Source organism: Bombina bombina, chromosome 4 (genome assembly GCF_027579735.1).
Source record: "Bombina bombina isolate aBomBom1 chromosome 4, aBomBom1.pri, whole genome shotgun sequence".
Classification (NCBI taxonomy): Eukaryota; Metazoa; Chordata; class Amphibia; order Anura; family Bombinatoridae; genus Bombina; species Bombina bombina.
In genome coordinates, this window is record NC_069502.1 from 804,458,721 (window position 1) to 804,602,899 (window position 144,179).

Below are 144,179 nucleotides of genomic sequence, written 5' to 3' on the forward strand. Positions count from 1 at the left end.
GACAAACCCTTATCTAAACCATCCTGAAGAAACTGTAAAATTCTCGGTATTCTAAAAGAATGCCAAGAAAAAAGATGAGAAAGACACCAAAAAATATAAGTCTTCCAGACTCTAAAATATATCTCTCTAGATACAGAATTACGAGCCTGTAACATAGTATTAATCACAGAGTCAGAGAAACCTCTTTGACCAGGAATCAAGTGTTCAATCTCCATACCTTAAAATTTAAGGATTTGAGATCCTGATGGAAAAAAGGACCTTGCGACGGAAGGTCTGGTCTTAACGGAAGAGTCCACGGCTGGCAAGAGGCCATCCGGACAAGATCCGCATACCAAACCTGTAAGGCCATGCCGGAGCTACCAGCAGAATAACGAGCATTCCTTCAGAACCCTGGAGATTACTCTTGGAAGAAGAACTAGAGGCGGAAAGATATAGACAGGATGATACTTCCAAGGAAGTGATAATGCATCCACTGCCTCCGCCTAAGGATCCCGGGATCTGGACAGATATCTGGGAAGTTTCTTGTTTAGATGAGACGCCATCAGATCTATTTCTGGAAGTTCCCACATTTGAACAACCTGAAGAAATACCTCAGGGTGAAGAACCATTCGCCCGGATGCAACGTTTGGTGACCGAAATAATCCGCTTCCCAATTGTCTACACCTGGGATATGAACCGCAGAGATTAGACAGGAGCTGGAATCCTCCCAAACCAAAAAAATTGAGATACTTCTTTCATAGCCAGAGGACTGTGAGTCGCTCCTTGATGATGTATGCCACAGTTGTGACATTGTCTGTCTGAAAACAAATGAACGATTCTCTTTACAGAAGAGGCCAAAACTGAAGAGCTCTGAAAACTGCACGGAGTTCCAAAATATTTATCGGTAATCTCACCTCCTGAGATTCCCAAACTCCTTGTGCCGACAGAGATCCCCACACAGCTCCCCAACCTGTGAGACTTGTATCTGTTGAAATTACAGTCCAGGTCGGAAGCACAAAAACATAATTTATGCTTACCTGATAAATTCCTTTCTTCTGTTGTGTGATCAGTCCACGGGTCATCATTACTTCTGGGATATAACTCCTCCCCAACAGGAAATGCAAGAGGATTCACCCAGCAGAGCTGCATATAGCTCCTCCCCTCTACGTCACTCCCAGTCATTCGACCAAGAATCAACGAGAAAGGAGAAACCAACGGTGAAGTGGTGACTGGAGTATAATTTAAAAGATATTTACCTGCCTTAAAAAAACAGGGCGGGCCGTGGACTGATCACACAACAGAAGAAAGGAATTTATCAGGTAAGCATAAATTATGTTTTCTTCTGTTATGTGTGATCAGTCCACGGGTCATCATTACTTCTGGGATACCAATACCAAAGCAAAAGTACACGGATGACGGGAGGGATAGGCAGGCTCATTATACAGAAGGAACCACTGCCTGAAGAACCCTTCTCCCAAAAATAGCCTCCGAAGAAGCAAAAGTGTCAAATTTGTAAAATTTGGAAAAAGTATGAAGCGAAGACCAAGTTGCAGCCTTGCAAATCTGTTCAACAGAGGCCTCATTCTTAAAGGCCCAAGTGGAAGCCACAGCTCTAGTAGAATGAGCTGTAATTCTTTCAGGAGGCTGCTGTCCAGCAGTCTCATAGGCTAAACGAATTATGCTACGAAGCCAGAAGGAGAGAGAGGTAGCCGAAGCCTTATGACCTCTCCTCTGACCAGAGTACACGACAAACAGGGAAGACGTTTGTCGAAAATCCTTAGTTGCCTGCAAGTAGAACTTGAGGGCACGAACTACATCCAGATTGTGTAGAAGACGTTCCTTCTTTGAAGAAGGATTCGGGCACAGGGAAGGAACCACGATCTCTTGATTGATGTTCCTGTTAGTGACTACCTTAGGTAAGAACCCAGGTTTAGTACGCAGAACTACCTTATCTGAATGAAAAATCAAATAAGGAGAATCACAATGTAAAGCTGATAACTCAGAGACTCTCCGAGCCGAAGAAATAGCCATTAAAAATAACACTTTCCAAGATAACAACTTTATATCAATGGAATGAAGGGGTTCAAACGGAACTCCTTGTAGAACGTTAAGAACAAGGTTTAAACTCCATGGCGGAGCAACAGTTTTAAACACAGGCTTGATTCTAGCTAAAGCCTGACAAAAGGCCTGGACGTCTGGATTTTCTGACAGACGCCTGTGCAACAAGATGGACAGAGCTGAGATCTGTCCCTTTAATGAACTAGCCGATAAACCCTTTTCTAAACCTTCTTGTAGAAAGGACAATATCCTAGGAATCCTAACCTTACTCCAGGAGTAACCTTTGGATTCGCACCAGTATAGGTATTTACGCCATATCTTATGGTAAATCCTTCTGGTAACAGGCTTCCTAGCCTGTATCAGGGTATCAATAACCGACTCAGAAAAACCACGTTTTGATAAAATCAAGCGTTCAATTTCCAAGCAGTCAGCTTCAGAGAAGTTAGATTTTGATGTTTGAATGGACCCTGTATCAGAAGGTCCTGTCTTAGAGGTAGAGACCAAGGCGGACAGGATGACATGTCCACTAAATCTGCATACCAAGTCCTGCGTGGCCATGCAGGCGCTATTAGAATCACTGATGCTCTCTCCTGTTTGATTTTGGCAATCAATCGAGGAAGCAGCGGGAAGGGTGGAAACACATAAGCCATCCCGAAGTTCCAAGGTGCTGTCAAAGCATCTATCAGAACCGCTCCCGGATCCCTGGATCTGGACCCGTAGCGAGGAAGTTTGGCGTTCTGGCGAGACGCCATGAGATCTATCTCTGGTTTGCCCCAACGTCGAAGTATTTGGGCAAAGACCTCCGGATGAAGTTCCCACTCCCCCGGATGAAAAGTCTGGCGACTCAAGAAATCCGCCTCCCAGTTCTCCACTCCCGGGATGTGGATTGCTGACAGGTGGCAAGAGTGAGACTCTGCCCAGCGAATTATCTTTGATACTTCCATCATTGCTAGGGAGCTTCTTGTCCCTCCTTGATGGTTGATGTAAGCTACAGTCGTGATGTTGTCCGACTGAAACCTGATGAACCCCCGAGTTTTTAACTGGGGCCAAGCCAGAAGGGCATTGAGAACTGCTCTCAATTCCAGAATGTTTATTGGTAGGAGACTTTCCTCCTGATTCCATTGTCCCTGAGCCTTCAGAGAATTCCAGACAGCGCCCCAACCTAGTAGGCTGGCGTCTGTTGTTACAATTGTCCAGTCCGGCCTGCTGAATGGCATCCCCCTGGACAGATGTGGCCGAGAAAGCCACCATAGAAGAGAGTTTCTGGTCTCTTGATCCAGATTCAGAGTAGGGGACAAGTCTGAGTAATCCCCATTCCACTGACTCAGCATGCACAATTGCAGCGGTCTGAGATGTAGACGTGCAAAGGGTACTATGTCCATTGCTGCTACCATTAAGCCGATCACCTCCATGCATTGAGCTACTGACGGGAGTTGAATGGAATGAAGGACACGGCATGTATTTAGAAGCTTTGTTAATCTGTCTTCTGTCAGATAAATCTTCATTTCTACAGAATCTATAAGAGTCCCCAAGAATGGAACTCTTGTGAGAGGAAAGAGAGAACTCTTCTTTTCGTTCACTTTCCATCCATGCGACCTTAGAAATGCCAGAACTAACTCTGTATGAGACTTGGCAGTTTGAAAGCTTGAAGCTTGTATCAGAATGTCGTCTAGGTACGGAGCTACCGAAATTCCTCGCGGTCTTAGTACCGCCAGAAGGGCACCCAGAACCTTTGTGAAGATTCTTGGAGCCGTAGCCAATCCGAATGGAAGAGCTACAAACTGGTAATGCCTGTCTAAGAAGGCAAACCTTAGATACCGGTAATGATCTTTGTGAATCGGTATGTGAAGGTAAGCATCCTTTAAATCCACTGTGGTCATGTACTGACCCTTTTGGATCATGGGTAAGATTGTCCGAATAGTTTCCATTTTGAACGATGGAACTCTTAGGAATTTGTTTAGGATCTTTAAATCCAAGATTGGCCTGAAAGTTCCCTCTTTTTTGGGAACCACAAACAGGTTTGAGTAAAACCCTTGTCCTTGTTCCGATCGCGGAACCGGATGGATCACTCCCATTAATAACAGATCTTGTACACAGCGTAGAAACGCTTCTCTCTTTATCTGGTTTGTTGACAACCTTGACAGATGAAATCTCCCTCTTGGGGGAGAGAATTTGAAGTCTAGAAGGTATCCCTGAGATATGATCTCTAGCGCCCAGGGATCCTGAACATCTCTTGCCCAAGCCTGGGCGAAGAGAGAGAGTCTGCCCCCCACTAGATCCGGTCCCGGATCGGGGGCCCTCGATTCATGCTGTCTTAGGGGCAGCAGCAGGTTTCCTGGCCTGCTTGCCCTTGTTCCAGGACTGGTTAGGTTTCCAGCCTTGTCTGTAACGAGCAACGGCTCCTTCCTGTTTTGGTGCAGTGGAAGTTGGTGCTGCTCCTGCTTTGAAATTCCGAAAGGGACGAAAATTAGACTGTCTAGCCTTAGCTTTGGCTTTGTCTTGAGGTAGGGCGTGGCCCTTACCTCCTGTAATGTCAGCGATAATTTCTTTCAAACCGGGCCCAAATAAAGTTTGCCCCTTGAAAGGTATATTAAGTAATTTGGACTTAGAAGTTACATCAGCTGACCAGGATTTTAGCCACAGCGCCCTACGTGCCTGAATGGCGAATCCTGAGTTCTTAGCCGTAAGTTTGGTTAAATGTACTACGGCCTCCGAAATGAATGAATTAGCTAGTTTAAGGACTCTAAGCCTGTCCGTAATGTCGTCCAGCGTAGCTGAACTAAGGTTCTCTTCCAGAGACTCCATCCAAAATGCTGCCGCAGCCGTAATCGGCGCGATGCATGCAAGGGGTTGCAATATAAAACCTTGTTGAACAAACATTTTCTTAAGGTAACCCTCTAATTTTTTATCCATTGGATCTGAAAAAGCACAGCTATCCTCCACCGGGATAGTGGTACGCTTAGCTAAAGTAGAAACTGCTCCCTCCACCTTAGGGACCGTTTGCCATAAGTCCCGTGTGGTGGCGTCTATTGGAAACATCTTTCTAAATATTGGAGGGGGTGAGAACGGCACACCGGGTCTATCCCACTCCTTAGTAACAATTTCAGTTAGTCTCTTAGGTATAGGAAAAACGTCAGTACTCGCCGGTACCGCAAAGTATTTATCCAACCTACACAATTTATCTGGTATTGCAACAGTGTTACAATCATTAAGAGCCGCTAAAACCTCCCCTAGTAATACACGGAGGTTCTCCAATTTAAATTTAAAATTTGAAATATCTGAATCCAATCTGTTTGGATCAGAACCGTCACCCACAGAATGAAGCTCTCCGTCCTCATGCTCTGCAAGCTGTGACGCAGTATCAGACATGGCTCTAGTATTATCAGCGCACTCTGTTCTCACCCCAGAGTGATCACGCTTGCCCCTTAGTTCTGGTAATTTAGCCAAAACTTCAGTCATAACAGTAGCCATATCTTGTAATGTCCGCCCAGATGTACTAGGCGTCACAATATCACGCACCTCCCGGGCGGGAGATGCAGGTACTGACACGTGAGGCGAGTTAGTCGGCCTAACTCTCCCCTCGCTGTTTGGTGAAATTTGTTCAATTTGTACAGATTGGCTTTTATTTAAAGTAGCATCAATACAGTTAGTACATAAATTTCTATTGGGCTCCACCTTGGCATTGGAACAAATGACACAGGTATCTTCCTCTGAATCAGACATGTTTAACACACTAGCAAATAAACTTGCAACTTGGTTACAATCTTATTTAACAAAACGTACTGTGCCTCAAAGAAGCACTAAACGATTAAATGAGCTGAAAAACTGTTATAGCATCAATCCTTGAAAACAACACAACTTTTAGCAAAGGTTTGTTCCCATTAGTAAAGTAACAATAATTAAATTTGAAACGTAAAAATTACAGAGCAACGTTTTTAATCACAGTCAATATATAAGTCTCACAGCTCTGCTGAGAGAATCTACCTCCCTTCAAAGAAGTTTGAAGACCCCTGAGTTCTGTTAGAGATGAACCGGATCATGCAGGAAATACAAGAGTAACTGACTGGAAATTTTTGATGCGTAGCAAAGAGCGCCAAAAACGGCCCCTCCCCCTCACACACAGCAGTGAGAGAGAAACAAAACTGTCACAATTAAAACAAGCAACTGCCAAGTGGAAAAATAATGCCCAAACATTTATTCACTCAGTACCTCAGAAAATGCAAACGATTCTACATTCCAGCAAAAACGTTTAACATAATAAATACCTATTAAAAGGTTTAATGTACTTTTTACAGAGTAATTCCAGTGAAGTACCATCCCCAGAATACTGAAGTGTAGAGTATACATACATGTCATTATAACGGTATGGCAGGATTTTCTCATCAATTCCATTCAGAAAATAAAAACTGCTACATACCTCAATGCAGATTCATCTGCCCGCTGTCCCCTGATCTGAAGCTTTTACCTCCCTCAGATGGCCGAGAAACAGCAATATGATCTTAACTACTCCGGTTAAAATCATAGTAAAAACTCTGGTAGATTCTTCTTCAAACTCTGCCAGAGAGGCAATAACACGCTCCGGTGCTATTGTAAAATAACAAACTTTTGATTGAAGTTATAAAAACTAAGTATAATCACCATAGTCCTCTCACACATCCTATCTAGTCGTTGGGTGCAAGAGAATGACTGGGAGTGACGTAGAGGGGAGGAGCTATATGCAGCTCTGCTGGGTGAATCCTCTTGCATTTCCTGTTGGGGAGGAGTTATATCCCAGAAGTAATGATGACCCGTGGACTGATCACACATAACAGAAGAAAGAAGCCCCCTGAATTAAACGATGGTGATCTGTCCACCACGTTAGAGAGTGTTGAACAATCGGTTTTAAAGATATAAATTGAAATATCTTTGTGTAATCCTTGCACCATTGATTCAGCATACAGAGCTGAAGAGGTCGCATGTGAAAAACAAGCAAAGGGAATTGCGTCCAATGCAGCAGTCATAAGACCTAGAATTTCCATGCATATGGTTACAGAAGGAAATGATTGTGACTGAAGGTTTCGACAAGCTGAAAACAATTTAGACGTCTCTTGTCTGTTAAAGACAGAGTCATGGACACTGAATCTATCTGGAAACCCAGAAAGGTTACCCTTGACTGAGGAATCAATGAACTTTTGGTAAATTGATCCTCCAACCATGATCTTGAAGAAACAACACAAGTCGAATCGCATGAGATTCTTTGAATGAGAAGACTGAGCAAATACCAAGATAATCGTCCAAATAAGGAAAAAACCCTGTTCTCTGAATACAGAAAGAAGGGCACCGAGAATCTTTGAAAAAAATTCTTGGAACTGAAGCTAGGCCAAACAGTAGAGCCACAAAACTGGTAATGCTTGTCTAAAAAGAGAATCTCAAACACTAAAAGTGATCTGAATGAATCGGAATATGCAGATACACATCCTGCAAAACTATTGTAGACATAAAATGCCCTTGCTAAACAAAAGGCAGAATAGTCCTACAAAAACCATCTTTAATGTTGGTATACATAACGATTCAATAGATCCGGAACTGGTCTGAAGGAATTGACCTTCTTTGGTACAATGAAGAGAAAATAAAACCCTAGCCCCTGTTCCAAAACTGGAACTGGCATAATTACTCCAGCCAACTCTAGATCTGAAACACATTTCAGAAATGCTGAGCCTTGCTGTGTTAACTGGGACACGGGAAGAAAAAAATCTCTTAGAAGGAGGCCTTAACTGAAGCCAATTCTGTACCTTTCTGAAACAATGTTCTGAAACCAGAGTTTGAGAACGAAATTGATCCAAACTCCTTTGAATAAAACGTAATCTGCCCCATACCAGCTGAACTGGAAAAAAGGGCCGCACCTTCATGGGTACTTAGGAGCTGACTATAGGTTTCTATAAGGCTTGGATATATTCCAAACTGGAAATAGTTTCCAAACTGAATCCGCTCCTGAGGATGAAGGATCAGGCTCTTGTTCCTTAATATGAGAAAAAGAACGAAAAAATGAATATTACCCTGAAAAGAAAGGGAAAAACAAAGTTAACTTAGAAGACATATCAGCATTCCAAGTTAAATCCATAAAGCTTTTCTAGCTAAAATAGCTAGAGACATATACCTGACATCAACTCAAATGATATCAAAAGATGGTATCACCAATAAAATTATTAGCATGTTATAGAATAAAAATAATGCTATAAAATTATGATCTGTTATTTGTTGCGCTAAAACTTTTAACCAAAAAGATGAAGCTGCAGCAACATCTGGTAAAAATATAGCAGGTCTAAGAAGATTACCTAAACATAAGTAAACTTTTCTTAGAAAGGATTCAATTTTCTTATCTAAAGGATCCTTAAATTTAGTACTATCTGCCGTAAGAATAGAAGTACATTTTAGCAGGAATAGAGACAGCCCCAAACCTTAGGGATTTTGTCCCAAAAAACTCTAATCTGTCAGATGGCACAGAATATAATTGCTTAAACGTTTAGAAGGAGCAAAAGAATTACCCAAATTATTCCATTCCCTGGAAAATACTTCAGAAAAAGCATCAGGGAGATTAAACACTTCTGGAATAAATACAGGAGATTTTAAAAAAACCCTATTTAAACGTTTAGATTTAGTATCAAGAGGACCAGAATCCTCTATATCTAAAGCAATTAATACGTCTTTAAATAAAGAACGAATAAATTCCATCTTGAACAAATAAAAAGATATAACAGCATCAACCTCTGAGACAGAAACTTCTGAACCAGAAGAACCATTATCAGTATCAGAACGATGATGTTCATTTAAAAATTCATCTGAAAAAAAAGAGAAGTTTTAAAAGACTTTTATGTAAACTAGAAGGAGAAATAACAGACATAGCCTTCTAAATGGATTTAAAAAATAAAATCTCTTATGTTTATCAGGAACACTCTGAAAATTAAATGTTGACGGAACAGCAACAGGTAATATAACAGTACTAAAGGAAATTTTATCTGCATTAATAAGTTTGTCATGACATGCAATACAAACAACAGCTGGAGAAACCGGTACCAAAAAATTTATAGCAGATACACTTAGCTTGGTAGCTCCAGCCCCGGGTAGTGATTTTCCTCAAGTAACTTCTGACTCAGTTGCAACGTAGAACATCTTGCAATATGTAATAGAAAAAACAACATATAAAGCAAATTGATCAAAATCCTTAAATGACAGTTTCAGGAATGGGAAAAAAATGCCAGTGAACAAGCTTCTAGCAACCAGAAGCAATAAATAATGACACTTAAATAATGTGGAGACAAAAGCGCCGCCCATATTTTTTTTAGCGCCAAACAAGACGCCCACATTATTTGGCGCCGAAATGCCTTTTGGCGCCAAAAAATGACGCCACATCCGGAACGCCGACATTTTTGGCGCAAAATAACGTAAAAAAAATGACGCAACTTCCGGCGACACGTGTGACGCCGGAAACGGAAAAGAATTTTTGCGCCAAAAAAATCCGCGCCAAGAATGACGCAATAAAATGAAGCATTTTCAGCCCCCGCGAGCCTAACAGCCCACAGGGAAAAAAGAGTCAAATTTTTGAAGGTAAGAAAAAATGATTAATTCAAATGCATTATCCCAAATAAGAAACTGACTGTCTGAAAAATAAGGAAAGTTGAACATTCTGAGTCAAGGCAAATAAATGTTTGAATACATATATTTAGAACTTATAAAAAAGTGCCCAACCATAGCTTTAGAGTGTCACAGAAAATAAGATTTACTTACCCCAGGACACTCATCTACATGTTTGTAGAAAGCCAAACCAGTACTGAAACAAGAATCAGCAGAGGTAATGGTATATATATAAGAGTATATCGTCGATCTGAAAAGGGAGGTAAGAGATGAATCTCTACGACCGATAACAGAGAACCTATGAAATAGACCCCGTAGAAGGAGATCACTGCATTCAAATAGGCAATACTCTCCTCACATCCCTCTGACATTCACTGCACGCTGAGAGGAAAACCGGGCTCCAACTTGCTGCGGAGCGCATATCAACGTAGAATCTAGCACAAACTTACTTCACCACCTCCATCGGAGGCAAAGTTTGTAAAACTGAATTGTGGGTGTGGTGAGGGGTGTATTTATAGGCATTTTAAGGTTTGGGAAACTTTGCCCCTCCTGGTAGGAATGTATATCCCATACGTCACTAGCTCATGGACTCTTGCTAATTACATGAAAGAAACATATATATAAAAAAAATTCTTTAAAAAAAAAAAACACACAAAAAACGAACAACAACAACAACAACAACAACAACAGAAATTTATTTTTATACTAGCAGACTTTCTTGTGACAATTGTGAGGTGGGGGAGGGAAGAGAGCTGTTTGAGAGGGATCAGGGGGTGGGATGTGTCAGGTGGGAGGCTGATCTCTACACTAAAGCTAAAATTAGCCCTACAAGCTAACTAATTAACCCCTTCACTGCTGGGCATAATACAAGTGTGGTGCGCAGCGGCATTTAGCGGCCTTCTAATTACCTAAAAGCAATGCCAAAGCCATAAATGTCTGCTGTTTCTGAACAAAGGGGATCCCAGAGAAGCATTTACAACCATTTTTGCCATAATAGCACAAGCTGTTTGTAAATAATTTCAGTGAGAAACCTAAAGTTTGTGAAAAAGTGAACATTTTTTTTTATTTGATTGCATTTGGCGGTAAAATGGTTGTTAGGAATTGTTAGCCTTACTGACGCCATTTTGTTCTCAGTTGCCATTTTGTCTTAGGCATCCATCTAGTCTAAGACACATTTCATTATAGCAGTTATTATGTATTTCTGTAGAGCTAGGTTGGCCTTGCAAATGTTCCTGGCGATGCGCCTGGAAGCTGTTATCTCTATAAGATGCTCACACGGCCTTGCTTTGGGCCCAGATGTACCTTTTATTATGGTTATACAAAACACTGTTTTTCACAACTCTGCTTTACCTAATTATAATAATGGGCTTACTTTTTTTCCTGACAAACACTGTGTAAAATGACGCGGTCATAACGTGTCATCATGTTAACCCTATATGGTGTAACTGTCGCCTATAAGACATGCTTTTCATCTTTCAATAAACAGAATAGTTTTTAGACTCATTGCTGCGTGGTCTGATTTCTGTTCTCTGGGATATCCTATCAAATAACCCCTTCATTTCCAGCTGATATGGTGTGTTCCAGGCCAAGCCCTGACTGACACTCTCCCCCTCTGAAAACAACACCTAACAATTCTGGTGTCAGCTCGTGGGATTCGCACTGGGTAAGTAGATGAGTGTTTTTTTACTCTACTTTTCCCTTTGTGACTCTGAACCTAAATTTATTTTTATAATAGGTGTTGGTTATATATGCTAAGGGTTAAGGGCACGGGTGTCAAACACAAGGCCCGCGGGCCGAATCCGGCCCACCAGACCTTGTCATGTGGCCCGTGTAGCCGCCGCCGGCCGCCAGCCTTCACCCCTGATACCGCGATTCAGTAATATAAAAAATAAACATTTTTTGTCCTCCCCTCCTTTGAATTTGTAATTCTCGCGCCGCGGTCAGCAGCAGCGAATCAGCGACAAGCAAGCAGGCGTGATGTCACCAGGGGCATCTCACATGACCCCGCGTTGCCGCTCTAGAGCACTGAGGAGTGTGAAGTTCTCACAGGAACACGCGGCAGCAGGCTAGAGGACACTGTCTGACAAGTGAGCAGCTGAGATTGTCACTCACTGTGTCGCACACCGGGCCCCGTAATCCTCTGACTTGGCGCTGCCAATCTGGACCAGACGAGAGTGAGTCGAGACTGTGAGAGGTGAGAGTCTGGCTGCCTGCTGCGCATATGAACCTGTGCTCTCAGGCTCAGCTGCAATAAAAAGTTTTAGGCACTCTGGCTGCTAAACCATGAAATCAGAATTATTTTAAAAAAATATCCATTTTTGTGACTTATTCTTAAGTAAGTTTTATTTGTCAGGCACAGTCTGTTCTGTAACATTGTCAACCAGGCAGCAGGTAGATTCGCAAATCTGAGGGGTAATTAAAAAATAGTAAAAGCTTCTTAAATTTTTAATTACCCTGGCTGATATTAGCAAATGATCTGCCACTGTTATAATATATACATTTGAGTTTATTTGTTATTATCTGTTGGTTCTGTAAGTACAGAGATGCAGTACCCTTCTGAAGCTTTACTACAAAATATCTGTACTTACAGAACCAACAGATAGATCATAACAAATAAACTGTATATAACAGTGGCAGATCATTTGCTATAGCCAGGGTAATTAAAAAATGAAGAAGCTTTACTGAAAAATATCTCTACCAGCAGATATAACAAATAAAATAACAGCTGAGTGGCAGATTATTTGCTAATAGCATTGAGATAGGCATTCTATGTCCCCCCTACATAATATATAGCCCCCATGTGTCACCCAGCATATAATATATAGCCCCCATCCCCCCTTCATAATATTTTGACCCTTAGTGCTAACCCTGCATAAATATATGCCCCCCATGTGCCCCTCTACATAATATCTGCCCCCATGCCCCCCTGCACAATGTCTGGCCCCCATATGCCCCCCCTGTATAATATATACGTGTGTAAATGGAGTGGACACATAGTCCTATACAACCGGCCCTTTGAGGGTGACCAAACTGCTGATGTGGCCCCCGATGAATTTGAGTTTGACACCCCTGGTTAAGGGGTTCCTGCAGTAAAGGTGAAGGGTTTTTTTTTTGCGGAGGTTCCAGTCCTGCCGGCATTTGTATTAACCCCTCTAGACAGGTTAAAGTCCTGTGCTAGTTTAGACAGATGTGCAGTCCTGTCTGGTGAAGCACGCAAGAGATAAAAAGTTAGCATGCATTTGACGGGCGGTTTAAGTCCCCCGTGCAAGTTGGCATCGCTGTGTTATGGTGAGTTTGAGTCTCATCTGTGTTGAAGTTTTCCCTACATATTCCCATAGTAGAGTTTTTGTTACCTATCACTGGATTTAAATTGGTATTTGGTGCTTTTTACTTGCTTGCTTGCTTTTATTGTTATATAATCGTGCTGTGCTGTGCTTAGAAGATATTAAGTGACTGTGCATTTGATCATTGCTGCTGTTATTTTGCTATTATTGTGTTGTTAAAAAATGTGGTCTGCTCATAGCCAAATATTGATAATAATGCATAGAGAAGAGGAGAATGTTATTGCATTTTTTATGTCTACAAAGGGGTTAACAGTTTCATTTCAAGGCAGGGAGCTGTGCATGCTGAAGTTTTCTCCTGCATTCAGAAAAGTTATGAGTAGAGAAAGGAAGGGCAGTGCTGTGTAATGAGTGTTGGTCTGTCGGTTCTCACTGTGTCTTGTATGACGTGTAAAATATTTACATCAAAACCAAAAGAGGATGTATTATCCTGTTTGAAATTTGTTTGTCTCAATCTGTTGGGAAAATGGACATTCCTTGCAAATTCGGACACTTTCAGATACATTTTAAATTTGGTGGAAAGTTAATCTTATTGTATTCTTAAATGTCTTTGGTATGTTATGAAATATATGTTTTCCTGAAAGAAAGAGACTGTTAATGTGTTTTCTGTGCCACTAAAAGTTTGATGTATGTTGAAATTGCTTTAGAATAAATGTTGGGAGTGAATTTATGGTATGCAAGTTGATATGAGCTTGTGTGTGTATCGCTGTAAAAATGACCTTGGTGAATTTTTCTTTCGGAATGGTAATTATTCAGGCTAGTTTCTTAGCTAAGAAATCAGACGTTGTAATGAGGTATTTTGAAGTTTTATTGTTGTAACTTTATTTTAAAGTCATATGTATGTTCTTAATTATGTGTGTTATTAATAGCAGTTTTTAGTTTTAAGTGATATTTGTTGTATGCAAATAAAGACTGTCCACCTGTTGCGGCATATAAATATATTGTTTTTGCAAGTGAACTAATTAAGGGATTTGTGAATGTGCGGATGATTGTGTGACTTTCGGTCACGTTCGGGTAAATGAAAAAAAGATTAACAGGTTGATTCAAGTATGTTGTATTTGCAAGATTTGTGCAAAGAGTTAGTGGAAAAGATAAAATAAGGTTATAAGCTGTATATCATTAAATATATCTAAAGTATTTGGGTCTGTTTCAAGTAAATTAATTCAGTAGAAGTTTTAATATAAATGGGTATTATTTATGCTGTGATGGCTCTCATTTAAATATGCAGGTCATGATACAGTAAAGAAGTAGAATTTTTATGGTAAATAATACAAGTTTCCTAATCATGGCTAGGGTATACATATGTAATATTCATGATAAATGGTCAGCCCTTATGGGGACAGTACACTGTAAAATTGTTTTTATATTAATGTATTTTCAATGACTTGTTATACAAGCTGAATAGTATAAAATTTAGGAGAAATTGCATTTGCGAGTTTATTTGTATATATGAAGTAGCTGGTTTTGGGCTTTCAAAACACAGTTTATTGCAATGGGTTGAATTTCTGATAATAAGCGTATCTCATTGTGTTCCTTATCTTATATTTGTCTGTAAAACCGGCGCTCAGGGCTTAGACAGAGCAATGGAAAATTGTCATTTTATTACTTAAAGGACCAGTTTACTCATGTGAAAGGAGTTCATGAGCAGCAATAACACTGTATTAACAAGTAAAGGAGATAAAACATAAATGTAGTAGTTTGCAAAATATATTTTTTGAGACCTTTCCTTTTATATATTATATAAAATCTGCCGTTTAGATAGCAGACATTTGCGCAGTGTAACTCAATTCTCTCTGTAAGGCAAACTGAATTGATGACAGCTGCCTGCAACCTTTGTGTTGCGATCTGTGAGACTAGCGAGACAAAAAAAAAAAAAAAAAAAGGAAGAGAAGAGAAAATATTTATAGGGGTACAGGCAAACTGATATAAAATCTGAGATTTTAAAGAAATATTTACAGAGAAAGAAAATGAGGTTTATTGTAAGCCAAACACTAGTATATTTAACTATGTCAGCAGTTTTTTTTATATACTGGCTGTGTTTGTTTAGGTTATCCAATGGACGTCAGTATACATTTTTTATTATAAGTGAGGACAGTGGATCATTGAGAACAAGTCAAAGGGGAATTTTTTTTTTAGACAAACTGTCTTTTTAATCTATTAGTGTACATTCTTATTATTCTTTTGTAGAAAGCTCATTTTTTGTTATATACAATTGTTATATTTAGCTAGAGAGCTGCAAATGGTATGGTGAATATCAAATTATATAAAAAAAGTTAAATCAAATAATTGTGTATTTATTAAAATCTTGGTTATGTAAAAGTATAGATTGGATTCTAGAGCTTTTCACAAATTATTTGTGCCAGACATGATTTATGTGGATTTGCGCTGTGCATGCAAACAGGGACTATATAGAACAGTGGCTGTACTATTATTATCTGATCTTTCCCAAAATATAGTACTTAGGTGTTTGTGTGTTCCTTTGTAAATTTATGGTCAGGGATTTTATTTGTAAATATGCAACTGGAGTTTATTGATCTTCTGAAGTGATTGCATTATTAGTGTGATCTCATAGTATTGTGCATGGTAGAATTTGCAGAACCAGGGTATAGACGTTTGTTATAGGATTTTAATTATTTGTAGTGTTTTGCGAGTGCTGTGTTTCAGTGAATGTACGTATATGTGTTGAATTTCAGGTTAATTCTGGTTGTTAAAAGTTTGTGTCGGCTGTTGATGTTTTGTTTTGTGGAATGGACAGTTGGTTTTAAGTGTTTTCTAAGAGAATGTTGTGTTTTTATTTTTAGTGAATGCGTGTGGAAGGGTGCGGTACGGATGGAATATTGAGGTGTATTTGATTTTGCCTGATGTTAAGAATAGTATACTATATGCATGAGTGGAGTGCATGAATTGTCTTTTAGTTTGCGGTTATATTGTGTTTGCGTGACACATAGGGTGTTTCACACGAACAAAGGGGGGAAGTATTGAGGAGTATTGCTGATTATCTTTATGTGATTTGGGTGATTGTTTTAAGTAAGAAAATGAACCTAAAAATGTTTTTTGTTATTAACACAATATTTGTATTTGCAGGATGAGATCATGAAGCTGTATCCAGAGAGTAAAAACACTAACTGAATTATTTTTGAGTTTTTCATATTTAGGTAAAATCTGTACAGATAAAATTCCATAAGTGCACTCTCCAAAAGATTGAAGATTGAATGCAAGTAAACCTTTTAAACAAAAGAAATGCCTGGTGCCTAGGTGAAGAAAATAAAAATGATGATAAAAGACCTTTTGTCAAGTCTGTTTTAACCACCATACTGCAGTAAAAGTTGCTGAACTATCTTTGGATCCATTCTCTGCTTTGCATGCTGGTACCAGCCCCAGACCTGGACTGGGTAATCTATGACTGTTTCCTATGATGTGTGTCTTCAGAACATAAAGACTAACCTTCTTTGGACTGTGCCTTGCCTGTTGATATTGAGGACCTGTTACACTGTTACAGAGTCATCCACAGTTAAATTAGGAGAGTATTGTTTTAATTTGTTTACTTATATTGCTTGTTTTGTATTCTCTTGTATTTGTGTTATTTTTTGTTGATCATATTAGTTATAAGAAGTCATATAGCTTTGTCTGCAGAAAAGTATGCCTTATTGGTATTAGTGCACATTGTAGTTTATGTACTTAACAAAGTAACCTTCTAGATAAGTGTAACTCTAAACCTTGCAGTATTGTAACCTATTGAATGGCCCACTGAGTATAGAAAATTTGTTTGCACCTTTATAGTTTAAAGAAAATGCTGCAATATATCAGAATATTTTAGACCCTTCACCCTTGTGGAACACAGTGAGGACACGTCTCAGCCAGAAATTTATATTAATTATACAGAGAAATATTTGTTTAGGGAGTAGCATAATTATAGTTATATTGATGGTATATTTTCTACCTACCATGGCTCTTATTGGAGCTGTGTTATGAAAGCAAATATATTTTTCTCTTTTATTAATTGGTATGGTATCTGCAATTTTAATTTTGTAATTCCAGATGTTTGTCAATGAAAGGAATTATCTTACCATAAAGATGTGTTTACTTTTAAAAGATTTTGTAGTTTTAAATAATGTTATGATCGTATTATTTCCTCATACAGGAGTGAGGGAGAATTTAAGTTGCATAAAATAATTAGTAAACTAGTAGTGTTTATATCAGATGAGACTGCTGACTATTAAGATCATAGTTTGAAAATTATAAACATTACAGATAGTAGCTTTGCAGAATAAAGCAACACTAGGTTCTTTTATTTTTAGTAGTTCCAAGAGAAAGTGTGAATAAATTCATTTTAAAGAAAATATTTTTATTTACTGTTTTATTTTTCATTTTTGTTGCAGGGCAGGCCTTAGCATAAGTTACTTAGCATAGCCATTCAGCCTCTTGATGACGTCTAGCAGTTTTCACTTGCTCAGTATTCATGAAGTATAATTTAAATTGTATAGAGAAGCTGTGAGTTATTCTCTGTAAAAGTTTCAATGTATTTAGTTTGTATTATATATCCACAATGTTTTTCTGGTTTTAAATGACATAGGATAAGTTAAGCTAAAGGAATGGTGATGCTTACAAAAAAGGTGAAAGAAGTTTTATTTGGACATAATTGTGACTGTATCGGGGTGTGTGCTCATCTTGTGCTGTTTTGTTTCCCTCTTAGACTCCTTCTGACTCGAGTGTCTGCTTGCCATGGGGATCCACTGGCTTTCCTTGTCTACCCCATGAACAAACCATCGGACTTCCAGTATCTACCTGCAGAAAAACACTGGATAAGCACCCCTATTGCAAATGGACTATGGTATTGAAGCAGAGTGTCTGAGGAAGGTGGAGCGCTCCAAGAGGACAAAGACTGTTCTTAAAGTGATCAGAGGCCACCTAGAGACACTTGTGCTGTTCCCATGTCATGCTTCACTGTGGAGAATGTACAGAGCAAGAAACTGTTGGAAATATTGGGGGGTGCTAGCAATGCAGGTGGAGAAATAAGATGCAGTGTTGGTTGGGGGTAGATAGGGGGCTGGTTGTGTCTTTGTGCGTATAGACCAGTAGTTTGAGGATGTTGGGAGGTGGACGGAGAGTATTGGAGAGGCCGCACCTATGTGCAGTGATAAATTGTGCCCTATAAAATCATAGCACTACATGTGAATACATTTCTCTACATTATTCTCACATAGATTCATGTTACCGAAGTATTAGGCTTATATTGTTGTTTAAGGATTTACTAATTTTCTGTGCTTTTTTGTTTTTATGTTATTCTGTTAGAATAAAAGGGTGGTATGTTAGGAATTGTTAGCTTTACCGATGCCATTTTGTTCTTAGTTGCCATTTTGTCTTAGGCATCCATCTTGTCTAAGACACATTTCATTATAGCAGTTATTATGTAGTGGGAAAAGATATAGATGTTATGTATTTCTGTAGAGCTAGGTTGGCCTTGCAAATGTTCCTGGCGATGCACCAGGAAGCTGTTATCTCTATAAGATGATCACATGGCATTGCTTTGGGCCCAGATGTACCTTTTATTATAGTTATACGAAACACTGTTTTTCACAACTCTGCTTTACCTAATTATAATAACGGGCTTACTTTTTTCCTGACAAACACTGTGTAAAATGACGCGGTCATAACGTGTCATCATGTTAACCCTATATGCTGTAACTGTCGCGTATAAGATGTGCTTTTCATCTTTCGATAAACAGAATAGTTTTTAGACTCATTGCTGTGTGGTCTGATTTCTGTTCTCTGGGATATCCTATCAAATAACCCCTTCATTTCCAGCTGATACGGTGTGTTCCAGGCCAAGCCCTGACTGACACTCTCCCCCTCTGAAAACAACACCCAACAATGGTGGCATGAAATTTACCAAAATGGGCCTAGATCAATAGTTTAGGTTGTCTACTAAAATATTATATATATATATATATATATATATATATATATATATATATATATATATATATTATTATTATTATTATATATATATATATATATAACACATAGAAACACCCAGCACTCACCAGCTAGCTCACAGCTAAGATAAAATCACAACTGGAAAGGTTAGTCACCGCATCTGGCCAAATATATATATATATCACGGGATATTCAGGGATTCCTGACAGATATCAATGTTACAATGTAACTATCGCTAATTTTGAGAAAAAAAAATGGTTTGGAAATAGTCAAGTGCTACTTGTACTTATTGCCCTATAACTTGCAAAAAAAGCAAAGAACATGTAAACATTGAATATTTCTAAACTCAGGACAAAATTTAGAAACTATTTACCATGGATGTTTTTTGGTGGATGTAGATGTGTAACAGATTTTGGGGGTCAAAGTTAGAAAAAGTGTTTTTTTTTCCATTTTTTCATCATATTTTATAATTTATTTATAGTAAATTATAAGATATGATGAAAATAATGGTATCTTTAGAAAGTCCATTTAATGGCGAGAAAAACGGTATATAATATGTGTGGGTACAGTAAATGAGTAAGAAACACAGCAGAAATGTAAAAATAGCCCTGGTCCTTAAGGGTAAGAAATTGAAAAATGGTCTGGTCCATAAGGGGTTAAAATAAATGATGAAGAAAACATTAACAGCAGCTTGTATCATAGATCTGTTACCCGCAGAGACGTCTGATGGGGTCTCCACTGGATGAATATTCTGTACCAGTTCTGCAGCTCCTGTGTATAGATTTTCATCACTGTGACCTGTTAGTTCTAATAAAGAATAGAATCAGTTTATTTTGTTAAATGGATATGAAACCATTTTTGTTGCACCTAAAAAGGCATCTTAATATGTATTCAATTAACAAAAACAAAGCATCTGTTACTTTTTGCATATCAAATATTTACATCTATAAATTAATATTAACATATATAAATGAATATATAACTGATTTAACATTGTTAGAATATATTTAGCATTACTGATGCCATTTTGTGTAACCACCATTTTAAGATGCGTTTATTATATTTCATTATAATGTAGTTTATTATGCTGTGAAGAAAATATGCTGATGTTAGAAATACTTGTACCTCAACAATGGCCTGGTAATGTCCTTAGCGATGCGCCCGGATACACTGTTATCTAAAATTGTTAGTTTCTTGGTATGATTCTTTGTCTTATATTTTACTGCGCCCCTTTGTTCTAACTCACGCTGTGTAACATGGTGTGATTTATGATACGTCATTGTTTAACCCCATATACTGTAACCATTTTCTATCAAAGTATGGTGCGCTTTTTAATAAACAGAACAGTGATTAGACTTTTCCTGGCTGAATGTCTGATTTCTGTTCCCGAGATCTCTTGTCAGGTAACCCATTCAGTTCCAGGTGAAGGTGTAGAATACTACTAAGTGCTAACTGACACTCCCTTTTAAGATAATGCCTAACAAACATTAATCTCTCTTGACCCTTTAAATGTGTTATTTGTGTTTATAATCAGATAGCTCATTAGATCACATCTGATAGTTTCACTGTGGATTTACTTTCTGTCAGTCACTGTAGTGTATGTGCATTTCCTGCGTGAAATATTTATTACTAGCTACACAGCATTACCTGAGCTCTCATTCCCTGGGCTCTCCATAGTCCTTAGTGCTTGGTGAGTCTCCATCAGGACGTCCTTGTAAAGCTCCTTGTGTCCCTCTATATACTCCCACTCCTCCATAGAGAAATACACAGCAACATCATCACACTTTATAGGCACCTAAAACACACACAACTCATTCAGCGCTGACACATGGACTGGTTCTGTCACACACTTTTACTGACAGAGCCAGGATAAGGTTAATGAGAACATACAGAGACACAAACAGAAGGTAAAATAGGTAAATGCACACAGGGTCAGATGGGTCAGTAAAGGGAGTCACTGTGTATAATGTCACATTCCCCAGCAGTGCTCATGCTCCTCTCAGCTGGTGAATGCTGCTGTTGGGGGATAAAGATACTGAGAACATGCAGATACACAGAGAGAAGTTAGGCTAACACACACAGGGACAAATAGGTCAGTAATGGGTGTCACTATAACATGACTGATATAATGTCACATTCCTCAGAAGTTCTCACCTCTCTGCTCTGCCGGTGAACGCTGCTTTGGGAGGGCCTCTTTTTCATAATTACATATTCCTATAAAATGTATATAAGAGAAAATCATTTGTTTCCCTGGACTAACATTTCTCCAGTTCTTGTTAACTTCTAATTCTCTTTAAATTAAGGGGCTTTCTTCACAGTCCTGATCACTACAAAGTAACATAACTGACTGAATTACTTTGAGTGAGTTCTGTGTTTTGAGGATGCTGAAGACGGAGCACATGAGCTTCAGTCAAGAATAAAGAGCCTGTGGGTGAGGTCTAATTTGGGACAATAGAGTTGAGTCTTTGGTTGATAGGACCATGCTCAACAAATATGTTCAAAAGTTAGGATATTCAATATTACAATAAAATACAGTTATAATACTAATAATCATAACTCCATTTTCAGAATACTGTGCAAATCAAGATAGCTGCATGTTAATTTGCAATTAAAGATTAAAACAAAATCCAGCTAGAGCATTATAAATCAATAATAAAAATCAAGGCAGCTTGAGACTCATTTCTGCAAAATAAATGACAATCTTTAAGAGCCATATATTACATATCACCAACGTTACACTTTTAGAATGAAGCAGAGCTAGACAGCAGAGCAGTTAGCACAGTGTACTGTACATCTATATACTTGCAGTCCTCTCTGGTCAGGTTTTAAAACGTAGCTGAGGAGAAACATCTGGTACAAAGGGAGAGGAAGTGAATGTAACGCTGGTTGGGAAGACAGGAGTTGCAGCTTTATCTAAGGGTCTCTGTGTACTCTGACACTGGACACAGCAATACAAGAAACAACTACAGCAGACAACGAAGGGAGGTGCAGTTCCTGGCCCCTTATGCTGTAACAGTAAGAAGCACATAGAAACCAGGAGTACAGCAGAGTACCAGGTTCCTAGGCAGACTGACACTTCAGGGACATGAAAAACTTCACAGATAAACAATACCCATGACTGCAACTCTAAAATAAAACCATTGTCTGGGGTTGTTGCTTCCCTTGTTCAGAGAAGAATTGCCTGGTATTTCGGCGCTGGACTGTCATTGGGTAGGGTCAGACTGATATGCTTCAGGATATTTTTTCTCTGTGAAGGGGCATAGTGTGCAAAAAGAATGTGCACCCTGAGGAGTTACAATAAAAATGAACATGCATGGAAGTTATTGCAGCTTCTGTTCTATCTCATGGAGTGCTGTTCTCTCTCTTTCGATTTTTATGCAAATTGCTCTTGGGTCACCCTAAGAGTGATGGGGAAACCAGACGTGGACTCCTTGCACACTTGCCCTTAGAGAGATACAACTGCACCTCACTGACGAGGCCCATAGGAGGCCGAAACGATCGTCTGGGGTTGTTGCTTCCCTTGTTCAGAGAAGAATTGCCTGGTATGTCAGCGCTGGACTGTCATTGGGCAGGGTCAGACTGATCATGTGCTTCAGGATATTTTTTCTCTGTGAAGGGGCATAGTGTGCAAAATGAACGTGCACCCTGAGGAGTTACAATAAAAATAAACATGCATGGAAGTTATTCCAGCTTCTGTTCTATCTCATGAAGTGCTGTTCTCTCTCTTTGCGATTTTTATCTAAAATAAAACCACCAGCAGTCAGCAGCACATTAACTTGTCTTCTTGTACACTGTAAATAAGGAAAAACAGCAACACCAGCGCCTCAGAGACCCAGCAAATGGTGCAGGAAGGGAGCAACACAGATGTAGGCAGACAATCCCCCTACCTACATTAGCCCAGGATCAGCTTTTTACTAAGATGGCATTCCTCCTCCTATTATAAGCACAGCTGTTCCATCATTAATTTGGGGAGGTGCAGGTCTAGTTTTTATTTGCCATATGAAAAATGCAGTGCATACTACACACTCCCCAGTCTCAAACTTGACATGCCCACTGCACTCCATGCCACCAAAGCACTGGCTTCTCCTTCACTCCGTAACATTTATTAACATGTTGTCTTCACTCTTAGCCACGCCAGTAATTGTAGATTATACCCACCCCTGAAGAGTGAGCATTTTACAAAAACCGTTGCCTCAAAATGATCCAGCCACACTGGGGAAAATTTTTAGGTGTGTCTAGTGGTAGTCGGCAGCAGGAAGTGGCGGGCACCCTTGGGGATCTCGGGAGCTCCAAATCAGGGTGTCAGGCCCTAATTTTCAGTTGCCAGTTGCGCAGTAGCGACTCACCAAAAAAGCACTGTGACAGGAGGTTCCTTGGTTGCTGTAGTCCTGCAAGGTAGCACTTGGGAACTAATGTTCTTTATATATTTTTTGTTTTGTTTTGGGTATTATGCAGTGGGACCCTTGAATTTTTGTTAATGATGGTAGGGTCATGCAGGAGTACTAGGGCTGTTTAGTTTTACAGTGAAGGATTGTACACGGGCCCCTGGGTGCTGGAGGTGGTTTTGCAGTGAAGGGTTGTGCAGGGGACCCTGGGTGTTAAGGGATGTTTTACAGTGGATAGTTGTGTAGGGGTCCCTGGGTGCTAAGGGAAGTTGTTTCATTGATTGTTGTGCAGAAACCACTGGGTGATTGGAGAGGTTTTACAGTGGATAGTTGTGCAGAAGACCCTGGGTGCTGAGGGAGGTTTTTTGATGGAGGGTTTTGCAGGGACCCCTGAGTCCTGGAGAGGTGTAGTGGATAGTTGTGCAGGAGAAATGGCTGGTAATAGAAACTTTACAGTGGAGAGTTGGTGCAGGGGTCCCAGGAGAGGTGGGGATGAGGTAGGGTTGTGAAGGGGACCCTTAGTGCTGGGGGGTATGCAGGTGGCCAAGCTGATGTAAGCATTAATAATATAGGCCTGGTGATCAGAAGCAGCACTCACCTCTCCGGTCAGCAGGCAGATGATGCCCAGGGCCTGACTCAGAAACTGCTCTGCCATCTGCTTTCTGTAATTGTTCATCTTGACTCAGATGCTAGAAATGTGACACCTGCGAGAAGGAAGGAAGAAGCAACAAATGAGAGATGGGAAAGAGTCAGAGCTCTTCCTGTAGTTATATTATGGTAAAGCTATGATGATGTGATATAAACTGTTATGTCCCTTATGTACAATATAATACTATACATGTGACCAGATGCATGTAGAGCAGATAACACATACAATGTGACAATCTTTATACAGCAAGTTTATAAAATGTTATGTAGGTGACGTATTTAATGAGCCAGCAAAAATCATGAGAAGGTGAATGTGTACAGCAGAGGTTATCTCCCACTGCAGCACACCAGTGGCGCTAATAAAATGTGCCCCAGTGCTGAGTGAAATTCCCTGTACACTTTGGCCAGGAGAGGTGCGAAAGTTACATCAGCATCAGGTCAGCCATTCAATTACAGAGTCACAGGGTGCTTCAGCAGTGCACGTGCTGGCAGTGACCTGCAGAGGCACTTCCAACACTGAATTTAGCAACAAGAGTGAGAGCTCTGCCTTCAGCTGCTGGACTTAAGCTCCTCCCTCTGATGCTTTTACTTTATTTGCGTTTCAGTATCCGACCCTTACTAATTAGCCACATGTGACAGGCAGTGCTGGATCACCAGTCCATCCCTTCAACCTTCCTGCTTGAGGAGACAACTGTAGGGCACAGCAATTTCACATACGTCACAAACTGCACAGCAAACTAAACATAAGCGTGCTGCCTCATACAATCTGTAGGAAACCACTACCTGTATTGCTATCTTTTATATAAGTAGAACTTTAACTAAGGCAGGGACATGCTATAAATTAGCCCCCTAGAACCCGCTTAATTACCCTAAAAATAATTGTATTCCAGTACCCTCCCTTTTACCTCCCCTCCCTCACTCAGTCCCCCTTCTCAGAATCTCTCTCCCTCACCCACAGCCCCCACTTCTAATCCTCTTAGCCTCCCTTTCCCTCACACAGCCCCCTCCTCATCCAGTTCCCTACTTAACAGTTCAGCTCCTTTCTCCCTTACAAATCCCCCTCCTCACCCAGCTACCTTAACCTTTCAGCTCCCTTCTCCCTTAATACAGCCCCCTCCTCTCCCTCTCAAAACCTCTCTCCATCACATACAGTACCCTTCTCACACTTTTCCACCACTCTCCCTCACACAGCCCCCTCTTTACTCTGTTAGCAACCCTCTTCCTTGCTCATCCTCACTCTCTCAAACACACACAGACCATTCTCACCCTCTCAGGCCCCTCTCCATCATACACCCTCTCAGCCTCCCTCTCATAGCCTAAGCTTTCTTCTCACAATTTCAGTCCCCTCTTCTTCACACACAGCCCTTTCTCATCCTATCAGTCCCCATCCTTACCCTCAAACAGCCCCCTCCTCACCACCTCTCTCCCTCACACACAGCCCTTTCTCACCCTCTCAGCCTCCTTTCCCTCATTCACCCCCCTCACCCACTAACAAACAGTCTCTTCTTACACTCTCAGCTTCCCCCTTAAAGGGATACTGAACCCACATTTTTTCTTTTGTTATTCAGATAGAGCAATTTTAAGCAACTTTCTAATTTACTCCTATTATCAAATTTTCTTCATTCTCTTGGAATCTTTATTTGAAATGCAAGAATGTAAGTTTAGATGCCGGACCATTTTTGGTGAACAACCTGGGTTGTTCTTGCTGATTAGTGGATAAATTCACCCACCAATAAACAAGTGCTGTCCAGGGTTCTGAATAAAAAAAAATAGCTCAGGTGCCTTCTTTTTCAAATAAAGATAGTAAGAGAACAAAGAAAAATTGCTAAAAGGAGTAAATTAGAAAGTTGCTTAAAATGACATGCTCTGTCTGAATCACGAAAGAAAAAAATTGGGTTCAGTGTCCCTTTAACACAGCTCCCTTCTTAACATCTAAGCCCCCTATTTACCCTCTCATCTTCCCTCACTCGCACACAACTCTCTCATCATCTTCTTAGTACCAGTCTACCTTACACATGGCCCCCTTTCAGCCCCCCTCTCCCAGACCCTCCTCACTTTCTAAATTCCCCTCTCCCTTACACAGTCTCCTCCTCTCAGCCCTTTTCTTTCTCACACAGTCCCCTCCTAACATCTCTCTTCTCCACTCTCAGCTCCTCCTTACACCTTTAGCCCTCATCACTCTCAACTTCCCCTTACCCTCTCAGCTCTCCTCTCCCTCACAGGGTCCCCTCTCAACACCTCTCTCCTTCAGTCTAAGCTCCTCCTTACCCCTTTAGCCCTCCTCATATTCACACAGCGCCTCCTCAGCCTCTCTTTCCCTTACTCTCAGCTCCCCCTTACCCTCTCAGCCCTACTTTCCCTCACACAGCCCCCTCCTCACCCTCTCAACACCTATCTCCTTTACTCTCAGCTCCTCCTTACTCCTTTAGCTCTCCTCATCCTCACACAGCCCCGCCTCACTCTCAGCTCCCCCTTACCCCTTTAGCCCTCCTTTCCCTCTCACATTGCCCCCTCCTCAACACCTCGCTCCTTCACTATCAGCTCCCCTTTACCTTCCTCTCCCTCACACAGCCCCCTCCTCACCCTCTCAACACCTCTCTCTCCTTCACTCTTAGCTCCCCCTTAACCTCTCAACTCTCCTCTCCCTCACACAGCCCCTCCTCCCCCTCTCAATACCTCTATTCCTAACTCTCAGCTCCCCCTTACCCCTTTAGCCCTGCTCTCCCTCACACAACCCCTCCTCACCCTCTCAACACCTCTATCCCTCACTCTCAGCTCTCTCTTAACCTCTCAGCCCTCCTCTCCCTCACACAGCCCCTCCTCACCCCCTCAACACCTCTCTCGACCATCAGCTCCCCCTTATCCCTTTAGCCCTCCTTTCCCTCTCACATTGCCCCCTCCTCAACACCTCGCTCCTTCACTATCAGCTCCCCCTTACCTTCCTCTCCCTCACACAACCCCCTCCTCAGCCTCTCAACACCTCTCTCCTTCACTCTTAGCTCCCCCTTAACCTCTCACCTCTCCTCTCCCTCACACAGCCCCTCCTCCCCCTCTCAACACCTCTATCCCTAACTCTCAGCTCCCCCTTACCCTCTCAGCTCTCCTCTCCCTCTCAACACCTCTCTCCTACACTCTCAGCTCCCCTTACCCTTTTAGCCCTCCTCTACCTCACACACCTCCCTCCTTCACTCTTAGCTCCCCTTACCCTCTAAGCTCTCCACTCTCCCTCACACAGCCTCTCCTCCCCCTCTCAACACCACTTCCCCTCACTCTCAGCACCTCCTTACCCTCCCACAGCGCCTCCTCGCCCTCTCAACACCTCTATCCTTCACTCTCAGTTCCCTCTTAAACTCTCAGCTCTCTTCTCCCTCACACAGCCCCTCCTCACCCTCTCAACACCTCTCTCCTTCACTCTCAGCTCCCCCTTACCCATCCTTTCCCTTACACAGCCCCTCCTCACCCCCTCAACACCTCTCCTTCACTCTCAGCTCCCCCTTAACCTCTCAGCTTTCCTCTCCCTCACACAGCCCCTCCTCACCCTCTCAACACCTCTCTCCTTCACTCTCAGCTCCCCCTTACGCTTCTCTCCCTCACACAGCCCCTCCTCACCCTCTCAACACCTCTATCCCTCGCTCTGAGATCCCTCTTAACCTCTCAGCTCTCCTCTCCCTCACACAGCCCCCTCCTCCCCCTCTCAACATCTCTATCCCTCACTCTCAGCTCCCCCTTACCCCTTTAGCTCTCCTCTCCCTCACACAGCCCCTCCTCACCCTCTCAACACCTCTCTCCTTCACTCTCAGCTCCCCTTACCCTCCTCTCCCTCACACAGCCCCCTCCTCCCCCTCTCAACATCTCTATCCCTCACTCTCAGCTCCCCCTTACCCCTTTAGCTCTCCTCTCCCTCACACAGCCCCTCCTCCCCCTCTCAACACCTCTATCCATCACTATCAGCTCCCATTACCCTTTTAGCCCTCCTCTACCTCACACAACACATCTCTCCTTCACTCTTAGCTCCCCCTTACCCTCTAAGCTCTCCCCTCTCCCTCACACAGCCACTCCTCCCTCTCTCAACACCTCTTCCCCTCACTCTCAGCACCTCCTTGCCCTCTCACAGCCCCTCCTCGCCCTCTCAGTTCCCTCTTAACCTCTCAGCTCTCCTCTCCCTCACACAGCCTCTCCTCCCCCTCAGCACCTACTTACCCTCCCACAGCCCCCCTCACCCTCTCAACACCTCTCTCCTTCACTCTTAGCGCCCCCTTAAACTCTCAGCTCTCCCCTCTCCCTCACACAACCCCTCCTCCCCCTCTCAACACCTCTATCCCTCACTCTCAGCTCCCCCTTACCCCTTTAGCCCTCCTCTCCCTCACACAGCCCCTCCTCACCCCCTCAACACCTCTCATTTACTCTCAGCTCCCCCTTACCCCTCCTCTACCTCACATAACACCTCTCTCCTTCACTCTCAGCTCCCCCTTACCTTCCTCTCCCTCACACAGCCCCCTCCTCACCTCTCTCATTCACTCTTAGCTCCCCCTTACCCTCTCAGCTCTCCTCTCCCTCACACAGCATACTCCTCCCCCTCTCAACACCTCTCTCCTACACTCTCATCTCCCCTTCCTCACACAACATGTCTCCTTCACTCTTAGCTCCCCCTTACCCTCTAAGCTCTCCCCTCCCCCTCTCAGCACCTCCTTACCCTCCCACAGCGCCTCCTCGCCCTCTCAACACCTCTCTCCTTCACTCTCAGTTCCCTCTTAACCTCTCAGCTCTCCTCTCCCTCACACAGCCCCTCCTCACCCTCTCAACACCTCTTTCCCTCACTCTCAGCTCCCCCTTACCCATCCTTTCCCTTACACAGCCCCATCCTCAACCTCTTAACGCCTCTTTCCTTCACTCTCAGCTCCCCCTTACCTTCCTCTCCCTCACACAGCCCCTCCTCACCCTCTCAACACCTCTCTCCTTCACTCTCAGCTCCCCCTTAACCTCTAAGCCCTCCTCTCCCTCACACAGCCCCTCTTCCCCCTCTCAACAGCTCTATCCCTCACTCTCAGCTCCCTCCTAACCTCTCAGTCAGCCCTCCTCTCCCTCACACACACCCTCAACACCTCGCTCCTTCACTCTCAGCTCCACACACAGCCCAAGCCATTCCTCACCTCTGTCCTTCACTCTTATCTCCCCCTTACCCTCTCAGCTCTCCCTCACACAGCATACTCCTCCACCCCTCTCAACACCTCTCTCCTACACTCTCAGCTCCCCTTACCCTTTTAGCCCTCCTCTACCTCACACAACACCTCTCTCCTTCACTCTTAGCCCCCCTTTACCCTCTAAGCTCTCCCCTCTCCCTCACACAGCCCCTCCTCCCCCTCTCAACACCTCTTCCCCTCACTCTCAGCACCTCCTTGCCCTCTCAACACCTCTTTAACCTCTCAGCTCTCCTCTCCATCACACAGCCTCCTTCAAAGGCCTCAATCCTCTATTCATCATACAACCCCAATCCTGACTCACACATCAGACAATAGGGGGGCCTCTGTTAGCTCTCACGCTGCATCCTGTGTTACACACAGCTGATAACTCACAGCACAGCTGAACTCACGGAGACAGTATAACGCTGATTTATTAACGCGGTCCCTTTCAGCTAAGGTATCAATGATGTCACGGCAGTCACGTGACCGGGCCTACAGCTGAGTGGGATCTAGCTGCTACTACGGTAGTATTACAAGAAAAGAAAACGCAGTAGTAGCTTTGTTTAATTAAGTGCTTTATATCTGTATTTATTGCACTGAATTAGTGCGTGTGAGGCAGAAATAGCATCTCTATGCTGTTATATATGTATATAACATACTGGACAGTGGGCTGTAGTATAAATGATATAATAGCGATAATCTCTCTATAATTTAAATCTATATTTACTGTACAGAGAAGGGTGTCTGTGTGTCTGAGGTAGAGGGAACTTCTGTATAACATTATACATCTGTATATAAGGTAGGACAGGTTGCTATTGTGAGGTAGAGGGAAACTCCCTTACATATGTATCTAAGTTACTGGGCAGGGTGTTATTGTGAGGCAGAGTTAACCTCATCTGTTTAAGGTACTGGTCAGGGTTCTCTTGTGAGGCAGAGGGAAAATCCTTATTATATGTTATTTCTGTTTATGTACTGGGGGAAGGTCTGTGTGTATATGAGACAGAAGGAACTGACTATAACAGAAGGAACGGACTATAATATATATCTATAAGGTACAGGAACGGTCTGTGTGTGTGAGACATAATCTCTATTTATAATATTATATATCTGTATATAAGGTATTGGTAGAGGGAACCCCACTCTATAATAGTATATACCTGTATATAAGTTACTGGGGAGGGGCTGTGTTTGTGTGCGCGTGATGCAGAGGGAACCTCTCTATAATATATATCTGTATACTGGGGATAGAATTGAGTCTGTGTATCTATCGATCAACTAGCATTATATAAGGTACTTGTACTTATGTATTTCTTTGTTTGACCTTCTCAAACCCCCCCCCCTCTAATAAACAACCCCTGCTCACCCTCTCTGCCCCTCTCCACTCTCTTACCAGGGTTAAACCAAAAAAGCCTTTATTATAAATTGTGTGTGTGTTGTATTCTGTATGTGTATTATGTATATATAGATGTGTGATGAGTTTTGGTATAAGTAATATGGGTATATGTGGGTTTGGGTATGCACGTGTGGGGTATACATGTATACAGATAGATTTTAGGGGTGGAGTTTGTGTTCATATATGTGTAGAGGTAGGTTTGTTTGGCCATTATTCTCATATCTCTAATCTCTGCTGCAGGTCTCGGTGTAACACAATATCACTGACATAAACAAGATGAAGAAGCTGCCTGAGCAGATCCTGAATCACATTCTGGAGATTCTCTACCTGCTGACGGGAAAGGTGAGAAAACATAACAGTAACCTCCTGCAGTGACTGTGTAGAGTTGTTCTGAGAAAATTCTGTTCTAGAAATTCACTTGTGGAGACTGTTATTTCCCAGCAGTCTTTTGTTATTTGTTCCATCAGCCCTATACACTGACCAGCAATAGGCAGCTTATGAAGTGATGTCATGCTTAGGCTAATAAATAATAAACTGGTAGTTATCCTATACTATAAAAGGCCAAGTGTGTTTGTCCGAAGCTGTCATGCGCAGTAGAGACAGCACGAGGACAAACACACCTGGCCTTATAGTCCCTACCTGATCTGCAGTGCGGGCAGAAGTGGGCGTGGCCGGGCGTGCACGGCGGCGTGAATGGACGTGAAAGGGGCGGAGCCGTGTGAGATAGAGGGATCTGACAGATATATGCAGTCACAAGTGCTCACTGACAAAAGGATCATTTTAAAATCGACTAGACAGAGGAATTAATGTAATCTTCATGCTAAATCAGTTTTGTGAGGCTCATGAAAAAAAAAAGACCATTTGCATTTGTGAGCAGTTGGATTCTTACAGCAGATATGCATTCCAAAGGGTAGACGTGGGCGTGGCCAGGTGTGCACGGGGGCGTGACTGGGCGTGAAAGGGGCAGAACCGTGCGTGAATGGGCGGGGCCTGGCACGGTCGCGCACAGCGAGATAGAGGGATCTGACAGATATATGCAGTCACAAGTGCTCACTGACAAAAGGATCATTTTAAAATCGACTAGACAGAGGAGTTAATGTAATCTTCATGCTAAATCAGTTTTGTGAGGCTCATGATGCAGCAGACATGCATTCCAAAGGGGCTTAGTTAAAAGACGACAAAGCCCACTTTACTTTACACCTCCTGATAAATTAATATCACGGCCAGCCTTACGCAACATAAGAGCAAAATTTGATGACAGACATTAAGACACAGGAAATATCATTTTGACTAGCCCAGTCTGAGGAATTAAAATGACCGCCAGACAGGATAGGAGATTCAGCTGTTTCAAATAAACATAAAAAAACACCCATAGGCACTGGGCAGGAGATGATTCAGTGACGACTGAGGCTTTTGGTAATGCAAAGTACCACAGTGGGTGTGGCATTTATGGGCTTGCAAACGTTCCTACATCTCCGTCCAAACTATTTTCCTGCTATCAAAAATTATACCCATCTGAATAAATATGACATTTGTTAATGATCACACAAATTGTATGGATTGCTAAAGCAGTTTACTGTATTATTTTACATTATTTTAGCACAGTTTTTGAAAGATTGAGGTATATGATATACAATATACTAAGGAAAAGAAAAAGTAGCCAAATGAAGTGCATTAACTGATGCTTTTATTACAAACATTCTAATAGATCATCCTATACTTTAAAAGGCCAAGTGTGTTTGTCCGAAGCTGTCATGCGCAGTAGAGACAGCACAATGACAAAAACACCTGGCCTTAGAGTCCCTACCTGATCTGAGGTGGGGGCAGAAGTGGGCATGGCCGGGCGTGTATGGGGGCGTGACTGGGCGTGAAAGGGGTGGAGCTGGGTGTGAAGGGGCGGGGCCTGGCACGGTCGTGCACGGCGAGATAGAGGGGAGAGAGATAGAGAGGGGGGAGAGATAGCAAGAGGGGGAGAAAACAAAAGAGATGTGAAAGAGCTAAAGATAGGATAAGAGAGGGGAAAGAGCAAGAGGGGGGGGAGAGAGAGCAAAATAGAGGGGGAAAGAGAGCAAAAGAGGAGGGAGAGAGAGAGAGGAGGGAGAGAGAGAGAGGAGGAGAGAGAGGGGGGAGAGAGAGGGGGGGAGAGAGAGAGCAATAGAGAGGGGGAGAGAGCAAAAGAGAGGGGAGAGAGAGCAAAAAAGAGGGGGAAAGAGAGCGAAAGAGAGTGGGGAGAGAGAGAGCGCAAAAGAGAGGGGGAGAGAGCACAAAAGAGGGGGGAGAGAGAGAGAGCGCAAAAGAGAGGGGGAGAGAGCGCAAAAGAGAGGGAGAGAGAGTGCAAAAGAGAGGGGGGGAGAGAGATAGAGCGCAAAAGAGAGGGGGGGAGAGCGCAAAAGAGAGGGGGGGGAGAGCGCAAAAGAGAGGGGGGGAGAGAGAGCAAAAGAGAGGGGGAGGGAGAGAAAGCAAAAGAGAGGGGGAGGGAGAGAGAGCAAAAGAGAGGGGGAGGGAGAGAGCGCAAGGGGTGGGACGCTGTACTGCAAAAAATGGCCCGTGTGAACGGGCTTTAGGACTAGTATGGTATAAACAAGAAGTAATTTGTGCAGAAGAGGAAGCGCTATTGTATAGACTGGCCATAAGCATGTGTACATATGTCATATATTGATAATTCCCGCTAGCTCGTTAGTCTGCTTACATCCTGTGCCTGAAAACTTAATTCCATATGTTCTGGTTCATGTATAGATGACATTTTATATTTCTTGTTATTTCTGTATCACTTGGTGCATTTCATCACATGACAATAACCCCCCCCCCAGTAATCCTGTTGCCTTCATCATTTTGTATTATTTCCTTTTGTTCCCAACACATTTAATCAATTTATGATATCAACAATCAAAGGGACATTAAACATAAAACTAAATTCCCTAAAAATATTTTTCATTATACCTAGTGGTAATTTTATAGTTTATTTTGCCTGGTTTTTCTGTAATATATCTCTGCATATTGTGTTTTTTTACTGCACTCAAACATATTGGAATGTGTCCTGCAGGATCCAGTTTGATCCTACAACATGTTACACAGTGTTTGCTTGATCAGTACAGGGGCTCGTTTATATTTCCCTAATTAGCTACAGCAAAAATATATATTTAAGAATCTCCTCAAGGGTTGTGTACTGCAAATATTGCTATCAAAATTACAGTTTAAATTGTTATAAAAATGTGTGTGCAGACCTTGTGCAGTGCCATATTTAATTGCTGATATATTGTGTATAAAAATCACATTAAAGGGATAGAAAAGTCAAAATTGATGTGTGCATTTATGCATTTTAATTTTGAATTGAAAACATTTTGCAATACACTTCAATTAGCAAAAATGCTTCTAGTAAAAGTTATTACTGTTTTTTTAGCTGCATACGTACGTATCCTGTGATTGTCCTATACACACACCAGTGTTCAAACACCACTTGTTCTCAGAAAGTCAACAGCAGCTTATATGGCACCAACTAAATGTTCACTGATGCAATACACTCCACTGTCAGCTGTCTGAGCAGGCATGGTGTTTAAATCCTGATGCTCAAGCCACATACAGCATATGTCCCTATGCAGCTGAAATAGTAATAGCTTTTACTAGAAGTATTTTTGCTAATGGAAATATATTGCAAAAACACTTCTTCTACTTTAAATTTATATGCACTAATGCTCTTTTCAATTTTGACATTTCTATCACTTTAACCCCTTAATGACCAACGACGTATGGGGAACGTCCTGCAAAAAATGCAGGTAACGACCAAGGACGTACCCCGTATGTCGTTGGTCTTTGAAAGCGGTACTGTTACTGCAGTGATGCCTCAATATTGAAGCATCCTGCAATAACAGTTTTGAGCAGTCTGATGCAGAGAGAGCCGCTCTGTGGCTCTCTCTGCATCAGCCATCGATGGCCGTGTTCGTTGGTGGGTGGGAGCTTATCCAGGGAGGCGGGTGGTCGGCCATCGGTGTAGGAGGGGGGCGGGATTGCGTGCAGGGACATGGTGGGATTCGGTGGGAAGAGAGGGTGGGAATAAAAAAAATTAATCGATCTGGGAGAGGGAGGGGGGTTGGGGGTTGGGTGTTGAGGGGGGGCAGCTACCCTACAGAAAATAGTTTTTTAAAAAAAAAAAAAAACATTTGATTGCAAACAATGGCCACAATAAAGCAGAGGTTGGGGTTAGAGAGCTGTTTGGGGGGGATCAGAGAGGTTAGGGGCTAAGGGGGGATCCTACATAGCAGAATAAGGTTTTTAAAAAACGAAACAAAAAAAAAACCAAAACTTTTATTTTAGTACTGGCAGTACTTAAGATGGCAGGGACAATTGTGGGGTGGGGGAGGGAAGAGAGCTGTTTGGGAGGGATCTGGGGGTGTGATGTGTCAGGCGGGAGGCTGATCTCTGCACTAAAGCTAAAATTAACCCTGCAAGCTCCCTACAAGCTACCTAATTAACCCCTTCACTGCTGGGCATAATACATGTGTGGTGCGCAACAGCATTTAGCGGCCTTCTAATTACCAAAGAGCAACGCCAAAACCATATATGTCTGCTATTTCTGAACAAAGGGGATCCCAGAGAAGCTTTTACAACTATTTTTGCCATAATTGCACAAGCTGTTTGTAAATAATTTCAGTGAGAAACCTAAAGTTTGTGAAAAAGTGAACAATTTTTTTATTTTATCACATTTGGCTGTGAAATGGTGGCGTGAAATATACCAAAATGGGCCTAGATCCATACTTTGGGTTGTCTACTACATTACACTAAAGCTAAAATTAACCCTACAAGCGTCTTAATTAACCCCTTCACTGCTGGGCATAATACACGTGTGGTGCGCAGCGGCATTTAGCGGCCTTCTAATTACCAAAAAGCAACGCCAAAGCCATATATGTCTGCTATTTCTGAACAAAGGGGATCACAGAGAAGCTTTTACAACTATTTGTGCCATAATTGCACAAGCTGTTTGTAAATAATTTCAGTGAGAAACCTGAAACTAAAGTTTGTGAAAAAGTGAAAAAAATGTATTATTTGATCGCATTTGGCGGTGACATGGTGGCATGAAATATACCACAATGGGCGTAGATCAATACTTTGGGATGTCTTCTAAAAAAATATATATACATGTAAAGGGATATTCAGGGATTCCTGAACAATATCAGTGTTCCAATGTAACTATCGCTAATTTTGGAAAAAAAAAAATTGGAAATAGCAAAGTGCTACTTCTATTTATTGCCCTATAACTTGCAAAAAAAAACCATGTAAACATTGGGTATTTCTAAACTCAGGACAAAATTTAGAAACTATTTAGCATGGGTGTTTTTTGGTGGTTGTAGATGTGTAACCGATTTTGGGGGTCAAAGTTAAAAAAGTGTGTTTTTTTTCCATTTTTTCCTTATATTTTATATATATATAATATATATATATATTTTTTTTTATAGTAAATTATAGGATATGATGAAAATAGAAAGTCGATTTAATGGCGAGAACAACAAAATATAATATGTGTGGGTACAGTAAATGAGTAAGAGGAAAATTACAGCTAAACACAAACACTGCAGAAATGTAAAAATAGCCTTGATCCCAAACGGACAGAAAATGGAAAAGTGCTGTGGTCACTAAGGGGTTAAAGGCACAGTGTACTGTAAAATAGTTTTCCTTTAATGTGTGTCTAATGTTATATTGGCTGCAGAGTATAAAATACATGAGACATTACTTATTTAGATATATTTTTGTAAATTAAACAGCTGTTTTTGTTCTTTGAAACCACAACCCATTAAAATTAGTTGAGCTTGCAGGGGGATCAGATCTTCTTAGTTTATCACTTTCTGTACACACACTTTCTGTGCTTGTTTATATTATCTAGGTTTGTATACCATACATTTTATTGCTTATCTCTCTTACACACAAACAAACAGGGAGTGTAATTTCTTCTACTTGCTTTGTTTACACAACTTTTATATATCATATACTTAAGTATAAACACTTTTAGTATAGGTAGGAATACCATGGGTAAAATCAGTTATTTTAAATGCCAAAATAAAGGTAAATTATATATTTGTTAACAATTGAATACACTCCAGCAGGTAAAACGCTGGAACTCACTAAGTTTTATACAAGTGCTCAGATTGACTACAGAAGGTGCTTGTCGTGTGACCATGATGAGATGGAGAATATGATAACAGGATACGCGCAGGTGATGTGAGAGGGGTCAGTGATGTTTTTATGTTTCACTCTTGCAGCGTGTGCCTAACTCACTGACAGCGAATCACATGACCGGGGACAAGACGACAACAGAGAGGATACTGACCCACACCCTGCAGATCATGTACCTGCTGACAGGGGAGGTGAGAGCTGATGGAATATGTCATAATAATAGCTGTGTGCCCCTGTGACCGGCTGTATTTGTGTATTTGCACGTGTTTATTTACATGCATTAAAGGGACTTAAACTGCTGGGTATAACTACAGTATCATGGTTACTACTTGCCAGGCTTTTGTTTTTTCCTTCTGTGCCTGCAGCTCTCTTTTTAAAGCCATTTTCTTATTTTAACCCCTTATACGTGCCAGATATTGAAGCTTTACATCTTCACACTGGGTGCCGCCATTTAGTAACTTGTGATTCTGAACTCTATGACAGAAGCTGTGCACATTCACAGATCAGTGACATTGCTGTATTTTTGACAAGTGATATTGTGCAGGGGATGAATAGCATTAATTGGCACAGTGTTAATAAAAACTTGGAGTCTAAAAGGTATTAACCTCGGTGCTACCCCTAAACATACTAGTTAAATAAGAGGGAGAGGGAGAGGATTGGAAAAAAGAGGGGGTATTAGCACTCAAAACTCCTATGAGAGTAACCTACTGTATTAAAACAGTTAGTGTAATATGTCAAGTTTGGGTATTAAAACAATTTAATTTTATTGAGATTCATTAAAAGTGATAAATATCACCCTGTCCACCCCAATAATGAGATGTAAAAAATAATAAGATAAAACAAATGAATAACAAACACTCCTTACGGCGTACAGAAGACTTAGGGTAAAAGCCTCCCTGTATTCCTGGCCGATAACTGGATACTCGGCTTCAGGTGACAGAGGCAAACCCCCCAAGACTTCTATTCGTACGTAAACAAGTAAGGGTGAGAAATATAGAACAAAGTGAGTTCTTGTGAACCTCACAAATGCGTTTCGGCCGTAGAGCTGGCCTTTTTCAATGTGTGTCGGTTCGTATTGTCAAGCCGAATGTCAGAGACGGCGTCTTTAAAAACCTTTCCCTATCCGTAACATGGCCAATTAGTTGCATGTATCAGTCACACCCCTTTCACTGACCTATCCCAATCGGCGGTACAATGTAACATCCCCCTGTGACGTGGTTGTGTGCCATTTGATGGATTATTCATTGCGTAATATATTCACGCCTACTGTTGTAATGCCTCCTGTCAGACATGTAGTGTTATTCAGGCACAGTGCTAGATAGAATATATACATTGCCGCACTACGTAGTTATCATGTATAATTCCCGTCAAACCGGGTCTAAAGTTCACATGATACTATATATGCCCCAGGGATCGCGTAGAGAATCTGATTTATATCATAAATCATTTAAAAAAAAATAAAAAAAAATCACTAGGGTCATCATTGGTTACGGGTTGTCACTATTGTTAACATAATGCAGCGTGAACAATGGTTGCTTAAATATATAATGCGGCAATATTCTAGGTCCTCTGCGCTATGCTAGAGAAAAGAGTCTGCTATCAGTATGCCAAGTCCAACAGATAAATACCATCGTAATCGCTTTTAAGGGGTCATTATAATTGTAAAACCGCATATTGAGTAATCATAGCCTAGGTACGTGTTGGGATATCAGAAGGAGAGTACAATATTAATTCTGATGTGCACTTACAGATTATTACAAGATGTATATACATATTCTAATATTCATACACAATTGTCACATATTAAAAATAGCAGTGTGTATTATTAAGAATATAGCCTAAGTGGAATGGCTAAAATAACGTGTATACATAAAGGGGTAACCCTACAGATTTTTAATGCAAGAGGTTTGTCAATTTTATAATATACTGGAAATATTTCCTTCAGGATAAAATCAATACAAGGTATAACTCCATTCTGGGTGCACACCATTTCTAGGGATATAGTTATTATTAGTTGGTATTATTGTTCTAGTACCTTACTTATATCACAACTGTCATTACCTAGTAACATATCACACAATACAGCCACTTTCCTTGACCTAGTATGCAAAGACATTCTCAGCATGCCAGAACATAGAGAATTAGAAACTCACAATCTAACTGCTGAAGAAAAACTAGCACTTAAAGAACTTAGTCAATGGTCTGATACTGAAATTAAATTGAGTGATAAAGGGGGCAATTCAGAAAAAAAGGTACATTACCACACTCCATATAAAAAATATATAATCTTTATTCGAAATGCTTAAAATGCTGTTAGCAAAGAACAATGACAACTGCCATGAATATGGGGAGAGAGCGCAGCACACGGGCTTACGCGTTTCGGCAGATTGCCGTAATCATAGCCTGGTGTGTGTCTATCCTACATGTCCTTAAAAACACTTAAAATACTGCTGATAGGTTGAAAAATGCGCTCACTCCTTCCTCTAATAATGTGCATATGGGGAATACATGCAACACCTACTTAACCCTTTGTTTGTTCCCTATTTACTTGTAAGTGCATAGTGATGTGATGTGTCTTATTAACAATAAGAATAAAAGAAGAGAGAGGGCTTTTGTCAACAGGATAATTTTTCACAATTTATATGTTTTCCTATAAATAACACTTGTATGTATGTGAAATTAAATTTTATATTTATAAATTTGCATTTATAACTGTTGGACTAACCCTGCCCCTGATGATATTGTTGTTATTTTTTGTAGTTACAACAATTAATAAATTTACAAATATATCCACCCTTACTAGCAATTTGCCATATATATCTATCTTATGAAGTTAATTACAATGGCGATTGTTGTGGGACAATTACAAAGTGACCGGACACATTTAGATTACAAAGATTTTGGGGAATTTTATTCTTTGGAAATTGATATCATGCACTTCTCAGACATGCATTATTGCATGTCCTACTGCACATATATGTGCCTTCCTACACAGTCTACCAATGGGTTATCTCACTCCCAGTAGTTTATTATGTTGTATCTGGAATTGAGACCCTCTGGCACTCTAGTTCTGAGTCTTAGAATCCAGAACATTTCCCTTTTAGCTAGGAGTTTGTCAAGATCTCCTCCCCTTTTGGGAACCTTCACTTCCTCAATTGCACACCATTTTAGTGTGTCAATATTACCTCTGTGATTTTCTGTGAAGTGTCTTACTAGGGGTGTTTGTGATTTGCCTCTCGTAAGGGTAGATATATGTTCACGTATCCGAGTTTTAATGTCCCTAGAGGTGAGACCTATGTATTGTACTCTACACACTTGGCATGTCAGCATGTATATCACACTCGTAGTGGTGCAATTCATACAAGTCTTAATTTGAAACACCTCCCCTGTCACATGAGACTTAAAAGTTTTGGTTTTCTCCAAATATTCGCATGGTTTACATTTCTTGTGACCGCAGTTATACATGCCTCTGCTTGTCATCCAAGTGTTCTGGGTTTTAGTTTGTGATTTTAATTCTGTGGGTGATAGTAGCGACCCCAAAGTGGGACATTTCCTTGAACTACACCTAATTCCTTTCTTAACCACTCCGATCAATTTTTCGTCGGCGGCCAAAATGGGAAAATGTTTGCGTATTATATTAGCAATTTCAGGGAACTGAGCACTGTAACTGGTGACAAATGTCACACCTTTAAAGTCCTCTTTCTGTTTTTTTCTTCCTCTGAGGAAGTTTTCTCTGGTCAAAGGTTCTACCTGCATTCTGGCTTTTCTAACAGTTTTGCATGGATAGCCTCTCTCTTTAAGTCTCTGTTCTAGGGCAGCTGCCTCCTGATGGTAATCTCCATCTTTAGAGCAATTCCTTTTAAGGCGAATAAATTCGCCCTTCGCTACAGCTGCTGCCGTATGCCTGGGATGGCAACTTCTACCATGTAACAATTTGTTGCCACTAATGGGCTTTCTGTATACTTTAGTACTGACCCGGCTGTCCTCTGTGCCTGTCAATACTAAATCAAGATAATTAATAGAAGTAGAATTGTGTTCATGGGTGAAGCTCAAGCCCACATCATTGTCGTTTAAGCCTTCCACAAAACTTATGATGTCTCTGGGATCACCCTTCCAGATGAAAAGGAGATCGTCAATGTATCTTCCATACATGACGATTCGATCCTTATAGATGTTTCTATCCCCAAAGATGTGGAAGAACTCCCACCAACCTAAAAATAGGTTGGCGTAGGAGGGGGCAAACTTGGCCCCCATTGCTGTTCCACATCTCTGGAGATAGAAAACATCTTGAAACTGGAAGAAGTTACGGGTCAAAAGATACCTGGTTACCCTCAGAACAAAATCCTGAAATTCTCTCGAATATTCCGAATAATTCCTAAGAAAGAATTTAATAGCCCGTAGGCCTTCCTCATGAGGGATCGAGGAGTATAGGGACACAGCGTCAACTGTTATCCAATGGTAGTCCTGATCCCACTTCTGCATTTCCATCATACCAAGGACATGCTTGGTGTCCTTGATGTATGATGGAAGTGATTTGACAAAAGGCTGAAATATGGTATCTAACCACTGGGAGAGATGTTCTAAGAGAGACCCTATGCCACTTACTATGGGACGACCTTGTATTTTATTGAGTGACTTATGGACCTTGGGCAAGTGATGGAACAGGGGTATTCTTGGATTATCCACCAAAAGAAATTCCATAGTTTTTTTGTCAATGCACCCCTGTTCCATCCCATCGTCCAAAAGGTCACGCAATTCTCTCTTGTAAGTTTCAGTAGGGTCCCTTGGCAATGTGGCATAGTTTCTCTCATTGCATAATTGTCTCAATGCTTCCGTGACATAAACCTCCCTGTCTAAGACTACTACTGTCCCCCCCTTGTCTGCACCCTTGATGACAAGTTCTGTGTCATCTTGTAGTTGTTTCAATGCTGTTCTTTCTTCTGCTTTCAGATTATGTCTAGTGGGAATGATATTATCTTTAAGAGCAATAAGATCACTCTCGACCCTATTAAAGAAGGTCTCAATGATGTTCCCCCTGCTCTGTATGGGATAAAATACAGACTTAGGTTTGTAACCACGCCCTTTATTTATGTGACCACATTTGTTCCTCGTATCAAATTGTAGACTCTGTAAAGTCACCTCATCACAAGTCTCTTGAAAAGTTAATTTCATATGTTCAATTTCCATATCGTTATATGTATGACCAGAGATGTCAGTGTCTTCCCTGCCATCAAAGTGTTTTTTTAAAGTTAAATTTCTGACCAGTTTATTTACATCAATGATGGTCTGGAAAACACTGAAATCTGTGGTTGGAGAGAATGATAACCCATATTGCAAAACATTATATTGTGCCTCAGTGAGATGTTTTTTAGATAGATTAATCACATTACCTATTTGTACTTGGTATGTGTTTTTTGCACTCTCAGTTTGTACCTTTCTTGTGCTGTTTTTGTGTTGGGAACTGTCTTCACTGCCGTGTCCAAAGGAAAAACCTGCTCAATTTCTATGGCTTCAGACCCTTGTGTTTCCCTATTTGTGGGTGCATATCTGGTCTCTCCCTGTTTTGGTTTTGTTTTTTTCTGTTCCTTTACTCCTATTATAGGTGCTGTAATATCTCCTATTGTTTCTGTGGTGTTCTTTAGGATACCTGTGTATGCAACTGGTGCTTCATCGTTTTCTGATGATTTATCATCTGTAGAGTACCCTCTCTCACCTTCTGAGGCACTATCTGAAAAGGAAACTGCCTTTGAACCATTTTTGCCTTTTTTCCCTTTCTTTTTGTTCTTTCTTTGCCTGTTTGAATTGCCATGTCTATTTTGAATACGCTGTTTTCTATTCCAAATATATACTGTTTTGTTCTCATAGTCTGATTTATCCCTCAAGTACTTAGTGTGTTTGTTCTCCATAACTAACTTTTTGTTATCTGCTACAGTGTTCCTCAAAATACTGTCAAATTTCTGAAAATCTGTATCTTCCCTTCTCTTGTTCATTTCAAACTGTGTATCATCAATTTGTTTCCTAATATCTATTAGTTGTTTTTGTTTATATTCAAATAACATCAACATTAGCCTAGATGAGCACTCTGAGAGCACTTCATTCCAAGATTCAATAAATTCACAATCATTAATGTCCACTTCAAAAGTAGGAAACTTGAAAATTCTGAGACCCCTTGGTATCATTTTTAGCCTCATATATCTATCAAGAGTCCATAGGTCCCATTGCAATCTTGTTTCTTTCAAAAGTAATCTTTCCATAACATCAAATAGACTACTGAGTGTTAATATCCCTTTATCATTGGAGAAAATCATGTCACAGTCAATAGTGTTGGTATTCCTTGCTGCCATAGGCATTAGAGCAAAAAATTGTTCTTGCTGGCTGCTGTCCATCTTTGCTATTTTGTTTTAGACCGCTCCTAATACACTTTATATAGCTGATCCCTAGTGCTTAGCCGTGAGCACTGAAGTAAACTAATACAAGTCCAGAAAAATGGGATCAGCTAATATGGGACTTTTACTGTCTCTGTGCTGTCCATAAAGGGGGCAATGTCGTCTTATGGCCCACTTCCATGTATTTGGAGGAGGCAAAAAGACAAGGCTATATTCTTCTGATATCCCAACACGTACCTAGGCTATGATTACTCAATATGCGGTTTTACAATTATAATGACCCCTTGAAAGCGATTACGATGGTATTTATCTGTTGGACTTGGCATACTGATAGCAGACTCTTTTCTCTAGCATAGCGCAGAGGACCTAGAATATTGCCGCATTATATATTTAAGCAACCATTGTCCACGCTGCATTAGGTTAACAATAGTGACAACCCGTAACCAATGATGACCCCAGTGATTTTTTTTTTTTTTTTTTAAATGATTTATGATATAAATCAGATTCTCTACGCGATCCCTGGGGCATATATAGTATCATGTGAACTTTAGACCCGGCTTGACGGGAATTATACATAACTACGTAGTGCGGCAATGTATATATTCTATCTAGCACTGTGCCTGAATAACACTACATGTCTGACAGGAGGCATTACAACAGTAGGCGTGAATATATTACGCAATGAATAATCCATCAAATGGCACACAACCACGTCACAGGGGGATGTTACATTGTACCGCCGATTGGGATAGGTCAGTGAAAGGGGTGTGACTGATACATGCAACTGATTGGCCATGTTACGGATAGGGAAAGGTTTTTAAAGATGCCGTCTCTGACATTCGGCTTGACAATACGAACCGACACACATTGAAAAAGGCCAGCTCTACGGCCAAAACGCTTTTGTGAGGTTCACAAGAACTCACTTTGTTCTATATTTCTCACCCTTACTTGTTTACGTACGAATAGAAGTCTTGGGGGGTTTGCCTTTGTCACCTGAAGCCGAGTATCCAGTTATCGGCCAGGAATACAGGGAGGCTTTTACCCTAAGACTTCTGTACGCCGTAAGGAGTGTTTGTTGTTCATTGGTTTTATCTTATTATTTTTTACATCTCATTATTGGGGTGGACAGGGTGATATTTATCACTTTTAATGAATCTCAATAAAATTAAATTGTTTTAATACCCAAACTTGACATATTACACTAACTGTTTTAATACAGTAGGTTACTCTCATAGGAGTTTTGAGTGCTAATACCCCCTCTTTTTTCCAATCCTCTCCCTCTTATTTAACTAGTATGTTTAGGGGTAGCACCGAGGTTAATACCTTTTAGACTCCAAGTGTTTATTAACACTGTGCCAATTAATGCTATTCATTTTTTTGAATTGACTAGTGGGTAAACCACATTTAATAAATTGTGCACGTGTTTTATTAGTCTTATAGATTTGGGTATACCACATATAATTTTTAATATTCATTAGTACTCATGGCAACCTTTGAGCTAGGGGCTGAGATGTTAAAATGGTCTGAGGACATACAGAAGTTAACACTAGATTTGAAAAATAAAAACACTAAGGAGTGTGAATCTAATGTGGAATGGTTTAAATCCTTAAAAGAACTTAAAAAAATTAGGAAGAAACAAATCACAAGACAATGGAATATTGTTATGTTTAATTTTTATGTAGAGAACAAAGTTATTCCAAGAGGTTTACGCCTCAAAATGTTCCCTACATTCCAAGATTTAAAACCAGAACGCAAACTCCTATGGGAAGATGCACTCACTGATTGTTCACTAAAGTTGATTGGTTACCTTATTGACCATGAGAAAGATAAGTTACAAGAAATTAATGAACAAGTCAATTTGATCAGTGAGGAACTTAAACCACATGAAACCTTAGAGGATTTTCAGAAATCTTACACAAAAAAAGGGGGAAGTTGAACGTTTTGCTAAGTATATAGCTGACAAGAAATAGAAAAAGATTGATAGAGATGTCAGTGATTACGCAAACAACAGGGTTTATCTATGGAATATCAATAAACAAGGAGGTAGTGACTCCTAAATGTCAGATAGAGAGACTGACTTTGATGTCTCAGATGAAGAAATAAGACCTAAACCGATATTACGCAACAGAATAACCCCCATAATAATGTTGATTCCGTCACTTTAGACGAAGAACCCGTAGAGGCAAGGGTAAAAGGGCCAAGGACAAGGAAACAGGTGCAATTCCACTCCAAAATAGTGAACAAGAAAACCAAATCGAACAAATAGAGTTAAATGTAATTAATTTAACCGATAAGGTGTTAACTGAATCACACATCTCAGTCCTCAAGAAAGGATTAACATTTGTACCCACACCGACACTAGATAAGTTTGATATAATTAAAGATGTCTATTTGTTTACCAGAAAAGTGTTGCTCAAAAAATACTTTGCTAATAATTCCAGTAGCGAATCACTGGATAGGGCAGATATGTCTGCCATTGGCGATTTACTCAGCCTAATGGGGGACTCAGATGATAATACCAACATTACCACTCAGGTTAATACTAATTGGAGACACATATTGAAAACCAAATCAAGATTTGTACCACCTAGTAACATATCACACAATACAGCCACTTTCCTTGACCTCGAATGCAAAGACATTCTCAGCATGCCAGAACATAGAGAATTAGAAACTCACAATCTAACTGCTGAAGAAAAACTGACAATTAAAGAACTTAGTCAATGGTCTGATACTGAAATTAAATTGAGTGATAAAGGAGGCAATGTCGTCTTATGGCCCACTTCCATGTATTTGGAGGAGGCAAAAAGACAACTTGGTAACAAAAAGAACTATGCCAATCTTTTTAACAACCCTACTGAGTGTTTTCTGAAACAATATAACAAACTAATATCATCTGCTATATCCTCTGGCATCATTGATAATACTGAGCTTAAATTTCTTGAAGTGAAACAACCAAAGGTTGCCACCTTATACCTATTGCCCAAGATTCACAAAAGTCTGATCTGCCCCCCGGGACGACCGATTGTATCGGGCATAGGATCATTAACGGAGAAAGCCAGCAAATACATTGATGCCAGATTACGCCATGTAGTTGAAACGCTACCTTCTTACACAAGAGATACGATGCATGTAGTAAATAAAATTGATAATATCTCTATAACTCCGAATTCTATCCTTGTGACTTGTGATGTAGAGTCCCTCTACACTAGTATTGATACCGTGTGGGGATGTAAGGCTGTTTCATATTATCTGTCTAAAGATAGCTCCATATCCGATGAGAATAAGGAATTTTTAATTGAATTACTAGAGTTTGTCCTCAGACACAATTATTTTGTCTTCGACGAGAGATTTTATTTACAAACATGTGGCACGGCAATGGGGACTTTGTGTGCCCCAACGTACGCAAATATATACCTGGGCTGGTGGGAAGAAACCATAGTGTTTCACGACTCGATGATTAGATTTACATCTTTTATCTCCCACTGGTCCAGATATATAGACGATATCTTCTTTGTATGGGAAGGATCCAATGATTTATTGCTAGAATTTGTATCAGTGTTGAATCAAAATCCTCTTGGTCTGTATCTCACCATGACCAGTGATAAGCTAAAAGTGGAATTTTTGGATCTTACGATTAAAATTGTTGATGATCACTTGGTCACTAAATCTTACAGAAAACCCACATCAACAAATAATATTCTTAGAGCGGATAGTTTCCACCATCCGAATACAATACGTAGCCTACGATTTGGTAAGTACTTGAGAATCCGCCCTAACTGTACAGATATAGAATCATTTAAATCAGCTGCGGGTGAACTCAAGCTAAGATTATTAGAGAGAGGATATACCAAAAAGGCACTTGCAAAAGCATATAACAGAGCACTACATAAGGATAGAATGGAACTTCTTAAGCCAAAGAGTGTCCAATCATCTGACCCACTGAGGTTTATATCCACATACACCAGCCACCAGCCACAGCCAGAAAGTCACAAATATTATACGTAAACATTGGCATGTACTTAAAAGCGATGATGAACTACAAAGCATAATTCCTGATCAACCTTTATTCACCTACAGACGGGCAAATAACCTTTGAGATTGCCTAACCACAAGCCACTTCAAGCGCAATGCTAAAATGCAGTCCCTGTGTCAGCACTGAATGAGTTGTGTGTGTTTCAGGTGCCTATAAAGTGTGATGATGTTGCTGTGTATTTCTCTATGGAGGAGTGGGAGTATATAGAGGGACACAAGGAGCTTTACAAGGACGTCATGATGGAGACTCACCAAGCACTAAGGGCTATGGAGATCCCAGGAAATGAGAGCTCAGGTAACACTGTGTAGAAATAAATATCTCACTCAGGAAATGCGCAAACACTACTGACGTGACTGACAGCAAATCTATAGTAAATCTGTCATGTGTGATCTAATGAGCTGTCTGATTATAAACTAATTTTATACCCACAAAAATAATAAAAACACAGTTAAAGGGTCAAGAGAGATTAATGTTAAATCAGTTATATATCAATGTATATATGTTAATATTAATTTATAGATGTGAATATTTGATATGCAAAAAGTAACAGATGCTTTGTGTTTGTTAATTGAATACATTTTACGATGCCTTTTTAGGTGCAACAACAATTGTTTCATTTCAGTTTAACAAAATAAACTGATTCTATTCTTTATTAGATCTAACAGGTTACAGTGATGAAAATCTAGACACAGGAACACATAGAGACCTTGTACAGAATATTCAGCCATCAGATGTCTCTGCAGGTGAGTGATCTATGGCAGAAGTTGCTGTTAATGTTATCTTTATCATTTATTTAATCTTTACTAATAATTATGTAAATGATGGACCTGAAGACTGACCAATCACAATCACAGAATACTGATGTGTTGTGTAATATTACTGTATAATCAGATGTGTGTGAGATAGCTGCACTTAACTTAAGGGGACATGAAACCCACATATTTTCTTTTGTGATTCAGATAGAGGATGTGATTTTAAGAAACTTTCTTATTTACTCCTATTATCAATTTTCGTCATTCTATTGAAATCTTTATTTGAAAAAGCAGGAATGAAAACTTAGGAGCTGGCCCATTTTTGGTTCAGAACCCTGGGTAGCGCTTTCTGATTGGCGGCTACATTTATCCATTTAAGCAACTTTCCAATTTAATTTTATTATCTAATTTGTTTTGTTACTTTGGTATCTTTTGTTGAATACCTAGGTAGGTTCAGAAGCTGCTGATTGGTGGCTGCAAATATATGCCTCATGTTATTGGCTCACCAGTGCATTCAGCTAGTTCCCAGTAGGGCATTGCTACTCCTTTAACAAAGGATACCAAGAATGTGAAGCAAATGAGATAAGTAAATTGGAAAGTTGTTTAAAATGGTACAGTATGCTCTATTTTAGTTATGAAAGCAAAAAAATTGTGCTTCATGTCCCTTTAAATCCATTCAACCAAAAAAATAATTGTATTCTTTATTATAACTAACAGGTTACAGTGATGAAAATCTAGACACAGGATCGCATGCAGACCTTGTACACAATATTCAGCCATCAGATGTCTCTGCAAGTGAGTGATCTATGGTGTAAGCTTCACAGTTAGAAAACTCTGATTCTTAAATTATTTCACCCTATAAAAATGATGAGCCTCATTACACACAGATTGTAATAATAAAATCTCTGGTTCACAAACATACCCTGTCTTCCTTTCTGTCTCACCCTCTGCTTCATGCAAATACTACACACACATATACCCTCTCTTGTCTCTCACCCTCTGCTGTATGCAAATACTAAACACACATATACCCTCTCTTGTCTCTCACCCTCTGCTGTATGCAAATACTACACACACACATACCCTCTCTTCTCTCTCACCCTCTGCTGTATGCAAATACTACACACACTTATACCCTCTCTTGTCTCTCACCCTCTGCTGTATGCAAATACTACACACACTTATACCCTCTTTTGTCTCTCACCCTCTGCTGTATGCAAATACTACACACACATATACCCTCTCTTGTCTCTCACCCTCTGCTGTATGCAAATACTACACACACATATACCCTCTCTTGTCTCTCACCCTCTGCTGTATGCAAATACTAAACACACACATACCCTCTCTTGTCTCTCACCCTCTGCTGTATGCAAATACTACACACACTTATACCCTCTCTTGTCTCTCACCCTCTGCTGTATGCAAATACTACACACACTTATACCCTCTCTTGTCTCTCACCCTCTGCTGTATGCAAATACTACACACACTTATACCCTCTCTTGTCTCTCACCCTCTGCTGTATGCAAATACTACACACACACACATACCCTCTCTTGTCTCTCACCCTCTACTGTATGCAAATACTACACACACATATACCCTCTCTTGTCTCTCACCCTCTGCTGTATGCAAATACTACACACACTTATACCCTCTCTTGTCTCTCACCCTCTACTGTATGCAAATACTACACACACATATACCCTCTCTTGTCTCTCACCCTCTGCTGTATGCAAATACTACACACACACATATACCCTCTCTTCTCTCTCACCCTCTGCTGTATGCAAATACTACACACACATAGACCCTCTCTTGTCTCTCACCCTCTGCTGTATGCAAATACTACACACACTTATACCCTCTCTTCTCTCTCACCCTCTGCTTCATGCAAATACTACACACACACATACCCTCTCTTCCCTCTCACCCTCTGCTGTATGCAAATACACACACACACATACCCTCTCTTGTCTCTCACCCTCTGCTGTATGCAAATACTACACCCACATATACCCTCTGTTGTCTCTCACCCTCTGCTGTATGCAAATACTACACACACATATACCCTCTCTTGTCTCTCACCCTCTGCTGTATGCAAATACTACATACACATATACCCTCTCTTCTCTCTCACCCTCTGCTGTATGCAAATACTACACACACTTATACTCTCTCTTGTCTCTCACCCTTTGCTGTATGCAAATACTACACACACATATACCCTCTCTTGTCTCTCACCCTCTGCTATATACAAATACTACACACACTTATACTCTCTCTTGTCTCTCACCCTTTGCTATATACAAATACTACACACACTTATACTCTCTCTTGTCTCTCACCCTTTGCTATATACAAATACTACACACACTTATACTCTCTCTTGTCTCTCACCCTTTGCTGTATGCAAATACTACACACACATATACCCTCTCTTGTCTCTCACCCTCTGCTATATACAAATACTACACACACTTATACCCTCTCTTCTCTCTCACCCTCTGCTATATACAAATACTACACACACTTATACTCTCTCTTGTCTCTCACCCTTTGCTGTATGCAAATACTACACACACATATACCCTCTCTTGTCTCTCACCCTCTGCTGTATGCAAATACTACACACACATATACTCTCTCTTGTCTCTCACCCTCTGCTGTATGCAAATACTACACACACACATATACCCTCTCTTGTCTCTCACCCTCTGCTGTATGCAAATACCACACACACATATACCCTCTCTTCTCTCTTACCCTCTGCTTCATGTGAATAGCACACGCACATATACCCTCTCTTCTCTCTCACCCTCTGCTGTATGCAAATACTACACACACATATACCCTCTCTTCTCTCTCACCCTCTGCTGTATGCAAATACTACACACACAAATACCCTCTCTTGTCTCTCACCCTCTGCTGTATGCAAATACTACACACACTTATACCCTCTCTTCTCTCTCACCCTCTGCTGTATGCAAATACTACACACACTTATACCCTCTCTTGTCTCTCACCCTCTGCTGTATGCAAATACTACACACACTTATACCCTCTCTTGTCTCTCACCCTCTGCTGTATGCAAATACTACACACATATACCCTCTCTTGTCTCTCACCCTCTGCTGTATGCAAATACTACACACACACATATACCCTCTCTTGTCTCTCACCCTCTGCTGTATGCAAATATTACACACACATAGACCCTCTCTTCTCTCTCACCCTCTGCTGTATGCAGATACTACACACACTTATACCCTCTCTTGTCTCTCACCCTCTGCTGTATGCAAATACTACACACACACATAGACCCTCTCTTGTCTCTCACCCTCTGCTGTATGCAAATACTACACACACATATACCCTCTCTTCTCTCTCACCCTCTGCTTCATTTAAATGATACACACACATGCCCTCTCTTCCCTTCTCTCTCACCCTCTGCTTCATGTAACTTGTACACACACATGGCCTTTCTTCCCTTCTCTCTCACCCTCTGCTTCATGTAAATGATACACACACATGCCCTCTCTTCCCTTCTCTCTTACCCTCTGCTTCATGTAAATGATACACACACATGCCCTCTCTTCTCTTCACTCTCACCCTCTGCTTCATGTAAATGATACACACACATGCCCTCTCTTCTCTTCACTCTCACCCTCTGCTTCATTTAAATTGTACACACACATGCCCTCTCTTCACTTCACTCTCACCCTCTGCTTCATGTAAATGATACACACACATGCCCTCTCTTCACTTCTCTCTCACCCTCTGCTTAATGTATATGGTACACACACATGCCCTCTCTTCTCTCTCACCCTTTGCTTCATGTAAATGGTACACACACTTGCCCTCTCTTCCCTTCTCTCTCACCCTCTGCTTCATGTAAATTGTACACACACTTGCCCTCTCTTCACTTCTCTCTCACCCTCTGCTTCATGTAAATGATACACACACATGCCCTCTCTTCTCTTCACTCTCACCCTCTGCTTCATGTAAATGATAACACACACATGCCCTCTCTTCCCTTCTCTCTCATCCTCCGCTGCATGCAAATACTACACACACACACATGTTTTTTATTCACTTTCACCTCTGCTTCTTGTTCATAGTACATACACATGGCCTTTATTCTCTTCTCTCCCACCTTCTGCTTCATGTTAATGACACACACATGCCCTTTGTTCTCTCTAACCCTCTGCTTTGTGTGAATAATATATACACATGCCCTCTGTTCTCTTCACTCTTACCATCTTATTCATGTAAATGGTACATACACACTCACCCTCTGTTCCCTTCTCTCTTACCATGTGCATTCTATAAATGGCACACACACATGCCCGCTCTTCCCTTCTCTCTGCTTCATGTAAATGATAAATACACATGCCCTCTCTTTCCTCCTCTCTCACCTTCTGCTTCATGTAAATGGTACACACATATGCCCTCTCTTCTCTCTCATCCTCTACTTCATGTAAATGATACACACACATGCCCTCTCTTCCCTCCTCTCTCACCCTCTTCTTCATGTAAATGATACACACGCATGACCTCTCTTTCCTTCTCTCTCACCCTCTGCTTCATATAAATGATACACACACATGCCCTCTCTTCCCTCCTCTCTCACCCTCTGCTTCATGTAAATGATACACACGCATGACCTCTCTTCCCTTCTCTCTCAGCCTGTGAGAATGGATCTGGATTCGTAGACCACAGCTGCAGAATTGTTTTGGAATAGTGGTGCTTGTTTCACTTCCTTAAGGAGCGCACCTATTGCTCAGGTGCACACAGGTTAAGAAGTGATTTAATAATAGGTGGTTAATACACAGGTCTGAATATTTGTCAGATGGTATAAACAACAGTTAGGGTAGAGGAAGATTGTAAGAATTTGGATTCCAAGCTAATACAAAGGAGATATGGTAGAAACAGGTTATGCAAACATAAAGCAAATCCAGCACAGTAGGGGTTACTGGAGAGAGTAAAGATTCAGAGTGCAGTTCCTCTCTCTGAGCACTCTGTGTGAATCTGCCTGCTAGCAATTGACAGTGAAGGCTGTGAGAGCGCAGCTCCTATGTCTGTGTACTCTGTGTGGAACTGCCTGTTAGCAATTGTCAGTGTGAAGGCTGTGAGAGCACAGCTCCTATGTCTGTGTACTCTGAGTGGAACTGCCTGTTAGCAATTGTCAGCGTGAAGGCTGAGAGAGCGCAGCTCCTATCTCTGTGTACACTGTGTGGAACTGCCTGTTAGCACTTGCCTGTGTGAAGGCGGTGAGGACAGCTGCAGAGTCTGTTGCAGGGAGAGGTGTAACAGCTGAACATCCAATTGTAGAGAGCTGCACCAAGGTTAATTAAATTCTCCTTGTAAAGGTATATTAACTTAGAACAGGATACCTTAGACACTGAGGCTCAGTGTAATTTGTAGAATAGGACGTCCTATATTTGTAATCCAAATTAGGTAGATAGAAGCAATCAAAGTTACTCCAGATACACAGCGTGCAATTCAATAGCAAAACAAATTACCAAGCACTTGTCTGCAGGTGTGCTGGTGCTGAAATAGGGAGAAGGGGTGGAGTTACTAGGTGACTGGAAGATTAACCCTTACAGGTCCCCCCTCTCAGACAAGCCGTCCCACGGCTTGTGGACGGGGGCGATCCGGATGTCGCCGATGGAACAAGGCAACCAATCTCGGTGCGTGGATGTTTGCAGAAGGTTCCCAGGAGTCATCCTGGCTGGAGTAGCCCTTCCAGCGAACCAGATACTGAATTCCTCCGTTATGATGCCTGGAATCTACTAGTGCTTCAACTTCGAATTCGTCTGGTAAATCCCGAATTGGGTCCGGAGGAAGAACAATAGTGGTGTCCCTCATCGGTCTAGCAGGTTTTATCAGGGAGACATGGAATGTGGAGTGGATGTGCAAACTAGCAGGTAGATCCAGAGTGACAGCATTTTCATTTACCAATCTAGTTATGGGAAAAGGCCCTATGAACTTCCTGGCTAGTTTCTTTGCAGGAATGTTCAAACGGAGATTTTTGGTTGAGAGCCATACGAGGTCTCCAACAGAGTATACTGGAGATGGTCTTCTCCTCTGGTCATAATATTTCTTTTGAGAGTCTTGGGCCTGTTTGATGTTATCTTGAAGAGTCTTGAAGACCTCCAGAATGGAATTAGTCTGCTGATCCACCAGTGGGGAATCTGAGACAACACCTGGGGCTAATGAGAATGTAGGATGAAACCCATGATTGGCGTAGAAAGGTGACATCTTAGTACTGGCATTACTTGCATCATTATAGGCATATTCGGCGAGTGGTAAGTATTCCTCCCAATCATGTTGATGTTGTGAACAGTAACACCGGAGGTACTGCTCGAGCCATTGGTTCGTTTTTTCCACCTGTCCGTTCGTCTGTGGATGATAGGATGACGAGAAACGATGATCGATCTGCAGAATTCTACAAAGATGTCTCCAGAAGTTGGACGTGAACTGTGTCCCTCTGTCCGAATACAGTGTAGAAGGGATTCCATGTAATTTGATTATATGCTTGATGAATAAAGCTGCTGTCTCTGATGCTGTATGGAGTTTATGATAAGGTACGAAGTGTGCCATCTTAGTAAGATGATCTACGACAACTAGGATTGTTGTTTGTAAATTCGACACAGGTAGCTCTACGATAAAATCTAGACCAACATGTTGCCATGGTTTATCTGGAATGGGTAAAGGTATCAGAAGTCCAAACTGACTTTTATTTTCGTTTTTACAGGTGGTGCAGATAACGCAACTACTTATGTGTTCCTTTATTGAGTCCTTTAAGCCAGGCCACCAGAATTCTCTTGTAATTTTTTCTGATGTGCGTCTCACTCCCTGATGTCCAGATAGAGGAGTATCATGGAACAAGTGAATCAATTGTTGTCTGAGACTGACTGGGATATACAATTTATCATTGTGGTAGTAGAGGCCATTGGATTGTAGAGAGACCTGATCCTTTGGAAGAGTGGTATCAGTCTTCAGTGCCTCCATGATTTCTTTTGAATAGGATGATATAACTCCTAGGAAGCGTTCTGGTGGTATCATAGAATTTTGTGTTGGGGTTTCTGGGGGTTTGTCTTCTTTTCGTGACAAGGCATCTGCCTTGCCATTCTTGTTTGCTGGACGATAGATTATATTAAAGTTGAACCTGGAGAAGTACAGGCTCCATCTCACCTGTCTTGCAGAAAGGGTCTTGTTGGTTTGCAGATACTCCAGGTTTTTATGATCAGTGTAGATCACCACTGGATGGAGAGTGCCCTCGAGAAGATGCCTCCAATGTTCTAGAGATCTCTTTATTGCGAGGAGTTCTTTGTCACCAATGGGATAGTTTCTTTCAGCTGGTGACATGACTTTGGACAGGTAAGCTACTGGATGGAGTGGTGTGGCTGGTGTCTCTCGTTGTGATAGGACCGCTCCGATGGCGTAATCCGAAGAATCCACCTCCAGAGTGTATGGTAGATCAGGATTGGGAAACTTCAAGATTGGAGCTGAAGTGAAACGGGACTTCAATTCTAGGAATGCATTGTTTGCTTGAGGATTCCAGCGGAATTGCATAGAACCGGTTAGTGTTGAGAGAGGTTTCGCAATTTTCGAATTTTTTTTAATAAATTTGCGATAATAATTGGCAAATCCTAAGAAACGTTGGAGCTCCTTTTTTGTTGTTGGTATTTTCCAATCAATGACTGTCTGCACTTTATTTTGTTCCATCTCAATTCCGGCAGGAGAAATATGATATCCTAAGAACGATATTTGGTTTGTGTGGAACACACATTTCTCTGGCTTAGCGTACAAGTGATGTGTACGTAAGCGGGAGAGGACCCACCGGACATGTTTAATATGCTCGGATATATTTTTTGAATAGATTAAGATGTCGTCTAGATATGACGATACATATAAGAGATCTCTAAAAATATCGTTGATGAAAAATTGAAACGATGCTGGGGCGTTGCAAAGCCCAAATGGCATCACAAGATATTCGTAGAGGCCGTACCTGGTACGGAACGTGGTGAGCCATTCATCACCGTCTCTAATGCGGACCAAATTGTAGGCTCCTCGCAGATCAAGCTTTGTATAAATAGTAGCTTGATGCAATCTCTCTATAAGTTCGGGAATTAACGGGAGAGGGTACCTATTTTTAATAGTCCTCTTATTAAGTTCCCGATAGTCTATTATGGGACGTAGAGATGAATCTTTGTTTTTAACAAAAAAAATTCCTGCTCCAGCTGGAGAGGTGGAGGGACGTATGAAGCCCTTACGTAAGTTTTCATCCAGGTATGTTTTCAAGTAATCCAATTCTGGCTTACTTAGAGGGTACAAATGACCATAAGGAACTACTGCTCCAGGCTGGAGATATATCGGGCAGTCATAGACTCGATGTGGCGGTAGTGCCTCAGCCTCCTTTTTGCTGAATACGTCAATGAAATCGGAATATTCTTCAGGAAGTGTGAGTTAGTTTTCTTGAAGTTGTAGGAGCATACCCTGATGTGGATAGCAGGTGGTCTTGCAATAACTGGATGAGAGATCGACCGACAGGTCCTTCCAATTAATTTGTGGCTGGTGTTGTTGCAGCCAACTTAGGCCTAAGATTATAGGGAACAAAGGTGACGGTATTATATTGAATGTGAGATATTCGGTATGCCCTGATGGTGTTTTTACCTGTAAAGGTATTGTCTGCTGTGTAATGGGACCTGTGGAGATATTGGTACCATCAATAAGGCGAATAGACACAGGTTGTTTCTTGCTCACAAAAGGAATTTTATTGACAGCTACAACATCTTTATCTATGTAATTTCCATAGGCTCCGCTGTCAACTATGGCATTAGTCGTCAGCCTGTTTTGGTCCCACTGTAAATGGAGAGAGAGATAACAGTAAGTGGAATTGCTCTGACAGGCATGTGCAGAGTGAATGTGATGGAACTTATTTTTTCTTGGTTTAAGAAGTACTGGACATTCTTTTACGGTGTGGCTGGGATTTGCACAGTACATACAGAGGTACTGTGTTCTCCTTCGGTTCCGTTCTTCCGAGGTAAGAGGACCTCTAATCACACCTATGTCCATAGGTTCGACTGTAGTCCTGCTGGTAGTTGCTGGTTCAACATAAGTCGAGGGTTTAGAAGAGCTTTCTGGGGTACCCCTCTCAGTTCTCCTTTCTCGCAGCCTTCAATCTATTTGTATTGTTAGCTTCATTAATCCTTCCAAGGTATCGGGAAGCTCTACTCATCCTTTATAGGATCTGAGAGTCCAATCCTGTATTGATTTTTTAGTGCGATGGCATTCCACTGCGAGTCGGTTGAATACAGTTTGAACTCTGTGATATACTCTTCAACCTGACGTCGGCCTTGTTTGAGGCCTCTCATATTGGATTCTGCAGATAACTGTAGGTTTGAATCAACGTAAAGTTCATCCATGGTAGCGAGGAACTGAGGGAGGGAGGATAACACTGGATCATTGGCCTCATACAGCGTATCTGCCCACACCCTAGGTTCCCCTCGTAGGAATGATATCATAGTTAACACTTTGATTTTATCTGTACTATAGGTCTTTGGCTTCAATTGAAACAGCAGAGTGCAAGCATTTTTGAAATGTCTGTAATACTTGCGATTACCTGAGAAGGTATCAGGCAGCGACACTTGAGGTTCTATAATAGTCTCTGTAGTGGGTGGTTTTGGAGTGAGGGAGTCCCTAATTATTCCTCTTAAGGTCTGATTCTCAACTTGAAGCTCCCTGAGTCCCTGTGAGAGCTGGTCCACTCTCTGGGATAGGTTATACACCACTTGTGGCAATTCTGCTGGGTCCATTTTTATTGGCTTGGTAATATGTGAGAATGGATCTGGATTCGTAGACCACAGCTGCAGAATTGTTTTGGAATAGTGGTGCTTGTTTCACTTCCTTAAGGAGCGCACCTATTGCTCAGGTGCACACAGGTTAAGAAGTGATTTAATAATAGGTGGTTAATACACAGGTCTGAATATTTGTCAGATGGTATAAACAACAGTTAGGGTAGAGGAAGATTGTAAGAATTTGGATTCCAAGCTAATACAAAGGAGATATGGTAGAAACAGGTTATGCAAACATAAAGCAAATCCAGCACAGTAGGGGTTACTGGAGAGAGTAAAGATTCAGAGTGCAGTTCCTCTCTCTGAGCACTCTGTGTGAATCTGCCTGCTAGCAATTGACAGTGAAGGCTGTGAGAGCGCAGCTCCTATGTCTGTGTACTCTGTGTGGAACTGCCTGTTAGCAATTGTCAGTGTGAAGGCTGTGAGAGCACAGCTCCTATGTCTGTGTACTCTGAGTGGAACTGCCTGTTAGCAATTGTCAGCGTGAAGGCTGAGAGAGCGCAGCTCCTATCTCTGTGTACACTGTGTGGAACTGCCTGTTAGCACTTGCCTGTGTGAAGGCGGTGAGGACAGCTGCAGAGTCTGTTGCAGGGAGAGGTGTAACAGCTGAACATCCAATTGTAGAGAGCTGCACCAAGGTTAATTAAATTCTCCTTGTAAAGGTATATTAACTTAGAACAGGATACCTTAGACACTGAGGCTCAGTGTAATTTGTAGAATAGGACGTCCTATATTTGTAATCCAAATTAGGTAGATAGAAGCAATCAAAGTTACTCCAGATACACAGCGTGCAATTCAATAGCAAAACAAATTACCAAGCACTTGTCTGCAGGTGTGCTGGTGCTGAAATAGGGAGAAGGGGTGGAGTTACTAGGTGACTGGAAGATTAACCCTTACACACCCTCTACTTCATGTAAATGGAACAAACACATGCCCTCTCTTTCCTCCTCTCTCACCCTCTGCTTCATGTAAATGGAACACCCACATGCCCTCTCTTCCCTTCTCTCTCACCCTCTGCTTCATGTAAATGGTACACCCACATGCCCTCTCTTCCCTTCTCTCTTACCCTCTGCTTCATATAAATGGAACACCCACATGCCCTCTCTTCCCTTCTCTCTCACCCTCTGCTTCATGTAAATGGTACACACACATGCCCTCTCTTTCCTTCTCTCTCACCCTCTGATTCATGTAAATGATACACACACATGCCCTCTCTTCCCTTCTCTCTCACCCTCTGCTTCATATAAATGGTACACCCACATGCCCTCTCTTCCCTTCTCTCTCACCCTCTGCTTCAGAAAAATGGTACACCCACATGCCCTCTCTTCCCTTCTCTCTCACCCTCTGCTTCATGTAAATGGTACACCCACATGCCCTCTTTTCCCCTCTCTCGTCCTCTCTGCTTCATGTAAATGGTACACACACGCACTCTCTTCCCTTCTCTCTCACCCTCTGCTTCATGTAAATGATACACACACATGCCCTCTCTTCCCTTCTCTCTCATCCTCTGCTGCATGTAAATGGTATACACACATGCCCTCTCTTCCCTTCACTCTCACCCTCTGCTTCATGTAAATGGTACACGCACGCACTTTCTTCCCTTCTCTCTCACCCTCTGCTTCATGTAAATGATACACACACACACACACATGCCCTCTCTTCCCTTCTCTCTCACCCTCTGCTTCATGTAAATGATACACACACACATGCCCTCTCTTCCCTTCTCTCTCACCCTCTGCTTCATGTAAATTGTACACACACATGCCCTCTCTTCTCTTCACTCTCACCCTCTGCTTCATGTAAATGATACACACACATGCCCTCTCTTCCCTTCTCTCTCACCCTCTGCTTCATGTGAATAGTACACACACATGCCCTCTCTTTTCTTCACTCTCACCCTCTGCTTCATGTAAATGGTACACACACATGCCCTCTCTTCCCTTCTCTCTCATCCTCTGCTTCATGTAAATGATACACACACATGCCCTCTCTTCCCTTCTCTCTCTCACCCTCTGCTTCATGTAAATTCTGCACACACACATGCCCTCTCTTCCCTTCTCTCTCACCCTCTGCTTCATGTAAATGATACACACACATGCCCTCTCTTCCCTTCTCTCTCACCCTCTGCTTCATGTAAATGATACACACACATGCCATCTTTATTTCTTCCCCTAACCCTCTAGTTCATCAAATGGTATTCTGAAAACTGTCTTTATTCTAAATTCAGTCATTTTGGCCATTATTAAATATGTGATAATATATTAATAAAATGGATCTGGTACTTTGCAATAAAGTTATCCTTTTGAATCAAAGACTGTAGTGTAACATTATGTAATCTACTATTATTATTATTATATGTACATTTAAGTTCTGAAATATGTTGTAGGTGTATATGCTTTATTTTCATTTCTTCAGATGTGCTGTATATTTTAAATATTGAACGTAACATCTGATTTTTAAAATCTACTAAAATTCATGTTATCAATCAGTTTCAATATGCCCCACTTATTAAAGGGACAGTCTACTTGATTTTGGTTATTGTCCCAGCTTTACATAACCAATATTGTTATATTAATATACTTATAACCTCAAAGATTGAATTTTTCTAAGCCCCTGCAGGACGCCTCTTATCTCTGCTTTTTATGAGCTTTTCACAGCCAGACAGTTCTAGTTCATGTTTGATATATAGATAGCATTGTGCTCACTCCCGTGGAGAATGATAATGGTTATGGAGGAACCAGCACTAATTGGCTAAAATGCAATTTGCAAAAAGCACTGAGATAAGGGGTAGTCTACAGAGGCTTAGATAAAGGTAATTGCAGAGTTAAAAGTGTATTACTATAATAGTGTTGGTTATGCAAAACAGGGGAATGGGTAATAAAGGGATTATCTATCTTCTAAATAATAACAATTTTCAAGTAGACTGTCCCTTTTAAGTGTATGGCATAAGTAGCCATTATTATGTTAAACATGAATTGCTTTTAGGGTAAAATAAAATCCTAAACCATGAAATATTGTCTGCAATAAATGACAGATGACATTAATACTGATGTAGATGTTAAAACAGAAGATCTGAGTGTAACGTGTCAGCTGGAAGCTCCAATGCAGGAAATGTGTGACAGTGACAATGAAGGTAAGTGCGTGTGTGACGTGTCTTCTGTTCATGAGGTATTGCCTGGTTGTTTTTTTTTTGTTCGTTTTTTTGTAATTTTCTCTTTATTGGAAATAAAAAATAGAATGTTACACACATTGTCAATCTGAAGCTCACAAAGTGAAATTATTTTCATTTTTCTCTCCATCGTCCATAGCTATAGTAATGTTCATTTCAGCAACATAGTCCATTATGTGATTTTAAATTCAATAACCAGGATTTCAATGGAGAGTCTAACTTTGTACATTAAGCGTTATAAGCAATTCAAAATTGGTATATACAGAATGACAACATTATGCACAATACATGTCCCTCTAGTTCCCTACCTACATGGTATGCGTTTGTAGGGCCGTTATGACGGTTCGTTATTTTCCCAAACGTTTAACATGAAGTTGTGTATTTCGACCCTACCAGTTTAATATAATAAGGTATAGCCTGAGCGCCTCACCACTAGTGGGGGCTAGGATATGTTACTTAGTCTGTGATATAATAAAAATATATTGGGTATTTATTAGTTAAAAAGGTATAATGGTGAAAAGTACAAATGGTACACAATTAAAAACAATTTTCCACTGTTAAAATCAATTTTCCACTGTTAAACTCATTCAAATCCATGTGCACATAAGCAATATTACACATATATCTATAATCAGTAATGAAGGTACAATTAAAAAGCTCATATATATGAGAAATATTAATTCCATTTGATGCAGTGTTATGCCACCTTTGTGGCTAACAGAGTGTAGCACTGATCCCCTTGCTGGGTCTCCACAGAGATGTTAATCAAGTTTCAAAGAGTGCTTTGGTTAATTATCTTACTGATCAAAGGTGATCCAGCAAACGGTATGTTTAGTGTTGTTTGTAATCCCAAAGTAGGGGAAACTCCCAATGTATAACAAATATAAATATAAAACTAAAATAAAAATAAGTCTGTGTGTATTCCATTAAAAGTTAAAGTGAAGCCAAAATAAAGTTCAAGCAAGCAAAAAAAAAAAAATTCAGATCAGCCAAAAGTGAAAGTGAACTTGCAAAAAAGGACAAAAACTGCAAATGTATGCAACAATGCCAAAAAGTGCAACAATCCCAAACATTGTATAAAAATGCAAAAATACAAGTGTGCGTGAAGAAACTAAGTGGTGAATACTGGTGATTGAGAAAATAGGTCTCTTAAGATCCAAATGTGTGCAAAACTGCAGAGCTGATGCTGCTAGCAAAAATAGAAAGTCAAATTTTTCTGGTGACTGTCCTGCTCCTAGGTGGGTTCTTCTGTGAAAGATAATCCATATAGTGTAGTATGTTCAAGTACAGGTTTAATAATAAGAATAAGGCTTATCAGATGCTTTGTCAACGCGTTTCGCCCTCTCAGAAGGCCTTTCTCATTTGGATCTTAAGAGACCTATTTTTTCAATCACCAGTATCACCACTTAGTTTCTTCACGCACACTTGTATTTTTGCATTTTTATTAAATTTTTGGCATTGTTGCACTTTTTGGCATTGTTGCATAAATTTGCAGTTTTTGTCCTTTTTTGCAAGTTCACTTTTAAAGTAATACACACGGATTTATTTTTATTTTATTTTTATATTTTTTATACATTGGGAGTTTTGCCTATTTTATTTTTTCTACATTGGAAGTTTCACCTACTTTGGGATTACAAACAACACTAAACATACCGTTTGCTTGATCACCTTTGATCAGTAAGACAATTAACCAAAACACTCTTTGAAACTTGATTAACATCTCTGTAGAGACCCAGCAAGGGGCTCAGTGCTACCCTCTGTTAGCCACAAAGGTGGCATAACACTGCATCAAAGGGAATTCATATTTCTCATATAAATTAGCTTTTTAATTGTACCTTCATTACTGATTATAGATATATGTGTAATATTGCTTATGTGCACATGAATCCATGTTAATCTGTTATTATTTCAATGAGTTTAAAGGGCCACTAAACCCAAAATCTTTATTTCATGATTCAGATAGAACATACAAATTAAAACAACATTACAATTTACTTCTATTATTTATTTTGCTTCATTTTTTAGATATCCTTATTTGAAGAAAAAGCAATGCACATGGGTGAGCCAATCACATGAGGCCTCTATGTGCAGCAACCAGTCAGCAGCTACTGAGCATATCTAGATATGCTTTTCAGCAAAGAATATCAAGAGAATAAAACAAATTAGATAATAGAAGTAAATTAGAAAGATGTTTAAAAATGCATTATCTTTCTAAATCATGAAAGAAAAAATGTGGGTATCATGGCCCTTTAACAGTGGAAAATTGTTTTTAATTGTGTACCAAATGTACTTTTCACCATTATACCTTTTTAACTAATACCCAATATTTTTTTATTACATCACAGACTGAATAACACATCCTAGCCCCCACTAGTGGTGAGGCGCTCGGGCTATACCTTGTTATACTTTGAATTTCCAGTTGATAGCTAGAGGTCAACACAGCCGGAGCATATAGGATCCACACAGGCACTAGGTTTATACACAATCATAATGGTTTTAATATAATAGTATTGTTCTAGTTGTAGAAGCTGATCTACCTGTGCGATCCAATCTTTCAGAGATGGGCCGCTGAGGATTTCCAATGTCTAGAGATCATACTTTTTGCACTGCTGATCATTGTGAGCATCAGCTTGTGTTTGTCTATGCTTTTTAACTTAGGGAGAGTGGCAAATAATAGAATCTTTGGATCCCTTGGTATTATCTATTGTAGTGTTCTGCACATACGTCCGTCCAAAAACCTAAAGTCTTTGGCAGCCCCACCAAATGTGTTGTATATTTCCTGCATCGGGGGAAGCCCCTCCAACATTTACCGATAGTAGTGGGGTATATTACCTTTAACCTTGCTGGGGTAAGATACCATCTCATTAGGAACTTGTAGTTTGTTTCCTGTACTTGTGCTGAAATAGAAGCTGTTTTGGTGTTAATAAATATTTTATTCCATGCTTGTTGTGTAAGTTCTGTTTCTAGCTCTTTCCCCCATTCTTTAGTGTAGTTAGAGAGGTTGCTTCCTTCCTGAGTAAGAAGCAGCTTATATAGAATGGAGATCAAGTGGCTTGGGGTTGACTTCTTCAAACATAATTTTTCAACATTTGTTGTCGATCTAACTAGTAAGTCTTTGTGTTTATGAGAAGTGAGGAAATGTTTTTTTTTTTTTTTTTAATTCTTTTTATTCAAGGAACTCAGGTATGAGGCAAAAGCCAATCATGATACAAGATATAAAGTTGATACAGAGCATAAAATAGTAGTTAAATCACAATTACATTTTGGTAAGCAGAAGACATTACACAGTGATTCATTGCAGCATGAAAAACAGTAGATCCTTCATATATAGTTACATTCAAAGCAAAAGTTGCATAATTATGGGGCATGTTTTTATCAATGCATGGCCACACGCACTATATGAGTGAGGCCAATGATTGTAGCATAGAAAGAAAATTAAAATAGAGACATCCCATGTTGAAGCCTCCTGAGCTCCTTCATTTTCCATTAAACATATTAACAAACAAACCAATATAAAACAAAACAAAACAAAAACACGAACAAAAGAAGAACAACCAAACCCACATTTTGTTAACTAGCCTCAAAGTATGACAATAAAAAGTGGTAGAGGATTACAATTGATTCTGAGTGCAAAGTTCTATCTTGCAGTTAAATACTGACAAATAAATAAAGATCATAACCATCCTTTAGCAAGATAATTTTAAGTTAGCTTTAACCTCTTCATTTTGTAGATATTAGTAAGGGTTTTCAGAGTACAACTATAGATTCTCAGCAATAGACCTATTTGCATGTATATAATTTAAACTATGGCTGTAAAAATACGTTCAGACCTAGCAGTGGATGAACATCAGGGCTATAGTGGCACAAAAATGTTAATGCTCGATTGACACGGCAGGTTTAGTGTGATAAAGTTTACGTAGGTTATACAATTCAGCTCCCAATTTATTGCTAGCCGCATCACAAAATGTATATTTTCTTCTGCCATGCCCAATATCCAGTTAGTGAGGCTTAAGGGGTGAGAGATAGTGCTCTTAATTTCTGCGATAGGTGTTGTGTACTGCCCTGGGGGGTGTTTAGAGATTCTACTAGCCTATCGATTTATATTGTTTTTATAGTAATATTGAGCTATGGGAAGCGTCAAGATTCCTCCCCTTGTATGAAGGGTGTTATAACAGGACAAAACGAAAGCAAAGAAAAAGCATATACACATATGACCAACAGGGCCACAGTTGGGATCTAATACAGATTATTAACAATTATACCAGAGGAGATATAGCAGTAGTGAAGCACGGTTCCAATAGTCCTGTAACGAAAACGATCCCACCTAGCATAAGTCTAGAGCATCAAAGTGTGCTGATCGAGATAGTTTATCCAATTCCTGAACATATTAGCGAGGGGTAACAGTGCCTCCAGACCAGTCGAGGTGGATATTTGTGGCAGTCATTTGGTGAGTTAGGCAGGAGAGTCCCAGTAATCAGTGCGCAGTGAGATGCTAGGCCCCTGAACGGACCCGTATCAGGTATGAGCTGCGGCTGAGTCGCCAGTCGTTGCGGATCTCTATGCGCTGCTTTGCCGGGCGGCCAGAATATAGCCTGTAAAGTGGGAGGACAAACTGGGAAATTCAAAAGATCTATGTGGCTCCAAACAGTGTTCGGCTCCTCCGACTTTCTTGAGTCGCTCAAATCAGCCATCTGCTTGCATCCCGCAAGAGCTGCGATAAGATCTCCCTTCAGCGCTGATCCCTGTTTGCGGCTAGGCTCATTCTCCATTGAGGTGGGTGTACTGATGTTAGGTGACCCCTCTTTGCTACCTCTTGAGTCAGACTCATCGCTGTCCAGCCGTGTTATGTCCCAGAGGAAATGGCGCCCAGGTAGGTTCGGGGACAGAGAGTCCTCCTTAACATGGACAGGGGCAATGACTAGCGGTGCTGTTCCCCAAAGGGATCGGATCTCCTCATGTAGCGCCCAGCAGGATTTCAGGAGGTTATCCAAATGTGGTAAGAATGTAGCTGTTAATTCTTTAGTAAGAGCGTCCATCTTGGAGGGTGGGAGACACCGTTGTTCGTGTTCCTTAGTTATATCTTTTTAGTGCTTTCCGGGGGAGAGAAAGATGTTCGGTCCTCTATCCACCAAAATTCTCGGACACAGAAAGTTGTCAAGAGAGACGTGGATGGCATCAGATTAAGGCTGCAAATAGGTTGTTTTTTAGAGAGCTTCAATATCATGCTGCCATTTTGATGTGCCGCCCACCGGAAGTCCAAGTGAGGAAATGTTTTATTTGTGCATATGATAACCAGGTCAGAGATGTGTCGATGTTGGAAGTAGAGATTTCTGTAAAGGTCTTTAGTTTGTTTTGATGAGATAAATGGTAAAACATGTTTTTCTCTATCTGGTGTCCTGCCCTTATATAATTTTTTTTTTATTTTTAACGGTAAAGCTGTGTTATTTTTGTAAGGCGTTAATGGGGATGTTGATGTAGAAATGTGGAAGGAAGTATGCATTATCTTATCCCATACCTCAAAGAACTCTTTTAGTAGCGGGTATTTGTTTACTATAGTCGGCCTATCTTTTTTTTTTTTTTTTTTAATATTTATTTATTTACCAGCATTGAGTACAAGAACATAAAGCATTCTATTCAGAGCTTAATGACATTATACAAGAGAAACTAAGAGATTTATCATATCCAAATAAATAACGAAATACATGTCTTTTGCTAATGAAACAATATCAAATGTGCTTAATGAAGACATTTTATATATGTATTATACATCATTACAAACAACACTGAAAGAAAAAGAGAGAAGAAAGAGGGATTGTTTCTCTCACAATCCTAACCTATACATTAATTACCTATACCTTTGCTCTTTATCAAAATATAGAGTGCTATGCACGGGCGGAGCATGGGAGGGGAGGGGAAGAGAAGAAAAAAGAAAAAAAAGGGGGGTGGGGGAAGTTAGGTGTTACCATCTATCTAATATCACTATTTCAGAATATCTAAAAGGATAAATTAACTGATTTATTTCTTCTGGTGGGAAAATCTTGATAAATGTGGACCATTTTCGAAAAAAAAGTGTTATATCCCTTTCAGATGTTAGGGTTGTGTCCATCTGTTCAATAATGCATTGTTTTTTCATATAATTTTTAATCTCTAGAATACTAGGTGTCATATAGCCTCGCCAGTTCTTGAGAATTAAGTTTCTTGTTGCCAGAATTGTTACATTTCTAGCCATTATGTGTTCAAGGGCCAAGGAAGATTCCTTAAGGAAGACAACCTCTGCCAAGGAGACAGAAATAGAATGCATCTTCAATACTTTTTTAAGCCAAAATTCTACTTTCCACCATAATTGCCTTATCTTGGGACATGCCCATATCATATGGATTATATCCGCTGCTGGATATGCACACTTCGGACACGTATTAAATTTATAATTGTGCCATTTGAATCCTTTCAGTGGGGTATAGTAAGATCTATATAATAGTTTGATATGTGATTCTCTCCAGCTTACAGATAAAGTTGTTTGGGCTGTAATAGCTATGGACTTTTCTACCTGCTCTATCTCCATATTTAATCCAGGGGATAGGTCATTCCAGCTCTGTGTTATCTGACTTAAGTTCAAGTTTCCCTGATAGCTGATTGCCAGCTCATACCAGGGTGAGACAGAGGTTAGATCGTTTTTTGGCTAGAATAGGCCAACTGTCTATTTTTCCCCATGACCATGACCACCCAAATTTTTCAGTAAGAAAAAAAAGATAATGCCTGGCCTGTAGGTAGGCAAAAAAGTCTTTGTTACTTAATTGGAATTGCTGTTTTAATTTATCAAAAGCCTTTACTGATAAGGTGTCTTGATCTATAAGTTGGGATATAAAAGTTAACCCCTTCCCTTGCCAGGTCTGAAATATCCCGGATTGTGTTCCTTGTTGAAATTCTGGATTACCACAGAGGCCTTGAAATTTTGGGATAGAGAGATCGATACCCACTTTTTGTCCATATTTCTTCCAGGCCTTTATGATTGTATATATCGATTTGAAACATTTCACCTTTTTTGGGACTAATTGAACTGGGCAGTGTATTAAAGCCATAGGGTTGTAAGGATATATAATATTTTTTTCAAGCATATTATTTGTAAAGTAATCTTTATTTACAATCTAGTCTATCGCAATACGTGAGAGAAAAACTAAGCTATATTTACTAAGATCAGGGAGGGCCAATCCCCCAAATTTTTTGGGTAGATATAGCTTATTTAAAGAAATACGGGGTCTTTTACATTTCCATATAAAATATCTTAAACCCTTATTCAATTTTTTCCAGTCTTTTACTTTCAATATTACCGGTATATTTTGTAACGGAAAAATAATTTTTGGAAGGAGGACCATTTTAAATATAGCGATGCGTCCTGACAAGGAGAGTGGAAGATTTTGCCAACTATTCATGTATTCTATTATCTTTGATAATATAGGAGAGATATTAAGATCATACCACTCTTTTGGGTTGGCTGATACATTAATACCAAGATATCTAAAGTGAGACACTACCTCCTTAAAAGGTGTTATATGGATGGAAGCCTCATTTTTCCTAATCCACATTATTTCCGATTTAGAATTATTTACCTTATAACCAGTAAAGGTTCCAAAAGAGTCAATAATCGATAATAGTTTTGGGATGTTCTTTTCTGTATCTGAGATATAGATCAACACATCATCAGCATATAGAGCAATCTTTTGCTCTACTGAACCAACCTTTATTCCCTCAAGAGATTGCCTGATTTTAAGAGCTAGCGATTCAATCGCTAAGTCGAATAAAAGAGGTGATAATGGACATCCTTGTCTTGTGCCTCTCTGAAGATTAATTAGATTGGATTCTAAGCTGTTAACAATCAATTTAGTAGATGAATTATTACATATATTATCGATGAAGAAGATAAAGTTATCTTTAAAGCCAAAATTGGATAATGAGGTTAAAATATGTTGATGATGTACCGAATCGAATGCTTTTTCTGCATCAAGCGCAATAATTGCTAGATCAGACTTCTCCTGTTCTATAATCTCTTGTGGATTATAAAAATACTCAAGGATTAAAAACAATTCTCTAATTTTGGCCGTTAAGTTACGCTTAGGTAAGAATCCTGCCTGATCTTTGTCAATTAATACTCCTATCTCGCGTTGAAGCCTTTTAGCTAAAATTGATGTCAACAATTTATAGTCAGTGTTCAATAACGCAATAGGGCGGTAAGACTCCTTTTTCAAATTGTCTTTTCCCGGTTTCAAGATTAATACTGTGTTAGATACAGCAAAATTCTGTGGAATAGAGTTATTTTCTATATAATAATGGTTAAAAAGATTTCTCAAATGAGGAATTAAGACATGTGACAATATTTTGTAGAACTCACTAGGCAGAGAGTCAGGTCCCGGTGCTTTATCCAATTTCAGAATTTTAATGGCATTGGCAATCTCTTGATCAGAAATAGGGGCATTAATTTTGACTATCGCTTCATCACTCAGACATGGGTATTCAAGCCCTCTCCAGAATAGTTCTGTGGTTTTCAGATCCGATTCCCTAAAAGAATATATGTCCCTATAATAAACAGAAAAAGCCTTGAGGATTTCATTTGGATCATTGAGTATAATATCTTGCTCAAGAAGCGAATCAATAGCAGAGCTCCCCTGTGTATTTTTAACTAGTTTAGCTAGCAGTTTACCTGCCTTATCCCCATGTCGGTAGAACTTAGCTCTACATTTAAGATCAGTTTGAACCGAGGTGTGCATTAAAAAAGTATCTCTAACTCTCTTAGCAGAAGTATACCTCCTCCAATTTGCAGATGTGGGTTGTACTAAATATTTATTATAAGAATTAGTAAGTGACCTTAGTATTTCGTTTTCCCTGTGTGTAGTTTTTCGTTTAAGATTAACCATATAGGCAATGATGTCCCCTCTAAATACTGCTTTACCTGCCTCCCAAAGTAAACTCGGATCATTGACTGATCCAAGATTTAAAGCAAAAAAATCCGTCATTTTGGCAGTCAACCAGTTTTTAAATTTTAAGTTTTTTATTAAAAACTTAGGGAAAAAGAAGCGACGTGAATTGTGTATTTTATTACTCAGCGGAATACTTAAAGTAATTGGGGCATGATCTGAAATAGTGACTTGCGTTATCTTAGCTATGGCTCCTATTTTTAGTAGGTTCTCATTGACTAGAAATAAGTCAATTCTTGACAAAGAATTCACACTCCTAGCTTTACATGTAAATTCTCTTTGAATTGGATTTTGAATCCTCCATATGTCTTTAAGGGCTAGATTCCTAAATAGAGTTTTGAACATTTTATTTTCCAATTTATCTCTTTTAGAGATATGAGTAATATTTGTTTGCCTACACCTATCTAAGGGGATTTGTGAGGTCATATTAAAATCCCCTGCTACAATTATATTGCCTTCCCCAAATTGTAAAATTTTAGTTTGTAATAGTTCCCAGAATCTTGGTTCAAATTTATTAGGAGCATATATATTGCAGAGGGTAAATATAGAGTTTGACATTTTAATTTTTAAAATCAGAATTCTACTTTCCGAATCATTAACTTCTAGCAATACTTCATATGTAATGTTCTTTCCTAGTAAAATAGCTACTCCTCTTTTTCTACCTATACTAGATGTAAAGAATACTTCCTTGACCCATGAAGATCTTAATTTCAATGATTCTGCTGCATTTAGATGTGTCTCCTGGATAAAGGCAATATCTGTATTGAGTTTCCTCAATTGTGAAATCATAATTTTACGCTTCATCGGAGTAGATATGCCTCCAATATTCCAAGAGGATATAACCAATTTTCTTACTTTAGCCGCCATTTATAAGGGGAGAGAAGGAATAGATGCGGAGGAGAAAAACAAACAAATAAAAATAAAAAAAAATTTTTAAAAAGGGAAACCCCCCGGCCCCCGATTTTCTGCACCTGTCTACCCTCAACCATCAGGGATAAAAAGAAAAAAAAGAAAATGTATCCAACCGTATATATAAGATTGAAAAACCTTTTGATATATCATTATTTACATCAAGGTTATTCTCATATATAACTTTTCCTTTCCTCTTCCTCTCTCTTAAATCAACACTGCTTAGTACACTTCTCAGTATAAAAATTTTCTGCCTCAGATACATTGTCAAAAAATAAATGTGACCCTGCATTTCTACCTTAAGTTTAGCTGGATAAACAATTGTGGCAAATAGTCCCTCTTTAATCAGTCTACCACATATTGGGGAGAGCTCTCTCCTTTTTAGGGAGGTTTCATAAGCAAAATCTTGAAAAACCAAGATCTTGTTTCCTTCTATTAAAATAGGTGCATTTTTACGTGAAAACTGTAGGATCCTAATCTTGTCCTGATAATTCAAATATCTTACTATTATGGGTCTGGGCCTAGCTTTATCTCCACCTGATGAAGGAGATCTCCCCAATCTGTGGGCCCTTTCTACATCTAGGGGTAGTATTTCTTGTGGGATGTTAAAGAGTTTAGGAAGGGTCTCAGCCGCAAACTTTATTAAATCCGCATATTGAACGCTCTCAGGAACCCCAATTATCCTAACATTGTTTCTCCTAGATCGATTCTCTAAATCCTCAATTTTCCTTTGTAATTCTATCAGTGAGAGTGAATTGGCCTGTACTTTAGTGTTGTGAGATACTGTGAGGTCTTCTAAATCCGATACTCTTTGTTCGACCTCTTGAATTCTTGCAGAGAATTGCTTAACTTCTACTGATAATGCGTGTATATTTTGTTTCAAATTTTGGATTCAGGGCTTCAATAATATTACTCACAATTAGCTGTGGATTTATAGCGTCAGTCCGCTTTATAGAAGGAGCTGGTTCAGGATGTAATTCGACCAGGGTTTCAGCTGTTGTCTTATTCCTTCTGTCTCTGGGTCTGGAAGCCATGGTTGGTGAAGTGGTTTTACTGTGAGACGGTGAACTTAAAAATGTATCCATAAGTGTATTGGTGGGATAGGTGTTTTATACGATTGTGATTATAGTTAATTAGTGAGGGGGTGTAAGTGGGGGGAAAAAAAAAAGGGGTGAGAAGTTAGCAAGTGAAGGGAAATGAAGATCCCCACCCCCTTCTACAGGGGGTGAGGAGGGGGACGTGCAGGAAGGGTGAGAAAAATAAAATAAAAAGGTCAGGTGAGATAGTGCCGAGCAAGTATTATTATTATTATTATAAAGTGTATAAGGTCACCAGGGATCCCAGATCCAGATATCAGTTATCTTATATTGGTTGTACTTAGCCTTGAGCCCCTAAATCAGCAGTCAAGATTTTAATGTATCTATTCCTAATCCACTATCTTGTTCTTAAGCCTTAGGACACCCCGAATTTTATACAGGGTTTATATGTGGGGGGGGGGGGTTCCCCCCCTTTTTTTCTCTTTATACACCAAACTTCTTCATTTATTTCCCCTCCCACCCACTTAGGAACTGAGTCTTTTAGCTAGGCCCTCTTAACCTAAATCCAGAGTTCCCCCAGCCTTCAAACTTTTAAGTTTAAGGGGTCACTTAAAGAAGAATCAAAAGAAAGAGACAAAAAAAAAAACCTTAAACCTATATCAAGGCCTTCTTCAATAGCATCAAATCTTACATTTTCAAGGAACTTATCAAGGTCAGCATTTTTTGATTTCTCAGGCATATAATTTCATTAATATCTTAATTTAGCATATACCAAGATATATACAGAAAGGAAAAAAAAAAGAAAATAAATGATTAGCAAGACATAGCAAACAGCCAGCAACAGAAAAAATCAGCACATTTCCTGAGACCTGTTTGTTAGGAAATTGAGGCAGAGTTATGCTTTATAAGTGAGTTTCCTTCAATTCAGTGATTTTGCAATAAGGGAACTCCTTATATATAAGGTGGCCGTATATTAGTTTGCTAGTTTAAGCAGGAGTAGTGTCCCTCTGATTTCCCGAGCCTTTTATAGAAGCAGAGAGGAGAAAACAGGCAAAAAAAAAAAAAAACATGCAAGCAGAAGCGTTTGGGAAAGTTAGTGGCACATGCAGTTAGGAGAAAGCAAACAGTTCTCTCCAGTTCCACCTAACTTCCTTGGAGGTATGTAAAAATATTACTGCACAAGTCCCAGTATGAAGATGTCGTTATCCTTAAGACAATTTATACTCCTTACACCCTTAGATTGGGAGAATACTGACTTGTAGGGACCTTATAGATTTTGTTTTCCTTTCAGTGGGAGAATATATTTAGAAATACAAGAGCTATGCCTCAAATCTTTCCCAGTAACTAGGCAAACTGCACCTTTGCAAGAGAAAGTACCTTATACCATGCAGCTCAGTGCCATATTTGTACCGGAATTGCAGGTTCACTGTGCCAGTTTTCTTGTCTGGACGCTGTATGTGCTTATTCCTCAGAGAACCAGGCCTCTGCAGCAACTCTCCATCTCAGGACAGCCAGCCGACTCCTGTCTGAACTGTACGCCGGTCCTCCACAAGCAGCATCGATGTGTGGAAGACCACGGCTCAGCAGTAACTTCCTTTCCGTGTCATAAGACAATGCAGCCCCGGCATGTCGACGTCACCAGTCAGCGTCCCATCCGTCTCCGCGCACTACACCAGCCGCAGGATGAGGAGACGCAGCCAGGCCCCCACTCCCTCGCCTCGGGAGAGAACCCGGCAAGACTGAAAAGAATTGAGGGAGTGCGGAGCGCAGGACCCAAACCAGAGCAAGGTAAGAGGTTGTGCCTAAGTAGTAGCTCCCTGTCCGTATCAGTAAGCCAAATTCTCCCAACCAAACAGGGTCGTCAGACAGTATCCCATCCACCACCTCACGCAGCACCGGTGGGAGGGGTGGGGGAAAGCAGCCAAGTCTCGTAGCTTTGCACCCACAGGGAGATTTTGATGAGGCAGAAAGGGCCAAGATGGTAATACGGTGTGCTGTAGTTACACCGCTGTGGAACCAGGATCCAGGTACCTGTGGATATTTAGCCGCCCAGGACAAAAGGCTCAGCGTGAAATTGCCGCCAATGGCTAGTATGGGAGTTTTAGAGAGAGCGTGCTCACAGCATTTCCTGCACCCAGTCTCCTCCCCCGGAACCACCTAAGATCGGCCTATCTTTTTTTATTGTCCATGCTAGAGAGCCTGGGTTGTTGGTGGTCAAAATTGATCTGTCTATTTGTATCCAATGCTATTTTGGATAATTTGTACACCAATCTATTAGTCTTTGTGTCATTATAGCTTGTCTGTATAAAGATAAATTAGGTACTCCAAGTCCGCCTTTTTCTTTGGGTAGGTACAGTTTTGCCTATGTGTTCTGGGTTTAATTCCGTTCCAGATAAATGTTTCTATAATTTTCTGTAGTTTCCCGATTGTAGTCATGAAAAATGTATAAGATGCGGGGGAGGACGTTCATCTTTATCACGCTAATTCTACCTAACCACGAAATACTTTTATTTTTCCAATTTGAGAGATCGCTTGTCGGTATTGCCTGGTTTTTATAGCTTATTGTCTGTATGTACTGTACATTATATCACCAGTCAGGGTGTCACCTCAATCACACACTGTGTGTCACAGTACAATATAGCCTGTTACTCACTGACTGTTGTCACATTTGTAGAGTTTGATTACATCAGTCCTGATCATATAATGGCACCCAAGCAAGAAGACCCTATACAGCTGCTGTCATATCTGCCACAGTCTAATCATTGTGATCTGATCAGCTGCGGATACACTGGTAGCACTTTGTAGGAGCATAAAATAAATCTCACAGCACTATGTTATCTTTAAAGCCTCTTATCTGTATCTTCTCTCTGTATATAGTGAGTTAAAGGGACATTGTATTTAAACCTTCTATCATACATGTGCAAGACCAGCAGAGAATCATGTTTGTAATTTTATGGGGACATTTCTTAAAGGGACATTGTATTCTGCAAGCAGGCTACAGCATTAAATATAGAACTAACAGATGCAGAAAGCACAATGCACATATGTAAAAAGGCAATATAAGTAATAATTACCGTGGTGAGAAGTGGCAGCAGCAATGACCATGGAAATTGTAAAAGCGTGCAGTAGTGTACCCAGCTGAATTGTGTATGCTAATGAGCTGTACACGTGGACACACAGATGTAGATGCAGAGATTTGGCCTGTGAGTGAATATTTATTTTTTAGATACATTTATTAAGAAATACCAGGATCCTCTCGGTAATATTGTAAAAAAAAAATCAGGTTTTGATTGTGTGTGCTTATATAGTGTGTCTGAGCATGTTTTCTGGTGCATATTTGTGTGTATGTAGACTTGTAGACTCTTACAAAGATGTATAATAATAGTGCTTAATTGTCACCATGTCAAGTATTAGGGCTGTTGGAATACTAGTGCTGCATTATCCTCATCTGGTATAGGGGCTGTTAAAATACTAGTGCTGTATTTTCCCCATGTCAGGTATATGGGTTGTTTGAATACTAGTGCTTTATTGTCCTCATGTCAGGTGTAGGGGCTATTGCAATACTAGTGATGTATTGTCTCCATGTCAGGCATTGGGGCTTTTAGAATTCTAGTGCTGTATTGTCCTCATGTCTGGTATATGGGCTGTTTGAATACTAGTGCTGTGTTGTCCCCATGTCATGTATAGGGGCTGTTGAAATACTAGTGCTTTATTGTCCCTGTGTCAGGTATAGGGGCTGTTGAAATACTAGTGCTGTATTGTCCCCATGTCCGGTATAAGAGCTGTTTTAATAATAGTACTGTTTTGTCCCCATGTCAGGTATAAGAGCTGTTGGAATAATAGTACTGTTTTGTCCCCATGTCAGATATAGGGGCTATTTGAATACTAGTGCTTTATTGTCCCTGTGTCAGTTATAGGGGCTGTTGAAATACTAGTGCTGTATTGTCCCCATGTCTGGTATAAGAGCTGTTGGAATAATAGTACTGCTTTGTCCCCATGTCAGGTATAAGAGCTGTTGGAATAATAGTACTGTTTTGTCCCCATGTCAGATATAGGGGCTATTTGAATACTAGTGCTGTATTCTCCATATGTTATATATAGGGAGAGCTGTTTTGTCCCCATGTCAGGTATAGGGGCTGTTGGAATACTAGTGCTGTATTGTCCCCATGTCGGGTATATAGGCTGTTGGAATACAAGTGCTGTATTATTCCTATGTCAGGTATAGGGGCTGTTGCAATACTAGTGCTGTATTGTTACAATGTCAGGTATAGGAGGTGTTGGAATTTTAGTGCTGTATTGTCACCATGTCCGGTATAGGGGCTGTTGAAATACTAGTACTGTATTATTCCCATGTCAGGTATAGATGCTGAAAATTTTGCAGCCTGGTGGCCTTATGAAGTAACCAGTGGGGGCAGTGTGATATTTTTTAATATTTTATCATTTTCAGCTATCCAAAACACAAATTAATTGTATAATTTAACAGAATGCATTTAAAGATATGTTGTGCAATAAAAATTAAACATTTTCAATATTAGCTCATTTTAGCTTAAGATTGGCTAATGTTTTACCCGGGTAGTCAGTAAAATCAGCCGGGTGGTGCACCCGCTTAAAAGGTCCTGGGGAGAACATTGGGTGCTGTTGGAATTCTATTACAGTATTTTCTCCATGTCAGGTCAAGAGGCTGTTGGAATACTAGTGCTTTATTGCCCCAATGTTAGGTATAATGGGGTGTTACTGTGATATGAGTGCATTTGCAAAGCATATGCAAGGTTTTATTGAAAAATCATTAGAATGGATTATATTTAAAAAAAAAAAAAAAACTGTATTACAGAAAACATGGAAATTCTAATTAGCTAAAATCGGGGTGTGTTTGCAGCTGGTAAAGTCACTAAATCCCAGCTAACTTGCTTTACTACATGGTACATACTGATATGATGTGACTGCTAGTGATTTAGACTCCGGTTTAGTTCATTTAAATTACACAATCTTTTACTTTTTATTTTAATCTAAAGTTTTTTAAAAGAGACCATTGACACTTTTTTTTTTTTAGTTGAAAATGATGCTAAGATCTCATGTAACACGGAACAAACAGAAGATCAGTGGCTAAGAAATATAACAGAAGCTGCAGAGCAGGAAATATGTGACAATATAGGTACAGGTGTGTGTGACGTGTCTGAGAGAAACAAGGCACAGGTGAGTGTATGTGTGTTACATGGCTATGGGAAAAAGGGTGAGTGTATGTGTGTGACATGTAAGGGACACAGGGCACAGCTGAGTGTACGTGTGTAATGTGTCTGAGGGAAACAGGTCACAGGTGTGTGTACCTGTGTGACATGTCTCTGTGAGTAAGTGTATATGATGTGTCTCAATAAATACCCGCTCAATAAAACACATAGATGAAAACTCACCTGTTATTTGTGGTGATTGTGATATAACTTATGTAGGGCTGAATTCTTAATACAATGAATGCAAAAAACTGTAATCTTCTTCAGCACAAGGGTATGAAATAGTTCAGCAGTTAGAAGGTTAAACTTGCTAATTTCCATTATATCTATTCCTTTTCCTCTTTTATTGAAGTAGAAAATACTTTTGTATTGAACTAAATCCTTTTTATATAGCTGATGTTTCTATCATATTATTGTGGTACATTCTCTCACCCAGGCAATACATGTTAAAAAAAATTAAATGGGCTATAGTGAGGTTTTAATAAGCAATGGAAAATGGATGTTATTTTTAAAACTCTGTAATAAGACTCACATAGGAATTCTGATTGGTTACAATGAGGCTGTATTTGCAGCTATAAAGTAACTTTTCCTTCTTAATATAGGGAGAGTCCACAACTGCATTCCTTACTTGTGGGAAATACTGAACCTGGCCACCAGGAGGAGGCAAAGACACCCCAGCCAAAGGCTTAAATACCTCCCCCACTTCTCTCATCCCCCAGTCATTATTTGCCTTTCGTCACAGGAGGTTGGCAGAGAAGTGTCAGAAGATTTCAGAGTAATTCCTTAGGAAGGGTATCTACCCTTCGATATGGAATTGGAGTTTTAAGTAGTCTTGTCAGCCTCTCAGTGAGAGCATTGATGAAAGTCTGGAGATGCAGAGAGAGTCTTTCTGCGAAACCATCCAGACTCATATTAACCGCTCCTAAGCAATCAGTATTGACGAGTTTCATTGCCTGCTTTTCATCACTCAAGTCCATGTCAGAAGCGATGCTACAGTCTGTCACACTTGAAGGACCGTGTTTTTGTTCCACGGCATAGATTCCGGCAAGATTGTTTAATTTTTTTACACATATGTTAACGCTAGAAGACAGGGTCACAGTGGGACTCCTTTATCTTTATGAAATCAAGGGTTAATATCTCCTGAGGGGGATTGTTGAACAGTGGGATGTTAATCATATTTGTTTATGTGATTTATGCTGCTTATATGTGTGGCTTATAAGACAGCGGGACACAAGCCTCCTCAGAGGATTACGGCTCATTCTACGAGAGCAGTGACATCCTCTTGGGTCTTCGAAAATGGGGCCTCTATGGATCAGATTTGTAGGGCGGCTACCTGGTCCTCCTTACATTCTTTTTCCTAAATTTTTAATGCGTTTTTGCTCCTGTTGAAGCAGCCTTCAGGAGAAAGCAATGCAGCTGTGGACTCTCCCTGTACAGAAGGAAAGGAAATTTTCTGTTAAGCATAATTTATGTTATTCCTATCTAACTCGCTTTATTGCTTGCCACCTGTATTTACTGTTGTGCTATTGTCATTATATGGAATGTTTCTTACTAATGTGACTGCTAGTGATGAAGGCTGAGGCATATTTAACTTATATTACAGAATTTTTCACATTTTGTTTTAAACATTTTTAAAAAAGATATAACAGAAATTTATATATTTACTCTTTTTTTTTCCAGGTGAAAATGTTGCTAAGATTTCATGCAACACAGAACAAACAGAAGATCAGTGGCTAAGAAATATGCCAGAACCACCAGAGCAGGAAATATGTGACAATATAGGTGAGTGTATGTGTGTGACATGTCTGAGGGATGCAGGGTGCAGGTGAGTGTACGTGTGTGACGTGTCTAAGGTGTGAGTGTACATGGAGATTTGTCACAGGTTGATATCTTTTTGTTTAGCTGTATTGGGGTCTTTAAGCCTTTTCAGCTAAATAATCATCATCTATATGATATAACAGAATTGCCTGAGTAATACAGTTGGCTGGGGAGCTGCTAATTATCCCAGAAGGTGTAGTTGACACGTGAGTGAGATTCTTCTCTCAGATGAAAATTTTATATATTGCTTAGATATACTACACCACCTGGGGCTATTTTCTTTGTTTTTGTTGTTCTAGAGTCATCTTTGTTTTAAACACAAGCAGTAGTTATAAAGATTAGTTTATGGACTGAAATAATTGTATTACTAAAAGACTCAATTTTAAAAGGACATGAAACATTGATTTTAAAAACATCATTCATTTTAATTTAGTTCGGTCTTTGACTAAGTGAAAATTCTTAGAAATAGTCCGTAATGTCCAGTAAACTGTCCTTAAAGTGATGTTAAATCCTAGCGTTTGTGAACAAATAAAGGGGACTTTCATTCATGAAGTATAAAATACTTCACCTCTCAGCCAAATAGGGGACATAGCATTCTGATGGTGGGCTGCCTTTAGCAGCTGAAAATGGCGAACACTTGGAACAAATAAAGAAGCTTTCATCATGAAGTATTTTATACTTCATGAATGAAAGTCCCCTTTATTTGTTCCAATGGTAAATTTTAGCGTTTCACAAATGCTAGGATTTACCATCACTTTAAGCCTTAGCGTGAAAGCTGTGAAATGTCTAGTTGTCACAGTGTCTACTACAAGTGTAGGGGACTAACGAAATCAGAACAGTTTATATGTTCTCATGATATGTTTCTTATTGACAGGTGAATTCACAAACTGCAATAATCCTAGTCATGATCAGAGTGCAGATTGTGGGAAATGTTTTCTTAAGAAATCACATCTTTTTAAACATCTACAAATTTATACTGGAGGAAAAGGATTTTCATGTTCTGGCTGTGGAAAATGTTTTACTAAGAAATCAAATCTTATTACGCATCAAAAAATTCATACAGGGGAGAAACCATTTTCATGTTCTGACTGCGGAAAATGTTTTGCTCTGAAATCATATCTTATTACGCATCAGAAAATTCATACAGGAGAGAAAAGATTTTCATGTTCAGACTGTGGGAAATGTTTTACTCTGAAACTAACTCTTATTAGGCATCAGAAAATTCATACAGGGGAGAAAGGATTTTCATGCTCTGACTGTGGGAAATGTTTTACTCAGAAATCAAATCTTATTACGCATCAGAAAATTCATACAGGAGAGAAAGGATTTTCGTGTTCTGACTGCGGAAAATGTTTTACTAAGAAATCAAATCTTCTTATGCATCATAAAACTCATACAGGAGAGAAAAGATTTTCATGCTCTGACTGCGGAAAATGTTTTGCTCTGAAATCATATCTTATTACGCATCAGAAAATTCATACAGGAGAGAAAAGATTTTCATGTTCAGACTGTGGGAAATGTTTTACTCTGAAACTAACTCTTATTAGGCATCAGAAAATTCATACAGGGGAGAAAGGATTTTCATGCTCTGACTGTGGGAAATGTTTTACTCGGAAATCAAATCTTATTACTCATCAGAAAATTCATACAGGAGAGAAAGGATTTTCATGTTCTGACTGCGGAAAATGTTTTACTCTGAAATCAACTCTTCGTACGCATCAGAAAACTCATACAGGAGGGAAAAGATTTTCATGCTCTGACTGTGGGAAATGTTTTACTAAGAAATCAAATCTTATTATGCATCAGAAAACTCATACAGGGGAGAAAGAATTTTCATGTTCTAAATGTGGGAAATGTTTTAATCGGAAATCAACTCTTATTACGCATCAGACAATTCATACAGGGGAGAAAGGATTTTCATGTTCTGACTGTGGAAAATATTTTACTTGGAAATCAAATCTTTTTAGGCATCAGAAAACTCATATTAAAAGAAATCAGAGCTTAACCTCCTAAGTGCAGAGGGTGGCATGTAGTTGTCAATCACACAATACCAAGTGCTGATGATGACTGCATGTGACCCCCTGGGGCGTGCAGTTTTTGAGCTGTATAAGGCCCCTTCTGCACCTCAAGCGTTTATGAGGTGACCCCAGGGTGGATTTGATTTAAATCACTAGTCAGTCAGACTGAGTTAAATAATGGTTTTAATTTTTAGACTAGTATGTTTTCAGATTAGTTTCTTCTACAAGATACGACGAGTCCACGAATTTCATCCTTACTTGTGGGATATTATCCTCCTGCTAACAGGAAGTGGCAAAGAGCACCACAGCAGAGCTGTATATATTGCTCCTCCCTTCCCTCCACCCCCAGTCATTCTCTTTGCCTGTGTTTGTACTAGGAAGAGGTAAAGTGAGATGTTAGTGTTAGTTTCTTCAATCAAGAAGTTTTTTTATTTTAAATGGTACCGGTGAGTACTGTTTCCCTCAGGGGGATATAGAAGAAGATTTCTGCCCTGAGGTTTATGATCTTAGCAGCTGTAACTAAGATCCATGTTGGTTCCCACAGATCTGAAGGTAATACAGGAGACATCTTCAGTGTGGAGACCGGTTTATGCTACAAGCAGCATTGAGGTATGTGCAGCCCTTTATTCTGAGGAGACTTAGTATATCAGAACTGGCTGAAATTTATTTCCCTGTTAGTTAAAGGTAAGGTAAAGTTGAGCATATAACTAAACGCCATTGTGTAGATACTTAAAAATTAGTATAAGTTTAATTCATGATTTTGTCATAAACTCTCATAATTACTTTATTTTCGCCCTTCGCAGTACTGTCCCGACACCAAGCATTTGTCCGCCCGACATTTTCTTTATTTTGATTGACAAGTGAAAGCTATATTCTCGTCCAATCTGTGTTTCCCCTTCAGGGGTTTAGCCCATCCATTCCTACGTCACTGGATGAATGAGCACATGCGTCCGGCTTAAGTCAACGTACCTCCACCCGTGCTCGCTCGTGTTTCGCGCATGCTCACTGCTTGTTCTGTAGCTATTGCTTACAAGTTACTAGTTTGTATTGGGCAGTGGGGGAAGTGGCGCATGCGCATAAGAAATGCAGTCTGTGAACGCGCATTGAGCCGACGTAGAGACAGGGCGGAGAACGCTGGATGAGAGAAGATCTCTAAACACGGAAGTGTCATGGGGGAGGAGAATCAGAGAAAACGGTCAGAAATATAAAGTTTGATAAATTACATGATTTGTTTGACAGTAAACTTTACCTTACCTTTAAGGGGTAAGCAGTAGACCTGTTATCAAAGAGGGGTGTTACTGAAACCTATGCATTATTTTATTTTATTCAGTTGACATTTTTGGGCCAAAAGAGTTTATAATGACAAAGTGCTGAGTGCTCATTATAAAAGACACTGGGAGATATGTTTTACGGTTTTGGTGTTTAGATATACATTTTGACTGTAGTGTATACTAGGGGTAAACGAGTCCACATGGCTTGTATTGGTAACCTCTCCTCCATGCGGTTGTTTGGGCCTACTCGGTCATCGGTCCTGATGGGCGGGGCTTATTTTCACGCGCTCAGACGCGCTCTGTATTCTGCCTGGGAAGCAGCAGGCATTAGCTCAGCTCTCCGGATTGTTGTTGAGTCATCTCGAAGTACCCTGGGGGCAGGTAGGCGCCACAGCAGAGCTGTGGCAAGGTGCAGAGGGTATTTTTGCTGACTTTAATATAAATGTGGCTATAAATACATTTTAGAAGTTAATCCCCCCTTACTACTTGGGGTGCAATAATTTTTGGAACATTTATTTAGGATTAAGTTAATTTTGGAAGTAAATTTTACGGTTTAAAGCAGCTTTGAAAAAATTGTTCACTTTTTTATTTTTTAAAGGCGCAGTACACGTTTTCAAAGAATTATTTAAAGCATTTAATAAAGTGTTTAAACGACTATTGGTGGTTTTTTACTAGTCTGTTCTACATGTCTGACATTGAGGAATCTCATTGTTCTATGTGTTTAGATGTCATTGTGGAACCCCCTCTTACATTATGTACCTCTTGTACTGAAAAGGCCTTACATTGTAAAGAGCATATTTTGAGTAAAGATAGTGTGTCTAAGGATGATTCTCAGTCTGAAGAGAACCAGGATATTCCATCCAATTCTCCCCAAGTGTCACACCCTTTAACGCCCACACAAGCGACGCCAAGTACTTCTAGTGCGTCTAATTCCTTTACTCTGCAGGAGATGGCTGCTGTTATGTCTACTACCCTTACTGAGGTATTATCTAAATTACCAGTGTTACAGGGTAAACGCAGTAGGTCAGGTATTAATGTGAATACTGAATCCTCTGATGCTTTATTGGATATTTCAGATGTACCCTCACAGTGCTCTGAGTTGGGGGGTCAGGGAATTGCTGTCTGAGGGAGAAATTTCAGATTCAGGAAATGTGTTATCTCAGACAGATTTGGACGAAATGTCCTTTAAATTTAAGCTTGAACACCTCCGCCTGTTACTTCGGGAGGTTTTAGCGACTCTGGATGATTATGATACCACCAGAGAAATTGTGTAAGATGGACAAATATCTAGAGGTGCCTACTTACACTGATGTTTTTCCAGTTCCTAAGAGAATTTCGGAAATTGTTAAAAAGGAATGGGATAGACCAGGTATACCATTCTCTCCAACTCCTAATTTTAAGAAAATGTTTCCTATATCAGACGCCATTCGGGACTCTTGGCAAACGGTCCCTAAGGTGAAAGGAGCTATTTCTACCCTGGCTAAGCGTACAACTATACCTATTGATGACAGTTGTGCTTTCAAAGACCCTATGGATAAAAAGTTAGAAATTATTTATTCATCAGGGTTTCCTTTTACAACCTACGGCTTGCATTGTTCCAGTAACTATCGCAGCAGCCTTTTGGTTTGAGGCTCTAGAAGAGTCTCTGAAGGTTGAGACTCCTTTAGATGACATCCTAGATAGAATTAAGGCTCTCAAGCTAGCTAATTCTTTTATTACTGATGCCACTTTTCAAATTGCTAAACTAGCGGCGAAAAAATGCAGGATTTGCCATTCTAGCGTGTAGAGCGCTATGGCTCAAATCTTGGTCTGCTGATGTGTCATCAAAATCTAAGCTGTTAGCTATTCCTTTTAAAGGTAAGACCATATTTGGGCCTGAATTGAATCATTTCTGACATTACTGGAGGTAAAGGTCATGCCCTACCTCAGGATAAGTCTGTTAAGATGAGGGGTAAACAAAATAATTTTCGTTCTTTTCGAAACTTTAAAGGAGGACCCTCGGCTTCCTCTTCCTCCACAAAGCAGGAAGGGAATTTTGCTCAATCCAAGTCAGTCTGGAGACCCAACCAGGCTTGGAATAAAGGTAAACAATCCAAGAAACCCGCTGCTGCTACAAAGACAGCATGAACGGGGCGGCCCCCGATCCGGGACCGGATCTAGTAGGGGCAGACTTTCTTTCTTTGCTCAGGCTTGGGCGAGAGACGTTCAGGACCCTTGGGCACTGGAAATCGTGACCCATGGGTATCAACTGGAATTCAAGAATTTTCTCCCAAGAGGGAGATTTCATCTTTCTCAATTATCTGCAGACCAGATAAAAAGAGAGGTGTTCTTACGCTGTGTAAAAGACCTCTCTACCATGGGAGTAATTTGTCCCGTTCCAATACTGGAACAGGGGCAGGGGTTTTACTCAAATCTTTTCGTGGTTCCCAAAAAAGAGGGAACTTTCAGACCCATTTTAGATCTCAAGTGTCTAAACAAGTTTCTCAGACTTCCATCATTCAAGATGGAGACTATACGAACAATCTTACCAATGATACAGGAGGGTCAGTATATGACTACCGTGGATTTGAAGGATGCATACCTTCATATTCCCATTCACAAGGATCATCATCAGTTCCTAAGGTTTGCCTTCCTGGACAAACATTATCAGTTTGTGGCTCTTCCCTTCGGGTTGGCCACAGCACCCAGAATCTTCACAAAGGTTCTAGGGTCTCTTCTAGCGGTTCTCAGACCCCGGGGCATAGCAGTGGCGCCTTATCTGGACGATATTCTGATCCAGGCGTCGTCTTTTCTGAGAACTCACGGCTGGAAGATGAACATAGAAAAGAGTTCACTAGTTCCACAGACAAGGGTTCCCTTCTTGGGAACTCTGATAGACTCGGTAGACATGAAAATATTTCTGACGGAGGTCAGAAAATCAAAGATTCTAAATACTTGCCGAGCACTTCAGTCCATTCCTCGGCCATCAGTGGCTCAGTGTATGGAGGTCATTGGATTAATGGTAGCGGCAATGGACATCATTCCGTTTGCTCGCTTTCATCTCAGACCACTGCAGCTGTGCATGCTCGGACAGTGGAATGGGGACTATGCAAATTTATCTCCTTAGATAAATCTGGATCAAGAGACCAGAGACTCTCTTCTTTGGTGGTTGTCGCCGGATCATCTGTCCCAGGGATCTTGTTTCCACAGACCCTTGTGGGTGATAGTGACAACGGATGCCAGCCTACTGGGCTGGGGTGCAGTCTGGAATTCCCTGAAGGCTCAGGGTGTTTGGACTCAGGTGGAGTCTCTACTTCCAATCAATAATTTGGAACTGAGAGCAACATTCAATGCGCTTCAGGCGTGGCCTCAGTTGGCTTCGGCCAAATTCATCAGATTCCAGTCGGACAATATCACGACTGGCGTATATCAATCATCAGGGGGGAACAAGGAGTTCCTTAGCGATGATAGAAGTATCAAAGATAATCCGATGGGCGGAGGCCCACTCTTGCTATCTATCAGCGATCTACATCCCAGGAGTAGAGAACTGGGAAGCGGATTTTCTAAGTCATCAGACTTTGCATCCGGGGGAGTGGGAACTCCATCCGGAGGTGTTTGCCTCATTGACTCGCCAATGGGGCAGACCGGAATTAGACCTGATGGCATCTCTTCCGAATGCCAAGCTTCCACGTTACGGATCCAGGTCGAGGGATCCTCAGGGCGAACTGATAGATGCCTTGGTAGTACCCTTGGTCGTTCAGCCTAGCTTATGTGTTTCCACCATTTCCTCTCCTTCCACGCGTGATTGCTCGGATCAAGCAGGAGAGAGCTTCAGTAATCCTGATAGCGCCTGCGTGGCCACGCAGGACTTGGTATGCGGGTCTAGGGATATGTCCTCTCTGCCACCGTGGAAACTTCCTTTGAGACAGGATCTGCTCATTCAAGGTCCTTTCCTGCATCCAAATCTACTTTCTCTGCAGCTGACTGCTTGGAGATTTAACACTTGATTTTATCTAAGCGAGGATTCTCTGATTCGGTCATCAATACTTTGATACAGGCTCGAAAGCGTGTCACTAGAAAAATCTATCATAAGATATGGCGTAAATATCTTTATTGCTGTAAATCCAAGTGGTACTCATGGAGTAAAGTTAGGATTCCCAGGATTCTGTCTTTTCTCCAAGAAGGATTGGAGAAATGGTTATCAGCAAGTTACCTAAAGGGACAAATTTCTGCTTTGTCAACTTTGCTTCACAAACGTTTGGCAGATATGCCAGATGTTCAGTCTTTTTGTCAGGCTCTAACTAGAATTAAGCCTGTATTTAGACCAATTACTCCTCCCTGGAGTTTGAATTTAGTTCTTGGAGTTCTTCAAGGGGTTCCGTTTGAACCCATGTATTCCATAGATATTAAATTGTTATCTTGGAAAGTTCTGTTTTTAGTTGCTATTTCTTCTGCTTGAAGAGTTTCTGAGCTTTCAGCGTTACAATGTGATTCGCCCTATCTTATATTTCATTCTGACAAGGTGGTTTTACGTACCAAACCTGGATTTCTTCCTAAGGTTGTTTCAAATAAGAATATTAATCAGGAAATTGTTATTCCTTCATTGTGTCCTAATCCTTCTTCTAAGAAGGAGCGTCTGTTACATAACTTAGACGTGGTCCGTGCCTTGAAGTTTTACTTGCAGGCGACTAAGGATTTCCGTCAATCATCTTCATTGTTTATTCTGGAAAGCGTAGGGGTCAGAAAGCTACGGCTACCTCTCTTTCTTTTTGGCTGAGGAGTATCATCCGCCTGGCATATGAGACTGCTGGACAGCAGCCTCCTGAAAAAATTACGGCTCATTCTACTAGGGCTGTGGCTTCCACATGGGCCTTTAAAAATGATGCTTCTGTTGAACAGATTTGTAAGGTTGCGACTTGGTCGTCTCTTCATACTTTTCCAAATTTTTACAAATTTGATACTTTTGCTTCTTCTGAGGCTGTTTTTGGGAGAAAAGTTCTTCAAGCAGTGGTGCCTTCCGTTTAGGTCTTTTTTTTTTATATAATTTTTATTGAGGTTCTTTTCTAAACACAAAATTAGTAATTGTCAATACATATTAAAAAGGAAAATACATTTTTACAGAGTAGGCTGCCAAAAAAGTTCGTATAAGTACATAATACAGTTAAATGACAAATTACCCATTAAATACAAGCAATAAACTCTGTTCAAACAGTACACCCACTATAAGATATAAGCGGCCACTTTTGGACTGCAAAGATGCTGCAACATAATATAAAGCAGGTAAACAGTGATGCGACAGGGCCACTCATGGACCCCTAATGGAGAACTTCTTTTTATTTTTTAAAAATATAGTTAGGATATATTTTAATAAGGATTACAAGGGAATAATTTCAGGGAATAACAGAAGGTGAAATATTTGAACAATAAGGTAAATTTAGAATATTTGGTACAAGCTAGGTAAAATATTGTACGCTATAATATAAAAAAAATGTTGTGCTGACCACCTCAGGAAAAGGTATATGAGTGAATATCAGGACATTCTATTGGGCAACTTAGCGTGAGCAAGAGAAACAAAGGAGTTTTAGTGCGACCTTAAGGAATTATAAACTGTGCCTAATTACAGAATCTGGGAAACTGTTGAGACAAGAGCAAAACTAGTAGATTATTAAAATTACTAAGGTATTAGACTACATACTATCCCAAGCGCTCAACAAGGTATTAAACTGGATATGTAACTATACGTGTAGTGCACAGCCTCGGCCGCAGGCCACGCAACATTGCGTTACATCTTTATAATAATAGTGAGACCAGTATATAAAGGAAACACATGAAGTGAGAACCACTTGGGCTAAAATAATCAATATACAGCACAGTACACACTTTTATGCTCTTTCATGCAAAGTTGCCATTTGCTAGTTGCCAGGAAAAGATTTAACTCTTTAAATGCTAAGGGACACACTCATCTAGCTATATCCATATAAATCTGTAAAAGGCGAGTGCAATTATGGGTTAAAGTAGGGATGCACAGCCAAAGCCTTTGTGGGAATGCCTCAATACTGGTATATAAATGCTGTATGGCAGGTTACACCCATACTATTTGGGATACTATAATGGAGAATAAAACTTATATGCATTCAGGAATAAGTCAACAATAGGGAGAAGGACCTCTATAAAATTCAAGCAGTGTCACATTAAAAGTTATAATAAAAGACAAACAAACTCGCAAACCAAACTGTAAATGTAGATAGGACAATTAGTGTGAGTCTGTTTACACACTACAAAAAATAAGTTTAGCCAACTCCATTGCGGGTCACACTGATATAGTCAGTTTTACCAGATAGTTGCTGGTTTACCCAAAAACCAAGCCTTAAATAAATGATGGCAAAAAGGAAACAAGCCTGCTCTTGACCAGCGTCCCAGCTGCACATCCACACCACTGCACGACAAGGGGATCCTCCAAAGTTGCAAAGTAACTAGAGAACTCTCTGCGTGTATCCATGCACCTCCACGATCTCCAAACAGGCACTCATCAAAGGTTCCCACAGTGGCTTGTCGTCCGGTAAGCAGGAAGGCCGATTGGGTCCCCATGGTTTCATTTTTATTATGTCCTGCATCAGCTGCACTACCAATTGTGAGCCGTGAGTTTTTCGCATCGGCAGTGATCACCTCGGCAGTCGCAGGCCCAGCTGTAGCAAGTGAGGTTTCTAGCTCGATTGTGGTAGGCGCATAGCGCTGGGGACCCAAAATGCTACCGCCCAAATACATCACTGGACCAGGCCTGGCTAGGGTGGTTGTTGGCATGTTGTAAAGGCTGCAATCAGCCCTTCCTCTAAGGCCGCATGGTGATTTATAAGGAGTTTGCCCAGCGCCTGTAGGATAGTTTTAGCACTTGTCCTGTCCATATTATATGCTATGTGAGTCGGCAGGTCAGCACACTGAAAACAATATTGAACATGCACTTACAGTGCTCACTAACGACAGGAGCTGGAAGGTATCCTGCCGGGGGGTATTACTCTTGGCTGATGGTATGGGCCAAATTAGTTCCGGGCTCTGAAGCCAGCAGCGATCCTGGCAGAAAAGGTCTCTGTAGATACGTATTTGTTAGCAGATCTTGGATATGTCAATCCCAATGCTAGATGCTTTATATAAAGGTAGTTATTTGGTAAATAGTGCTGGAAGGCTAGAGCAGCTTGCAGTGGTGCGACCAGTCATGGCCGCCGCCCGGAAGTTCCCCCAATTAATTTGTCATTTTAAATCAGATTATATTTTATTTTTTACAACTTTAGTCACCTCTGCACCTTTTAGATTTTCCTATCTCTTCCTAAAACATTCAGTCGAATGACTGGGGGTGGAGGGAAGGGAGGAGCTATATATACAGATCTGCTGTGGTGCTCTTTGCCACTTCCTGTTAGCAGGAGGATAATATCCCACAAGTAAGGATGAAATCCGCGGACTTGTCGTATCGTAGCAGAAATCAATTTATCAGGTAAGCATAAATTTCCTTTTTTCCAGTTATATTAGACCATTAGTGATTTGGTTATATATCATTAGCTATGCATAGATAGATAAATCATTGAAATGAATTAAATTATTTGGAGGTGAACTATCTTCGGTTTAATTGGTTAATCATTAATATTTGATCAACTTTTCACCTCTTTGTTTTTTTAAAGGAGAAACATTACATTAATAATAACAATATAAATAGCTTTATTTAACTAAAACAATAACATTATTTTTTATTTTTAATGCTTGCCCCTCCCTCCTCACACTTGTTTCCTTGTACAGATCTATTCCACTCTAAACAATCTTCTATTCAGTGAGCTTCTTGAAACTTAGTATGGGTTGATTCTGTGTACATAGATTTGCAGGGGATCAATGGCATTAAAGGAAAGTCAAAATTTAAACTTTCATGATTCAGAAAGAACGTGCCATTTTTAATAATTTTCTTATTGACTTCACTTTTCTAATTTGCTTTGTTCTCTTGGTATCCACTGTTGAAAAGGCTGCATAGGTAGGCTCACTCAGATGCAATGCACTACTGTGAGCTAGCTGCTTGTCACTGTCTCACCTATTGTATTCAGATAGGCCCCAGTAGAGTATTGCTCTCCTTCAACAAATGATTCAAAGAGAATGAAGTAAATCTGAAAATTGTATGTTCTCTCTGAAACCCAAAAGTTATCTTTCCTGACTATGTCCCTTTAAGGTCTATTTATTAACTCTGTATGTTCATTTTATAACATTTTATATTAACATTTTTTTATTTAGTTTGAAAAATAAGGGTAACAATTGGGGGCACGCAGGACCCCTGTTCTGAAAAATACAAACAAGAGATTCAGACATGCAGGTCCAAAACAATTACACATACTGAAAAAGGTAGTATTTATGACATGTAGGACCCTTGAAGCAAGTCATAAAAACAGTAATTGAGGTAAATCAATAAGTAGGTCCCCAAGGGTCCTGACAAGAACAGAAGATTTCCCTGGAACACGTAAATAAGCATGACATGAAGTCAATGGGAAAACTAACAATGTTGTGGGATGGGAAGGTTTGAGACGAAAATAGTTCGCCTGATTTGACCCCTGGTGTGGGATCAATGGATATGGGGGCGGGGGGTATGAGCTGGTACGAGATATCTAATGTAAGTAAACATAGAAATGATTGGGTATAACACATAAGGATGGTGGATAAGTGTTGCTTGTTCTGGGCATAATACAATTCCCAAACCCTCCTTTATAATATAAAGAGCCTTAGACTGTTATGGGTTACATATGAATGGACAGTCTTCATAGCCACTATGGGACCTTGTCGCACATCATCATTAAGCTGAATGGATGAAGCCCACAAATAACTTGTGGGAATAGGTTATTTCGCAAATAGTACATTATTCCACTTCAAAATAGGATTCCCGTGTTAATGGGATTTGAGCCTTTCCCCATCACTACCTCTCGCTGTATAATAAAAAGCTAAGTTAATTATTCTTAGGTTGACATGTTCTTGGTTAAACTTCCTTTATGTGGTCTCCCTCAGGTCCCTGGCCACTGGACCAGAAGGGGGAACACATGTTATGTAGCGATGGTCCTCGGCCATTAATAAAATGATAGTGATACATCTAAGTATAATGGTAACATATAAATGTCCCTGCCAAGGGCCCCCTCAAACCCCCAGACCAGACATATACACAACTAGGTCTATCAATATCATTGAAGGAATTGCATCGGTAACCTATGCTCAATACAGTATTAAGATAGCTGCTGCGACATCCACTTCCCGGACATTCATAATGATGTAGATATGATGCCCACAGCTTCTAACACAGGAGCCATCTGTAAGCTGCATAATAGTAGTAAACAGCGAGCTAGATTAACATCGAGGTCCCACAACCCAAATATCAAACCCTGCTTCAAACAGCTCCATAGCAGTCTCAATGAAGCTCCATTCAATAAGAAAGTGGAATGACCCAAATAATATAGTTGAAAGCTTAATTCACCCAGTTCAGGGCAAGTGATACTAATACTGCCATAACATCATCCAACAATGTGTAAGTTTGGAAAATTTACCCTTATGAGGAGGATATGCAGACTCATCTAGACTCCAGATACTTCAGCAAACGTATGTGTAATAATTATCTTAACAGAAAGTTTGGGTAGAATTAGCAGCCCCATGAATAGTATGGCATAGGAAATTAAATGGTTCAGTAATTGTATGGTCCATAACTAACTTAATAGTAGATTTGTACAGAATGAGAACAATATTAGGATATTCTAAATAATCATTCCAGATAAGGCTTTATAATTCTTATACTAACTCTCTATATACCAGTGTCTTAGTAAAGTTTCCACAGTACACTATACAGTCCTCAGGAGCTAAAAGAAAATTCCTAAACTAAATAATGGAGCAATGAGCTGTTAGTGGGGCAAAAAAAAAATTGTAAACATTAAAATACAGCATTGTACTTACGGTAGCTATGTAGTTAGTACATATAAGAAAACAATCTGTATTCCCTAGTATTCAACAACATTCACAACTCGGATATATGTAATAAAGGCACATATAAAACTCAGGCTAAAAAATATAGGATAAGTCATAGCTGTATAGTAAAAGGGATGCGTTTAGGTATTTCAACTTGGGAACATCAGTTCATTGTAGACTAGTATAACATATTAAAGATTATCCATCCTCAGCAAGATGGCTATAACCTTACTTCCAGTGTCCGGTCTATCCGACACCCAGTTTGGTGTATTGACATGGGAGTCCAGCTGCAAAAACATGCTATCTTTAACTCTCAAGCAGTAATATAATAAGGGCTGTTCCCTACGATCAGACTCTCTTGCAGTAAGTAAGTCCTCCATCTTTGATAGGGTTAGAAGGGCTCCCCATCTCGATCAGTCCAGAACCAGTGTCCTCAGCATAAAGGGTTATGTAAATATCCTGTTGACTACAGACTTTTGGGATCGGATGCCAAAGGAGCCGAGTTTGACCTGCCTTCCCCGGTTGAGGCTCGAGTTTATCAACGTGCTGGAGAAGCCGTCCGTCCTCCTCTCCGGTTCACTGGGATCTGCAAACAAGTATGGTGACGCGGCTAGCTCAAGAGCCGGGTATCGTGGAGTAGGAGGACATACTGGCTGTGCCTGCGGCTCCAAAATAAGGGCATCCAGATCTGTCCTGGGTAAGCCGTCTGCCCTTCTCTCCGGTTCATCTGAATCTGCAGGTAGGTGCGGTAACGCGGCAAGCTCAAGAGCCGAAGATCGTGGGGGTAGGAGGACATGGACTGCGCCTTCGGCTCCAAAGCAAGGGTATCCAGGTCAGTCGGATGGTACTGCCTCAGTAGACTTCGGGAGGAAAACAGCGTGTTGTGTGGTAACCGCAAGGAGCAGCGAGCTGAGATCTTTCTGTAACTGAGCATAGGATTGAGAGATTGCACACTTTAGTTTGTGCTCCCATGCGTCTACTGCTTCCATAGCCTTCATGTTAAATCCTGTTTGGCTTTCCACACTAGCGCTAATTAAGATGTGAGAGTCGCTGCAAATAGTTCCAACCCATACACAGCCCCAAAGCGAGTTAAGTCTGTTGGCCCCGGGGGTCCGAGGAGGTTGCTGATAGTAATTGCTCTAGGCCGCCATAAGAGATAGGTTCTTCACGTTAAGTTCAGAGGTTATTTCAGGAAAAAGAGGGCTCCATTTGGTATCGTTCAATTCAGCTGGTCTTCCTCTAACAAGATGCACTTTTTTAGTAGCAAAAAGATAACTTTAAGATATGGAATCCAGGAAATTGGCTCAAGGTTATAAGGAGCTTCTCTTATTGCGACTTACTATGGCGGCTGCAGGACCCGCCCCCCCATTTTATAACATTTTGTTGTGAAGAAGGAGCATGTTATTTTTGCAGACACAAATTCATTGTTTAGAGAACTACAAAACCAATAATATGTGATAATATCTTCAATATTGAAAAATTGTCCAAAATGGATGTCCATGTGAATGGATTAATGGAATTAATTACCAAAAACAAAACAAAACATCACAGCCATGAATATACAGCATCTTGCTATTTAATGAAAAAATAATCTATATTTCAGGATGAATAACCTTTGGATTATAACGTATCAAATAGAAACTGTGTTTAGAAAGATTTTTATTTTTTTTCTCAAAAAGCATTTTATTTCTCTTACTTGGTGTATTCAGTCCACGGATTCATCCTTACTTGTGGGATATTCTCATTCCCTACAGGAAATGGCAAAGAGAGCACACAGCAAAGCTGTCCATATAGCTCCCCTCAGGCTCCGCCCCCCCAGTCATTCTCTTTGCCGCTCTAACTAGTAGCATCTCCACGGGGATGGTAAAGAGTATGTGGTGTTAGATTTGTAGTTTTACTTCTTCAATCAAGAGTTTGTTATTTTAAAATAGTGCCGGTTTGTACTATTTACTCTGCAGCAGAAAGTGATGAAGATTCTGCTGAGAGGAAAAAGATTTTAGCATGTTTTAACTAAAATCCATTGCTGTTCCCATGCAGGACTGTTGAGTACAGGAGAACTTCAGTTGGGGGGGAACAGTTGCAGGCTTATTCTGCTGGAGGTATGTTGCAGTCATATTTTCTAACAAGACCTGGTAGTGCTAGAAAACTGACAGATATCCCATGAGGGAGGTAAGCCATTTCTAAGACACAGTACAGAAAGAGGGCTTCACTTAAGGGCTTATTACTGACAGACACTTTGATGGGCTAATCGATTCCTTTATTAGGGTAATCTGATGTTATTAAACGTTTTTAAGCGTTTGCAAACACTTTTTGGGGTATTTTTACGCCTGGCATTGTAATAGACAGCTATTTTGACTCAGAAAGGCCCCATATCTCTAGAGTGAGAAGGAGGAGGCTTCATTTTCGCGCCTCAATTGCGCAGTTAATTTGGAACACAGCTCCACGCAGCTTCATGTGCAGAGCCTTTAGAGTACAGGAGGACTTCAGGGAGGCTTCATTTACACCTGCAAATAACCCTAAAGGAAGGTAAAGCCACGGCAAAGACTGTGGCAGAGTACTGTAGTGGGTTAAACCGGTTATTTACTCATTTTGCTCCGGTTTGGGCATTAAGGGGTTAAACGATTTGAAAACTTGTGTGCAATCATTTCAAGGCATGAGGATCATGTGGTGCAAATTTCGTTAAGATCGGATGTTTTTGATGATTTGGTAAAAAGTGTGTGCCTTTTTATTATTTAAAGAGACAGTAACGTTTTTTTTCAAAAGTATTTTTTTCAACATTTTAGTGTTTTCTGAGTCTGTCAAACATGTCTGAGTCTTCCGATAGACCTTGTTCTTTATGTTCAAAAGCCATGGCAATACCCCCATTGCACTTATGTTTAAAGTGTGCACAAACATCTAAACATTTTAAAGATCATCCAGTGACAATACAAAATGCTGCCCAAGATGATTCTTTAACGGAGGGTAATGAGGATAGTCCTCCTTCCTCCCCCCACGTGTCTACACCAGTTACGCCCCGCGCAAGCGATGCCTAATACCTCTAGCGCATTGCCCCCTGTTACCTTACAGCAATTAGCGTCAGTAATGGATAATTCCCTCGCAGCTTTTTTATCCAAACTGCCAGTTTTTCCAAGAAAGCGCGATAGCTCAGTTTTAAACATAGAGGATGAGCAATCTGAAGCTTTGGATAATGTATCTGTAGCACCCTCACAAAACTCAGAGGTAGCAGTGAGGGAAGGGCTGTCTGAGGGAGAAATTTCTGACACAGGGAAAGTTTCTCAGCAGGCAGAGTCAGATTCCTCCGCGTACTGCTTAAGGAGGTTTTGGCTACGCTGGACGATTGTGACCCCATGGTGGTCCCTGAAAAATTGTGTAAAATGGACAGATATTTAGAGGTCCCTGTATACACTGAGGCATTTCCGATTCCAAAAAGGGTGGCGGATATTGTGACTAAGGAGTGGGAGAGACCAGGTGTTCCCTTGGGTTCCCCCACCTATCTTTAAGAAAATGTTCCCCATAAATGACCCCAGGAGGGACGCGTGGCAGACGGTCCCTAAGGTAGAGGAGGCTGTTTCAACATTGGCTAAGCATACAACTATACCAATAGAGGACAGTTGTGCTTTCAAAGATCCTATGGATAAAAAATTGGAGGGCTTGCTAAAGAAATTTTTGTTCAGCAAGGTTTTTCTGCTTCAACCAATTGCCTGCATTATCCCTGTAACTACTGCAGCGGCCTTTTGGTTCGAGGCTCTGGAGGAGTCGCTCCAGAGAGAGACTTCATACGATGAGGTCCATGGATAGAATTCACGCTTTAAAACTGGCTAATTCTTTTATCAATGATGCCGCGCTCCAATCAGCTAAATTAGCGGCGAAAACCTCTGGTTTTGCCGTCATGGCGCGACAAGCACTTTGGCTCAAATCGTGGTCGGCGAATGTGTCGTCCAAGACTAAACTGTTAAACATTCCCTTCAAGGGGAAAACCCTTTTCGGCCCAGAGCTGAAAGAAATTATTTCAGATATCACTGGAGGCAAGGGCCATGCCCTTCCACAAGATAGGCCAAAAACAAGGCTAATTTTCGCTCCTTTCGCAACTTCAGGAGCGGACCTGCTACAACCTCTGCTGCCCAGCAAAGCAAGATAACGCTTCCCAGCCCAAAGCAACCTGGAAACCCTTGCAGGGCTGGAATAAGGGTAAACAGGGCCAAGAAGCCTGCTCCTGCTACCAAGACAGCATGAAGGGGTAGCCCCCGATCCGGGATCGGATCTAGTGGGGGGCAGACTTTCTCTCTTCGCTCAGGCTTGGGCAAGAGATGTTCCAGACCCCTGGGCATTAGAAATAGTTGCTCAGGGGTACCTTTCTAGAATTCAAGGATTCTCCCCCAAGGGGAAGGTTCCACATTTCTCGTTTGTCTTCAGACCAAACAAAGATACAGGCGTTCTTATGCTGTTTAGAAGATCTTCTAAAAATGGGAGTGATACACCCAGTTCCAATTGCAGAGCAAGGACTGGGCTTTTACTCAAATCTATTCGTAGTTCCCAAAAAGGAAGGAACTTTCAGGCCAATTCTGGATCTAAAGATTCTAAACAAATTCCTCAGAGTTCCGTCTTTCAAGATGGAAACCCATTCGGACAATCTTGCCAATGATCCAGGAAGGTCAATATATGACTACCGTGGATCTAAAGGACGCGTACCTACATATTCCTATCCACAAAGATCACTATCAGTTCCTAAGGTTCGCCTTTCTGGACAATCATTACCAGTTCGTGGCTCTGCCTTTCGGGCTGGCCACCGCTCCCGAGAATTTTCACAAAGGTTCTAGGGTCCCTTCTGGCGGTACTAAGACCGCGGGGCATTGCAGTAGCACCTTATCTAGACGACATCCTAATACAGGCGTCGTCCTTTCACAGAGCCAAGGCTCATACGGACATTGTTCTGGCCTTTCTCAAAGGTCTCACGGGTGGAAGGTGAACGTAGAAAAGAGTTCTCTGTCCCCGCTCACAAGAGTTCCCTTTCTGGGAACATTAATAGACTCGGTAGAAATGAAAATCTTTCTGACAGAGGTCAGAAAATCAAAACTGTTGAATACTTGCCGAGTTCTTCATTCCATTCCTCGGCCTTCCGTGGCTCAGTGCATGGAAGTAATTGGGGTTAATGTGGCAGCGATGGACGTGGTCCCTTTCGCCCGAATCCATCTCAGACCACTGCAACTGTGCATGCTCAAACAGTGGAATGGAGATTACGCAGATTTATCTCCTCAGATTCAAATGGACCAAAAGACCAGAGACTCTATTCTCTGGTGGTTGTCTCAGGATCACCTGTCTCAGGGGCTGAGTTTCCACAGGACCGGAGTAGATCATTGTCACGACCGATGCCAGTCTGATAGGCTGGGGGCGGTCTGGAACTCCCTAAAGGCTCAGGGACTTTGGTCTCTGGAAGAATCTCTCTCTCCGATAAACATTTTGGAGCTGAGAGCGATATTCAATACGCTCCAGGTGTGGCCTCAACTAGCAGAGGCCAAATTCATCAGATTTCAGTCAGGACAACATCACGACTGTAGCGTATATCAATCATCAGGGGGGAACAAAGAGTTCCCTGGCGATGAAGGAAGTATCCAAGATTATCAAATGGGCGGAGGATCACTCCTGCCATCTATCTGCAATTCACATCCCAGGAGTAGACAACTGGGAGGCGGATTTTCTAAGTCGTCAGACTTTTCATCCGGGGGAGTGGGAACTCCACCCGGAGGTTTTTGCTCAACTAACTCAGCTTTGGGGCATTCCAGAGTTGGACCTGATGGCTTCCCGTCAGAACACCAAACTTCCCCTTTTACGGATCCAGATCCAGGGATCCAAGGGCGGCATTGATAGATGCATTGATAGCGCCTTGGTCATTCAGTCTAGCTTATGTCTTTCCACCGTTTCCTCTTCTACCTCAGCTGATAGCCAGAATCAAACAGGAGAGGGCTTCGGTAATTCTGATAGCGCCTGCGTGGCCACGCAGGACTTGGTATGCAGACCTAGTGGGCATGTCATCGGTCCCACCATGGAAACTGCCATCGAGGCAGGATCTTCTACTCCAAGGTCCCTTTCAAGCATCCAAATCTAGTTTCTCTGCAGCTGACTGCTTGGAGATTGAACGCTTAGTCCTAGCTAAGCGGGGTTTCTCTGATTCAGTTATAGATACTCTGATACAGGCCAGAAAGCCTGTCACTAGGAAGATTTACAACAAGATATGGCGGAAATATCTTTGTTGGTGTGAATCCAAGGGTTACTCGTGGAGTAAAGTTAGGATTCTAAGGATATTGTCTTTTCTCCAAGAAGGGTTGGAGAAAGGTTTGTCAGCTAGTTCCTTAAAGGGACAGATATCTGCTTTGTCTATTCTGTTACACAAGCGTCTAGCAGCTGTACCAGACGTTCAGAGCGTTTGTTCAGGCCTTAGTTAGAATCAAGCCTGTCTATAGACCTGTGTCTCCTCCATGGAGTCTAAATTTAGTTCTCTTCAGTTCTTCAAGGGGTTCCGTTTGAACCTTTGCATTCCATAGATATCAAGTTATTATCTTGGAAAGTTTTGTTTTTAGTAGCCATTTCTTCTGCTCGAAGAGTTTCAGAACTATCTGCTTTACAGTGCGATTCGCCCTATCTGGTGGTCCATGCAGATAAGGTTGTTTCGTGTACTAAACCTGGTTTCCTTCCAAAGGTGGTTTCTAATAAGAATATTAACCAGGAAATCATTGTTCCTTCTCTGTGTCCTAATCCAGTTTCTAAGACGGAACGACTGTTGCACAATCTTGATGTGGTTCGTTGCTTTGAAGTTCTATTTAAAAGCAACTAAAGATTTCAGACAAGCATCATCCCTGTTTGTTGTGTATTCTGGTAAGAGGAGAGGTCAGAAAGCGACTGCTACCTCTCTTTCATTCTGGCTGAAAAGCATCATCCGATTGGCTTATGAGACTGCCGGTAAGCAGCTTCCTGAACGAATTACAGCTCATTCACCAGAGCTGTGGCTTCCACGTGGGCTTTTCAAGAATGAGGCTTCTGTTGAACAGATTTGTAAGGCAGCGACTTGGTCTTCTCTGCATACATTCGCCAAATTTTACAAATTCAATACTTTTGCTTCTTCGGAGGCTATTTTTGGAGAAAGGTTTTGCAAGCAGTGGTGCCTTCCGTTTAGGTTACCTGACTTGTTCCCTCCCTTCATCCGTGTCCTATTGCTTTGGTATTGGTATCCCACAAGTAAGGATGAATCCGTGGACTGGAATACACCAAGTAAGAGAAAACAGAATTTATGCTTACCTGATAAATTGCTTTCTCTTACAGGTGTATTCAGTCCACGGCCCGCCCTGATATTTAAGTCCGGTTCAAAATTAATTTACAATAACTACAGTCACCACTGCACCCTATGGTTCTCCTTTTTCTCCTAACCGTCGGTCGACATGACTGGGGGGGCGGAGCCTGAGGGGAGCTATATGGACAGCTTTGCTGTGTGCTCTCTTTGCCATTTCCTGTAGGGAATGAGAATATCCCACAAGTAAGGATGAATCCGTGGACTGAATACACTTGTAAGAGAAAGCAATTTATCAGGTAAGCATAAATTCTGTTTTTTAAAATCATTGATTTGTATCCACCCTGTGTGACCCAGTGTGTTTGTCATCACTGGGGGATACAGGTTCCCTATATAGGTTTTAATAGTCAAATGATCACCTGAAGCCCCACGTGCAGATCAAAGTTATAAATATGACAAAACACTGATTAACTTTTGAAGTTCAATTGCTAATTTCTATAGAAAATCTCCATGTTATTTTTAATTTCTGCTTATTTTAGAAATGTTACCTAATACAACTATAGACCCACAATAGATTTGACTATATAGGTAAAGGGAAATGAAACCCACATTTATTTCATGATTTAGAAAGAGCATGCAATTTTAAACAGCTTTCTAATTGACTTCTATTATTTAATTTGCTTTATTCTCTTTGCGGAAAAGCATATCTAGATAGGCTCAGTATCTGCTGATTGGTGGGTACACACAAATGGCTTGTGCGATTGGCTCATCCATGTGCACTGCTATTTCTTCAACAAAGTATATCTAAAGAATGAAGCAAATTAGACACTAGACATAAATTGGAATGCTGTTTAAAAATGTATTCTCTACCTGAATCATGAAAGAAAGTATTGTTTACAACCTTGTTTATTTAAAATGTAATAAAATATATGCATTTTTTTTTCACCTTTTGTTGCAGATTTCTCACCCATGATATAGATAAAATAATGCTATAGTTTGGAGTCTGCTGGGTCTGCTAAAACAAAACAAAAAAAGCAATAAAAACATAAATTATGCTTATCAGATTATTTCCTTTCCTTCTGGACAGGGAATGTCCACAGCTGCATTTGTTATTTGTGGAAATACTGAACCTGGCCACCAGGAGCAGGCAAAGACACCCCAGCCAAAAGGCTTTAAATACCTCCCCCTCTTCCCTCTTCTCCCATTCATTCTGCCGAGGGAACAAGGGAACAGTAGGATAAATATCAGGTGAAAAAGGTGCCAGAAGAATAAATTAAAATTTAGGGCCTCCCATTGGAGAACACGTGCGGGAGCTGTGGACTCTCCCTGTACAAAAGGCAAGGAAATTATCTGGTAAGCATGATTTATGTTTTTCTTCTTAATACAGGGAGAGTCCAAAGCTGCATTCCTTACTTGTTGGAAATTATACCTAAGCTCCAGAGGACACTGAATGCTTACGGGAGGGTAAAAAATAGAGGCGGCCCCTAATCTGAGGGCACCACACCCTGCAAAACCTTTCCCCCAAAGGCTGCTTCAGCAGAAGCAAAAACGACAAACTTGTAAAATTTGGAAAAAGTATGTAAGGCCTCATTTTTAATGGCCAAGAGAGAGCCACAGCTCTCGTAGAATGAGCCGTAATCCTCTGAGGAGGCTTAAGACCCGCTGACTCATATGCTAAGCGGATAATACTCCTCAACCCAAAAGATAAGGAAGTCGAAGAGGGCCCTCTGACCCCTACGCTTCCCAGAATAGATAAGAAGTTTGTCTAAATTCCTTCATAGCTTGAAGATAGAACTTCAAGGCATGAACCACATCCAGATTATGTAGTAAACGATCTTTCGATGAAGAAGGATTTAGGACATAAGAAAAGAACCACAATTACTTGATTGATGTTGCGATTTGATACATCCATAGGAAGAAATCCTAACCTAGTCCGTAGAACAGCCTTATCAGCATTGAACACCAGATAAGAAGGGCCGCATTGCAAGGCAGCAATTTTAGATACTCTGCGTGCAAAAGCAATAGCTAGTAGAAAAAGAACCTTCCAAGACAAACAACTTAATGTCAACCTCATGCATAGGCTGAAACGGAGACCGTTGCAAAACTTTAAGAACAAGATTTAAACTCCAAGGAGGAGCATTAGATCTAAACACCGGTCTGATCCTAGTCAGAACCTTAACAAAGACTGTACATCCGGAAGCTCAGCAAGCCTCTTGTGCAGTAAAAACAGACTGTGCCGAAATCTGACCCTTCAAGGAACACGCTGAGAGGCCCTTCTCCAGGAGAAAAGAAAGAATCCTGGCAACCTTTACTTTGTGCCAGGACAAACCACGCTCTTCACACCAGAATAAGTAGGTCCTCCACACCTTTATGATAGATGTGACGAGTAACCGGCTTACGAGCTTGAATGGAGTATCAATAACACTCTCAGAAAACCCTCTCTTGGCTAAGACTACTCCACCTTGATCATTTTCGCGAAGGAGACGCACCAAAAGGTAGCCGCTCCAGCAACTGGGACGACAAGCACCACCAGTAAAAGCAAATATCCCATAGGTTGAAACATCCTCTTTAACAGAGTTTCCATCCTTATATCAGGCGGCTCTATGAACGACGAACTATCCTCACATGGGCTAGTATTACGTGTGGCAAGCGTAAAATAGCGCCAACCAAGTAGGGATGGCAAAAGAAAACCCATCCTCATAGAGAGCCCGGAACCAGGATCCTTAAAAGGCAGATGAAGGGAAGGGGATCTAATCCTGTCCCATTCGTCCTTAATAATGATTGCCATCAAATTTAGGACCCAGAGGTTCGTCTGGCAGCTCGGCCTTTGGAACATCTAATGTAGTCAAAACCTCCTTTAGTAGAAAGCGTAAACGTTCTGTCCTAAATAAAATAAAAAACTGGATCCTCCACAGGCGGAGGATTATAAGCAGCAGACCCTGAAAGTTCATACTCTGAAGTTTCAGAGAGAACCTCATCCTCGGACAACTGATCAGATCTATCCGACAAATTACATAATGCCACCTGGACATGAGGGCAAGATTTAACCTTTAGCTTGTGCTTAGCAGTGTGAGGGAAAGCACTAATGGCCGCAGACACCGCTGTATGAAACTGCGCAGCTAACGTCTGGTGAAAAAAAAAGCCCCCCTCCAGATGGAGGATTAGCAGTGCAATGGGAAGCTGCATGTGTATAAAAAAGATGCATGTATGGTGTGCAACTCACTGGACGAGGACTCCTCAGAGTTGGGGGGCTCAGTGGTATCAAACATGTCAACCTTATTTGATATATCCCCTTATCAAGGCATATGGAACATAATTGAGAAGGCAGATATTCCAGGGCTCCCTCACAATATAAACAGGCATTACTCTTTGAAATAGAGGGAGAACCCTCTAATGATCAGAATCCTCCATAGCTAAAGTACGATATGCGGAGGACTACAGAAAAAACTAACTTTATTTAAACAAAAAAAAACTGCACCTTTATACCCCCAATGGGCTGGGGCACTCACCACCTCCTATTACCCAGACAGAACAGAGATAAAAACTCCTCTCCGGTAGTAACTCGGTGAAGAGAAAGGAAATGGAAGCCTCGACCATTCCAGTCACATGGTGCGCAATGCAGGGCCGTCCCTGTTATGAGAAAAAGCTTGCCAAGCTTTTAAGCTGTGCAACTTCAAAGTGAAAGTGAAACTTGTATGTTCCATCTCAGCCTATGAGCCCATAAACATCTTACACATAAAGCAGCATAAAATCAAATAAGGCCTATATGATTCAAACCAACTGTTCATAACCCCCCTCAGGAGATATTAACCCTTGATTCCATGTAGATAAAAGGAGCCACACTGTGACCCTGTCTTCTAGCGTTGCAATATGTGTAAAAAATGAAACAATCTTACTAGAATCTATGCCATGGAACAGTAACACGGCCTTCAAGTTTGACAGATTGTAGCAGTGCTTCTGACATGGACTTGAGTGAAGAAAGCAAGCAAGCGAAACTCGTCAACGCTGATTGCTTAAGGAGCTGTTAATGAGTCTGGAGAAAGACTCTCCCTGCATCTCCAGACTCTAACTTTTGTCAATGCTCTCACTGAGAGGCTGACAAGACTACTTAAAACTCCAGTCCTATCTCGAAGGGCAGATAACCTTCCTAAGGAACTACTCCGAAATCTTCTGACACTTCTCTGCCAACCTCCTGTGACAAAAGGCAAAGAACGACTGAGGGATGTGGGAAGTGGGGGAGGCATTTAAGCCTTTGGCTGGTGTGGTGTGCCTCCTCCTGGTGGCCAGGTTCAGTATTCCTACAAGTACGAATTGCAGCTGTGAACTCTCCTGTAGTAAGAATGACATTTAGTTTTTGTGGACTAAACACTTTGAGATAATATAAAATGTTTACTTATGTGTATTAAAATTACTTTGCAATATTCTCTCATTATGTATTTGTCTTCTTTTCCTGTAATGTAATTCTGAAAATTGTTTGCTTTCCAATTCCCATGAGTTTCTGTAAAGTAAAAGGAGCAGCTATGTTGTATCCTATGTCTCTCTTATCTCATCTGCTTAGGATAAATATGGACAAATAAAGTGGGCAAACAATGTCTGTGTAGAATATAGAGACTTTAAACCCTGTAATATAATTACTTTCACACCACACAGCCTTAATTTGCACCATACTTTATCTGTTCATAAATTGTCCTCAGCAGAATCTCATGAAATCTGATCACAAAACACTGATGTCACATTTCTTGTAGAATATGCATTTTTTCTGCTGGTTACAAACATAAACCTAATCTAGGAGCCAAATATTACAAGTCCATTTTATCTTGCAGGTCCACGTGGAAAATTGTGCATCATATAATATCTAGTAAACTGGCAGCTTTGATTCTTTAAGACAAACTAGTTTTGTGATACAGACAAATGCAGCCAAAGGGCAAACAATATACAAGATAATGCTGCACGACAGACCAGGGCACCATCCAGAGATACAAACACTAAACACAAGGGGCCAGATTACAAGTGGAGCGGTATTTACCGCTTCCGCTAAAGCGTTAATTGCAATAGAAGTAAACTTTTAACCCCTTAACAACCACTGTCGTACCTTGTACGACATTGGTCTTTATGCCCTTAAGGACCAGCAATGTTACCCTGTACGTCGCTGTAGTCCTGGGCTTCTCTCTGCCGCGATCTCGCTCAAAATTGCGAAATTGCGCTATTTCTCTGGTGGCCCTCTCTGCCTCAGCAAGCCATGGTGCGATCATTGGTGGGTGGGAGCCAAAGCAGGGAGGCGGGTGGGCGGCCCATTGGGGGTGCGTGCTCTGGATCCGGGGATGAACGTGTCCGTGAGCATGCAGGGCGGGAGCGCGCACGGCTATAAGTATATACATAATCCATATATAACCAAAGGAGGGAGAGGGGAGGGGGGGAAATTTTTGGAAAGGGATCCAGGAGGGGGTAGGGTATTGAGGGGTGAAGCTACACTACAGAAAAATAGGGTTTTTTAATTTTATTTTAAAAAAACGAAACAAATTATATGGACAACTGGGTACTGGCAGACAGCTGCCAGTACCCAAGATGGCGGACAATAAGGTAGAGGGGGGAGGGTTAGAGAGCTGTTTGGGGGGGATCAGGGAGGTTGAGAGCTAAGGGGGGATCCTAAAAGGCAGAATATATATATATATATATATATATATATATATATATATATTATTTTTTTTAAAGCCTTTTATTTTTGTACTGGCAGACTTTCTGCCAGTACTTAAGATGGCGGGGATAATTTTGGGGTGGGAGAAGGAAGAGAGCTGTTTGGGAGGGATCAGGGGGTGGGATGTGTCAGGTGGAGGCTTATCTCTACTCTAAAGCTAAAATTAACCCTACAAGCTACCTAATTAACCCCATTCACTGCTAGGCAAAATACATGTGTGGTGCGCAGTGGCATTTAGCGGCCTTCTATTCTGAACAAAGGGGATCCCAGAGAAGCATTTACAACCATTTGTGCCATGATTGCACTAACTGTTTGTAAATAATTTCAGTGAGAAACCTAAAACTGTGAAAATTAAACAATTTTTGATCGCATTTGGCGGTGAAATGGTGGCATGAAATATACCAAAATGGGCCTAGATCAATACTTTGGGTTGTCTACTAAAAAAAAATTATATACATGTCAAGAGATATTCAGGGATTCCTGACAGATATCAGTGTTCCAATAGCTTGGAAATAGCATAGTGCTACTTGTACGTATTGCCCTATAACTTTAAAAAAAAAAAGCAAAGAAATGTAAACATTGGGTATTTCTAAACTCAGGACAAAATTTAGAAACTTTTTTAGCATGGGTGTTTTTTGGTGGTTATAGATACGTAACAGATTTTGGGGGTCAAAGTTAGAAAAAGTGTGTTTTTCAATTTTGTCATCATATTTTATAATTTTTTTATAGTAAATTATAAGATATGATGAAAATAATGGTATCTTTAAAAATTCCATTTAATTGTGAGAAAAACAGTATATAATATGTGTGGGTACAGTATATGAGTAAGAGGAAAATTACAGCTAAACACAAACACCCGCAGAAATGTAAAAATAGCCCTGGTCCTTAAAGGGACAGTCAAGTCCAAAAAAAAACTTTCATGATTCAAATAGGGCATGTAATTTTAAACAACTTTCCAATTTACTTTTATCACCACATTTGCTTTGTTCTTTTCGTATTCTTAGTTGAAAGCTAAACCTAGGAGGTTCATATGCTAATTTCTTAGACCTTGAAGGCCGTCTCTAATCTAAATGCATTTTGATAGTTTTTCACCACTAGAGGGCATTAGTTCACGTGTTTCATATAGATAACATTTAGCTCATGCACGTGAATTTACCATGGAGACAGCTCTGATTGGCTAAAATGCAAGTCTGTCAAAAGAACTGAAATAAGGGGGCAGTCTGCTGAGGCTTAGATACAAGGTAATTACAGAGGTAAAATGTGTATATTTATAACTGTGTTGGTTATGCAAATCTGGGGAATTGGTAAATAAGGGATTATCTATCTTTTAAAACAACAAAAATTCTGGTGTTGACTGTCCTTTTAAGGGAAAGAAATTGAAAAACGGCCTTGTCCTTAAGGGTTTAACTCCCATTGGGTTGCACTGGTATTATGAGTTGAAAGTAAAAAAGTGCTAATCTGATGAGCGCAAACAGGTTACATCTAGCGCAATAAAACTGTAGCACAAAAGAAAACCTATTCACCCATAGAAGTCAATGAAGAAAAAAAAGTTGAAAAAAACACCCGACTCGCACGCTAACCCGAACTCATATTTTCATATGCATTAACTCAACACGAAAATATGAATATTTCACATTCCAATGTTCTGCACATAGGCAGAATATGTTCTATTTATTCAAAAATAAATATTTCTTTATATTTATGATGGTTTTTTGATACAATGTATATTTATACAAATATATATATATATAATTATATATGTATAGATATATATATAGTAATATATCTTTTTAAATACTTAGAACATATTCTGCTATGTTGCAGAACATTGTAATGTGAAATATTTACAGTAAATAGTAAGACTATAGTAGACTAAAAATGACTTAAAAATGAATATTGCATAAATATTGTTTTTTCACCTGGAATCTCATATCTTTGAGCCCTTATAACTTTTGTGTACAATTTGTTTTTTAATAATTGTATTAGATGGCGTTATTATAAGTGTAACAGTACTTTTTTAAATGTATTTTTGATGTGTTTTGTGCAACTTTTTTAATTTTGCAAAAGTTAGCCACAGCTCTGAAATCACGGTAATGATCCTAGCGTAAATCGCGATTGCGCTCACCTTGTAATAATAGTGCAATTCAAACCTTTGTGCAAACGATCGCGAAAACGCGCACCACAAACGTTTGTGCGCCACTTATAATATAGCTGAAGATTTCCAAACCACAAACTGACATAGTTTATATCTATTTCTGCCTCATTCACAGGTTTTGAATTATACATTAATTTACATAGAACAACTAAACATACATTTGTTTTGTATTTCTTTTTATTAAATGTAAGAAGTATATAAGAAAGCAACACATCTGTTTGGGGATAAGGCTTAACAAACAAACAGCTAGATTACGAGTTTTGCGTTATGACTCATAACGCTGCTTTTTCACTACCGCTGCTTTTGAGTCTTGTAGGTATAGCTGTACCGCACACTTTTTTGTCCGTCACGCAACGTAACTACCGCACCTTTCAAAAAGTCCTTTTCCAATGGGACTTCCATAGCGCCGGTATTACGAGTTTGCCTGTCCGGCCAAAAAGTGAACGGTACAGCCTATAACTACAAGATCTGTCCCGCCACCTGAAAGTCAGTAGTTATGAGTTTTACGCTACAGAGCTGTAGCATAAAACTCATAACTTAAGTGTTACAAAGTAAACTAACACCCATAAACTACCTATTGACCCCTAAAACCGAGGCCCTCGCGCATCGCAAACACTAAAATAAAATTATTAACCCCTAATCTGCCGCTACGGACATCGCCACCACTATAATAAACATATTAACCCCTAAACCGCCGTACTCCTGCATCCCAAACACTAGTTAAATATTATTAACCCCTAATCTGCTACCCCCAATGTTGTCGCCGCCTACATACACTTATTAACCCCTAATCTACTGTCCCTAACATCTCCACAACCTACATTAATGTATTAACCCCTAATCTGCTGCACTCAATGTCGCTGCCACTATACTAAAGTTATTAACTCCTAAACCTAACCCTAACCTAACCCTAACACCCACTAATTTTAACATTTAATTAAAATAATTCCAAATAAAAATTACAATTAATATCTAAATTATTCCTATTTAAAAATAAATAAATACTTACCTGTAAAATAAAACCTAAGCTAGCTACAATATAACTAATAGTTAAATTGTAGCTAGCTTAGGTGTTATTTTTATTTCACAGGTAAGTTTGTATTTATTTTAACTAGGTTGATTAGTTAGTAAAAAGTTAATAACTTTTTACTAACTACCTAGTAAAAAGAATTTACCTTTGAAATAAAACCTAACCTGTCTTACAGTTAAACCTAACATTACCACTAAAATTAAATAAATTACATTAATGAAAATACAATTAACTAAATTACAATTAAAAAACCCACTAAGTTACACAAAATAAAAAAAGAAATCAAATATTTAAACTAATTACACCTAATCTAATAGCCCTATCAAAATAAAAAAGCCCCCTTCCCCCCAAATATTTAAACTAATTACGCCTAATCTAATAGCCCTATCAAAATAAAAAAGCCCCCTTCCCCCCAAAAATAATAAAACCCTTAGCCTAAACTAAACTGCCAATAGACCTTAAAAGGGCCTTTTTGTGGGGCATTGTCCCAAAGAAATCAGCTCTTTTACCTGGCAAATAAAAATACAAACAACCCCCCAACAGTAAAACCCACCACCCACACAACTAACCCCCCCAAATAAAAACCTACCTAAAAAACCTAAGCTCCCCATTGCCCTGAAAAGGGCATTTGGATGGGAATTGCCCTTAAAAGGGCATTAGCTCTTTTACATTGCCCAAGCCCTAAGCTAAAAATAAAACCTACCCAATAAACCCTTAATAAAACCTAACACTAACCCCCCAAAGATCCACTTACAGTTTTGGAAGACCGGACATCCATCCTCATCTAGCCAGGAGAAGTCTTCATCCAAGCGGCAAGAAGTCCTCAACGATGCCGGGAGAAGTCTTCATCCAAGCAGCAAGAAGTCGTCCTCCAGGCGGGCGGGAGTCTTCATCCAGACGGCATCTTCTATCTTTATCCTTCCGACGCAGAGCGGCTCCATCTTCAAGACATCCGGCACAGAGCATCCTCTTCATACGGTCCCAGACGTACACTGAAGGTTCCCTTTAAGGGACGTCATCCAAGATGTGTCCCTTGAATTCCAATAGCCAATAGAATTGAGCTTCAAAATCAGCCAATATGATTGAGCTCAAATTCTATTGCTGATTGGAACATTTTTTTACCTTTAATTCCGATTGACTGATAGAATTCTATCAGCCAATCAGAATTCAAGGGACGCCATCTTGGATGACATCACTTAAAGGAACCTTCATTCGAGAAGAGCCGTCAAAAGAAGAGCATGCTTCACACCGGATGTCTTAAAGACGGAGCCGCTCTGCGCCGGATGAAGATAAAAGATGCCGTCTGGATGAAGACTTCTGCGGGCTTGGATGAAGACTTCGGCCCGCTTGGATGAAGACTTCTGCCGGCTTCGCTGAGGACTTCTGCCGCTTCATTGAGGATGGATGTCGGGTCTTCAAAAACTGTAAGTGGATCTTCAGGGGTTAGTGTTAGGTTTTTTTAAGGGGTTATTGGGTGGGTTTTATTTTTAGCTTAGGGTTTGGGCAATGTAAAAGAGCTGAATGCCCTTTTAAGAACAATGCCCATCCAAATGCCCTTTTCAGGGCAATGGGGAGCTTAGGTTTATTTATATAGGATTTTATTTGGGGGGTTGATTGTGTGAGTGGTGGGTTTTACTGTTGGGGGGTTGTTTGTATATTTTTTTTTTTACAGGTAAAAGAGCTGATTTCTTAGGGGCAATGCCCCGCAAAAGGCGCTTTTAAGGGCTATTGGGCAGTTTAGTGTAGGCTAGGTTTTTTTTTATTTGGGAGGGGCTTTTTATTTTGATAGGGCTATTAGATTAAGAGTAATTCATTTTTATTTTGATAATTTCTTTTTATTTTGTGTAATTTAGTGTTTATTATTTTTTGTAATTTAGATAAATGTGTTTTTTTAATTTTATTTTATTGTAATGTTAGATGTTAGTGTAACTCAGGTTAGGTTTTATTTTACAGGTAAATTTGTATTTATTTTAACTAGGTAGCTAGTAAATAGTTAATAACTATTTACTAACTAGTCTAGCTAGTTAAAATAAATACAAATTTAGCTGTGAAATAAAAATAAAACCTAAGATAGATACAATGTAACTATTAGTTATATTGTAGCTAGCTTAGGGTTTATTTTACAGGTAAGTATTTAATTTTAAATAGTAATTATTTAGTTATTAATAGTAGGTTTTATTTAGATTTATTTTAATTATATTAAAGTTAGGGGCGTTAGGGGTTAGACTTAGGGTTAGGTCTAGGGGTTAATATATTTATTTAGTGTTAGTGATGTGGGAGGCCAGAGGTTTTAGGGGTTAATAACTTTAGTATAGTGGCGGCAGCGACGTTGGGGGAGGCAGAATTAGGGGTTAATAAAGTTATGTAGTTGGGGCGGCAGATTAGGGGTTAATAAATTTATGTAGGTGGCAAGCGACACTGGGGGCGACAGATTTGGGGTTAATAAGTGTAATGTAGGTGTCTGCGATGTCTGAGGCGGCAGATTAGGGGTGTTTAGACTCTGGGTTTATATTAGGGTGTTAGGTGTAAACATACATTTTCTTTCCCATAGACATCAATGGGGCTGCGTTACGGAGGCTTTAACGCTCCGTCATTGCAGGTGCTAGGCTTTTTTTTAGCCGGCTCTCCCCATTGATGTCTAAAGGGAAATCCTGCACGAGCACGTCAAAGCAGCACTGGTATTTGTGTGCGGTATGGTGCTCAACGCAGCCATATCTCCCGCAAACGCCGGGTTTTTGCAAACCTGTAATAACAGCGCTATTAAAGGTGAGCGGTGGAAATAACTTGCAAGTTATTAGCGAGCCACTCATAACGAAAAACTCGTAATCTGGCTGAAAGAGTAAAATAACAATAAAGTCGGTTGCCGTGTAGGACACTGGTCCCACTTGCACTAGTGTATACAACACTGACAATAAACCATGGGTGTGGGGGGTAAATATGAGCTATAAGACTTTGGGTGGTTCAGGTATCATAAGGTCCATTGTGGTGAGTTGCTGATTAAGAGTCACTACATTGGAACCACCAGGTGGTGTCAAGGTATTTGAAATATTATTTAAATAATATATAGAAGTATATTTATCTTTATTTGGTAAGTCTGTGGATGTGCACACTGTTTGTAGAACAAAGGATTGTTTCTGGGAGATCTCACACACTCAATATGCTAAATTATGCAATTGTATAATTTAGCAAGGAACTGAAATTAACACAGTTTCAGAAACCATCTGTATGATTGCCTGGGAACCAATGTTAAATGACAGCATTCTGATACCCTAGAACAGGATACATGTCCATATATGGGTTTCCTCCAAAGGAAATGCGGATCCGTCCTAAAGAAATGTGAAAAATGCAAGCATTTTAAAAAGGGACTGGTAATTAGCACAGATTTGTTTGAGTGGCTCATGCTGTGTGGTTACTAACCCTGGAATATACCAGATGTGGTGATTAAGATAACACAGAGAAAACACATGACTTACATGCTTCCAACAACTGTAGTTAGATTTCAAATAAAATATAATTCCAGGAAAATATATATATTTTAATGGATATGAGATGTCTATTTATGTGATATCAAATATTAGCATCTAAATATATATATATGGAAAGTAAAAGATTGAATGATATATATATTATAGTATATAATATATATATATATATATATATATATATATATATATATATATTGAAGGCATGAATATCTTAGCCTCTGTGTGTTTAAGAACATGAATAGATGTATATGGACCTGAAGAGAAGTGATTATTAACATTTATATTTATTTTATTTCAGATCTACATAGACAGGATTCATGTATTCAGGAAGAAATACACAGAAATGTAACATGCTATATCTGGAAATATAAAAATAGGCTGTTATTTCTATAGAAATTCCAGGATACTGATAAAATTATAATGCATTTTAAGCTAGTAATTAGCAGTATTAAATTGCCTTAATATAATAAAATGTTAATAATATAAAACATGATGTCTCATATCAAAAACGATCAGGAAATTGATCTGATGCTGATTCATCTATAATTAATATTGGGAGAGTTTAATACAAGAAATTATGGCAGTTATTACATAGTTTAAAGAAATATTTCACTGTCTAAAAATGTTGGTTAAATGAATTTGTATGTATTGTCATGCTGAAGTGTTTTGTCTGGATACCTGCTGCCACCTACGGGCCAATACTGGTAGGACAGTTAAGAGAATTAACTGTCCAAAAGATACGTTGCCATGGTAAACTTGTTTCAACTCTAAGGGCGGACCAGGGACCAGCACGAGGGCCAATCCGAAACAAGGTTTCCGTTTTGGGGCGTTTCCAATTCACCAGTGAGGAAAACCCATATAAAGTGATCGCAAACATAGAGAAAGGGAAGATTTTTTGCTGAGTTAAACTTGAAAACTGGTTCCTGCTGGGCGTGAAAAAGACCATTTTACTTTGGCAAAGCTGATCTACCACTTTCTCATTGACTGCAAATTATACCTTTTTTTTTTGGAATTCTGAGGTGAAACAATTCCTATTAAGGAATATTGGATATCAACTGCTCTTTACCCTGGTATTGTATTCAAGGTTATTGGCAAGACTATTAGTTAAATTCTAAGTCACTGCAGTTTAAAGTACAGTTAAAAGATTTAAAGAAGCAGTGTGTTTTTCAAGTTAATATTTTATAATCCTAGGTATGTTTAAATTTGTATCTGGTACACTAAGTGATTTATCTATGAAAGTACTGGTGTTTTTAAGTCAATATTGTAATAGGATAATTGCAGTTAAATAGCTGAATATATATATTATCCTATTGTTTAAGAGCACAGTTTAGAATTGTATTGCTTGGATGTTAAAGGCTATTTAAAAATAAGGTTAGGTTCTAAAGATAAGCGTGTATAAACTTTGCATAGCATATTTAAATAATTTTCAAGCGCATATAAATTTATTTCATATTCCTTTTATTGCAAATATATTTCAAAAATGTTCATGGATGATTAACTAAATAAAAGAGTTCAGGTATTTATATTAATTTTATTGTTTCTAGTAGATGCATGTTGATTAAGGGTTTCTATTTTTAAGGAAAATTATTGTATGTATTGTGTCATAACCCTGCCATAAGCTGATATATTATTTGGATAGCACTACTAAGATTTTCATAATATATACTGACAGTGGGTAGTTGGATCACATCCCTTTCAGACTGGCACAGACAGTGAAATAACAGGTCCTTACTTATATATTATTAATGTGAGTCATAATAGGGTAACAAATAAATGTCTGGTACATGAGTCTGTGAGACAGACAGAGCATTGTATAAAGAGTGAGAGGAGTGCAGGGAAGTGATAGCGGAATGAGTAATGTACAAAGCAGAGGGAGGAGATATAGTGAGGTAGAGCAGAGAGAAAAGGTGAGGTTGAGGAGGTACATAAAGGGAACCACAACACATGCTTGAAATGTTTGAACCAACTTTTTCTCATTATGTAAAATAAACTGACTTCAATTCTGTATGCAGTCTTTATTGGACCACTTTCTGTTGTAGATAAAAGCTTTATAAATGAAACGTTGATCTGCAGCATAGTAACTGCTATGTATGCTGCGATATTGTAATGTACGTTCCACAACAATGGGTCACGTGACGCTCACGGCACCTTCTATTTGTAAAGGAAGCAGTGTGAGCCCTTCAGTGTCTAAGAAGAACGGCTTCAGGCACTGTTTCTGTTTAGAAGTAGCACAAGCAGGGAAGGAAGTGGGAGGGGGGAGGAGAGGTTTTTAAAAGCTAAAACAACATTATAGGTTTCACTTTCATTTTTACTTCTTGCCCCTCCTACCTCACACTTAGGTCCTTGTGCAGATCTATTCCACTAAAAACAATCTTCTATTAATTGAGCTTCTTAAAACTTAGTACATAGAAAGTTGTATCATGAGAGTTTCTTGTTCCTTTAAACTTTCATGATTCAGATAGAACAATCACTTTTAAACAACTTTCCTTTGTGCTTCTATTATCTAATTTGCTATGTTCTCTTGATATCCTTTGTTGAAAACATTCCTATGTAGGCTCAGGAGCAGCAATGCACTACTAGTAGCTAGCTGCTGATTGGTGGCTGCATGACCATTGTGTTCAGCTAGCTCCCAGTAGTGCATTGCTGCTCCTTCCACAAAGGATACCAAGAGAATTCATTTGATAATAGAAGTAAATCTGAATGTGTTCTATCTGAATCATAACAGAAACATTTTGGGTTCATGTCCCTTAAAGGTCTATTTCTCAACTTTGTATGTTTATTCTATAACATTTTTGCTGTGAAGAAGAGATTTGTTATTTCTGAAGACAAATTCACAGTTTTTAATAATTAAAAATAATCCTTATTTCAGGATGAATAACCTTTGGATTATTTTGTATCTTAAATAGAAAGCTATCTTTAGATATATTTCTCTTGCAAGATGTATCGTGTCCACAGATTCATCCATACTTGTGGGATATTCTCCTTCCCAACAGGAAGTGGCAAAGAGAGCACCCACAGCAGAGCTGTCTATATAGCTCCTCCCTTAGCTCCACCCCCCAGTCATTCTCTTTGCCTACTCTAAGTACTAGAAGGGTAAAGTGAGTGTGGTGACAAAAATGTTAGTTTTTATTTTTTCAAGCAAAAGTTTGTTATTTTAAATGGTACCCGGTGTGTACTATTCACTCTCTGGCAGAAAAGGGATGAAGATTTCTGCAAGGAGGACGATGATCTTAGCACTTTGTAACTAAGATCCACTGCTGTTCCCACAGAGGCTGAGGATTACAGGAAAACTTCAGTTGGGGGAACAGTTTGCATGCTAAGCTGCATTGAGGTATGTTCAGTCAATTTTTTTCTAGACAGACTGTGATAATTCTAGAAAAGACTGGGCAGTATCCCCATGAGGGAAGGGTAAGCTGTATTCAGGACACTTAGGGGCCCATTTATCAAAGGGCTTGCGGACCTGATCCGACACTGCGGATCAGGTCCGCAAGACCTCGCTAAATGCGGAGAGCAATACGCTCTCCACATTTAACATTGCACCAGCAGCTCACAAGAGCTGCTGGTGCAACGCCGCCCCCTGCTGACTCGCGGCCAATCGGCCGCCAGCAGGGAGCTGTCAATCAACCCGATCGTATTCGATCGGGTTGATTTCCGGCGGTTCCTGTCCGCCTGCTCAGAGCAGGCGGACAGGGTTATGAAGCAGCGGTCTTTAGACCGCTGCTTCATAACTTGTGTTTCTGGCGAGTCTGAAGACTCGCCAGAAACACGGCCCTTCAAGCTCCATACGGAGCTTGATAAATGGGCCTGTTAGTATGGAATCCCAGCTTGCATAAAGGGCTCAGTTGTTACTGGTGACACTTATAGGAAAAACGCTTTTTATTAAAAGATTGTTTTTTGAGGGACTTTGAGGGGTCATTATGGCTTATTAAGGGTTATTAACCCACATGGCTAGTTTAGAAACACTTTGGTGTGTTTCTTTTAGGCCCCACTAACATCGAGTGAGGTGAGAGGGGCCTATTTTTGCGCCTCAGTTGCGCAGTTTCTTTTACACAGAAGACATCCAGCTGCTTCTCCAGAGGGTCCTGCTGTGCTTGAGGGCCTAAAGAAAGCTTTTCCCCCACAAATCTATCCCTAAGGGCAGGTAGGCGCCACATCAGAGCTGTGGCAGGGTACTGAACGTTTTTATACCGGTTTTTGACGTTTTGTCAATCCGGTTTTTCAAAGTGTTTACTGCTTTTTTACACTGTCTTGCAGAGTTTGTGCATCGTTTTTCTCTTAAAGGCACAGTACCGTTTTTTTCTAAGTATTATTTACTTTGAATAAAGTGTTTTCCAAGCTTGCTTGTTTCATTACTAGCCTGTTAACATTTCTGACATCAAGGAAACTCCTTGTTCAATGTGTTTAGAAGCCATTGTGGAACCCCCTCTTAGAATGTGACCCACTTGCACTGATATGTCTATAAATTTTAAAGATCATATTATAGCACTTAAAGATATATCGCTAGATAATTCTCAGACAGAAAGAAATGAGGTTATGACATCTAGCTCTCCCCAAGTGTCACAACCAGTAATGCCCGCACAAGTGACGCCAAGTACCTCTAGTGTGTCGACTTCGTTTACTTTACAAGACATGGCCACAGTTATGAATACAACCCTCACAGAGGTTTCTTTCATGTAATTGGCAAGAGTCCATGAGCTAGTGACATATGGGATATACAATTCTACCAGGAGGGGCAAAGTTTCCCAAACCTCAAAATGCCTATAAATACACCCCTCACCACACCCACATTCAGTTTTACAAACTTTGCCTCCTATGGAGGTGGTGAAGTAAGTTTGTGCTAAGATTTCTACGTTGATATGCGCTTCTCAGCATTGTTGAAGCCCGATTCCTCTCAGAGTACAGCGAATGTCAGAGGGACGTGAAGGGAGTATCACTTATTGAATACAATGATTTCCCTAACAGGGGTCTATTTCATGGGTTCTCTGTTATCGGTCGTAGAGATTCATCTCCTACCTCCCATTTCAAATCGACGATATACTCTCAATTTACCATTACCTCTACTGATAACTGTTTCTGTACTGGTTTGGCTATCTGCTATATGTGGATGGGTGTCTTTTGGTAAGTATGTTTTTTATTACTTAAGACACCTCAGCTATGGTTTGGCACTTTATGCATTTATATAAAGTTCTAAATATATGTATTGTACTTATATTTGCCATGAGTCAGGTTCATGTATTTCCTTCTGCAGACTGTCAGTTTCATATTTGGGTAATATAAACATCTTTTATAGAAAAAATTTTCTTACCTGGGGTTTAGTCTTTTTTCAATTGACTACTTCTTGCAAATTGCGGGTGGCATTAGGCCCGTGGGTGCGTCAAATGCTAAACTATATTGCGTCATTCTTGGCGTGAAAATATTTTTGGCACGGAAAAATACGTCTATGACGCAACTTCGTCATTTCTGGCGTCACACTTGACGCCGAGACCTTTCACACGGTTGCGTCATTAATGACACGAGTGTGTCATTTCCGGTTATTTTTGGCGCCAAAAAGTTTACGTTACGTTGTGCGTCATACTTGGCGCCAAACTTTTTCATTATTTCAATACCCCATTGATGTTTGCCTCTTGATTTTTTCTCTATCAGAGGCCTATGCTATTTGCTTTTTTTCCCATTCCTGAAACTGTCATATAAGGAAATAGATAATTTTGCTTTTTATGTTGTTTTTTTCTCTTACATTTTGCAAGATGTCTTTATCTAATCCTGCCTCAGACGTTTCTGCTGGAACATTGCTGCCTGACATCGGTCCTACCAAAGCTAAGTGCATTTGTTGTAAAATTGTTGAAATTATTTCACCGAATGTCATTTTTAATAGTTGTCATGATAAACTTTTACATGCAGTTAGTGTATCCATCAGTAATAGTACATTGCCAGTTGTAGTTCCTTCAACTTCTAATGTGCATGATATACCTGTAATTTTTAAAGAATTTGTTTCTGATTCTATTTTGAAGGCTTTGTCTGCATCTCCACCTTCTAATAAACGTAAAGGTCTTTTAAAACTTCTCATTTAATTGATGAAATTTCAAATGACCAACAACATAATTTATCCTCTTCTGATGAGGATCTATCTGATACAGAATATCCTTCCTCAGACATTGACACTGACAAATCTACTTATTTATTTAAAATAGAGTATATGCGTTCTTTATTAAAAGAAGTGTTAATTATTTTGGATATTAAGGTAACCAGTCCTATTGACGTTCAGTCTAATAAACGTTTAAATGCTGTTTTTAAACCTCCTGTGGTTTCTCCAGGGGTTTTTCCTATTCCTGAGGCTATTTCTGATATGATTTCTAGGGAATGGAATAAGCCAGGTACTTCTTTTATTCCTTCTTCAAGGTTTAAAAAATTGTATCCTTTACCAGCAAAATCTATAGAGTTTTGGGAAAAAATCCCCAAAGTTGATGGGGCTATTTCTACTCTTGCTAAACGTACCACTATTCCTATGGAAGATAGTACTTCCTTTTAAGGATCCTTTAGATAGGAAGCCTGATTCTTATCTAAGGAAGGCCTATTTATATTCAGGTCATCTTCTCAGACCTGCAATTTCTTTGGCTGATGTTGCGGCTGCATCAACCTTCTGGTTGGAGAATTTAGCGCAACAGGAATTGGATTCTGACTTATCTAGCATTATTCGCCTATTGCAATATGCTAATCATTTTATTGTGATGCAATTTTTGATATTATCAAAATTGATGTTAGATCCATGTCTTTAGCTATTTTAGCTAGAAGAGCTTTGTGGCTTAAATCTTGGAATGCTGATATGACATCTAAATCTAGATTATTATCTCTTTCTTTCCAAGGTAATAATTTATTTGGTTCTCAGTTGGATTCTATTATTTCAACTGTCACTGGGGGAAGGGAGTTTTTCTGCCTCAGGATTAAAAACCTAAGGGTAAATCTAAGGTTTCTAACCATTTTCGTTCCTTTCATCAGAATAAGGAACAAAAACTCAATCTTCCCCCCAAGGAGTCTGCTTCCAATTGGAAGCCGTCCTCAAATTGGATTAAATCCAAGCCATTTAGGAAACCAAAGTCAGCCCCTAAGTCCGCATGAAGGTGCGGCTCTCATTCCAGCTCAGCTAGTAGGGGGTAGATTAAGGTTTTTCAAAGATATTTGGATAAAATCTCTCCAAAATCAATGGATTCAGAGCATTGTCTCAAGGGTATCGAATAGGATTCAGAGTAAGACCTCCTGTGAGAAGATTTTTTCTCTCACGTATCCCTGTAAATCCAGTAAAAGCTCAGGCTTTTCTGAAGTGTGTTTCAGACCTGGAGTCTTCAGGGGTAATCATGCCAGTTCCTCCTCAGGAACAGGGTTTGGGGTTTTATTCAAACCTATTCATTGTACCAAAGAAAGAAAATTTATTCAGACCAGTTCTGGATCTGAACATTTTGAATTGTTATGTAAGAGTACCAACTTTCAAGATGGTGACTTTAAGGACTATTCTGCCTTTTGTTCAGCAAGGACATTATATGTCCACAATAGACTTGCAGGATGCATACCTTCATATTCGATTCATCCAGAACATTATCAGTTTCTGAGATTCTCTTTTCTAAACAAGCATTAGCAATTTGTTGCTCTTCCATTTGGCCTAGCAACAGCTCCAAGAATCTTTTCAAAGGTTCTGGGTTCCCTACTCTCTGTAATCAGAGAACAGGGTATTGCGGTGTTTCCTTATTTGGACGATATCTTGGTACTAGCTCAGTCTTTGCGTACTGCAGAATCTCACACGAATCAACTAGTGTTGTTTCTTTGGAAACATGGTTGGAGGATCAATTTACCAAAAGTTTCTTGATTCCTTAGACAAGGGTCACCTTTTTAGGCTTCCAGATAGATTCAGTGTCCATGACTCTGTCTCTAACAGACAAGAGACATTTAAAATTGGTTGCAGCATGCCGGCACCTTCAGTCTCAGTCTTTCCCTTCAGTGGCTATGTGCATGGAAGTTTTAGGTCTCATGACTGCCGCATCGGACGCGATCCCCTTTGCTCGTTTTCACATGAGACCTCTACAGCTTTGTATGCTGAATCAATATACGACACTCTCTGACATGGTGGATAGAACACCATCGTTTAGTTCAAGGGGCTTCTTTTGTTCGGCCAACCTGGACTGTGATCACAACAGATGCGAGTCTTTCAGGTTGGGGAGCTGTTTGGGGATTTCTGACAGCACAAGGGGTTTGGAAATCTCAAGAGGCGAGATTACCAATAAATATTTTAGAACTCCTTGCAATTCTCAGAGTTCTTCAGTTTTGGCCTCTGCTAAAGAGAGAACCGTTCATTTGTTTTCAGACAGACAATATCACAACAGTGGCATATGTCAATCATCAGGGTGGGACTCACAGTCCCCAAGCTATGAAAAAAGTATCTCGGATACTTTTTTGATCGGAATCCAGCTCTTGTCTAAATCTCTGCGGTGCTTATCCCAGGTGTAGACAATTGGGAGGTGGATTATCTCAGCCACCAGACTTTACATCCAGAGGAGTAGTCTCTCCATCCAGATGTGTTTTCTTAGATTGTTCAGTTGTGGGGTCTTCCAGAGATAGATCTCATGGCCATCATCCTGCTTACATTTTCCCGCCTCTAGTTCTCCTTCCAAGAGTGATCTCCAAAATCATCATGGAACAATCATTTGTGTTGCTGGTGGCTCCAGCATGGCCACACAGGTTTTGGTATGCGGATCTGGTTTGGATGTCCAGTTGCCCGCTTTGGCCACTTCCGTTCGGACAGACCTACTATCTCAAGGTCCGTTTTTTCCATCAGGATCTCAAATCATTAAATTTGAAGGTATGGAAATTGAACGCTTAGTGCTAAGTCATAGAGGTTTCTCTGACTCAGTGATTAATACTATAATACTATGTTACAAGCTCGTAAATCTGTTTCTAGAAAGATTTATTATAGAGTTTGGAAGACTTACATTTCATGGTGTTCTTCTCATAAATTCTCCTGGCATTCTTTTAGAATTCCTAGAATTTTACAGTTTATTCAGGACGGTTTGGATAAGGGTTTGTCTGCGAGTTCCTTGAAAGGACAAATCTCCGCTCTTTCTGTTTTATTTCACAGAAAGATTGCTATACTTCCTGATATACACTGTTTTGTACAGGCTTTAGTTCTTATTAAGCCTGTTATTTAATCAATTTCTCCTCCTTGGAGTCTTAATTTGGTTCTGAAGGCTTTACAGGTTCTTCCATTTGAACCTATGCATTTTTTGGACATTAAACTACTTTCTTGGAAAGTGTTGTTCCTTTTGGCCATCTCTTCTGCTAGAAGAGTTTCTGAGTTATCTGCTCTTTCTTGTGAGTCTCCTTTTCTGATTTTTTTTCATCAGGATAAGGCAGTTTTGCTTACTTCTTTTTAATTTCTCCCTAAGGTTGTGAATTCTAACAACATTAGTAGAGAAATTGTTGTCCCTTCCTTGTGTCCTAATACTTAGAATTCTTTGGAAAGTTCTTTACATTCTTTGGATGTGGTAAGAGCTTTGAAATATTATGTGGAAGCTACTAAAATTTTCAGGAAGACTTCCAGTCTATTTGTTTTATTTTTTGGTCCTAGGAAAGGTAAGAAGGCTTCTGCTATTTCCTTGAGTTCTTGGTCAGGCCCCGCCTCAGAGAATTACAGCTCATTCTACTAGATCAGTCTCCACTTCGTGGGCTTTTAAGAATGAAGCTTCAGTTGATCAGATTTGCAAAGCGGCAACTTGGTCCTCTTTGCATTCATTTACTAAATTCTACCGTTTTGATGTATTTGCTTCTTTGAAAGCAGTTTTTGGTAGAAAAGTTCTTCAGGCAGCTGTTTCAGTTTGATTCTTCTGCTTCTGATTTAAGTTTTTTTCTTTCAAATTAACTAAACTTATATTTTTGGGTTGTGGATTAATTTTTTTCAGCAGATTATTGCTGTTTTTATTTTATTCCCTCCCTCTCTAGTGACTCTTGAGTGGAGATCCACATCTTGGGTATTGATATCCCATATGTCACTAGCTCATGGACTCTTGCCAATTACATGAAAGAAAACATAATTTATGTAAGAACTTACCTGATAAATTAATTTCTTTCATATTGGCAAGAGTCCATGAGGCCCACCCTTTTTATGGTAGTTATAATTTTTTGTATAAAGCACAATTATTTCCAAATTTCCTTTGTTGCTGCTTTCTACTCCTTTCTTTATCAACTCACTGCTTGGCTATTCGTTAAACTGAATTGTGGGTGTGGTGAGGGGTGTATTTATAGGCATTTTGAGTTTTGGGAAACTTTGCCCCTCCTGGTAGGATTGTATATCCTATATGTCACTAGCTCATGGACTCTTGCCAATATGAAAGAAATGAATTTATCAGGTAAGTTCTTACATAAATTATGTTTTTATCTAAACTGCCTGGGTTACAAGGAAAGCGTGACAGCTCTGGGTTAAGAACAAATGCTGAGCCTTCTGACGCTTTAGTAGCCGTATCCGATATACCCTCAAAATGTTCTGAAGTAGGGGTAAGGGATTTGCTGTCTGAGGGAGAGATTTCTGATTTAGGGAAGACGCTCCCTCAGACAGATTCTGATATGACGGCCTTTAAATTTAAGCTTGAACACCTCCGCTTGTTGCTCAGGGAGGTATTAGCGACTCTGGATGATTGTGACCCTATAGTGGTCCCAGAGAAATTGTGTAAAATGGACAAATACTTAGAGGTTCCTGTTTACACTGATGTTTTTCCAGTCCCTAAGAGGATTTGCGAATATTGTTACTAAGGAGTGGGATAGACCAGGTATACCGTTCGCTCCCCCTCCTGTTTTTAAGAAAATGTTTCCCATATCTGACACATGGGAAGACAGATGTGCTTTCAAAGATCCTATGGATAAAAAATTAGAGGGTCTCCTAAAGAAAATTTTTGTTCATCAAGGTTTTCTTCTCCAAACTATTGCGTGCATTGTTCCTGTAACTACTGCAGCTGCTTTCTGGTTCGAGGCTCTAGAAGAGGCTCTTCAGATGGAGACTCCATTAGAGGATATTATGGATAGAATTAAGGCCCTTAAGTTGGCTAATTCTTTCATTACAGATGCCGCTTTTCAACTGGCTAAATTAGCGGCAAAGAATTCAGGTTTTGCCATTTTAGCACGCAGGGCATTATGGCTTAAGTCCTGGTCTGCTGATGTGTCATCAAAATCTAAACTTTTGAACATCCCTTTCAAAGGAAAGACCCTATTTGGGCCTGAACTGAAAGAGATTATTTCAGACATCACTGGAGGGAAAGGCCATGCCCTCCCTCAGGATAAAACAAATAAAATGAGGACCAAACAAAATAATTTTCGTTCCTTTCAGAACTTCAAGGGTGGTCCCACTTCAGCTTCCCCTGCTGAAAAGCAAGAGGGGAATTTTGCCCAATCCAAGCCAGTCTGGAGACCTAACTAGGCTTGGAACAAGGGTAAACAGGCCAAGAAGCCTGCAGCTGCCTCCAAGACAGCATGAAGGGGTAGCCCTCGATCCAGGACCGGATCTAGTAGGGGGCAGACTCTCTCTCTTCGCTCAGGCTTGGGCAAGAGATGTTCACGATTCCTGGGCTTTAGAGATTGTGTCCCAGGGATATCTTCTGGACTTCAAAGACTCCCCCCCCCCCCCCCAAGGGGGAGATTTCACATTTCTCAATTGTCTGCAAACCAGACAAAGGGAGAGGCGTTCTTATGCTGTGTAGAAGACCTACATCCCATGGGAGTGATCCGCCCAGTTCCAAAAGCGGAACAAGGGCTAGGGTTTTACTCAAACCTGTTTGTGGTTCCCAAAAAAGAGGGAACTTTCAGACCAATCTTGGATCTCAAAATTCTAAACAAATTCCTCAGAGTACCATCATTTAAGATGGAGACTATTCTGACTATTCTGCCCCTGATCCAGGAGAGTCAATATATGACTACCGTGGACTTAAAGGATGCGTATCTGCACATCCCTATTCACAGAGATCATCATCAATTCCTCAGATTCGCCTTTCTGGACAGGCATTACCAGTTTGTGGCCCTTCCTTTCGGGTTGGCCACGGCTCCCAGAATTTTCACAAAGGTGCTAGGGTCCCTTTTGACGGTTCTAAGACTGCGGGGCATAGCAGTGGCGCCTTATCTAGACTACATCTTAATTCAAGCATCGACTTTCCAGCTAGCCAAGTCTCACACGGACATCGTGTTGGCTTTTCTGAGATCTCATGGGTGAAAGGTGAACATAAAAAAGAGTTCTCTCTTCCCTCTCACAAGAGTTTCCTTCCTAGGGACTCTGATAGACTCGGTAGAAATGAAAATATTTCTGACGGAGGTCAGAAAATCAAAACTCTTAACCACCTGCCGAGCTCTTCATTCCATTCCTCGGCCATCAGTGGCTCAGTGTATGGAGGTAATTGGACTTATTGTAGCGGCAATGGACATAGTTCCTTTTGCCCGCCTACACCTCAGACCACTGCAACTATGCATGCTCGAACAGTGGAATGGGGATTATGCAGATTTATCTCCTCAAATACATCTGGATCAAGAGACCAGAGATTCTCTTCTCTGGTGGTTGTCTCAGGACCACCTGTCTCAGGGAATGTGTTTCCGCAGGCCAGAGTGGCTCATAGTAACGACAGATGCCAGCCTGCTGGGCTGGGGTGCAGTCTGGAACTCCCTGAAAGCACAGGGCTTATGGTCTCGGGAGGAAACTCTCCTCCCGATAAACATTCTAGAACTGAGAGCGATATTCAATGCACTTTAGGCGTGGCCTCAGCTAGCTGCGGCCAAATTCATCAGATTTCAGTCGGACAACATCACGACTGTAGCTTATATCAATCATCAAGGAGGAACACAGAGTTCTCTAGCGATGATGGAGGTAACCAAAATAATCTGATGGGCGGAGACTCACTCTTGCCATCTTTCAGCAATCCATATCCCAGGGGTAGAGAACTGGGAGGCGGATTTCCTAAGTCGCCAGACTTTTCATCCGGGGGAGTGGGAGCTCCATCCGGAAGTATTTGCCCAGCTGACTCAGCTATGGGGCACACCAGAATTGGATCTGATGGCGTCCCATCAGAACGCCAAGCTTCCTTGTTAAGGGTCCAGGTCCCGGGATCCCCAGGCAGTACTGATAGATTCTCTAACAGTGCCCTGGTCCTTCAACCTGGCCTATGTATTTCCACCATTTCCTCTCCTTCCACGTCTGGTTGCCAGAATCAAGCAGGAGAGAGCTTCAGTGATTTTGATAGCACTTGCGTGGCCATGCAGGACTTGGTATGCAGACCTGGTGGACATGTCATCGGTTCCACAGTGGACTCTGCCGATGAGGCAGGACCTTCTAATCCAAGGTCCGTTCAAGCATCCAAATCTAATTTCTCTGCGTCTGACTGCTTGGAGATTGAACGCCTGATTTTATCAAAGCGTGGTTTCTCTGAGTCGGTCATTGATACCCTGATTCAAGCTAGAAAGCCTGTCACCAGGAAAATCTATCATAAAATATGGCGCAAATATCTTTGTTGGTATGAATCCAAGGGTTACTCATGGAGGAAGATTAGGATTCCTAGATTATTGTCTTTTCTCCAAGAAGGATTGGAGAAGGGATTATCAGCTAGCTCCTTAAAAGGACAGATATCTGCTTTGTCTATTCTTTTACACAAACATCTGGCAGATGTCCCAGACGTTCAAGCGTTTAGTCAGGTTTTAGTCAGAATCAATAGTGAGAGGGGGGGCGTCGTCGCTCAGTCCACGTCACACGTTAGAACAAACAGTCACTTCAGAGTTTAGAAAGCGGGTAGTGGGTCCGTGTTGGAGCGGTGCCAGCACTTGGAAGGTTTGAGCGCACCAGAATGCAAAATGTAGAGAAGGACATGCGGCACTCCAGGGTAAGAATTTAAAAATATCTTCCTTTATTCAAAAAATATATAATTTAAAAAGACAACACTCAGGAGGAGGAGACCTTACATGTTTCGTGCCCTGCGGCACTTAATCATAGGTATAATCTCACTCACATGTGTGGACCATTTAAACCCTGATCAGCCAATCAGGCATTAGCATGCATGGTTGCCATGTCAACAATACAAGCTAAACAAAAGTCCACACTGTGTGGCATGAGTACAAATATACTGTTAATATACAAAAAAATAGAAAAGTAGTATTTTTTTAAAAGAAATGCCAGGGCTTGAAAAAAACAACAAACACCCTAGACTAATGAATAAGTACTCATTATAGCACTCAAAAGATGTCAGATATTGTAGAGACCTGTAATGGTTTCATATTATGCATATCTTATCAATTATACTAGATCATATTGGTATGTGTATTTAAATTTTTATAAAGGGCCTATCCCCACAAACTTCTTACAGAAATCTGTATGGAGAATTAATATCACATTTAATTATTACACTTAATGTAAAAATAAACCCCCATAAAAAATAATAATAAATACAGATATCCAAATGATAAATGGACATGGTTTACAATATTGAGCAAAAAATGGGAGAACAACAGAAAACAACAAAAGCAGAAGCAACTAAAGGCACTGTCAAAAAAGCAACAGTCAGAATCAAGCCTGTATTTAAACCCGTTGCTCAGCCATGGAGCCTAAACTTAGTTCTTAAAGTTCTTCAAGGGGTTACGTTTGAACCTATGCATTCCATAGATATTAAGCTTCTATCTTGGAAAGTTCTGTTTTTAGTAGCTATCTCTTCGGCTCGAAGAGTTTCTGAGTTATCTGCTTTACAGTGTGACTCACCTTATCTTGTTTTCCATGCAGATAAGGTGGTTTTGCGTACCAAACCTGGATTCCTTCCTAAGGTTGTTTCTAATAGGAATGTCAATCAGGAAATTGTTCCTTCGCTGTGTCCTAATCCTTCTTCAAAGAAGGAACGTCTGTTGCACAATCTTGATGTGGTTCGTGCTTTAAAGTTCTACTAACAAGCAACTAAAGATTTCCGTCAAACATCTTCATTGTTTGTTGTTTTTTCTGGTAAGCGGAGAGGTCAAAAGGCTACGGCTACCTCTCTTTCTTTTTGGCTGAAAAGCATCATCCATTTGGCTTATGAGACTGCTGGCCAGCAGCCTCCTGACAGGATTACTGCCCATTCTACTAGAGCAGTGGCTTCCACATGGGCTTTTAAAAATGAGGCTTCTGTTGAACAGATTTGCAAGGCGGCGACTTGGTCTTCGCTTCATACTTTTTCCAAATTTTACAAATTCGTTACTTTTGCTTCTTCGGAGGCTATTTTTGGGAGAAAGGTTCTACAAGCAGTGGTGCCTTCTGTTTAAGGTACCTGTCTTGTCCCTCCCTTCATCCGTGTCCTAAAGCTTTGGTATTGGTATCCCACAAGTATGGATGAATCCGTGGACTCAATACATCTTGCAAGAGAAAACAGAATTTATGCTTACCTGATAAATTTCTTTCTCTTGCGATGTATCGAGTCCACGGCCCGCCCTGTCTATTTAAGACAGGTAGTATATTTTTATTTAAAAAACTCCAGTCACCACTGCACCCTATAGTTTCTCCTTTTTCTTCCTAGCCTTCGGTTGAATGACTGGGGGGTGGAGCTAAGGGAGGAGCTATATAGACAGCTCTGCTGTGGGTGCTCTCTTTGCCACTTCCTGTTGGGAAGGAGAATATCCCACAATTATGAATGAATCCGTGGACTCGATACATCGCAAGAGAAAGAAATTTATCAGGTAAGCATAAATTCAGTTTTTTCCTCAAAATGCATTTTATTTTTAAAAAAAATACTATTTAAATCTAAAAAATCTGATTTAAATTTGAAAAATAAATCAGATAATTTTTTTTTTTAATGATTGATTTTTATCCACCCTGTTCAGTGCTATTTGTAAAAACTGTGCTCTAAATGCACAAGGTGACTTAGATTTCATGTTTAGAAGGGTCACTTAGTGGTAAACTGAAAAAGTGTCACTAAATAGGGGTCTGGGGAATGTTTCCACTGAGGTCCAGAAGGCGCGGGGATTTACATTTGTGATAATGTACCTGTTTCTCCAAAGCCCTCAAGCAACTCCTGGATGCATCTGAGTCTAGCCAGGGTAGGTATCTGTGTGTTCATTTATTTATGTGCCAGTGTTCTAAACTAAAATCTCCAAGTCTTTAAACCGTTGGTTAGTGTAGGCTGGGAGGGTAGACCTGGCAGAGGAAGATAATAGTCACCTTGTAAGTGCCAGGTGCCTCGCATAGTAATGTCTGATAGGCACATTTATTCAAATTGAGTGGGAATCCTAGTCAGCTCCCCAGATAGGCTGAAGTCAGTAAATAGTAGTACATATTTAATTCACTTTCAAATGTTCTTACTTCTAAGTCTCCCTATTCCTCTCTAGGGTATAATCTTGTCTATAGACAGCCCTTGGAGCATTCTCACATATAAACCACCTAGCAATTACACATTGTATGAGACTGGTGTGGGGGCAATGATCTAATGGAGGAGATAACATTTCTACATTTAAGAAGTTTGTGCAGAATATGTGTTTATAAAGGTGCATATGAGATATCACTGGTGGCCTATAGTCCCTAGGGACCCAACATAGTGGCGCTGCCTGTGGTATCTTTAGAATTCAATGAAACCCACATCTTGTTCTGTCCACCTTTGTATCAGTTAAGTACCCTTTGTGGTGTAATAGTCGTGTACTATAAGGAAAAGTCTGGTACTTTTAATATGTGATCTGATTATGAACTAAAGATATATTTTACAAGCAATTTCCCTTACAAACATTACACAGCCTGGTTACCATTGAAAACTAATGTAGCAGTTTACAAGTTTATTATTAAAATATTAAAAATGAATTAAATGCACCTGGATGTCTTAAACATGAAGATACCTGCACCAATCACTGGTAACCTGATACCCAACAACCAGAATGACGTCCTCTAAAGCAACTTTATTAGCATCCGTGGCTGTTACATAGTGCACAGAAAAAAACAAGATAATATCCCCCTCAGCAGATTTCCTGGTGGGCCCCCCATCTACATTAGCCGAGTGAAATGCGGCCACGCATTGAGCGACCTTAAAGGGACACTGAACCCAAATTTTTTCTTTCGTGATTCAGGTAGAGCATGACATTTTAAGCAACTTTCTAATTTACTCCTATTATCAAATTTTCTTCATTCTCTTGGTATATTTATTTGAAATGTAAGTTTAGATTCCCGCTCATTTTTGGTGAACAACCTGGGTTGTTCTTGCTGATTGGTGGGTAAATTCATCCACCAATAAAAAAAAATGCCTAGATGCCTTCTTTTTCAAATAAAGATAGCAAGATAACAAAGACAAATGGATAATAGAAGTCAATTAGAAAGTTGCTTAAAATGGCATGCTCTATCTGAATCATGAAAGAAAAAAATTGGGTCAGTGTCCCTTTAATTGTGTGCACAGCACAAATTGCAAGGTCACTCTGCTGCAGGCCATGCAGGTAGGGTTTGCCTGTATTCCTTGCCAAAGTATAGTTTGTATTGTTCTCATTGGGTGCTTCTTTTAATGCTCTGTTTGCTGATACTCTGGATTGCCTTACTGTTGCTGAACTCTGCTGGTCTGTGACTACTCTACTGATTAACCCCTGAACTGCTGGATTGCCTTACTGTTGCTGAACTCTGCTTGTCTGTGACTACTCTACTGATTAACCCCTGAACTGCTGGATTGCCTTACTGTTGCTGAACTCTGCTTGTCTGTGACCACTCTACTGATTAATCCCTGAACTGCTGGATTGTCTTACTGTTGCTGAACTCTGCTTGTCTGTGACTACTCTACTGATTAATCCCTGAACTGCTGGATTATTTTACTGTTGCTGAACTCTGCTTGTCTGTGACCACTCTACAGATTAATCCCTGAACAGCTGGATTGTCTTACTGTTGCTGAACTCTGCTTGTCTGTGACTAATCTAGTGATTAACCCCCGAACTGCTGGATTGCCTTACTGTTGCTGAATTCTGCTTGTCTGTGACCGCTCTACTGATTAATCCCTGAACAGCTGGATTGCCTTACTGTTGCTGAACTCTGCTTGTCTGTGACTAATCTAGTGATTAACCCCCAAACTGCTGGATTGCCTTACTGTTGCTGAATTCTCCGTATCTGTGACCGCTCTACTGATTAACCCCTGAACTGCTGGATTGCCTTATTTTTGCAGAACTCTGCTTGTCTCTGACCACTCTACTGATTAATCCCTGAACTGCTAATTCCTTGGATTGCCTGACTGTTGCCAAACTTCGCTCTATTCACCACTCTCTGCATTACCCTTTGGTACCCTGAAGGATTGCCTTCCTCACCCTGTCTTGAACCACTTCCCTGTTTTTTTTCTCCTCTCTACTGTGAGTATTGGATTGCATCCTCATGTATTATTTCTTCTTTAAGATTTTTTTTTTCTTTCTTATTTACGATTTCTTTATTATGAAGTCTAAGCTGGTAAAGTTCACTGCCCATCAAACCACCAATTACATTGTAGTCCTCAGATACACAATAGATTCTATTGCCATGGAGAAACAAGTTGAATGCAGCTAGCCGGTCACACTGTTAACCGGAAATCGGATCCAGGTACCAAACCGCTAGAGCAGGCGTAAGGAAAAAAGGAGTCCCATGAACAGATAATCCTCACGCACGGAGAGCCGTAGCCAAGGTGCAGGGGATCAGACTGCCAAGTTTATGGAAGGAGAAAAAATACGGCAGGCTCTCACTCCAAAACTGAGGATAAAACTTCAAAATGTATTGAGACATATTAAAAGAGCATAACAGACATGGCAGGTAAAACAAGCAGGGAAATCTTACATGTTTTGCGCACTTAATCATAGATGAGCACTGTGTAAAACCCCATCTATTTATGCAGTGTGAGTCATAGACTTAACTATTGCATTACCACATATGCATAAAAAAGAAAAAAGGTTAAAAACAGACTGCTAGTAGTTAGATACTTGGGATAGTATCCCAAATGGCTAGAAATTAGCCATTTGATTAAGATAGTTGAAGAAGGTATTTGTTTGGGATTATTTAAAGATTCTGATGTGAATATATTGGTACCACAATACCCGATTTGCCCAATTTTTCACCATGTTCCAAAAATCCACAAGGATGCGCGGAGTCCCCCGGGTAGGCCAATTGTGGCTGGCATTGGCTCACTGTTTGAGCCAATGGCAGAATGGATTGACTCAATATTACAGCCGTTGGCGGTGTCTCAGTTGTCCTACCTCAGGGACACCTCGCATCTCTTGTGGGCACTTGATAATACCATCTGGAAATCAGGATATACATGGGTGACAATGGACATTGTCTCATTGTATACATCCATTGCTCAATCATTGGGAATACAAGCTGTTGCTTTCTTCCTAAATAAAGAATCCAAGTATTCCTTGGAACACATAGAATATATTTGCAGTGTTTTGAGCTTTTTATTGTCACATAATTATTTCTTATTTAATGAGGAATTTTTCTTCCAAATTTGTGGCACGACCATGGGCGCAAAATTTGCGCCCTCATTTGCAAATATATTCGTTGCATGGTGGGAATTACTTTATATTTACACTCCAAAAAATCCATGGCAGAGTAGGATTGAGTTACTAGTGCGTTACATAGATGACCCGCTCCTCATTGTCAAGTACCCTGTAGTTGATTGTGAATTTGACGAATTTTTGTCATATTGCAACCACAACAAGTTGGGACTTCCATTCACAGGGGCCTTCGATGAGAAGCAGGTTAACTATTTGGACCTTAACATATGCATTGAAAATATGCATATTGTAACCAAAACATACCGTAAACCCACTGCGGGTAACACAATTCTACACTCTTCTTCCCAACACCCAGACCACCTGATTAAGTCAATCCCTAAATCTCAATTTCTTAGAGTTAGAAGAAATACTAAGAGTGATCTCATCTATGATCAACAAGCAAGTGAACTTAGGGATAGATTTGTCAAAAGAGGGTACAAATATAATTTTCTTGAATCCTGCAAAGAAAAAACAAGAGAAAATAAACTAGCATTAAGTAATAAGAGTTCACATACAAACAAAGAATTTGAAGACTCAGTAGTTTTCGCAACTGAATACAGCCAACAGTATGATGAGATTGTAAGAATCTTAAAAAAGCATTTACACATCTTAAAGGCAGATGAAAATCTGTATCCTTATACCAGTAATTGTAAATTTGTTCCTAAAAAATCTAGAACTCTGTCACAAATATTATCACCTAGTCAGATTACTTGCAGTCCTCAAAAAAATCGAAGTACATGGCTTAAAAAATATGGCACATTTAAATGTGGAAATAGAATTTGATATACTTGTCCAAAAGTCAGTATAGGGCACCAATTCTGTAGCCAAGTCACAGGCGATATCTTTGATATAACATTTTATGCCAACTGTGGCTCTAAATATGTGGTTTACCTTCTGACATGCAATCTTTGCCATTGTCAATATGTGGGTAAAACGACTAGAATGCTCAGGACCAGATATAGTGAACATGTCAGAGATGTCAAAAACTACAATAAAGATTCTGCAGTTGCGAATCATTTTAATAATTTTCATTTAACCCATATTGCCAGTCTTTCAGTTCAAACTATTGATATGGCCTTAGTGCCAACCAGGGGAGGAAATAGGGCCAAAATTTTGGAGAAAAAGGAACTTTATTGGATCCTTAAACTGAAGACCCTTGCCCCCCAAGGCATGAATAGAGAATGTGACATAGATTTCTTTATTGATAACTAATGTTTCTTTATTGGTAACTAATGATTCTTTAGTGATGTACCATTCTCAATTCATGACTAGATTAATACTACTTGTCTTTATATATATATTAGGTCTCCTTTAGTACTAATGATAATCTACTGTTTAAATTTAGATTTTAGATTTATCTCTGCAGTACTTAATCTGTGATATATATTTATATTTTTAACTCATACATATTACAGTATTCATTAATATACCCTTGTTACTAGCTTCTCAACCTGCCTTAATTGTTAATTGTGCACACGAAGATGTCAGCACTCAGGGATCAATGCACGTCACCAACAGGACCTCTGCTCACAGGTCCAATACAATACCAAGAACAGTCAGGAATGTGACAGCATACATCTAATATTTATTAGATAAGACAGATAATGGGCAACGTTTCGGGATGTTATCCCTTATTCATGCCATGCCAAACAAACAATTCTCACACCTTTATATACCTAAACACCACTAGGTGGCGATAGAGAGAATTTAACCCTATCAATACATCAAATGTAAAAAACATACATATACAGATTGTAGCAACATAACATTTCATATAAATGCATCTAATTTTTCAAGACATTTAATATGTATAGAGACATTTTTAATCTATTTGAATACCCAAAGCATTATTTGTATCTGCAGAGGATGAATAAGTAACAGGCAAAATGACTAACTAATATATACAACTATAGAAAAATAGATTGATCCCATTCCTTATTCACCTGGGATTTGAAGAAATGGAGGAAAGACAAGCTTGTCAAACTTTTTCATACACAGACCTGGAAGCAGCCAGGATAACTACACTTACCAAAGGGTCAAGGGAGTTTTTGAAAACAGCTCCCTCTGACTTATCGTCTAAAGAGTTTAAGAGACTTTCAAAGAAACACCTAGCATTTGACTTACATGCAACAACTTTGGCAGAGTATCATCGGGTGAAAAGGATCCCCAGGGGCCTTAGAATGAGTGCTCGCTCCACTCTGATGAGGGATAACCCAATGTACTGCAACAGATTTGAACAAATCTTGAATAAGTGTTCTATGGACCTTATTGTACTGACAGTGGAATGTCTTAATCAGGAAATAGAGGAACAGAACATAAAAATAACACAAATGGAAAAAGAATTAAAGAAATCGCTACCTATGGATGAATTTGACAAACTTATATCAGATGTTAATAAGCAGATTGCAGAGTCTAGAAAGATCATAGAAGAACGCAAGCGGGTAAAATTTACCAGAGATGAACAAGATTACTCATCCGGGAGGGTATACCGCTGGCGCTATGACCCAGAGGGATCCAGACGGCAGAACACCTACGGCCAGCAGCGACGCTCTATGCGTAGCAAATCTCAGAGTGCAAGCGGAAGTGAGTCATCTGACACGCCGGGGGAGTCCGACAGCGAAAGAGACGCGGAGGCCGCAAACACCAAGGCACAAACAAACGCCAAAAAGAAAAAGCAGGACCAACAACTGAGGTCTACATCCCGTCACTGAAACCCGTAAATATCAAGGCACCGGACGGTTTGGCAAGAGACATAGCAGAGCGCAAGATATGGGACAATCTGTCATTAATAATGTGATTAATATCTCTAAATGTGAACTAACAGATAAAGAACTGGAGCTTTTGAATAAGGGCTTTACTTTTTGCCCTGTTAAGAACTGTAACTTTTTTGAGCTTCAGAAGGACTTGTTTAAGTTCTTCAGAAGCCTAAAAGTAAAAACAATGTTTTTTTATTCTAAGCCACAAACTGTTAATGAGAGTCCCACTATCTATTTACAACAATTAGGTCTGAAGAAAAAAAGTCACTTTAATCCTGGGAGTGTAAATCATAGTGTTGACATTTTTGCAGCCCTAGTACAGAAAGATATTTGCCTTTTACAGAATAAAATCGAAAAATATAAAAATAAAAATTTTCTTAAAAAGGCTAATAATCTATCTAGAGAACATACACATACTTTGCACTCCCTTAAGGAAAAAACTGACATAATTTTAAAAAGGGCTGATAAGGGAGGTGCAGTGGTGTTATTAGATAAAGATTACTACATTAATGAGATTTATTCTCAACTTAATGAAGCAACAGTCTATAAGAAATTGGCTTATAATCCAATATTTAATATACAAAAAGAAATTGACAACTGTATATGTATTGCATTAAGAAATGGTATTATAGGTAAAGATGTTGCTGCTTTTTTGAAAATTGAAAAACCATGCACCCCTGTAATCTACACTTTACCAAAAGTGCATAAAAATCTAAGTAAGCCACCCGGCCGCCCAATTGTTGCCAGCACTAACTCTGCTTTCACTAACATCTCCATTTTTTTGGATAAAATCTTGCGTCCATATGTAGAAATGTCCAGTTCATTTGGTAAGGACACTGGTTACTTTCTGAATAAACTGAATGCCCTGGATCTGACTACAAATAAATTTATACTTTTTAGTTTAGACGTTGAGAGCTTATATACGTCTATAACTCATACCAGTGGAATGGGATCAGTTTATTACACATTGTCATCAGATAAAAAGTACAATATGAGTCAGATAGACTTTTTTATGCAATTGCTCTCTATCATCCTATATGGTAATTATTTTTTGTTTAGAGATGATTATTATCTTCAATTGCAGGGGACTGCCATGGGTTCCAACGTCGCCCCGAATTATGCCAACATTTTTATGAATGTTTATGAAGAGAAATATATATTTTGTAACAATTTGTTCATTTAATATGGCGCCACTTGGTGGCGCTATATTGATGATATTTTCTGTATATGGCTGGGCGACGTTGGAACCCTGGAGAGCTTTGTAGGGGAATTGAATTCATCTACTAACCACATTAAATTTAAGCTCACATGGAGTGAAGAGTCTTTGGATTTTTTAGATGTCAGAATTACTAAAGCTGGTAATTCCTTTATTACAGATTAAAAACAACTGATAGCAATAGCCTACTTAGGTTTGATAGTGCGCACCCACCTTCCCTCATTAAGTCCCTACCACATAGCCAAATGCTGCGTGTACGTAGAATTGTTTCTTCTGTGGATTTGGTAGATAAAAGGTTGGCTGAAATGGGCCAAAGATTTAAGGATAGGGGTTACCCACAAGATATGATTGCTAAAAATATAAATGCAGTAAAATCTATCTTGAGAGATTCTCTCTTAAAGTCTAAAGTGGATAAAAAATCTCAAAAATCTCAAACTCCTAGAACCATTTTTGTTTCACAATATAATGCTCAAAGCCATGATATTCAGCGCATTATCAGAAAACATTGGAGTATACTTTCTAATTGCAATCCAGATATTAAAGAATTTAAGGACTATCCTATGCCAGCCTTTAAGAGAGGTAGAAACTTACAAGAGGAATTAGTTAAAGCAGACATAGGCCCCAAAAGTATTTCTAAAACTAGATTTATTTCCTCTTGCAATAAAGGTTGTTTTCCATGTTTAGGATGCTCATGCTGCAGTAATATGTCAAAAGTCTCTGTATTCTATAATCCCCATACGGGCAAGAAATATAGTATTAAGGGTTATTATACCTGCCTTAGTACTTTTATAATTTATATGGTTAAATGCCTATGTGGGATGGTTTATATAGGTGAATCGACCCGTAGCGCTAAAGATCGCATAATTGAACATAAAAGTAATATACGTACTAAAAATCTAAAAGCCCCTCTTGCATATCACTTTGTAACTGCTGGCCATTCAATTAGCCAACTCAAATTTCAGATAATTGATCAGATTTTGTTGCCACGTAGGGGAGGAGATAGGGAGCAATTGCTGAAACAGAAGGAATCCTTTTGGATATACGAATTGGGGTCACTTAGTCCCAAAGGAATGAATAAGGAATGGGATCTATCTATTTTTCTATAGTTGTATATATTAGTTAGTCATTTTGCCTGTTACTTATTCATCCTCTGCAGATAAAAATAATACTTTGGGTAATCAAATAGATTAAAAATGTCTCTGTATACATATTAAATGTCTTGAAAAATGAGATGCATTTATATGAAATGTTATGTTATGTTGCTACAATCTGTATATGTATGTTTTTTACATTTGATGTATTGATAGGGTTAAATTCTCTCTATCGCCACCTAGTGGTGTTTATATAAAGGTGTGAGAATTGTTTGTTTGGCATGGCATGAATAAGGGATAACATCCCGAAACGTTGCCCATTATCTGTCTTATCTAATAAATATTAGATGTATGCTGTCACCTTCCTGACTGTTCTTTGTTAATTGTTAATTGTGTCTGTATATCAAGTAACGCTATCCTATTGTCTCATCTAATGAATTAATTTCTAGCCATTTGGGATACTATCCCAAGTATCTAACTACTAGCAGTCTGTTTTTAACCTTTTTTCTTTTTTATGCATGTGTGGCAATGCAATAGTTAAGTCTATGACTCACACTGCATAAATAGATGGGGTTTTACACAGTGCTCCTCATCTATGATTAAGCGCCTGTAGGGGGCGCGAAACATGTAAGATTTCCCTGCTTGTTTTACCTGCCATGTCTGTTATGCTCTTTTAATATGTCTCAATAAATTTTGAAGTTTTATCCTCAGTTTTGGAGTGAGAGCCTGCCGTATTTTTTCTCCTTCCAGATTCTATTGCCACCCTGAGCATTTTTCACATTAATCTTATAGGAGACAATGATTTACATTTAACAAATGGTGGGTTTATGTGTATTTTAGTGTGTGTGCTTGTGTGTTTATGTGTTTTCTTGTAAGCTTATGTGTGTGTGCGCTTGTGTGTGTGTGCTTGTGTGTTTATGTGTGTGTTTGTGTGTGCGCGCTTGTGTGTGTGTGCTTGTGTGTTTATGCGTGTGCTTCTGTGTTTATGCGTGTGTGCGTGTGTGTTTATGTGTGTGTGCGCGCTTGTGTTTATGTGTGTGCGTTTGTGTGTGCTTGTGTGTTTATGTGTGTGTGAGCTTGTGTGTTTATGCATGTGCTTGTGTGTTTATGCGTGTGTGCTTGTGTGTTTATGCCTGTGTGCTTGTGTGTTTATGTGTGTGCACTTGTGTGTGTGCTTGTGTGTTTATGCGTGTGCTTGTGTGTTTATGCGTGTTTGCTTGTGTGTGTGTGTGTTTGTGTGTGTGTGTTTGTGTGTGTGTGCTTGTGTGTTTGTGTGTGAACTTGTGTGGGTCTTTTTTGCTATGTTGGTGTCTGTGTGTGCTGTTGCTTGCTATGAGCAGGTGTCTCTGTGTGTGTTATAGGACATATTTAATGCAAAATGTGCAAAACTCACAAGAGTTATCTGCAGTCCTTTAGTATTTGCATCCTAAATATTTCATTGTGACAGAAAAGAGAGATGAAGTATGGCACATGAAACTATTCTAACATACTTTCATGATTCAGTCAGAGTATATGTGCTTCATTCACTTTTTATCCTTTGCTGAAGGAGCAGAAATGTACTACTGGGAGCTAACAACGCATTGGGTGAGCCAGTGACAAAAGGCATAAATGTGCAGCCACCAATTAGCACCTAGTTCCCAGTACTGCATTGCTGCTCCTGAGCCTACCTAGGTATGCTTTTTAACTTAGGATACCAGGAGATTTAAGCAAATTAGATAATAGAAGTAAATTGGAACATTTTTAAAATCATATGTAATCATTGTCTAAATAGTGGAAAAAATTAATTACATATGCGGCATTGCCCGCAAAAGCTGGCGCTGCCTTTTTCTTTCATGTAATTAGCAAGAGTCCATGAGCTAGTGACGTATGGGATATACATTCCTACCAGGAGGGGCAAAGTTTCCCAAACCTTAAAATGCCTATAAATACACCCCTCACCACACCCACAAATCAGTTTTACAAACTTTGCCTCCTATGGAGGTGGTGAAGTAAGTTTGTGCTAGATTCTACGTTGATATGCGCTCCGCAGCAGGTTGGAGCCCGGTTTGTCAGAGGGATGTGAGGAGAGTATTGCCTATTTGAATGCAATGATCTCCTTCTACGGGGTCTATTTCATAGGTTCTCTGTTATCGGTCGTAGAGATTCATCTCTTACCTCCCTTTTCAGATCGACGATATACTCTTATATATATATACCATTACCTCTGCTGATTCTCGTTTCAGTACTGGTTTGGCTATCTGCTATATGTAGATGAGTGTCCTGGGGTAAGTAAGTCTTATTTTCTGTGACACTCTAAGCTATGGTTGGGCACTTTTTTATAAAGTTCTAAATATATGTGTTCAAACATTTATTTGCCTTGACTCAGGATGTTCAACGTTCCTTATTTCAGACAGTCAGTTTCATATTTGGGATAATGCATTTGAATCAATCATTTTTTCTTACCTTAAAAAATTTGACTTTTTTCCTGTGGGCTGTTAGGCTCGCGGGGGCTGAAAATGCTTCATTTTATTGCGTCATTCTTGGCGCAGACTTTTTTGGCGCAAATTTTTTTTTCTGTTTCCGGCATCATACGTGTCGCAGGAAGTTGCGTCATTTTTTGACGTTCTTTTGCGCCAAAAGTGTCGGCGTTCCGGATGTGGCGTCATTTTTGGCACCAAAAACATTTAGGCGCCAAATAATGTGGGCGTCATTTTTTGCGCTAAAAAATATGGGCGTCGTCTCCACATTATTTAAGTCTCATTATTTATTTGCTTCTGGTTGCTAGAAGCTTGTTCACTGGCATTTTTTCCCATTCCTGAAACTGTCATTTAAGGAATTTGATCTATTTTGCTTTATATGTTGTTTTTTTCTATTACATATTGCAAGATGTTCCACGTTGCAACTGAGTCAGAAGATACTTCAGGAAAATCGCTGCCCGGTGCTGGAGCTGGAGCTACCAAAGCTAAGTGTATCTGATATAAACTTTTGGTATCTGTTCCTCCAGCTGTTGTTTGTATTGAATGTCATGACAAACTTGTTAATGCAGATAAAATTTCCTTTAGTACTATTACATTACCTGTTGCTGTTTCGTCAACATCTAATACTCAGAGTGTTCCTGATAACATAAGAGATTTTGTTTCTAAATCCATTAAGAAGGCTATGTCTGTTATTTCTCCTTCTAGTATACATAAAAGTCTTTTAAAACTTCTCTTTTTTCAGATGAATTTTTAAAATGAACATCATCATTCTGATACTGATAATGGTTCTTCTGGTTCAGAGGTTTCTGTCTCAGAGGTTGATGCTGATAAATCTTCGTATTTGTTCAAGATGGAATTATTTGTTCTTTACTTAAAGAAGTATTAATTGCATTAGAAATTGAGGATTCTGGTCCTCTTGATACTAAATCTAAACGTTTAAATAAGGTTTCTAAATCTCCTGTAGTTATTCCAGAAGTGTTTCCTGTCCCTGGTGCTATTTCTGAAGTAATTTCCAGGGAATGGAATATTTTGGGTAATTCATTTACTCCTTCTAAAAACGTTTTAAGCAATTATATCCTGTGCCATCTGACAGATTAGAGTTTTGGGACAAAATCCCTAAGATTAATGGGGCTGTCTCTACTCCTGCTAAAGATCCTTTAGATAGGAAAATTGAATCCTTTCTAAGAAAAGCTTACTTGTGTTCAAGTAATCGTCTTAGAACTGCTATATCCTTAGCGGATGTTACTGCAGCTTCAACTTTTTTGGTTAGAAGCTTTAGCGCAACAAATAACAGATCATAATTATCATTTGCATTTCTTTAACATGCTAATTATTTTATTTGTGATGCCATCTTTGATATCATTAGAGTTGATGTCAGGTATATGTCTCTAGCTATTTTAGCTAGAAGAGCTTTATGGCTTAAAACTTGGAATGCTGATATGTCTTCTAAGTCATCTTTGCTATCCCTTTCTTTCCAGGGTAATAAATTATTTGATTATCAGTTGGATTCTTTTATCTCAACTGTTACTGGAGGGAAGGGAACTTTTTTACCACAGGATAAAAAATCTAAAGGTGAATTTAAGTCTAATAATCGTTTTCGTTCCTTTCATCACAACAATGAACAAAAGCCTGATCCTTCATCCTCAGGAGCGGTATCAGTTTGGTAACCTTCTCCAGTTTGGAATATATCCAAGCCTTATAGAAACCCAAGCCAGCTCCTAGGTCCACATGAAGGTGCGGCCCTCATTCCAGCTCAGCTGGTACAGGGCAGATTATGTTTTTTTCAAAGAAATTTGGATCAATTCCGTTCACAATCTCTGTTTTTCAGAACATTGTTTCAGAAGGGTACAGAATTGGCTTCAAGTTAAGGCCTCCTGCAAAGAGATTTTTTTTCTTTCCAGTGTCCCAGTAAACCCAGCAAAGGCTCAAGCATTTCTGAAATGTGTTTCAGATCTAGAGTTGGCTGGAGTAATTATGCCAGTTCCAGTTCTGGAACATGGGGCTGGGGTTTTATTTAATCTCTTTATTGTACCAAAGAAGGTCAAATCCTTCAGACCAGTTCCGGATCTGTCAATATTGAATCATTATGTAAGGATACCAACATTCAAGATGGTAACTGTAAGGACTATCCTGCCTTTTGTTCAGCAAGGGCATTATATGTCTGCATTAGATTTCCAGGATGTATATCTGCATATTCCGATTCATCCAGATCACTATCAGTTTCTGAGATTCTCTTTTCTAGACAAGCATTACCAGTTTGTGGCTCTACCGTTTGGCCTAGCATCAGCTCCAAGAATTTTTACAAAGGTTCTCGGTGCCCTTCTGTCTGTATTCAGAGAACAGGGTATTGGTATTTCCTTATTTGGACGATATCTTGGTACTTGCTCAGTCTTCACATTTAGCAGAATCTCATTCGATTCGACTTGTGTTGTTTCTTCAAGATCATGGTTGAAGGATCAATTTACCAAAAAGTTCATTGATTCCTCAGACAAGGGTAACCTCTTTAGGTTTCCATATAGATTCGGTGTCCATGACTCTGTCTTTTTCGGACAAGAGACGTCTAACATTGATATCAGCTTGTCAAAACCTTCAGTCACAATCATTCCCTTTGGTTGCCTTATGCATGGAAATTTTAGGTCTTATGTCTGCTGCATTGGACGCGATCTCCTTTGCTCATTTTCACATGCGACCTTTCCAGCTCTGTATGCTGAACCAATAGTGCTGGGATTACACAAAGATATCTCAATCAATATCTTTAAAACCGATTGTACGACACTCTCTGATGTGGTGGACAGATCACCATCGTTTAATTCAGGGGGCTTCTTTTGTTCTTCCGACCTGGACTGTAATTTCAACAGATGCAAGTCTTACAGGTTGGGGAGCTGTATGGGGATCTCTGACGGCACAAGGAGTTTGGGAATCTCAGGAGGTGAGATTACCGATCAATATTTTGGAACTCCGTGCAATTTTCAGAGCTCTTCAGTCTTGGCCTCTTCTGAAGAGAGAATCGTTCATTTGTTTTCAGACAGACAATGTCACAACTGTGGCATACATCAATCATCAAGGAGGGTCTCACAGTCCTCTGGCTATGAAAGAAGTGTCTCGAATTCTGGTTTGGGCGGAATCCAGCTCCTGTCTAATTTCTGCGGTTCATATCCCAGGTATAGACAATTGGGAAGCGGATTATCTCAGCCGCCAAACGTTACATCCGGGCGAATGGTCTCTTCACCCAGAGGTATTTCTTCAGATTGTTCAAATGTGGGAACTTCCAGAAATAGATCTGATGGCGTCTCATCTAAACAAGAAACTTCCCAGGTATCTGTCCAGATCCCGGGATCCTCAGGCGGAGGCAGTGGATGCATTATCACTTCCTTGGAAGTATCATCCTGCCTATATCTTTCCGCCTCTAGTTCTTCTTCCAAGAGTAATCTCCAAGATTCTGAAGGAATGCTCGTTTGTTCTGCTGGTAGCCCCGGCATGGCCTCACAGGTTTTGGTATGCGGATCTTGTCCGGATGGCCTCTTGCCAACCGTGGACTCTTCCGTTAAGACCAGACCTTCTGTCACAAGGTCCTTTTTTTCCATCAGGATCTCAAATCCTTAAATTTAAAGGTATGGAGATTGAACGCTTGATTCTTGGTCAAAGAGGTTTCTCTGACTCTGTGATTAATACTATGTTACAGGCTCGTAAATCTGTATCTAGAGAGATATATTATAGAGTCTGGAAGACTTATATTTCTTGGTGTCTTTCTCATCATTTTTCTTGGCATTCTTTTAGAATACCGAGAATTTTACAGTTTCTTCAGGACGGTTTAGATAAGGGTTTGTCCGCAAGTTCCTTGAAAGGACAAATCTCTGCTCTTTCTGTTCTTTTTCACAGAAATATTGCTAGTCTTCCTGATATTCATTGTTTTGTACAAGCTTTGGTTCGTATAAAACTTGTTATTAAGTCAATTTCTCCTCCTTGGAGTTTGAATTTGGTTCTGGGGGCTCTTCAAGCTCCTCCTTTTGAACCCATGCATTCATTGGACATTAAATTACTTTCTTGGAAAGTTTTGTTCCTTTTGGCGATCTCTTCTGCCAGAAGAGTCTCTGAATTATCTGCTCTTTCTTGTGAATCTCCTTTTCTGATTTTTCATCAGGATAAGGCGGTGTTGCGAACTTCTTTTCAATTTTTACCTAAGGTTGTGAATTCCAACAACATTAGTAGAGAAATTGTGGTTCCTTCATTATGTCCTAATCCTAAGAATTCTAAGGAGAAATCATTGCATTCTTTGGATGTTGTTAGAGCTTTGAAATATTATGTTGAAGCTACTAAGTCTTTCCGAAAGACTTCTAGTCTATTTGTCATCTTTTCCGGTTCTAGAAAAGGTCAGAAAGCTTCTGCCATTTCTTTGGCATCTTGGTTGAAATCTTTTAATTCATCATGCCTATGTCGAGTCGGGTAAAACTCTGCCTCATAGGATTACAGCTCATTCTACTAGGTCAGTTTCTACTTCCTGGGCGTTTAGGAATGAAGCTTCGGTTGATCAGATTTGCAAAGCAGCAACTTGGTCCTCTTTGCATTCTTTTACTAAATTCTACCATTTTGATGTGTTTTCTTCTTCTGAAGCAGTTTTTGGTAGAAAAGTACTTCAGGCAGTGGTTTCAGTTTGAATCTTCTGCTTATGTTTTTATTAAACTTTATTTTGGGTGTGGATTATTTTCAGCAGGAATTGGCTGTCTTTATTTTATCCCTCCCTCTCTAGTGACTCTTGCGTGGAAAGATCCACATCTTGGGTAGTCATTATCCCATACGTCACTAGCTCATGGACTCTTGCTAATTACATGAAAGAAAACATAATTTATGTAAGAACTTACCTGATAAATTCATTTCTTTCATATTAGCAAGAGTCCATGAGGCCCACCCTTTTTGTGGTGGTTATGAATTTTTTTTTTTTTGTATAAAGCACAATTATTCCAATTCCTTATTTTATATGCTTTCGCACTTTTTTCTTATCACCCCACTTCTTGGCTATTCGTTAAACTGATTTGTGGGTGTGGTGAGGGGTGTATTTATAGGCATTTTAAGGTTTGGGAAACTTTGCCCCTCCTGGTAGGAATGTATATCCCATACGTCACTAGCTCATGGACTCTTGCTAATATGAAAGAAATGAATTTATCAGGTAAGTTCTTACATAAATTATGTTTTTACGCGATTTTGGTATTACATATACGGCGCCGCATATAAATGCGCATATAAATGCATTAAACCAAATTCAAATCAGCCAATAGGATGCTACTGAAATTTTATTGGCTGATTTGAAAAGCCAATAGGATTTCAGTAGCTCTCATCCTATTGGCTAATTTGAATTTGAAGAATCAAATCAGCCTATAGGAATTCAAAGGATGCCATTTTTAATTGTGTACCTTGAATTTACTA

At 40.1% G+C, this 144,179-nt stretch overlaps 2 protein-coding genes across 5 annotated transcripts; one reads left to right on the forward strand and one right to left on the reverse strand.

Annotated features, from left to right (window-relative positions):
• Nucleotides 1-17,598: 17,598 nt before the first annotated feature.
• On the reverse strand, nucleotides 17,599-29,605 carry LOC128655610 (gastrula zinc finger protein XlCGF66.1-like). 4 transcript variants are annotated; one of them, XM_053709199.1, is made up of 6 exons: nucleotides 29,550-29,605; nucleotides 23,910-24,015; nucleotides 21,081-21,140; nucleotides 20,574-20,721; nucleotides 19,638-19,733; nucleotides 17,599-17,774 (listed from the first exon to the last, which is right to left on the reverse strand). In XM_053709199.1, the coding sequence occupies exons 2-6, from the start codon at nucleotides 23,985-23,987 to the stop codon at nucleotides 17,737-17,739; spliced, it is 420 nt and encodes a 139-aa protein (XP_053565174.1). In that variant the 5' UTR covers nucleotides 23,988-24,015; nucleotides 29,550-29,605; the 3' UTR covers nucleotides 17,599-17,736. The 4 variants fall into 4 exon arrangements, with proteins under 4 accessions (XP_053565174.1, XP_053565177.1, XP_053565173.1 ...); XM_053709202.1 differs by having other exon boundaries at nucleotides 19,638-19,724; nucleotides 29,533-29,580; XM_053709198.1 differs by having other exon boundaries at nucleotides 29,533-29,580.
• A 31-nt stretch (nucleotides 29,606-29,636) lies between these two features.
• Nucleotides 29,637-81,036, forward strand: LOC128657883 (gastrula zinc finger protein XlCGF26.1-like). The gene is made up of 10 exons (XM_053712311.1): nucleotides 29,637-29,663; nucleotides 30,773-30,874; nucleotides 36,784-36,888; nucleotides 47,266-47,413; nucleotides 47,776-47,862; nucleotides 48,589-48,666; nucleotides 60,772-60,870; nucleotides 76,872-76,979; nucleotides 78,727-78,828; nucleotides 79,739-81,036. The coding sequence occupies exons 2-10, from the start codon at nucleotides 30,809-30,811 to the stop codon at nucleotides 80,875-80,877; spliced, it is 1,932 nt and encodes a 643-aa protein (XP_053568286.1). The 5' UTR covers nucleotides 29,637-29,663; nucleotides 30,773-30,808; the 3' UTR covers nucleotides 80,878-81,036.
• Nucleotides 81,037-144,179: the final 63,143 nt, after the last annotated feature.

Excerpts from the sequence above, each read along its gene's own strand:
- LOC128655610 (XM_053709199.1), bottom strand. The coding sequence starts at position 23,987 with ATGAACAATTACAGAAAGCAGATGGCAGAGCAGTTTCTGAGTCAGGCC. Across the intron at positions 21,141-23,909 it reads TCTGCCTGCTGACCGGAGAG|GAATATGTAATTATGAAAAA; the intron begins GTGAGTGCTGCT and ends TACATTTTATAG. Across the intron at positions 20,722-21,080 it reads TTCACCGGCAGAGCAGAGAG|GTGCCTATAAAGTGTGATGA; the intron begins GTGAGAACTTCT and ends TGTGTGTTTTAG.
- LOC128657883 (XM_053712311.1), top strand. The coding sequence starts at position 30,809 with ATGAAGAAGCTGCCTGAGCAGATCCTGAATCACATTCTGGAGATTCTC. Across the intron at positions 48,667-60,771 it reads GCCATCAGATGTCTCTGCAA|ATGACATTAATACTGATGTA; the intron begins GTGAGTGATCTA and ends AATAAATGACAG. Across the intron at positions 60,871-76,871 it reads GTGTGACAGTGACAATGAAG|TTGAAAATGATGCTAAGATC; the intron begins GTAAGTGCGTGT and ends TTTTTTTTTTAG.